Source organism: Acomys russatus, chromosome 24 (genome assembly GCF_903995435.1).
Source record: "Acomys russatus chromosome 24, mAcoRus1.1, whole genome shotgun sequence".
Classification (NCBI taxonomy): Eukaryota; Metazoa; Chordata; class Mammalia; order Rodentia; family Muridae; genus Acomys; species Acomys russatus.
Genome location: NC_067160.1, coordinates 2422165 through 2541185, shown reverse-complemented (window position 1 = coordinate 2541185; position 119021 = coordinate 2422165). Strand labels below are relative to the sequence as shown.

The following is a 119021-nucleotide window of genomic DNA, read 5'->3' as shown; positions in this document are numbered from 1 at the left end:
CTTTCTTTCTTTCTTTCTTTCTTTCTAAATGCTTGGGAATTCTAAGAAATGCAGAGAACACTCCTTTCCTGAGAGTTAGAGGTGATTCCTGGGAAGCTAAGCCGTGAGAGCAGGCTTCCTCCCCTGGGACTCTTTGTGGAGAGCTCCCCTTCCCTCTGCAGCCTTTTCCTGGAAGGGACCCACTGCTGTTTCACAGGAGGAAGCCAGCAACACAGGGTTCACAAGGTTTGAGCTGACTCATTGCGCGTCTAGTGCAATCCTGGGCTTCAGCCGCCAGCCTCAGGGGCAACTGTCTTTCCTGTGCCCCACTGTGCCACGGTGGGCCTCTGCTGAGGACAGTGCCGTTTGTGTGGCGCTTAGCAGGCAATTGGCTTACGGACTTGTATGATGTTCTCCTTAGGCTTGTTTTGGCCAGTGAAATATATGTAATGAGCCCCATCTTTTTTTCTTTTTCTTTTTTTTTTGTATGAAAATGAGTGTATTTTTATTTTGCCATATTGTGAAAATAGTCAACATAAAATATATGGTCAAAGACAGAGTTTTTAGAAGGGGTGACTGAAAACCAAGTCACTTCTTTTCAGGCCCATCACAAAACTACAAGTAAATAGCCACATCCACTTTGTACAGTATGAAGATGGCAGACACACATGTGGAGCCAGGTGTCCAAACATCAGTTCGGGTAGTCAGCACACTAGACCCTGGGCTGGGTTTAGCCCTGAGCTAAGAATGGTATTTATATTTCTTAAAGGGATTAACAACAACAAAAAACCATATGTGGCCTCAGTGTCAGATGAGCTTTGATATTGAAGGAAAAAAATGTAAGGAAAGAACCTGGAAAATGCCATCAGAAGATCCCTTTTCCAAAGCTAAGATGCTCTTGAGGAAGCAGATGCTCATGACTTGGCCTTGCAGGTGCACTCTGCAAGCGTCTCTGGATTGCTGCTGTCTGCAGACGCTTACTGTGGAGAGCCAGGCGGAGCCCCATCTTATAAGTTGAAATCAGTGCTTTATAAGCTCATCAACCTTATATATACATTTATCAGCCAGTGTCATCAAGTAGTCACTAAAATCATGATTGTAAACAGCTGTTTATGATGCCATCACACGGCTGTGATTCTCCTTATACCCATCCATCCCCTTATTGGGTATTACGTTCCTACACATATTCTTGGGATGTTGTACCCTCTGCTTTCTGCTGCCAAGCACACAGGTCCCAGAGCACCTGGAGTCACAGGACAGACTGAGCAATCAGGCTAGAGAGCACGAGTAACAATAGAACTCGGAAAGTGGCCAGATGCTGTCAAGTCTCATGGCAAAATCTCACAAAGGGAGTTTCCAGAGAGTGATGTATGGAGACAAAATGTCCCAGAGTAAAAGCACCGAAAGTAAAACGGAAACTTTCTATCAGCCAGAGCCTGACTCCTAATGACCCCTGGCGCCTCACCCTACACAGTCCGAGAGTAGGACAGGTGGTGTAATGGGATTTACTATGTAGCAAGATAGCAGCTGAGCTGTCCTCTTGAATTCTATTCACAGTCTCCCACAGCTGGGAAGTAGGTAACTTTTAAACAGCTGTAAAAGAGCCCTATTCCCTCTCTGAAAGGCAATTCTCCTCCTCCCACCCCCAACTCTGAGTTTGCCCTGTGTGTCTGTTCACTATTGGTGCACGCCTTTAATCCCAGCACTCGGGAGGCAGAGGCAGGCAAATCGTTGTGAGTTCAAGGCCAGCCTGGTCTACAAAGCGAGTCTAGGACAGCCAAGGCCATACAGAGAAACCCTATCTTGGAAAACCAAAATTAATTAATTAATTAAAAAACCAAAAGCTTTTATGGATGGTGAGGTGACTCAGTGGGCACGTGACACCAAATCTGATGCCTGGGGGACCACACAATGGGAGTAGAGAAAGAACTATTGTAAGTTGTCCTATGACCTCCACACTTTCGTGCTCCACACGTACACAAATAAATAAGTAAATAATTTACACTTTTGTATCCCATCTGACCTGGTGAATACTTTTTACCATGATGCCTCAGGCTTGTGGTTCCTGTCATGACCCCATGTGAATCCCTTAATCCTCATTGATCATCTGATGCTAATTTATTCGGCTGAAGGCGCTGCCTGTCAATGCCCCAGCGCTGATAGCACACTTCCCCAGATTCAGCGCATGGAGCAAGGACCCCCACGGCTTTGTTTTGAAGCCCCCTTCTCAACAACCTCCCAGGAGACCTGGTAAGAGGACCTCCCTCCAACACACCACGCTATGACATTTCTGACACTTTAAAGCACGGGCTCCTCTTCTTTTTTGACCGATAAGGAGCTCACAGATGGGACTTCATCATTTCTGGTCATACAGGTGGCTTCCCACGGTGGGGCTCACTCGCCAGCAGGGCTTGAAAGCCCAGGACCATGACTACCTCACCCTAGTTCCCATTCCAGGGGTTTTAAGTTTTTGTTTTCTAACCCCCACACGGTTGCTCATGTCTCCCTCAACAGTTGTTTCCTGGGTCCAGTATGGGAAAGACTCTGGGTGTCGAAGGCTCCAGCAGCTGTGTGACCCTGGGGCACTTCACTTTCCTGAGGTACAGGGGTGATAAAAATCCCAGGAAATTTTGTCACAAGAACAAAAGAGAAATGTTGGCAGTTAAACACTCAATTTGTCTTAAGCTCTGGAATAGGAATCTCCAAGTTCTGGGGATGCGGGGCATGGTACCTCCATTTCTCCATTTCTTTTTTTCTTTTCTTTCTTTCTTTTTCTTTTTTCTTTTGGTTTTTGTTTGTTGTTTGTTGTTTTTTGAGACAGGGTTTCTCTGCGTAGCCTTAACTGTCCTAGGCTCACTTTGTAGACAAGGCTGGCCTCGAACTCACAGTGATCCACCTGCCTCTGGCTCCCAAGTGCTGAGATAAAGGCCTGTGCCACCATGCCCATCTTAAAGATTTATTTATTTATGTTTATATAGTATTCTGCCTGCATGTGAGCCAGCATGCCAGGAGAGGGCACCAGATCGCATTATAGATGGTTGTGAGCCACCATGTGGTTGCTGGGGATTGAACTCAGGACCTTTGGAAGAACAGCCAGTGCTCTTAACCTCTGAGCCATCTCTCCAGCCCGGTGCCTCCATTTCTTCACTGAAGAGTGACAATAGGACCCCTTCCTGAAGCTGAGGAGCTGTGGCTTCTAGGCCTCCTGCTGGTGATAAGCTCCACAGCCTTCTTCAAAGGAGAGGAATCCATACTGAGGCCCAGGGAGAGTGAGCAAGCCGGGAAGATTTTTTTTTAAGCAGGGGACAAAGCAAGGCATGAGGAGCAGTAGCAAAGGGGCTGCCCCCAGCATCCACACTCACAAGTCTTAGTCTACTGCTTCTCTTCCCCCTTGACCACCCTTAGGAAGGTCTGGCAATGCTCCTCTCCCTGGGATAGGCAGCTTTTCTAGATACTTACCCTTCATTTAGTCTGTTTCATCTAGATGCTTTACACACGTATAAATGTGTAACTACACATAAAGTTAAATTTACTATGTGAAAGGGCACTGGTGCCCTGGGCACACTCGCCAGAGAAGGATTTGCTAAGAATTGGTGAGCTGAAACTTGCCAAGACCACACTTTGGGATTTTTTTTTCTTTTTTCTTTGCTTCCTGCTATCTAGTTAGCTTGGGTAGGAGATCTCATACCCAGGTGCAAACCTTCTCATTTATCTTTTCCCATGTTCCTGACCTTGCTGCTTTGACCTAACATCCATTTTTTAAAATTACACTTTTATTTCTTTATTGTGTGCGGGAGGGGGCACATGCCACCATGTGCATGTGAGAGTCAGACAACTTCTGGGAGTCAGTTCTCTGCTTCCACCAGTCGCTCGGTTTTCTCTTCCTACCATGTGGGGATCAAACTGAGAATGCCAGACCTGGCACCGGGCGCCAAAGCTTGCTGAGTCATCTTGCCACCCCATAACATTTGTTTTAACTGTAACATAAAGACGAGGCAACACAGGGAACATTCAGCACTTTAGACAGGACCTGGCACACAACACAGAAACTCCTTGCTGGCCACAGGTGTGCTGGGCATGGCTACAGATGTTCTTGCATCTCTATGGGGACCCAAGGGAGGAGCAGAGGGAGGACATTTTGGTCCTGCTAGACTCTGGGAAGCCAACTCCTAAGGTTGGACTGGAGAACCGTCCTTTGAGCCTTAGCTCAGGTTTGTTTCTGCCTACTGAAGTAGAATGTGCCTCTTCCTTACTGCTTGCAGTGGGAAAACTTCAAACGCAAGAGAAAATAGCAGGCTTTCTCATTATCCAAAACCTTAAGCCAAAGTCAATGAAAAATATCAATCCTTCATATTCATTTTTTTTGTGCCATGTTTGTTTCTCCAGCAGTCAATGCGGAAAATCCAAATGCACAGAAGTGTGAGTGTTTGGGGGAAGGACTTTTGATTTCCCTGGAGTGTGGAGGGTGGAGAGGAGAGGGCTTGTTCTCACGTTCTCAGACCAGGTGTCCTTGAGAGTTAGAAGCCTCTTGGTACGTCTACTTCTTTGTTTGGGAGTGGCGGTCATTGTGCACACCCAGTGAGAAGCGAGCTTCAGTGGAGCGCCATAGGAATATGCTGGCCCTGCCACATAGTAGGTCTATAATTAATTACACCTATCTTTTTTTTTTAATTAAAGGCGTGAATATCACCTTACTTGTCTATAATGCCATCTAAATGTGACGTTTCATTTATTCCTTTGGATCAGTTCTGCCTTATCCATAGCCATCTCCTGCAGTTCCTTCACCTGTTGGCTCTGACTTCTCCATGCTTTCCTTTCCTATGTGCTGCCTGCTCTGAGTTTTCACAGTTGTGTGGGAAGAACTGTGTGAGCTCTGGCTTTGCAGCTGGCAGAAAGCAGAATTAACAACTGCAACTGCTTATCAGCCAGATTCTCAGTGGAAGAAACTGACTTGTCCATGAAGTGACAAACACGTATGTAAAAGGCACCCAGGCAGATGGGAACGGCGGCACAGGACTGCAACCCCAGCGCTCAAGAGCTGAAGGGGCAAGGATCACAAGCTGGAGGTCGTCTTGAGCTACATAATATAGCACACACCTACCAGAGCAAACAAGCAGAACAACTTCTAAACCCTCCTTGTGAGTGACAGTTGAGTGAGAGCTCTTTTCTAAGCTTGGCCAGTTGCAAACCGGGGAACTGGGAGAATCACAGCTTCAGCTTTTCTATCCTCGCTTCCTTTATCTCTGAAACAGGGATGCTCTTTCAGATTGCTAGTGGAGGGCATGGTGGCAGCTCCAGCCCCTACAAGGCTACTACACTGCTCCCTTCTCAGCTACACCTTCTCAGCTACACCTTCTCAGCTACAGCATCTCAGCTACACCACCTCAGCTACACCATCTCAGCTACACCTTCTCAGCTACACCTTCTCAGCTACACCTTCTCAGCTACACCATCTCAGCTACACCACCTCAGCTACACCTTCTCAGCTACACCATCTCAGCTACACCTTCTCAGCTACACCATCTCAGCTACACCTTCTCAGCTACACCATCTCAGCTACACTTTCTCAGCTACACCTTCTCAGCTACACCATCTCAGCTACACCTTCTCAGCTACACCTTCTCAGCTACACTTTCTCAGCTACACCTTCTCAGCTACACCACCTCAATCACACCTTCTCAGCCCACTCCTTGAGTGATGAGGCTCAGTGAGGATGCCCATGAAAATGCTTGGCCCTGGCACACACTGCATCTGGAGCTAATGGCACCATGTTTATTTCTCCAGCAGTCCCAGGAGGTATTCATCTGTAACTCGCAGATGGGCAGAAGGTGACCAGGAGGCAAGGACACTGTTGTTGTGGTCTCGCTTGTGAGTGGCAGAGCCAGGAGGCTGAAGACTGCTCTCACTGTTTCTCCTGTCCGTAGCCACAACCTCACACTGGAGAATTGACATGTGAACTTTTGCTGTTCACTGCCGCGGAGATGAGTCTGAGCTCTGGACTCAAAGGCAGCTGTGACACTTAGGTGCTGAGCCTCGCTCTTTTCTGTCTGTGTCTTAGAGACAACAGTATTTCTTACCTCTTGGAGTTGTTTAAAATATGGGAATGGTAAGGACCACTTAAAATAGCACAGCTGCTTCCTCAGTAGTTGCTGCTATTGTCATTGTTAAAACTCTTACCTGAGATTTCAGAGAGGTCGTACTTAAACAAGGACTGTTTATTAGATTCTATTTACTTATCCAGCGGGATGGTTAATCTTCATCATCACCTTGGCTAGAGTTCACGTCTCCACGGAAATACACCTCTGTGCTGGACTATAATGGTGTTTTCAGCCCCACATGGGTGTCGGTGTCACTATCCTATCGGCCCAGGTCCTACACTGAATTAACAGGAGAAAGTGGACTGAATGTCAGCAGTCACCTCTTTATACTTCCTGACTGTGGAAGTGATGTCATCAGCCACCTCAAGCTCTTTCCCCCTATGATGGTTGTATTCCTTCAAACTGTAGGTCCAAATACATTTTCTTAGATGGCTTCTTGTTGTGTATTTGGTAAGAGAAACCACAGAAAATTGGTGCCGAGAATTCGGGCTGTTGATGTTATAAGCCTGATCACTTGGTTCTTGGGCCTTTAGGATTTTTTTTTTAATATTTTATTTAATTTTAATTTATGTGTGTTGGTGTGAGAGTGTCAGATCTTGGAGTTACAGACAGTTGTGAGCTGCCATGTGGGTGCTGGGTATTGAACCCGGGTCCTTTGGAAGAGCAGGCAGTGCTCTTAACCACTGAGCCATCTCTCCAGCACCCACCTTTAGGATTCTTTAGAGGAGGAATGGGGAAGGATTTTGAGCTCTGGGTTTGAGACCCCTAGAGTGCTGAGTAAGCAGAGTGTAATGGGCCATTCTGATGGGAGAACAGAGGGACAGAATGCTGAGAGAAGCGTGTGCAGCGTGGGCCTGGCTTGTAAGGTTTCCGAGGGGAATGGGATGCACATGCTAAGGCTGAGCTCAGTCTGAGATGGGTTGTGTTTACAAGGAGAAACACACATTGGGACACTTACTGGCAGTTCTCTAGATGAATCTGATGATCCCAGCAGGTGTGGGCTACAGGCAACCTCTGGGGGGAAAATCAATATATATTATTAGCTTGAGTTATGAGCATAGGTGAGCTAACCCACAGAGTGTGTGGCGTTGGAGAGGAGGGTGCCAAGGAGCCGCGTGCTTCCTGACATGTAGCTTTGCAGAAGAGAAGCCTGTCACCAGACACTTGCAGAGAATGGCTGCAAAGGTTTCTAGTGATGGAGACAGTCTTTCAAGAGTGAGGAAGTGCCACACACCACAGAAACCAAATGGAGTAGGAACTGAAGGTGGTCTGCTGGGTTTGGCAGTTAAGCTGACAGTTAGTGCTTTGGCAGAAGGAAGGGATCTTCAGGTGGAGCAAATGGGGAGGACAGAAACAAGGTTACTATTTGCCTCATAGTTTAGAGTACCAGGTCCTGCAGTTCTTCTGTTCTAACATGTGGGGTCCAGGGATATCTAACTTGGGCTGTTAGGTTTGGTGGCAGACAGCCACTAAGCCACGTAGCTGGCCTCGTGCCCTCTAAGTTCTTACCCTGTCTGTCAGTCGGTCAGAGCCCAGGCTGGCGGCCACTCCCTAAAGGAGGCTCTCTCTGCCCCTTTTGGCTGCTATATGATTTCTGTAGTATTGGAAGTTTGGACTGTAAGTTCATTTATGTTCTGTGCTTCTAAGTAGCCAACAGTGCAGGGCGGTAGTTTCCTAGTGGGATTTTTCTGTTCGATACAGTCGAACATTTGCTGCATTGAACCTCCCAGGTAGCAGAGGTCACTTCTAAGTAGTTGAGAACTGAGCGAGCGAATGGGCAACCCAGAGCACAGAATCAGGCCTACCATTGTCTCCATACTAGGGCAAGCCCAGGAAACGTGTATGGAATCAAAATGAATGGCTTTATACTCCGTCCTAAATTCAGCTGGACTTTCTCCACAGTATTATACTTCAATTGATTAATTAATTCAACAGATCACTGAAAAAAAACTTGCATGATGTAGGACAGAGTTGCAGGTAGTGAATATGACAGACAAGATGTCTGCTGTAATGAAGCTCATTCCTTTTTAGGGTTTAGGGAAAGGCTGACTTCAAACAGGAGACCAACAAATGAGCAAGATAATTCACTTTTGTGCTTAATATTCTGAGGGATGTGGACCCAGACTACTCATGTCCTCTGCCTGAGATAACAGAGGGAGGCCAAGTGCTCAGATTTCCCTGCGAGAATACCAACAACATGACAGATCGAGCCAGCGTCTTCTTTCCAGAACCTACCGGTCCTGTAGAAATGTTGGGCACTCAGAATAGCCTAGATGAACTCCAGGACACAGAATTAAAAAAAAAAAAAAAAAAAAAAGAGCATAAGCTTCATAAAGGAATTCATGGAGTTTACAGAAGAGACCAAGAAGTAGCTCAAAGAAATCAAGGCGAATAAACATGGGAGCAGTGCCAGAAAAGCACAAATAGAAGGTGGACGGAGATATCCTATGAGCATATGCAGGGAGAGGAGGTCCCCCTCAGTCACAGTCATAGGGGAGGGGAGAAAGGGGAAAGTGGGAGGGGGAAGAATGGGAGGATACAAGGGATAGGATAACAATTGAGATGTAATACGAATGAATTAATAAAATATTACAAAAAAAAAAAGAAGACGGCTGACAGAAATGATGAATACGACAACCCAGGACTTGAGGATAGAATTCAATCAGGAGATGGAAACGTTGATGAGGACTCAAAACACTGAATAAGGTTCAAGCTGAAATGAAGATGGAACAGAAAAACCTAGCAACACAACTAGAAAACTCAAAGGAAAGCCTGAACAGGTAGAATAAACCAAGCAGGATATAGAGTATTAGGCGTCAAAGATAAAGTAGAGGATCTAGACCAAATAAATGAAGAAAATGAATTTTTTAAAAAAGCACAGGATAAGAATACACAGGAACCATAGACACCATGAAAAAACTCCAAACTTTCAAATTGTGGGCATAGATGATGATGATGAGGACACAGGTCCATGGCATAGATAAATTAACTCTTCCCGTAATCGCAGAAGAAACTTCAAAGTAAGAAAGCATATACCCACTGGGTGGTGGTGGTGCACGCCTTTGATCCCATCACTCAGGAGGCAGAGGCTGGCAGATCTCTGTGAGTTCAAGGCCAGCCTGGTCTACAAAGGGAGTCCAGGACAGTCAAGGCTACACAGAGAAACTCTGTCTCAAAACAAACAAACAAACAAACAAACAAAAAAGAAAGAAAAAAAAAAAAAAAAAAAAAAAGGAAACATACGCCCATATAAATAAAAAAAGCACACAGAACACCAAATAGACAAGACCAGGAAAGAAATTCCCCAAGACATATCATAGCTAAAACACTAAGTGTGCATAACAAAGAAAGTACATTGAAAGTTGCAGAATAAAAAACAGAAGTCACATATAAAGGAAAAATCCATCATAATAGTAGCTGCTTTTTCAATAGAAACTTTGAAAGCCGGAAGAGCCTGGGGCAATGCATTCCAAGTCCTACAGATTACAATGGCCAATTTAGAATAATATACCTAGTAGGACTATGTTTCATCATTGAATGAGGAAAAAAAAAAACCCTTCCACAACATAAGCAGCCTCAAAAAAATTTTTTTCTACACAATAAACCAAAGCTTAAACAAAATACAGGAAGCATTATTCTGGGCTAAAGAAAAGAATGAGATATTAGAGCAAATGTGGCAAGAAATATGAATTAATAATTATTAAAACACAAAATACCACTGAGAACACAAAGAACAAAACCAACAATGACAACAATTAACACACACGTGCCAGCAATAACTTTAAATATTGCTTGGTGTGCTGGCACACACCTTTAATCTCACCACTTGGGAGACCGATGCAGGCAGTTCTCTGAGTTTGAGTCCAACCTAGTCTATACAGAGAAACCCTGTTTAAAAAACAAAGCAAGCAAACAAATAATAACTTTAAATATCAATGGCTCCAATTCTCCAATCCAAAAAAAAAAAAAAAATACAGACTGACTGAATGGATCAATAAACAAAATCTCTCTCAGTTGTCTCCAGTAAACACATTTCACTTATAAAGATAAGCAATGCCCTAGAGTTAAAATGGCGGACAAGGGTACTCCAGTCAGACGGGACCAGGGAGTGAGCGGAAGCTCCTCTCAGTGCCCTTCTATCCGACAAAGCAGACTTCAAACTAAAACTGAACAGACAGACAGAGACACGTCATTCTAATCAAGGTAACAGTCAAGAAGACAGTACATTCTATCCTAAATATATATACACCAAACTCTGGGTCACCCAATTTTATTAAAATGATCGCTGGGTTTAAACACACAGACTCATATCAATCCATAAAGAGTAGGTGATCCTAATACCCCACTCTTTCCAATAGACAGGTCATCTGGAGAGAAAAAAATAAACAGGGAAGCACCTGGATTCATCCACATTATATACATCAAATAGACAACAGATATATACAAAATATTCTACTCAAACTTCGAAGAAGGCACATTTCATTCAGCAGTACATGGAAGTTTCTGAAATAGACCACCTTCTGGGACACAAAACAAATCTTCACAAGTTTGAAAAAAAATGGAAATGATTCCTTGTATCCTATCTGACCACAATGCACTAAAACTTTAAAAAGCAGTCCTAGAGAATATAGGCCTAGAGGGAGCATACCTCCACACAATAAAAGGTATAGACAGGAAACCTGCATCCAACATCATTCTAATGGAGAAAAGATTAAAGCATCCTACTGAAGCCAGGAATAAGAAAGGGATGTACACTTTCTCTGCTTCTTTTCCATATTGTGCTAGAAATGTCAGCTAGACCTAAAGAATAATTCAAACTGTTCTTTGTAGATAAAATGTACTATACATTAATGATCCCAAAAATTCTACCAGAAAACTTCTAGAAATGATAAATTCAGTAGTGACAGGATATAGAATCAACTCACACAAATAAATAGCTTTCTATACACCGCCAACAAACAGGGGGTAGCATGGAAACACTCTCATTCATAATAGCCTTAAAGAAAATAAAATACCTAGAAATAAACCAAGTCAAGGATGTGAAGGACCTCCTCTGTGATGGAAACTTTAAATCTCTGAAGAAAGAGATAGAAGAAGACACTAGAAAGTGGAAAGGGCATCCCATGCTTGTGGATTGGTAGAATTAATATTTGAAAATGACCATTCTACCAAAAGCCAAATATCAGTCAAAATCCTCATCTCATTTCTTCACAGAAATGGAGAAAATGCCCCAAACCGAAAACAAACTATTCTAAAATTAATGTGGATAACAAAAGGCCTCATAGCCAGAACATTCCAAAACAAACAGAGCGGTGCTGGAGAGGCTACGATTCCAGTTCTTAAGATATATTACAGAGCCATAGTAATAAAACCAATATGGTACTTGCACAGAAACAGACTTTTAGACCAATGGAACAAAATTGAAGACCCAAAGACGAGTACATGTGATTTCAGCCACTTAATATTTGACAAAGATGCAAAAAGCATACACTGGAGAAAGGAACGCTCTTCAGCAAATGGTGCTGGGAAAACTGGATGCCACATACAGAAGAATGAAGTTATACCTGTATCTTTCACTTCCAATAAAAGCTAACTCAAATCAATCAAAGAGCTACATGTGAAACATGAAACACTTAAACATCTAAAATAAAACATAGATGGTAGCCTACATGATACAGCACAGAAGAGAATTCCTGAATAGGAGCCAATTGCCCCAAGAATCAAGCCCAAAAATTAACAAGTGGGAACTCATAAAAAAAACTTCTGCACAGCTGAAGAAACAATCAACTAGGCAAAGAGGAAGCCTACTGAATGGGAAAGAATATTTGCCAGACACACTTCTGACAGAGAATTATTGTACAGATTATATAAAGAACTCAAAATAACTCATTGTAGAAAAATGGGTCTGAAATTTGAATAGAGGATAATAGAAAGAAAGGATAAGAAATGGTTCAAAAAGTGATCACTACCCCTAGCAATTAGGGGAATGCAAATCAAAACAACTTTGAGATTTGATCTTATCCCAGTCATAATGTTTGAGGAGATGCAAGGAAGAGGAAAACCTCATTCACTGTTAGCATGATGGCAAGTTAGAGCAGCCACTGTGGATATCAGTATGGAGAATTATTTTAAAAAGCTGAAAATAAATCTACTGTATAACCCAGCTATACCACTCATTGGCATATGTCCAAAGACTCAAAAGCCTACTGCACAGACCCGTGCTCAGCCATGTCACTGATGCTCTACTCACAACAGCTAGGGCACAGAAACAACCCACCCGTCCTACAACTGACAAATGGATAACTAAAGGTGGCACATACGGTAGGGAATACCATTATTCAGTTGTACAGAGAAAGGAAGTTATGAACTTTGCAAGTAAATAGGTGGAACCAGAAAAGAGCCTGTTGAGCAAGGTCAGCCAGACCCAGGAAGACAAATTTGCATGTGCTCTCTCTCTCTCTCTCTCTCTCTCTCTCTCTCTCTCTCTCTCTCTCTCTCTCTCTCTCTCTCTCTCTCTCTCTCTCTCTCTCTCTCTCTCTCTCTCTCTCTCTCTCTCTCTCTCTCTCTGGGCTCCTAGCTTCAAATCTTCAGAATTGAGCTCATAGTCTGTAGTAACTACAAAGACCAGGAAAGCAAAGCAGGGTCATTTCCAGCATGGGGGTTGGGGACAACAGAGAGGAGAAGAGCAGGGTACAAGTGATCTCAATGGGGAAATGGGGAAGGGGCAGACCCTCAAGGAGGGAAGGAGAAGTGCATGCAGAGAAGGAGAAAGGGATGGCAGGTAACATAATAATAAGGATATCTGGAAAAGCCACAAGGAATTATAACAATAATTAACTAAAAACCTATAATACACACACACACACACACACACACACACGAGTTTTAACGAACTTCTCTCAAGTGAGCTGATGGTACTCCCTTCGAGAGCCAAAGACCACTAACAAAAACCCAGTACTAGGCTTGGGAAGCCCTCTTTTTAGTTGATGGTCAGGGCTATCCTAAAATATACAACCTGTTGTGGTTGCCCTTTGTAACCCCACCCTAGAAACAGAAGGTAAGTCCCTATTGCTGAAGATACCATGAACTTCAGAAATAAGTTCCAAGAGCCCTTCAGCTGCTGACTTGAATGTCCCTCCATATGGAACAACTTTCATGGTACCAGAAGACACCATGGAGATGTCCAAAGCAGGGAGGCACCCAGCTATGATGCTTATGAACTACATCAATGACCAGCCTGACAGGATAACCCTAAGGATGCAGAGGTGGCACACACACCTTGGCAACAGACAACAGTTCACTAGTTGGACTTAAGACCTACTCAACAAGAGGGAAGCCATGCCCGACACTGGAAACCTAGCTAACTCCTCAGTTCTAGTGAAGTCATGGTTACTGGAGACTCTAGAGCAGCACAATCACTAACACTAACCTAAGAAGATTTGTCCTTATTCCCATGGATACGTGTAGTCTTCACCTCTCACCAAGGGCACTTCTCTATGCAACAGAGATCATGACAGAAAACCAATCACATTGCAGAGTTGTAAAGCCCAGTCCCAATGGATATATCTATAAAGCACTCTCATACCTAAAATTCAGGGGACACTGATGAAGAGTAGGCAGAAAGATTGTAAGTGCCAGAGAATCACAGAGTTTGCTGTGAGATTTTTTTTTGTCTCTTAGTAATGTCAAAGGCTATGCCCATAAAGTCTCACCAACACGAACGTCCATATGTGAGCTGAACAAAGATGACACCAATGGACACCCCAAAATAGACAGGGAAAAGCCCACAAAGCCTCAACCATACACATACAGAACTACAGGCAACTGATAAAAACCGGGGGTTGGAGAGATGGCCTTCCCTACAAATTAGTTATCCAGGACCAAATGGGCAGCCCTGAAAACATAGATAGGAGCCACACTGTACAGGTAGAACAGGCTATATTTAGAAACACACACACACACACACACACACACACACACACACACACACACACACGAAATAACAGGGTTTGTTTTTTTTAAGGCCATGAATTTGAAGGAGAGCAGGGAAAGTTATATGTGAGGGTTTAGAGGGAGGGAGATGGTAGAAGAAGATGTGATTACATTATAATCTCAAAAGTAAAACTAAAATACAAAAATAAATCGAATGATGTGGAACAAAGCAACTGGCTATGGCGGTTGGGTGTTTGGGCTTCTCTAGACAGGTCTCAGAGAGGGCTGGTGTGAGCAGATGGCCATGGCGGTTGGGTGTTTGGGCTTCTCTAGACAGGTCTTAGAGAGGGCTTGTGTGAGCAGATGGCCACTGGCTGGAGATTTGCAGAGGCAATAGACAGATGAGATAGGTGCAAAGGCTTCAGCTTGGTCAGTGAAGCTGGGATCAATATGATGAGGGTCTATCACTCTAGTGTCGTTGCATCAGTGCGTGAGACCCTGTTAACGGACAACCTTGCAGGCAACAGCAATGAGAGGTCAGGTGATTTGCTTGTGAGCAGAAAGACTTACTGGGGACTGTGGGGATACCATCAAGCATGGTGCCTCAGGCCAGTGAGACTGCAGCTGAGAAGAGGATACCTAGTCTAATGCAAGGTGTCCTTCTACACCAGACACTTGGAGGCCGCACACGCTCATCTCTCAAGGCTCTTCCAGCTCTACAGTGGGGCACCCTAATCTATAACAACTGTTGGGGCCATCTCAATGAGGAAGTGCCAGAGATGCTGTTGTCAAGACTGGTTTCACAGAGCAACGGCTTCGTCCCTATCTCTTGGGCCACTTGCCCCTGGGATTGTGTTGTCCCTTTCACCACATTTTTATCTGCCCCACAAGAATGTTGGCCAAGCCCCGCCAGCGGGGAGTTGATCAGATTCGGACTCCATCTTTTCTCAGTTGGGGGAAATCCAACTGAGCAGAACTTGAGACTAAAAGAAGCCACTTATGGTCTTTTTATGGTCAGAAAGGATGCTCGCTGCCTGTCTGTTGCTTACTCTTCAATCGCTGGGTTCTATTCCAGCAGGGCACAGGCCCATGTCTTGGGACAATTGTTTATGCCTCTCCCTCCCGCCAAGAGCACCAACCAAAAGGGAGATGGTCCATGAGGCTGTTAGTCTTTTGTGCCACAGGACACATTGCTACACATTTAGCAATGTCAGGCCACATGCATTTATCATCACAGGCCAGAAGATCAGAGATGTGAACATGGCATGGCTGGGGTTTCTGTTTGGGGACTCTTAATGTGTGAAATGAAAATGTTGCTTGACCACATTTCTGAGCTAATGAGGTTGTGACAGAATTCTGTTTCTTGTGGGGATGGTACTGAGCTTCCTGAGTCCTTGCCGGCTGCAGGGAGATGCCCCTGTTAGGTCCTCAGGACCGCCTATGTTCCTTCCCATGGTGTCTTCTGTTCTCAAAGCCAGCAAGAGGTCCCTTGGGTTGAATACCTCACACTTGTGATCTGTGATTTTAGGAAGAGCCCAGTTGGGTTTCTTTCTTTCTTTCTTTTTTCTTTTTTTTTAACAAGAAACTTTAAATTTTATTATTTAGTTACTAGCCTTGGAAATAGCCATTCACATCAGAACCCTCTGCAAAGCAGGGATCCCAAGATATCTCATTAGACTATAAGGGATATAACAAAGTTAAAAAGCACTACAGAACCACTGCACCACTGGCCACAGCCTAATCTGTGCGGAGGCACCAGTCACATTGACCTGAGGTTGGCATCACCCCCAAATGCTGGTCTAGTTCCAGGGTCATCATGGCTTCCTCTGGCTTGAGCATCCCTCTCTCCTGATGCAGGCGGTACCTCTCAGCCATGGACTGAAGTATCCCATTTAGCCTGAAGCTTGTTGTAAGAGCCATAACTAAGATGTTGGTGAATTCAGAAGATTCCAGAGTCTTCAGCTTGAACATGGCCTGGCTCACCTGCTCAATGTGAGCTGTCTGAGACTCCTGTGGGCTAAACAAAAATTTTACACCACCGTCTGGACTTGTAATACTTCTGGATCTTTTAGGTCTTCAGGAGCTCTCACCCATGGTGGGATATCATTCTGGGTCCGGACTGTTCCCATCCCAGTTCCTTGCAAGCAGCCCGTTTCCAGGGAGGACTAGGTCAGGCTTAACTAACCTTGTGGCTGATCACACATGGGTTCTCTATGACTGTAGGCCTCACTGCTCCTCGGACATTATTCAGTTTCCAGGTTTAAAACAATCCTGGTGTTGGGAATTCATAGGCATCCTGATGATGCTGACTGTATTTGGAGCTGCAGCATTTTCTACCTTCAAGGTGCTGTGTGTCAGGAGGATGGGCGTGGAAGGGAGGTAGACCAGTTGCTTGCTGTTGATGACAGTGGTAACAGTGGTGACTTTTATTCAGTGTCTGATACACATGTGTACACATTGTATCAGGACAGAGCCTTCCCGACCAGGTCTGTTTCTTGGCACTGGAGTGATAAGCCTGAAGATAGAATGCAATCCAGGGGACATGATGAGGCCAAATGGAAGGGTGACTTTAAGAGGACCTTCCTGGGAGTACTGATGACCAGACGGGGACTAGGTACACTTAGGGACATTTACTTCTTCCCAACATCATCTAACTTCTGTAGTAATTTTGAGGCCTGAAACAAGAACTCCCGAGTTGCAGGGCCCTGCAAGGACCTACCGTTTCTTGGGGAAGGGGGCAAGCCTGAGTTTGATGATGGTCATCAAACGCTCTTGCTGGAAGGTACTGGGGGCTCCAAGCCCTCCTGCCCTTTGCTCATGCAAGTCACAAGCCAGTGGAGCACATTGTAGCTTGTGATTCAAAAAGAGAATGTTTTGCCCAAAGGGCTTGGGAAAGCACCCTCCCCCCCAGTGGGCGTGTAACTGAGTGTATATATGTTTGTATGTGTAGATGTCCACATGTATGGATGTGTACATATGGAGATCAAGGGATAAGGACTAGCTCATTTTTTTTTCAAAGGATTAGGATTGGGATGGTGACACAGTGGGTAGAGTGCTTGCAGCATAATTATGGGGACCTATGCTTGGATTTAGTTTGTAAAACACGCACGCATGCGCGCGCGCGCACACACACACACACACACACACACACACACACACACACACACACACACGTAAACCCAATGCTGTGGAGGAGAGAGGGATGTGAGGCCAGTCTCCTCAAGCTTGCTGGCCTGCCAGTCTGGTCTACCAGAGAGTGTCATGTTCAGTGGGAGACCTTGATTCAAAACATAAGGCGAAGCACACGCATATATGTGTGTACATGCATACACTGCACCCAAAGCTGAAATGAGAGAATATGTCCACACACAGCATTGAAATATGTGCAGTAAATATTATGAGTAGGTGGCAGGCTGGCCAAGCAAGGGACCCAAATCTGAGGGTGAGTAGTAGTTGGGTGCATCTGAATACTTCTTGAATTTTGAGACCCTTAGAGCAGGGATTTCCAGGCCCATATTCATCCCCATAACCTAGACACACTAAACACAGGTGTCCACTTTCTACTCTAGAAAAACTAGCCAGTCATAATTTCCCAGAGAAAGTCTTATCTATTATAAAACATTTTTAATAAAGTCACACTTCAAATTATAGATTTTGTACACATAGATTGTGAGCGCTGGAGAAACGTAGACTAATACGAGAAGGCACAGTTACCTCCCTGCTCACTCACGGGGCCACCAAGGTCATCGGGCTGGTGCGAATTCCTTCACACATCTAAATATGGTCTCACAACGAAAACTCGACAGGAAGGAGCTGCCCAAGGCTTCTTCTTGTAAAACTGTGTTCTCACGCTGAATATTCGCACGTCTTGCTGGATATGGTGGTAGCACATGCCTGCAGCCTCAGCACTAGAGAGGCTGAGACATGAGCACTGCCCCAAGTTCAAGGACAGCCTGAGCTGTAAAATGAGCATCAGGCCAGCCAGGACCATATGGCAAGACCCTGTCTCAAAAACAAAAATCAAAAGCCAGAGGCAAAGACAGTGAACAGACAGACAAACAGACACAAACCCTCAAGTGCTTTCCTGCGTGTGTTGCTCTGTTCCCTTCCTATCATGGTACAGTACACTTGGCTCCTCAGGCTCAGGGGTACAGGTGTCGACCCAGGGCATTCTCTAGATCAGATGAGCCACATTTTAGTCACTGTTCTATGGGTGGGCGGCCCAATTGTTTTGATGGTACAATCAACCAATAAACAACTTTGTATAAATTTCCCTACAAACAGGTGCTTTCTTGTCTGAAACAATAGTCTGCAAAGAGCATACCTGGTCAAAATGCATTTTAAACTCTAACAGATAATGAGAGATGCTTCCTCCCATGCCTTAAATACAGTAGCAAAACTGTGAATTGGGGACTGCTCCCAAGAAGAGTCAGAAATGCAACCCAGAGTGAGAACTCTTAGCTCAGACCAAGAGCCCAGTGCCCACTTCCTCACATGTGGTGGCTAAGGAGTAGATTCCTCAAAGAAGTGAAGAAATGGCTCTTATCAGCTCATGCTCTCCCTCCGACTGAGACAAACCCTCCTTTCCCCAGAGGACTTCCTCCAAGGTGTCTATAAATGCCACGAGAGATGGGGATGAAGGAGGATCCAGTCCTGCGAACTTGACAAGACGTAGGAGGGCTCAGTAAGTGTTTTCTTTACCACGTGCCGCTGACTCTAGGGATGGCCAGCTTCTGGGGAGGCCTCTGAGTAGGGCTGAAGGCTCTGTCAGGCCAGCAGAGCTTCATGTGGCTTTTGGCTTCTGCTCGTGCTAGTGCAATGAACATCGCTTCTGAGGGACAGGAAAGCTTTCCTTGTTAGGGAAGGGCACAGGGTGAGGAAAGGAGGGTCGTATATGACTTTGGGGAGAGATCGTAATTGCTGTGCATTCCCAGCAAGTTCAACAATCCTTGCTTCTCTATTCACTCACAGTGCAGACGCCGATGAGCTCATTAATGTAAATCAATGGATAAATAAATAAATAATTCATTTTACTTACAGGCTTGCAGGAAAGCTAGCCTCAGCTTCTCCTTATGGTCTGCTTTATTCTGCTCAGAAAGGACCTTCCTGGAGCTGGGGCTGGGCTCAGTTGGTAGAGTGCCTGCCCAGCATGGGTTTAATCCCCAACAAAATATAAGCCAGGTGTGATGGAGCGTGCCTATAATCTCAGCACTCGGGAAATAGAGGCAGGATAATCAGGATATCTATGCCACCCCCAGCTACATATTGAGTTCCAGGCTATGTAGTCTACAAGAAGCCTTGTCATAAGCAAAACAAAACAAATGAGTTCCCTGGGACGGCCATGGCTGGGCTCAGCATTAGCTCTTCTAGCTTATCCTGAGCTCTTGCCTTCTTTTCCTCCATCTTCCTTCCATAGCTCCAAAATGGTTTGGCTGTGGGGTGTGTGTGTGTAACATCTGTGTTCTCTATTTCAGGACAAAGGCAAGATGAAATTCCCTCTTCTTCTGGCTCTTCTGGTCAGTGGAGCGTCTGCTCTTCATCTGAGTGAGTCATCAGTTCTGTCAGTCTTTCTCTCTGTTCTTTTGTTCCTGTGTGTAAGAGATGTGGTCTGAATCACAAAACCGGCGCTATCACTTATCATTACCAATTTTAGGATCCCCATACACTAAGGGAGCTGGGACTCTGCAGGACTCCCAAGAGCTATGTCTGTGGTCTTGATTCTGCTGTGGCATTTCAAATTTTGTCCTTTCTGTACAATGCTAACAGTGTTCGCAGTAATAGCAGCCTCTTTTTACTTTGAGTTTACTGCGTATTTTCTCTGATGTTATGCCCTTTGATCCCAAGAGCACCTTCGTGAAGCATTAGGGACTTTATTCCAATTTCACAAACAAGAAATGAAACTGGTAGTTGTTGGGTGCAGGACCCAAAGTCACAAAGACTGGACTCTAAGCTATTGGGTCTGAAATGGGGTGTCCTCTCATGGAGATGTGGCTGGAGGTTCCTTTTTTTTTTCTAGGCAGGGTTGTAGACACTGGTGTTCAGGGAGTAGGGCAGGAGATGCCCACAGTTCCAGGGGCACTAGTGGAAAGTGTCAAAGGGGCAACACTTGAATTTTCTATTTGCCAGAGTCTGAAACTTCCGACTTCAAAAGCCCATTGAGAGAGGAGAACTTGCCTAGGGATGTTGAGATATCAAGACCGGACGCAGAAGAGTGTCCTCCTGGGGAAGAAGAGCTAATGCCCCTGGAAGAGGAGGAACTTTCTGGAAGTGAAAGTGCTTCTGGGGATGAGGGAACTGTCTCAGGCCAGGATGTGACAGATGAGGACCTTCAGTGCCCCAGGGAAGAGGACGTAGTGCATCTGCCAGGCAACCCTGGATGCAAGACTTGCCGATTCCTCGTAGTGAGATCAGCTCATCAATTTGCCCAAGCTCAGGTAAGTGGCCTATGGCTGAGGCTGAGAGCAGAGACAAGCAGGGGATGTGTCTCCATCTCCCAGAGATGCAATGTGGGGAAAGGGTCACGTGGAAATGTGCTGTATTTTGCTCTGCTGTCTTTTAATGGCTGTGGCTAGGGAGGGAGGAAGGGAAAGAAGGTAAGAAGAAAGGACAGAGGGTGGACAGAGGGAGGTCAGGAATGGGTTTTGGAGACTCAGAGCCCATAACTATGATCTTGTGAATTGTGGATGGGGAGAGGGACACTCCTTTATTTTCCTTTTGTTTTGTTCTGCAGTCAGTTTGCCGGAGGTGCTACCGGGGCACCCTTGCTTCTGTTCACAGTTTCAGCTTTAACTTCCAAATCCAGTCCTGTGTCAGGGGACTCAACCAGGGTCAAGTCTGGATTGGAGGCGTGGTCTCGGGCTGGGTAAGAGGGATGCCAGCTCTAAATGGAAGAACCTCTTAATCCCATCCTGTATCACCTTGCTGCAGTTTTGTCTGTACTTCCCCTCTCCTGTCCCCTAAAGAGCCGGGGACAGAAGGACACCCACCCAGGCAAGGCACTGAGGTGCGGCCAAGGATTTAGAATCAGGCTTAAATCCAAATTCCTCCCTGCTTCTCTATCTTTGAGGCCCATTTCCTTGCCTTTAGATTGCACCTGGTTTCCCCTACTCCATTTCTGGTTCATGATAAAAAGGATGATGATGTCACAGGGAAGAGGAGAATGGGGCAGTGACGATCACTGTGGGCCACAAGTTCAGCTTCACAGTATCCATCATGGCCAAGGACCTCTGGAGGAGTTAACAGGGACGGTGCTGGCTCTGCCCCTCTCTCTTTCCTCACTGTACCCCTTTGCCTCCTTTCCTCCTCCAGGGTAATTGCCAACGCTTTCAGTGGGTTGATGGGAGCTCTTGGAATTTTGCCTACTGGGCTGCTGGCCAGCCCCTTGGTGGAGGTGGCAGATGTGTGACCCTGTGTACCCGAGGTAAGACTGGCTGGAGGGGAATGAAGAGAAGGCCAGGGAGACTCGAGGAAGAGTACCAGGAAATGAGCTTGGCCACTCCTAGGCGAGGTGTAGAGCTGGCAGGAACGGAGGAGGGTCTTTCTGGTGTCATGTGAGGGTAGACAAAGGGACTGAAGCTCTCCTACTCTCCCTTCACAGGAGGCCACTGGCGTCGATCTCACTGTGGTGAAAGACGTCCCTTCGTCTGTTCGTATTGAGCTGGTCATAGCCTGGAGTTCAAATTCATCTTCCCTTGGATAGCTGCCTTTCTTTTCCTGCCAGATTTCTTACCCTCCGCCCCCCCCCCCCTTTTTTGTCATTTCCCTTCAATAAAACCGCTTTTCTGAAACAGATTCCTTTTCTCCTGTGAGCATTGGTCACTCAGTCTCACTTCGAGCTTTCTGTTTTATCATCTCATCCCACTCCATGTCTTTCATGAAGGAGCCACAGAGTTATCACTCTTCAAGGAGTAGTGGTGCAGCGGGGGTCCACGAATCATTCTGACAATAGAGGTGTGTGTCTCTAAAGTGCTCACAGAAGACACAGTTCCAAACCCCTGTGTCTCAGGGATTGTCAGGACCCCACCAACAGCTTCCAGATACGGGGAGCTTTTGGGTGGGCTCTCACCTACACAGGTTCTTCTTTCCCACAGTATTAGCTGCTTTTCCAGTTGCTGTGACAAAAGACCTAAGTCAGGGAGACAGAGCTACTTGGAGTTCACAGGTCAAGGGTAGGGAAGTCCTAGGGGAGGTACTCAAGGCAGGCGGTTACACTGTAGCCTTGCTTAGGAAGCTGAGGGACGTATGCTTGTGTGTGGTTACACTGTAGCCGTGCTTAGGAAGCTGAGGGACCATTGTTTGTGTGCAGAAAGCTTCTTCCAAACAGTCCGGGAGCCAAACCCCAGGAATGGTAGGTCTTCCCACCTCAATTAGCATAATCAAGATAATCCCTTGAGCCTTAGGCAGAGACTGGTCTCCTAGGTAACTGTAGAGCCTATCAAATAAACAGTCAATATCAACCATCACTCCTATCAACTGGAACAAGTACACAGCCTGTACCAGGCACCGTTTCTCCATTGTCTACTAAGCTAGCTAAAATTACAGCATGTGTTTTACTGGCTGCTTGCCTCTCCCCTGAACGATAGGATGTGTGCTCAAAGCCTTGTCTCGAGTCTGCTTTGGAGAAAACCCAATATTAAACTCTCTGTTATGAGTCAGATGCTCAGCGAGGCCTGGGAATCTGAGACACTGTGTGTGTGTGTGTGGGGAGAGAGAGAGAGAGAGAGAGAGAGAGAGAGAGAGAGAGAGAGAGAGAGGGAGAGAGAACAAACATGTGCTAACTGTTACCACTTATTGAGCATGCATGCGCTGTGGCAAGTGCCTTGCGTAGACCGCACTATGCCATCAGTCATTATTATTCTTGCCATGCAGAAATCGGTTGAGAAGTTAAACACGGATGAAAGCCTTGCTCAAGACAGAACATCTGGATGTGCCCAATGCTGAGATTTGGCTTTCTTAGCTCCAAGGCCTGCTCTTTTATCCTTTTTTTTTTTTTTAATGCCTGGAAGTCTTGACTGATGTCCGTCACTCTGGACTTCACCTTGAGGCACAAAACTCAACCCATATGGAGGCAAAGAAGGCTCAGATGCCTGAACCCTTTTCTTTCAGGAATTTGCCAACTCTGTATGGGTCCAGGGTTGTGCTGAGGCAAAAGGAGACCTGTGAGGTTTTTTTTCTTTCTTTTTTCTTTTTCATTTCTTTTATTTATTTTTTATTTTATTTTTTTCTTTTTTTTTATTAATTTATTCTTGTTACATCTCAATGGTGACCTATGAGTTTTTTAAGTGACTCGGAGAAGGGCAGCTATTTGTTCAAGGTTAGTTACTTAGGGAGCTGAGAAAGAGATAGAGTCACATTTTGGTCCGTGCAACCACTATACCATATCAGCCATTGGTTTTGTACGTGGTGAGCTTTGGAAATTCCATTTGTTTGGCTCTGTGGTGGGTGCTGTGAGGATATAGCTGAGGCACAGCTGATCCACGAGCGTTCATGGATGCCATTTTTTTTTTTTTTTTTTTTTTTTTTTTTTTTTTTTTTTGCTGTGGGACAGCACTGTCGTTCTTGCTTTAATATTAATAATAAGGATGATGAGGGGGTGGGACCCATAGCTTCACGGTAGAGCAGCTACTTAGGATATATGAAGCCCTGAGTAGGAGCCCAGCATGAAAATAAGTGAATAAGTAAATAAATGCACGAATAAGAACACACACACACACACATACACACATACACACACACATACACACACATACACACACACGCACACATACACACACACACACACACATACACACATACACACACACGCGCACACATACACACACATACACATACACACACACACACACGCACACCCTGCCACCATTTGCTACACAGTTATTATATTCTGAACTCCAGGTTGAGAACTGGGTGGGTTTTTGTCCTCTCGGAAACCGTTGTCTTAGTGGGTGTAGTGACTCCTGCTGCGCGAGGGGCTCTGGGAGGTCTCTTAAAGGATGCGAAGGAGAAGGCAGGAGGAGACTCCAGGGCGCATCACTTTGGCTGTGTCCACATAGGTGCAATGACCCCAGTGGTCCTGCTCAGTTCACTTTGAAATGCTTCCAGTGTCTTTGTCAGTGAATAAGCAGTGGGCTATACCTGCCCAGGAGGCTGAGCTTCTACACACTGTTTTGACTTTGTGATTTCATTACTGATCACACTGATGGTCAGAACCGTCCTTCCTGTAAAAAGGGGTTGCACTGAGTTTTAGGGCAAGATGAAGATCTAGAAAACTACATGAAGCATGAATATATTATTAATACATAAAGTTTTTTTTAAAAGTAAAGTGGGTCTGGGGCTGTGGTGTGGCGGGTAGAGGGCTTGCCTAGCATGCCTGAAGTCCCCAGGTTCTGTGCCCCCACCACATAAAACCTGAGTGGAGGCACACATTCATAATACCGGTGCTTGGGATGTGGAGTCAGTTCAAGATCATCACCAGCTACACGGTGAGTTTGAGACCAGCCTGGGTTACCATGAGACCCTATTTAAAAAAAAAAAAAAGTGTCTGCCCTATCCAAAGTACAGGGTAGGGGAACTCAGCCGCAGGATCCAGCACAATGCATCTTTCATGCACTGACAGGTGTCAGTTTTCGTAACCAGCTCGAAGTACCTCATCTCACAAGGACAGCCTAGAACCACGTGCTTGGTGATTCTCTGACAACTTTGTCCCAGTTGGTTTCTTTATAACAGTGGTTCTCAACCTTTGTAATGTGGGGACCCCTTGATACAGTTCCTTGTGTTGTGGTGACCCCCCCAAACATAAGTGTTTCCTTGCTACTTCATAACTGCAATTCTTCTACTGTTATTGGCCATAATGTGAGTATCTGATACGCAGGATTCCTGACCTGGGATTCCTACAAAAAGGCAGTTTGACTTCCAAAGGGGGTCGTGACCCATTGGTTGAGAACCACTGCTTTAGAGGCAGCTTTCACTGCCCTCAGTTTGGAGTGTTGCCCTTTGAACTTGTGATTTTATTATATATCATGTTGCTGGCTTCTCATCATGATGAGACTCATCCTTTGGGTAAAATGAGGTTGTATTGAGTCTTTGGCTAAGAGGCTGAATTAGAAACTCATTTGAACTTAAATAAAAACAGTGACCCTGAGACTTGGAGGCATTGGTACCATTGGCTAGATTGTCAGAGCCACACATTTGGATAGAAATAGGGACTTTTGAGCTGTGAGAACAAAATGATCATTTGCCTCTATTATTTTTTTCAGTAAATATGTAAATTAAGGTAGCAATACCCAATTGTGAGGAGTACATAGGAAATAAGGATTGTTAACAAAAAACAAATCAAAAACAAAAACAAACAAACAAAAACCCAAAACCTTATGGAAAAATAGCGCCTGGTTGGGAGTAAACATTCAAAAATGTTACTTCTAGTTTTCAATGAGAGAGAAGCCACCGTAGCCATCAGCAAGGTTATTGAAGCATTAAAAAGTCTTTTGTTAGAGTTTGTGTGCAAAGAAAACATGATGCACACAAATGAATGAAAGGGCTTGGAGACGACGAGACCACGAGAAGGTGGGTACGGGGTGGGTCGGGGGCGTAGAACCCTGCCTTGCCGTGGGATGCTGGGCAACTCCTTTAAACATGTGGAGGTTTGCAAAGGAAGGAGTGCATGGTGGAGCTGGCTTATGACAAGAGCAACCTCTGTGACTCACCCCTACACCCAGCGAAATGTCACCCCTTTCATGGCCCCCATGGCGAATGAGAACAATAAAGGAGGGTATGTACGCTTCTCCTTTTCTCACTGGGGCAATCTCAAACTTGAAACTTGTAGAGTAAGTTTTGGGGGTGCTAGAATTGACCAACCTTCCCATTATCAGGTAGATAAGAGGGCAGTCTGGTCTGTTGGGTGGGGAGATAAGAGCAAAGACGGTTACTCTGCAATCAGGCCAGGAAGTGACCTCTCAGCTTCTTCTCCAATTGTAGGTCCTTTGGAAGCACAGAGGAAGACCTTCATCCGGGCCACCTTGCCCTGTAGATGACCTGTGTCTGCCTCTTTGGAGATGTGTGCCAGTATATAAATAGCAGGTATGCCCTGCCCAACAGAACACCTCCAGATTGCACCAATCTCACTTCCAACAATCCACAAGCTCTTGGCAGGAAAATGTGGCAAAGCCAGGGCTATACACTCACTGTTTTTCCTTTGGGCAACAGTGAATGAACTGGAGTTTGGTTGCTTAAATAAAACTAGTCATTGTGAATATATTTGCATTTGATTTTAAGAAAGCTTGTGCTAAAGCATTACTTATATTTAATATTGAATTCTTTAGTGCCTGCTTACATCTGTGCTCTGAGATGAGTGTTTCATTACTTGAACCTATTCCTAACCCTGGTGGTGTCAGAAGCCTGGTGGGAGGTAGGAAGTGAGGGCGAGGAGGGCAAGATGGTCTATAGATTGACTGGAAGACTTAGCATGAGGTTTTCCATGAAAGTGTCTGCTTCTTTGCCAGACCTGGAGGGACATCTAGAGGGTGGGTGAAATAATCTATAGTCTAGGCCAGTGGCCTTTAAATGATCCAGAGGACATTAGGAAATGAAATGTGTAGAAATGGCTTTGGTTGTTGCCTGCTCTGTGTGTGTGTGTGTGCATGTGTGTGTGTGTGTGTGTGTGTGTGTGAGAGAGAGAGAGAGAGAGAGAGAGAGAGAGAGAGAGAGAGAGAGAGAGAGAGAGAGAGAGAGAGAGAGAGGATCAGACATCTAATGGACACAGACAAGCAGTGCTATTAAACTTCAGATAATGCACAGGGCAGCCTCCACAACTAATGTGTGTGTGTGTGTGTGCATGTGTGTACGTGTGTGTGTGTGTGTATGTGTGTGAGAAAGAGAGAGAGAGAGAGAGAGAGAGAGAGAGAGAGAGAGAGAGAGAGAGAGAGAGAGAGGATCAGACATCTAATGGACACAGACAAGCAGTGCTATTAAACTTCAGATAATGCACAGGGCAGCCTCCACAGCTAATGTGTGTGTGTGTGTGTGTGCATGTGTGTGTGTGTGTGTGTGTGTGTGTGTGGAGAGAGGAGAGGAGAGAGAGAGAGAGAGAGGAGAGAGAGAGAGAGGATCAGACATCTAATGGATACAGACAAGCAGTGCTATTAAACTTCAGATAATGCACAGGGCAGCCTCCACAACTAATGTGTGTGTGTGTGCATGTGTGTACGTGTGTGTGTCTGTGTGTGTGTGTGCGTGTGTGTGTGTGTGTGTGTGTGTGAGAGAGAGAGAGAGAGAGAGAGAGAGAGAGAGAGAGAGAGAGAGAGAGAGAGAAGAGGATCAGACATCTAATGGACCACAGACAAGCAGTGCTATTAACTTCAGATAATGCACAGGGCAGCCTCCACAGCTAATGTGTGTGTGTTGTGTGTGCATGTGTGTGTGTTGTGTGTGTGTGTGGTGAGAGAGAGAGAGAGAGAGAGAGAGAGAGAGAGAGAGAGAGAGAGAGAGGATCAGACATCTAATGGACACAGACAAGCAGTGCTATTAAACTTCAGATAATGCACAGGGCAGCCTCCACAACTAATGTGTGTGCATGTGTGTACGTGTGTGTGTGTGTGTGTGTGTGAGAGAGAGAGAGAGAGAGAGGATCAGACATCTAATGGACACAGACAAGCAGTGCTATTGAACTTCAGATAATGCACAGGGCAGCCTCCACAACTAATGTGTGTGTGTGTGTGTGTGAGAGAGAGAGAGAGAGAGAGATAATGCACAGGGCAGCCTCCACAACTAACGCATGGCCCTAAGTATTACGAGCATAAATGTTGAGAAATGATGCAGATCCACAGCCCGGAAGAAACCACGTACACATTGAAGATGAGAACAGGAAAGGGCCTGGTTTTCAGAGGGAGGGAGGGAGGGAAGGGGAGGGAGGGGGGGGAGGAGGAGGAGGAGAGAGAGGGGGCAGTATTTAGGGTTTAGGATTTCGAAATCCCAGCTCCCTGGCTTCTTCTACGTCTTAGGGTTTTTACTGCTGTGATGGAAGATCATCAACAAAAGCAACTTGCAGAGAAAAGGATTCAGTCGTTCCCCCCCCCCCCTTCCATATAACTGTTCATCACGAAACCAGTTAGGGCAGAAATTCAAACAGGGCAGGAACCTGGGGACAGGAGCTGATGCAGAGACCATGGAGGGGTGCTGCTTACTGGCTTGCTCATCATGGTTTTCTTAGTATGCTTTCTTATAGAAGCCAGGACTGCCAGCCCAGGGACGGCCCTGACAATAATGAGCTGGGTCCTCCCGAATCAATCACTAACTAAGAAAACGCACACTGGGTGTGGTGGCGCACACCTTTAATCCCAGCACACAGGAGGCAGAAGCAGGCAGATCATTGTGCGTTCAAGGCCAGCCTAGTCTACAAAGTGAGTGCAGGACAGCCAGGGCTACACAGAGAAACCCTGTCTTGAGCCCCAGCCCCCAAAAGGAAATGCCCTACAAACTTGCCTGCAGCCTAATCTAAAGGAGGCATTTAAAAAAAAATTGAAGCTCACTCCTCTTAGATGACTCCAGCTTTTGTCAAGTTGACGTAAAAACTAGCCAAGACTTCAGACAAGCTTGGTGGTCTTTCTTGCCCTGGGTCCTATTGTTTACATCTGCAAAGCAGGGAAATCCTGTTGTCTTCGTGGGAATCAGTAAAGATGGGGACCAGGGTGTGCTGTTGGAGAAGCACCTCATGTGGATGCTGAGGCTCACCTCCCTTCTTCCTGCTCCCATTCATGGGTGCTCATTGCTCCCTGGGATCTGAACATCAGTTTCTAGAAGAGTGACTTTGGAAGGCTGCTTCTGAATTAAGGGATGTTTTTCAGGCTGGACACTTTAGGAACATGGATACTAGTTACATGTGGTTCCACACGCCTCTTAAATAAACTGGTGGGCATGTGCTTCTATTTAGGGCAGCAGGCCCCAGAAAGCAGTTATCAGAGAACTTAGATAAGTTAGCAGAGAACAGGGGCTGGGATGGGGGTGGGGGTGGGGGCAAAACTGAACAGATTTTTATCAGTTTAATTATCCCCAAGCCTGGCCTGGGGCAATCATTCTGTCCCCTTCCCACTTCCTCAAAAAACCCAGTATAAGTGCTGATAGTGGGGCCACAGTCACTGAGGCTGGAGGCCACAGACCTTCCTGAGGTGTGTTCTCTGCTGGGCCAGGTCAGGGAGAAAACAAGAGGACTCTACAAAGCAGGCAGCTGGGGCCTGTTTTTAGGATCATCATAGCTACTGCCTTTGCCTCCTCTTCCCTCATGTACATGAAGCCAGCTCTGGATCAGGGCTGACCTGTTCCTGCAGGTCTGGAACTTGGGTAGAGTGTGGTGCTAGCAAACAGCCATGGAGATCTTAGGAGGAGCAGCTCAGTTACCCATCCTGTCTGCCCCTTACCCTGGTTTCTGACTTTCCTGTCTGTCCATTAGAGGAGGAGGAGGTGGAGGAGGAGGAGGTGGTGATGGTGGTGGTGATGGTGGTGGTGATGGAGGAGGAGGAGGAAAAGGAGGAGTAAGAGGGTTGAGACTCTTTGGTCCTCCCTCTAATCAGTTATTTAACAAATATAATGTCATATGCCAGAAGCTGTGTTGCATGGAGGCAGGGTTGGCTCTATTATAAGATCAAGGAGATATGAAGCAGCCCCTGATCCTGTCCCTTCTCCTGCTGGGGACAGTTTCTGCTTTTCATCTGGGTAAGTCTTTCCCTTTTATTTTTCTCACCCATTATCATAGTGCCAGGTCAACGGTGTGTTCTTTTCTGGCTGCTCACACATCTCTGGACATATATATATATATATATATATATATATATATGTATATATATATGTATGTATGTATGTATGTATGTATGTATGTATGTATGTATATATCCCAGACTTAGACCTGGCTCCTTCAGAAGGAAACATATAAAAACAACAACAAAAAAGACCCATATGTCAAGTTGAAGGGCCAGTAATCATTCCAGGCCTCTCATACAAGGTCGAAGGTCTTCTCATCTGTTTAAATGCGTGTGCTGTCAGCTGCAGTTCAGGCTGTTGTCCACCTGTGAGTCTGGTGTAAGACATGTCTCCTTACCCAACACAGAGGGAGTCCCTTCCTACTGTGAGGCTCCAGATTGGGATCCAGGAAAGCCCTAGCGGGACAGTTGGAACTGTCCGAGGTGCTGGAGGAGGAGAGCCCCCTCAAGTGATGGCAGGTTACCTCCTCTCCTTCCTAGAGACTGCTCACCCCCATCTGGAGACCCCAAAGGGACAAGAAGACCTGTGGCAGGATGCAGATGCTTCGAGGGAGCAGGGAGGAGAGTTGGCTGTGACCCAAGAGACACTGTTGACAAAGGGAGAGGCGGTTAAGTGTTCGGAGGATGAGGAGGCAGTGGAGTCAAACCCAAATGCCTTAGATGAAAATGCCACATGCCCCAGAGAGGAGGATGCAGTTTATTTCCAGGGAACCCCTGGGTGCAAGAGCTGCCGCTATGTGCTGGTGAGGACTCCCAAGACATTTTGTAAGGCTCAGGTAAGCAACAGGAAGACATCGTGAAAAGGTCAAGGGGAGGGGAAAGGACTGGATTAAAACTTATGTTTTCTATTCCTTTAGACCAGTGTTTCTCAAAGCTGCAGAATTGCCTGGAGGTCTTGTTAAGATACAGAGTTTGCAGCTTGACCTTCACACTCTCTGAATCACGAGGCTCAGGCGAGGAGGGAAGTTTCTTCTAAGGATGGGTGTTTGTAACATCCCAGTAATAGAAATCTTCCTGCTCTGAGGACAGCACTTTTAGAGCCACCGACCTGTGTAAAAAGCACTTTTTGGTGATAGAAATACTTGTGTTTCATGGAGGAGGAGGTGGAAAAAGTTCAAGAGCCAAATTGGGGTGGGGATTGGGGTGAAACAGTATCTTCAGGACATGGGAAAACTGTTGCATTCATGAACCCACAATGGCTGTGATTGCTTGCACAAGATCAAGCCAGGCTTGCATGCAGGGCTACATAAACTCTCATCCCAAGACATGGCATTATTGGCAACTGATGGCTGCTAGGAGAGAGAAAGGCAATTTTCTTTAGGAGTGTGGCCCACTGATAGGTTGACTATGATCACGCACGTATGGGCAGCATTTATTAGACTGAGTGGGCGATATATTTACTAAAAAAAGAATATTGAATTGAGGTGTGCGGATGTGATTCAGAAGGAGCTAGAGGGCGTGGAGAGATGCACACGATTAAAACACACTTTGTTTATGTATGAGAATCTCAGAGTAAACAAAACGCTATATTAAAACCATATAAAACATTAACTCCTATAAGAGACAATATTCAAAATGACAGACCTACTCTCTGCACCTCACTCAATATTTCTGTGAGGCCCAGCCTGGCGTGCGTGCATGTGTGTGTTAGCTAGGAAATCTCAAGGTCTCACAACTGCACTGAAGTTCAATTTTAAAAAAGTAATCTTACCTCTTTAAAAAAAAAAAAAAAAAAGGGAAGGGTGACAGAAAAGAACTCCTGTGCCAAATACTGTCTTCTTTCATTGACTGTTGTTTTCTGGGCAGCTCTCTTTACCATTTGGAGATCAGACTCCTCCAAATGAAGATAGGCAGTTGTCCCTTAGTCTCCATGAGATTGTGGTCCCAGGACCCTCCCGGTAGACACCAATATCTTACCATGTTCAAAGTGCTCACATATAAATGGCAAAATATTTTCATTTTCATTTTCATGCTTATTTATTTCTTGTATGTTTGAGTGGGGATGCATACATGGAGATCAGAAGATGACTTTCAGGACTCATTTACCTACTCACTGAGCTGCTGCCCATCTTCTATTCATTAAACCATCTCTAAATTATTTATGATACCTACTGCAGTGTAAATGTCATGAGAATAGTTTTTATACTTTATTATTTGGGGACTAATGCCAAAGGAAAGAGTATTATTCACTGTAAACATAACTAAAAACATATTTTCAGGGGCTTAGGAGATGGCTCTGTGGGTAAGTGAGCTCGTCATGCAGGCCTGAGGACTTGAGTTCAAATCTCCAGCCCCTGTGGAACAAGCTGACAGTGCATGCCTGTAACCTCAGTGGTAGAGGGCAGAGAGCTGCAGGTCCTGAGCACTCACTGGCAAGGCAGCCGATCTCAAGGAATTTGTTTCCGGTTCAGTGAGACGCCTTGTCTCAAGGCGATAAGGCAGTGAATGGTAGAGGACACCCTACCCAATGCCCTACTCTGGCTTCTGCATGTGTGCAACCACACACTCACATGCACGTACTACTCCCACCACCCCACATGCATGCACTACTCCCACCACCCCTCATGCATGCACTACTCCCACCACCCCTCATGCATGCACTACTCCCACCACCCCACATGCATGCACTACTCCCACCACCCCACATGCATGCACTACTCCCACCACCCCTCATGCATGTACTACTCCCACCACCCCTCATGCATGCACTACTACTCCACCACCCCACATGCATGCACTACTCCCACCACCCCACATGCATGCACTACTCCCACCACTCCTCATGCATGTACTACTCCCACCACCCCTCATGCATGCACTACTCCCACCACCCCACATGCATGTACTACTCCCACCACTCCTCATGCATGCACTACTCCCACCACCCCTCATGCATGCACTACTCCCACCACCCCTCATGCATGCACTACTCCACCACCCCTCATGCATGCACTACTCCCACCACCCCACATGCATGCACTACTCCCACCACCCCACATGCATGCACTACTCCCACCACCCCACATGCATGCACTACTCCCACCACCCCTCATGCATGCACTACTCCCACCACCCACACACATGCACTACTCCCACAACCCCTCATGCATGCACTACTCCCACCACCCCTCGTACAAACACACAGCACATCAGTTTATGGTTTGTTGAATACGTGGGCAAGAAATCCACAGATATGGACGGCTCTCTCATGGTACCGCTGTTTGTTTGTTTGTTTTTAAATTGTGGTGAAGATCAAAGGAGATGATGCACTTGATGCTAAACAGTCTGTAAGCAGTGGCTATAATTATAATGAGGATTAGTGTTTCCCGCAAGGATGCCCTGACCACTAACAAAGAAGCAAAATATAGGCTCGAGGGAAGCAAGTGGATGCCTTATATTGGGTCTGTGAACGGTTGTAGGGTTTTTTCTTGGAGATTCGGGATCTTGAGGCAAAAGAGAGTGAACTCTCTACCCCACCTTTTCTCTCTGCAGAGGGTCTGCAGGAGATGCTACCGAGGCAACCTGGTTTCCATCCACAGCTACAATTTTAACTCCCAAGTTCACTGCTTGGCCAGGAAGATCAACCAGTCATACGTCTGGATAGGAGGCATCCTCAGGGGTTGTGTAAGTTAGGGGCCAATCAATATAGAAAGTCTTGATTTCTTGAGGGACCATTCGTTGGCTCAGCAGTTAAAGTGCCCTTTAAATGATTGGCAAGAGGATACTGGAGCGGGCCTGTACTGTCTGGGGAGAACTGGTTGTTCAGACCCCTCACTAACTCCATGTTCAGTGACTTCAGGCTTGTGGCTCAAAATTAGCGATGGTAAATTTACACCAAGAAAATTGACCATTGTTATCAGTTAGCCAGCTGTCGCTCTGACAAAGTGCCTGGGAGAGAATCAACTTATTTTGGCATACAGTTTCAGAGGCCTCAGTTCACACTCACTTGAATGTGTTGGTTTCCACTTAAGACAGTGTGTCATGGTGGGAATGTGTGGCAGAAGAGGGCTGCTCACCTTTGGTGACAGGAAACAAAGAAGAATGAATGGGTTGCGGACCCTAGTATCTTCTTCAGGAGCATGCCCCCAAATGACCTAACTTTCTCCAAGTAGGGTCTACCTCTTAAAAGTTCTGTCACCTCCTGAGTCTGTCATGAGTCGGGGACACAGTCTTTAAGTCTTTAACACATGGTCTTTGAGGGACACTTCAGATCAAAATTAGAACATGTTACAATAAGGATTCCTTTTTATTTCTCTCTCACCCTTCCTTAGAGTTGGTGTGTGTGTGTGTGTGTGTGTGTGTGTGTGTGTGTGTGTGTGTGTGTGTGTGTGGTTTCTGTGTATACCTGGAATGGATACCATAGAGCAACCTCAGGTGTCATTCCTCAGGAGCCATCTAGTTTTTTTTTAAGACAGAGTCTCTCACTGGGACATGGTGCTCTCTTATCAGCTAGACTGGCTGATCATGAACCCCAAGGAATCCTTTTATCTTTGCTTCCCCAACAATGAAACTATAAGTGTGAGGCAACATGCCTGGCTTTTTAATGTGTGTGTGCTAGGGATTGAACTGAGCTGTCTTCCCAAGTCTTCAGAGCTGGGTTTTCAAAACACATGGTCATATAAAACGGAAGCCAAGAGACAGATGCCAGGAGACTGACTCGGGGCTCACCCTAGTCATTTACTGATGAAGGGGCTGCCTCAGGCCCTTGGGTGTTTTTCAGCTATAAAATGGGGATCTACTTCCATAGGAGTAGACCCAAGGTTGGGGATGGATGAATTATACTTAGCATTAGAGCAGTGGTCCATAGCCAGCACCATCAGCACCACCTGGTAGCTTGTTAGAGATGCAGAACCATGGGCTCCATGCCTGACATCCTGAATCTGAGCCTGCTTTCTTAATTAGACCCTCACAATACACCTGGGGAAGCCTGCCCTATATGGTGTCTGGGAGCAGTAATTGTTTTTCATCATATCCCCTGCAAACCCCGAGGGATGGGTAGTGGGAGCATTCTGCTTCTGGCCAGGCAGGCAGTGAGAGGTGTCAGCAGTGGCTTGGATCTTCCTGTTCCTTCTTGTTTTCTGATCCACTTTCTTGCTTCTCTAGTTCTGGAAGAAGTTCCGATGGACTGATAGGAGCCGCTGGGATTTTGGATTCTGGGCCCCAGGGCAGCCTGGAAATGGGGGAGGACGCTGTGTGACCCTGTGCACCAAAGGTGAGAGGGATAGGTTCCGAGTAAGGAGGTGCACCGATAAAGCAGACTTTTAGCAGCTGCTCCTTTGAGCTGCCTGGACACACCTCTTCACACCTACTCACTTCACATGGAGAACTCATGGTCTGTGGGGAGGGCTGAGGTGTACGACTTCTCAGGGCATGGCTTGTAGAGGGAGTAGCCAGGAGCCCGTTACCTCCTCTGACATGAGATTGATGAGCTTGAATAATGTATTCAATCAACAGATCAGCAGACGTGAACGGACAGTGTAGATGTAGGAATAGGTGAAAGCTGAGACAAGACGCTAGCGTCTAGCCACAGATTTGGGGAGTGGCATGTGTTGCAGATGTGAGGCATGCTAGTGTAGTGGCTTAAACCATGCATGCTGGAACAAGACAGCTGGGATTTGCATGTCAGCCTTGCTACCTACCTACCAGCTATGATATTGCGAGTCATAGCTACAGAGTCTGTTTCCTCCTCTGAAGATGATGATAGTCAGCCATGGAAGGGGATATAGAGGTACCTGGCGGAGGTGGGGTGGGGTTCAGTGCAGACTTCAGCCAGTTTATATCACTGTGTTCTCTGCTGCAGGGGGCCATTGGCGAAGAGCGTCATGCAAAAGCCGCCTGCCTTTCGTCTGCTCCTTCTAAGATGGAGCTAGACCCTACCTTGGAACCTCCTGTCTTCACAGCCCTGGCCACTCATGTCCCATCCTTTGGCACTCAGTTCTGTCCCCAGCCTCTCCTGGTCATAAAGTCAGGCTTCCCACAGCATCCCCAAAGTCTTGTTTCTTCATTGCCCTTTCTCGGAGACTCCTGCTTGTTGGAAAATCCGGGAAGTAAAAGATGGTAGGGCTAGGTAGCCTGACGCAGGTGGGGAGCACTGGGAGAGTTTGGGGGGGGGGGTTGTGTGATGACAGCACTGAGTCCCCTGGAAGCTGAGCAGTGCTCTCAGCAGTCCACTCTTCAGTGGGCTCAGAATCCACCTTTCTGCCCAGTGAGAGGAAAGCAGAGAAGATCCCATATGCTGGCGAGGTAGCCCACCACTTGCTTGGCCTCATCATGGGGTGGATGTGAAGGGACTTGTTCAGGAGCTGGTGTGCAATATTGATATTGAATGTGAGGACCCAAGACAGCCTGTTCCTCTAGTGCCGTGCTTTAGGGATCTAGCAAGGACTCCCCCTGCCCATCCACCCATCCCCATCGTGGGGTCCCAACAAAGAGGCCGTCACTCCCTCCTTTATCTCCTACCCTTTCTGTAGAGAGGTCATGATTTTGAGGGGAACTGTCTCCCACCCAAAGGCAAGAGACTGGCAACAGCATAGCTCCCATTCCTAGTTCTATTATCTTGGGCCTCAGCGTTCCTTCACCTCTCTTTCTCAGACCTGGAGAGGCTGAGAGGTAACATCGTTGTCACCTGTAGCTGTGTGCCTGCTGGGACACTGGGCTAGAAAGATCTTGCAAAAAAGGATTTAGAGTAGATGAAGGAGGAAGTTCAGAGTTGGGACTGAGTATTAAAGAGTATAGAGACTCAAATTGTGTGTGTGTGTGTGTGTGTGTGTGTGTGTGTGTGTGTGCTGAGCATTTCACAAGTACACCTGCACACTTGTATTTTTGTGCATGCATAAGTGTATACCTGTATGTGAGCCTACATAGGCGTGTGTGAGTGTGTTTGTACTGATGTGTTGTGTGCACACTTTTGCACCTCTGCATATTTATGGATATTTGTCTATTGATATATTTGTGTAGCTTATGTATATGAGTCACTTATATTTACTTGTGTCTTTAGCCATATGTATGTAGGTGTGTCAGTGTGTGACTATGTACAGGTTTATGTTTGAATAAGTACCTGATGCAACATCGCTTCAGGAGCAAAAACCCAGTATCCCACATACTCTAGCTCTAAGGCACAGGACAGGGATGAGGCACAGGACAGGGATGAGGCACAGTCCTAGACAGTGGGTTGGGGAGAAACAGGATAAATAAGCCCTTTTTGAACATGGAGGTCTTTGGCCATGGATGAACAGGCCTGGCACCTGTGGCACTGCACTGATGCTGGATCCCCAGGGTCTGCCTTGGTAGAGAGAACTTTGCCTCAGCCCCTCATCTTGGCAGAGAATCCTGTCAAGAGGTGGAGCTGCCTAGGAGTGGGGCATCATGTAGGTACTGCATTGGACACTGCAGGACATGAACTCTTTGACTCGGTGCTTCTAGAGAGACAGTGGAATTGCTGCAGGATGTGGGAAGATGAGCAGCAAAAAAGACATCTCAGGGGTACACCAAGCTCCTGATGAATTCATTCACTCTTTCCCCATGCCCTCTCCTTCCCTGATAGGAGATGGACTATAACCACGTGGCCCAACACCATAGCAGAGGTGTGTGTGTGTGTGTGCGCACGTGCGTGTGCGCGCGCGTGTTGGAGACAAGCTCCTTCTAGACTAAAGTCTCCTTAGGAGCAAAATGCTCCTCAAATGCTTTAGAGTGTCTTGTGCTGCCCTTATGTAGTAATCATCGGCTGTTGGAAGCCTTCCACTCTTGCTTAACTCTTGATTAAAAGGCAAATAGCCGTGTGAGAAGACATTCCCCAGAACCTTATCAATTACTGTGCCCAGAAGGCTGACTAGTAACTTGCTGAGAACAAGGCACTGTGGGAAGGAACACAGATAGGAAGGGCGAGGAGCTGTCAGGACGTGGTGGGGATCTGTATGAGAGAAGAGAAGCAGACTGCTGTGTGCCCCGTCTTCTCTGCCCACAGCTAAGAGGGCATCCTTGGCTCGGTACTGTGGCCCTGCTTCTAGTTGGTGCAGGCCTGGGCACCAGATGATTCTTAGGATCCTCCAGCTCCTGATTTCCCCACCACTGGGAGCTTGTGGGTCTCATCCTCCCTCACTACTTCACTTAGATTTCACTAGTTACTGCAGCCAGGCCTTGCTTAGCGCAGGTTGCCTACAGACAAAACATCACGAGTCAACACATTTCCCGATTTTCACCCCCCAACAGATATACCACAGAAGTCAGCCTCTCACGCTCCAGCATCATAGATCTCTGGGTTCATGTCAGTTCCGCTTCCATTTCTTAATTTCTCACAGCTTCAGCTTCTTTTGTAAAATGAAGACTGAATTAAGCAAAACCTGTCATCCATTTAGCTGACGGCTCGCCAACGGTAAGCCACTCCACCACCGAATGACAGCTTACACGCTGAGCAGTGTAGCCCTGAGTGTGAACACAGGTTCCATCTCTAGTTCCAAGAACTGCCTATTTGGTTTTTTCCTACCAAATAAGATTAATAACCAACCACAGAAACCTCCCCAGGTGTGGTCAGAGTCCGTGTAACCATGCTGGTGATGGCGCTGAGTAAACCACAGTGTATCAGATACAAGCTTGGCTGTTGTAATTTCTACAATATTAGCCTACGTCTAGCACACAGAAGTGGACTTGGTTCAGACAAAAGGGGTACAGCATGGGGTTTACACATTTACTGAAGGTCAAGAAGAGGCTCAGGCACCTGAGGGAGGATTAACCTAGTCTGGGGTACAGGGCCCTCACTCAAGGGACACAGTGTCTCCATCTTTTCATAGGAAACATCTTGGTGAACTCAGCCTCTGCCCAAGGGAGCCTGTGTGCCTCCTTCCCGGAGGATGTGCTGTTTCTTTTACTGATATCTCTGCTGGGGAGATGATGCCTGTCTGGATACTACCCAGGACCTGATGCTGGTACTGGAGAGACAGTATCCCATTGCCCACAATGCTGGGGCTGAAAGCAAACAGAGTGACAGGAGGATTGATAAATCTGGAGGGAGGACGCTTGTCCCTTCTCCCCCAGGTTGGGAATCATTGGGGCTCACTGTGTGTTCACTCCTGTGGAAGCCTCCCCAAAGTACTCGTAGGCTATCCCTTCTCCAGATCTCTCTGCACCTTCTGGTGAGGGGCCAGCCCTCCGTCTACACACATGCTCATCTCTGCTAAGGCCCATCATGCACACGGTCCCAGGGGCAGATTGGCCCTGACACTAATGAAAGTTACACCGTAGGCACACTCATTTGCATGGACATCCTGATACTTAATTATAGATTCTTTTTACATCCTGATACTTAATTATAGATTCTTTTTAATGAGATGCCCCCAGCTGGATGATGGTACTTGCCTATAAATCCCAATACTGGGGGAAAGGTTAGGGAATGAGAACTGTAAGTTTGAGGCCAGCAAGGAAAACATAGCAGTCTTTTCATCAAAACCAACCAACCAGCCAGGTGTGGTAGCGCACGCCTTTAATCCCAGCACTCAGGACGCAGAGGCAGGCGGATCACTGTGAGTTGGAGGATAGCCTGGTCTACAAAGCGAGTCTAGGACAACCAAGGCTACACAGAGAAACCCTGTCTCAAAAAACTAAACCAACCAACCAATCATCCAAACAAACAAAAACCACCCAAACAACAACAACAGCAACAAAAAACCCAACCAACCAAAACAAACAAACAAACAAACAAAAAAACCCAAAAAAACCAAAACCAACCAACCATTCATCCAAACAAACAACAACAGAAACAAAAAACCCAACAACAACAAAAAAAAAAAAAAAAGAAAAAAAAAAGAAAGAAAGAAAGAAAAGAAAAAAAAAAAAAAATCCAAACCAAACCAAAAAAGCCTTTCAAGTTGCTTCTTCCTCAAACTTTGGGCTGCCTTTGAGCTTTGCCCTGTGTGATTTAGGGCTTCCTCACCCTCTCCCCTTTTCTTTAAAAGCCCAGAAAGGAGACCAGACATCTGGGCCAATGGAGACAAAGTAGACTTGACTTCTGTTCAGAGTCCTTCTCCGTGCACAGGGCACCTGCGTTCTCTCTTGGACCCTCACTGTGGCACAAGAGAAGCCATTTTCCATTTCCGGCCTCAGTGTTAGTGATCTGTAGGCAAGAGGCTTGGATACAATGGTTTCCAGGGCTCCTTTAGTTTCTACCTTGTCACCTGTTAGGGTCCAGTGAAAGCAGGTCTGGGTCACCTGACTGAATGCTCCCTGGGTATTGGCGTTCACTGTGCCTCACCACTTCTTTTCTGCGACAATATCATGGCTCCCAGGTTGGTCTCAAACTTACTATGTTGTCAAGCGAGAGCTTGTGCTTCCTTGTCTACCTACTCAGTGCTGGGATTACAGGTGTGCACCACCATGCCTGATTTATGTAGAGCTGGAGGTTGGCCCTAGTGAGTTTTCTAACAATGCTGCAGATGACGTCCTGGGCCACAATGCCAGGTTTAAAAATCAACTGTCACCAGCCATGTATATGTCATGTCTTCTACCTGGATTCTGGAGTGAGGGTCCAGATGTGTGAACCTGTGAGGGCCTAATGGGAGAATAAAAGTCCATTCCTCAGCTTGGGCTTGAGATATGGGGTGAGGCAAGGCAAAATTCACCGGTAGTCATACCTCCTATTTCCTTCTGAAGCTGGAGAGCAAGAGAGAAATAAGAGTTTATACTCTGCCTCCCTGGGCTCCCCTAAAGTAGGGCCTGCATTCCCGAGAAAGCTCATTGTTGACCCAATCAGGGGAAGGTAGGGAAAGGCAGCTGACACCAAAGAACAGACACTGAGGACATGGATTCTTCCACCATGGATATGGGCAGAGGAGTTAGGCTTGGGTGAAAATCTCACTTCGTGGACATGTGGCCTGGGGCAAATGACTCTGTCTCCCTGAGCCTTTGCTTCTCTTCAAAACAAAACCCAGAAGTCCACCTATAGGGTTATTTTAAGGGCTCAATGAGACAATGTGTAGAGAAGTGCCTGGTACTTGGTAGGCCCATGTGGGTGTAACTTTAGTCACCATTTTCTCTGTCTTTTGGAAAGGGATGGAGGCTGCTGTCTCAGGATCCTGGGAAGCAGGTGAAAGGCATGCAAGGGGTGAAGGCAAGATTCGGGTCTTAGTGGGAAGCATTGCCTATCTGCTGATACTTGGCTCTGGCCTTCGGGTGAGCAACAGAAATGAGAGCTCCCCTTTCTCCCCAATCCCACCCAGTCGGCCAAGATAGAGTGACTCGTTGAAGGTTCTGCAGCCCCAGCATGAGCCTGGGACCCCAGGAAGAGGCTCTAATGACCGATGGAGTAGGCCCCCGAGTCTGTGGACTGCTTCTCCACAGTGGCCTGGTCACTGGGGAACACTGGGTTGGTCGAGGTGGCACCCTTCAGTGTCGTTTCATTCACCTGCAAGCACAAGAGTTGGCATTGTCATGTCTGACACTGGGAAGGAACTTCCAATGTGGCCCATTTGACAGAGTCAGCAGCAGGGGGTGGGGTAGGGGAGGTTGTCTGGTCATTAGGGGAGGTAGAGTAAGTCTCCAGGAGCCCAGAACTTTGCATGCACTCCAAGGGCAAACTGTAAGCCAGGCCATCTCTAGGCAGGATCTTTTCTGTCCTAGAAGTGGGCAATGACAGTGAGTGGTAGTCATGCTGACAGCAATGACCCACAGGACTAACCCTTCCCATTTATTTTTTTGTGTGGGAAGGGGCCTGTGGCTTTTGTGCGTGCTAGGGAAAGCACCAGACCTGTGAGCTACATCCAGCCCCAAATCTCCAGAGACCGCTTTTGGTCCAAACATTTCTTGCACCCCCACATACTAATGGAGGCCCACTGCCTTCTCTTCAGAACACCCGGAACAGTAAGCCATTAAGAGCCTGCAAGGCCCAGCAGCGCTCCATGCCCTGCTTCCTCTTCCCCCAACGCACCTCCTCGAACTTCCTGGCTTTGTAGTGATCGGCCCCTTTGAGGAAATTGAGCAGGATGATGTCACAGAGAACAGTGCCCTGGAGGAAGAGGGGCAGTGAAGGATCAAACAGCAGCTTTGAGATGGACAGGCGTCAGATGGCCTCTGTGCTGCCCAGCTCTTGGTCAGGACTACCTTCAGCAGAGAGGTGGCTGAAGTGTTGTCAGGGGGCAGGGCATGTAGGGGCTGAGTCTTCCAGAGAGACCTGACTGTAGCGCTTCTCAGAAAAGACCCGGCTGTGCTGCAGGACCCTCTATGGTCCACCTTTCTAGCTGCTGAGAAATACCCCTGGATCACAGGCACAGAGGTTGTGAGGGCAGACGCAGAGGGAGCCAAGGGAGGAGTCCCTGGGAGTGAGCTCTTATCCCCACCTGGCTTGGTGGCTCTGTTCTTCACTAAGACATCCTAGGACAGTGGGAACATGGAGCCTCTCCCGCCCTTCATGCTGAGAAGCAGGAATTTGTTTTTTTTATATAAGATGGAACCACCTGAAAACAGGAAGGCAGTCTCTGGAGGCCATGAGCCTTGAGAAATTATGACGGGAGATGCCCAAACCAGGGCTACTTAGCAGCAGGTGTCTGGGGCAAGAGGATGGGCTGGGCTGAGATGCTGGAAAGCACTGTGCCTGGCTTGGCCACACCCTGACTGCCCTGTGAGAGCCTGGAAAGACTGAACTTACCACTCCCACAGAGGTGAAGGCAGCCACGGAGCTGATGATGGTGGGGATGATGTTGAACTTGCCAGCCTGTGTGTACAAAGACCAAGGCATATAGGCAGAAAGGCCCGACAGGGAGGGGGCGAAGGCTGAGGTTAAACCTGGACTCCCTGTCAGAGTCCTGTGGAGTCTGAAGGGTTGCACCCTACGTAGTATAGGGAGCTGATAGGGGATGTGGAACATCGCCCCCCCCCCAATCATCAGAGAGCCTTTTCAGGGCTTTCTGTACTCTTCCAAGTGCAGGCTTGGGGAACCTCCCCGCTCCCTTGTCTGGTGGGTCCGAGGACTCACGTTTCCATACACCAGCACATCAAAGCGGATGCCGAAAGCCTTCAGGAGTGTGCGGTACTCGCTGCCATTCTCCATCTTGTAGTATTTTGCAAACCTGGAGGCCAGAGGGGGAAACGGGCCTGCCTATGGACTCCGCTGCCTGAACGCTTAGGGGTCTCTGAGCTCAGGAGCCATTGTCAAGCAGCTGATGGCTGGTGAGACACCTGCCACGGTTCTTCCTGCACGGACACCACGAAGACTTCACCAAGCACATTCCCAGGCTGTGCCAGAACCTACTGAACCAGCATCTTTCTAGGTGAGAACTAAGACTCTCCTTTTAAAATAATTTCCCTGCATGGTTTGTGTGTGTGTGCATGTTCGTGTGCGTGTGTGCCTGTGTGTGTGTATGTGTGATGGCCCATGTGTGTGTACAACTTGAGGTTGATGTCAGATAGCACCTTTGAAGGCTTTCCATCTCCTGAGACAGTGTTTCTCACTAGACTGGCTGGTTAATCTCCATCTTCCCAGCAGTGGGACTGTGGACACCTGTGTGCCTTTTTTTTTTTTTTTTTTTTTTTTTGAGACAGAGTCTCTCTGTGTTAGTCTTGGCTGTCCTGGAGACGCTTTGTAGACCAGGCTGGCCTTGAACTCACAGTGATCCTCCTGCCTCAGTCTCCAGAGTACTGGGAAGGAGTGCACCATCACGCTCAGCACCTGTGTGCCTTTTAAGACTGTGAGCACTGTCGGTGGAACTCAGGCCCTTAGGCTTGAGCTGCAAATACTCTGCTCACTGAGCCATCTCTGAAAACCCCTGTCCTCGAGATTTTTTTTTTAAGATTTATTTATTTGTTATGTATACAGCGTTCTGCCTGCATGTACACCTGCATACCAGAAGAGGGCACCACATCTCATTATAGATGGTTGTGAGCCACCATGTGGTTACTGGGAATTGAACTCAGGACCTCTGGAAGAGTAGTTAGTGCCCTTAACATCTGAGCCATCTCTCCAGCCCCTGTCCCCAAGATTTGTATGTGTATGAAAGCATGAACAAAAACTGACCATAGCCCTGCCCTGCCCCCCCCCCCCCCCCCAGCCTTCCACCCCCCAGCCCCCAAACCCTGGATTCTTCAGCTCTATTTGCTTGGGTATCACAAGTCTCAACTTTAACCTAGCTGGGTTCAAAACCCAACTCACACAACCGTGCAGCGGTCATTTAACCTCCCTGAGACTCTGGCTGCATCTTGAGGGGCAGCGATACAGCAGCTTTGCTCTACAGGGTTGCCATGAGAACTGAGCCCACACGTGTCATGGGAAGCATTTACTGGTGTTGGACACTGCTGTTTGCCGAAGAAACATGCTTATCTGGTGACTGAGGTGTTCCCTGAGACCTCATGCCATGCTTCCCATTGTAGAGGTGGCTTTGCGAGGTTAAAGGTCTCACCCAGGTTTTCCCAGTGGGACTCAGCACTAGATCTGCCTAAGTCCTTTGCTTTGTCCCTTGCTGCTTGGCTCTGGCTGCTGGGTGCCTTGTGATGAGCTGGGGGCTGATAGGAATAACCACTTTTCATTCTTCCCACAGACTCAGGTGGTGCCCACACAGAAGAGTGGTGTTCACACCCCATTCTGAGATGCCTGTGGCAGAGAAGAAAGCTGCCCGTGGGTTCGAAGCTCCTAAGTGATGGGTTTGAGATTGGAATTGCACTGGCCTCTGGCCTCTACATAAAATACACTTCTCCCTATGTGGCTCTGCCTATCACAGGCCAGGCTCTAACAACAACACAGTATAACCTCTCTGGGGAAAATCCCACTACTGTGAAACGGCTTCCTGATTTCAGGATTAAGTAAAGTGGTGGAAATAAAGAAGTCCAGAAAGTCCGGGCAGTGGTTGGCACACGCCTTTTAATCTCAGCACTCTGGAGGCAGGTGGATCTCTGTGAGTTCCTGGTCAGCCTGGTCTACAGAGCTAGTTCTAGGAGACCCAAAGGCTGCACAAAGAAACCATGTCACAAAACTAAAACAAAAACCAAGGAACCAACCAAACAGAAAGAGTCCAGAAAGTTCCAAGTGTAAAACCAAAGGTACTCTTGTTCAGTGCTGGGCTTTCTTGAGTCTTCCTAGTCTGCACAGACCCCTCTCCCTTTGCCTGTTGGTCAAGGGGGTCAGAGAACTCATTCCCTGAGTGTGTGCGGTGGTAGCAGCCGGGTGGCTCCTCTCTCCCAGGGATGCTCACATTTACAACTGTATGGCTGGGAGAAGGATGCGCACAGCCTAAGTGGATCAGAGCTAGAGCATCACGTGCATGGGAAGAAGGGCATGGGGAGAGCAGCGACCACTGCTCTGGCTGCCTTTGGGGAACTCTGTCATCACCTAGTCATCACCTGCGAATAGTGTGGCCTTTAGCATTTCTTGGCCCTCAGGGTTTCGGCTTCCTGTCTATAAAAGAGGGTTGCTCATGTCCCATTGAAGCTGTTAGCAGCAGTGGGTGAACACTCATTCAGACTGACTCTTTGAGGTGACACTATTGAAATCCCACGTCAAAGAGTCTGTCAACCTGACGCTATCTTTCTCGGCCAATTTCCCAGCCCAGGGAGCCTGTCTCTTGCTGCTTCTGCCAAGCAGTCTGCTCAACTTTTAGGTAGGTTCATCTAACAGGAAATGAATAGAGAGGACAGTTGTTTTGCCTGTAGCAGTGGGTTAGCTCCCCGCATAGGCCAAGGGCTTACAGGACAGCTTCGGCTTTATCTAGACTCTGAGTTTTCTCCCTTTGCTTGCCCATGTCAGCTCTGTGCTAACAGCTTCCACAAGCTGCCATCCTTGGGGCCCTTCATCACTATGCTCCTCCTGTTCCCTGTGTACCCTCGTGCACTGCTTCTTCATGTAATCACACCTTTCGAGGCTACCTGTGTACCCTCGGGGTACCTACCCAGACCTCCACTTTGTACAGGAGGAAGCTCAGGCCTCCAGGGATATCTCAAAGAAGTTAGGAAAAGAAGTATTTGAAACAGGCAGAAGATTTCAGAAACCTGTGGCTTTCAGGCTGGCTTGAGGGCACGTACAGATCATGACCATCTCAGCACCCACTATTTATACAGCCCCAGAAATACATGCAGAATACCTCAGTTAACCTCATGAATAGTACACTATTGTTGACCCATTTTATAGATGTGGAGAGAGATGAGCAGGTGACTTGCTTGAGTCTGATGACTTCTGATTCTATGACTTTACAGCCCAAACTTGGAATCTCTGAACCATCTGTCTTTAGCTAGATGTTAAAGATGCAGGCAGCCCAGTGCGAGATCTCAGAGCCCTTCTAAATTCTACGTCCTCACAGCACTGGAGAATTCACGTCCCTTGACACACAGATTTATACTCATGGCATTTGGCACGGGGAGCAGGGATGAAACACAGATGTTTGAGGCAGAGCAGGGCTTGGGCCTGTGGTCTTGCAGCCTTCACGCCCAGCTTATGTCTGTATCCATAAGAAATGTTCTGACATGGACTCAGAACAAGAAGTTGGCATCCTAGGCTCCACTGGTTAAATTTATCCCGGGAAGGGATGTGAAGGGAACAGGGAGAAAAATCAGAGCGCACTTGGTTTTCTTCCAGCACCTGCCTTCCAAGAGGCACCGAGCTTGGTAAGATCATTATCTCACCAGCCACCCACCCTTAGGAAGGCTTGGCAGGGAAGGCTTCTTGCTGGGAGAGAGGAACTGCAGAGCTCAGGGAGGAGGGTCTCGGCTGCAGACAGGGGTGCAGCTTTGGAGTCCAGACTCTCCTCCGGGGAAGCTGTCTCATCCCTGTGACGGGGGATGGCTCGGGTCACAAGGGAGTGCTTCTCTCTTGAGGCACACTTGGACCCTATTTCCCAGTCTCTATGCCTAACTGCTGCTCCATCACTTGGCTCTTGTAATGGAATGTGGATGCACGTGAGGCTTGTTACCTTTGGCTGAGATGGTTCAGTGCAGTGTGCCTTCTGTTCCCCGCCCCACTCCCATCTAATGGCCAGCTGCTTAGGAACTAGGGTAGATTAATGAGGCAATCCTGAATGAGGAGGCTGAATCAAGATGGCAGCAGGCCAGAACCCAGAACAACTGCACAAAGCTCTCCAACTTCATTGACCCACAATGAGAAGCCGCTGATGAGATGAGAGGACTTTTTGTTACAGCAGTTAGCAGTACTTATCCTGACTGTTACACCCCTCCCCACTAGTTCTATCACTGAGAAGACTGAGGCACAATGAAAAGAGCTTTTCCAAAGGACAAAGAACGTGTTATCATTAAGGACTAGACCCAAAGGGTCATTCCTAGGCATGGGCTCTCTGAGATGGTCTAAGAGCCAAGAAGACTGGGTCTTCTTAAACCAGCATTTTGTCCCTAAGGAATAGACCCAAAGGGTCATTCCTAGGCATGGGCTCTCTGAGATGGTCTAAGAGCCAAGAAGACTGGGTCTTCTTAAACTAGCATTTTGTCCCTGACCAAGTCATTCAATCTGTCTAAGACTTTTACCTTTACTGAAAAAGAAATGGAAGTGAGTGGAAGCTGTGGAAAGAATGAGTTAAGAGAGCTAAGTTTCAAGCTGGGTGGTAGTGGCTGGTGCCTTTAATCTCAGCACTTGAGAGACAAAAGCAGGTGGGTGAGAATAATATCTATATTCGCCTTAACTCTTCTTACTCCTGGAGGTAACAATATTAGCAACAATTGCTGCCAATGTATCCTGTATTCTTACTATGTAGTGTATAGTACACAGAGTTCTCTAAGTAATAAAGTAGCTGCCAACACATACCAGCACTGGACCGAGTGTTTTACACTTACTGATTCATTTCATGCTATCTACCACCCCATGAAATTAATCACTGCTGCTCTTCTTACTTTAAAAATAAAGCAGGATTAGAGGGGTTAATAAGTCTAAGTCATAAAATCCACTAGTCAGGAGAATGGGGCTGGAATTCAAACCTAGTCTGTTCCAGAGTCCACACTATCATGTGCTGCAGTTTGAGCATGGTTTGTCTCCTCAGAAGTGCATATTGAAACTGAATCTCTAAGGTGAAGTATTAAGATGTGGGATTAGACAGGCCCTTTAAGAGGTGATTAGGCCCTTTCCACAGTTTCTGTTCTTGAGTTAGAGCAAGGGTGAAGGCACTGGGGCTGGCGCGATGGCTCAGTGGTGTAGAGCATTTGCTGCTCTGCAGAGAACCCAGGTTCGGTTCCCAGCACCCACAGCTCACACCTCTCTGTAACTGTGACTCCCTCTTTTGACCTCCACAGATACCAAGCACACATATGGTGTCCATCATACATACAGGCAAAACACGAATAAGCAGAAAATAGAAATAAATACAACTTAAAAAATTTTTTTTAAAGTGTGGCTGGGCATGTTGATGCACGCCTTTAATCCCAGCACTCAGGAGGCAGAGACAGGCAAATCTCCGTCTCTAGCCTGGTCTGCAGAGAAACCCTGTCTCAAACAAAACAAAACACAGCAACAAAAAGAAGATCTGGTGGGCTGTAACAACAAGCCCCATGGGTCTCTTTGATGCTACTTGTCTGTCACTATGGGATGTCCTGTGCTGCCTCAGGACTCTGCCAGCAGGAAGACCACCTCCCTTCTGCCTCGGATCAGAATCACAAGTTAGGATAAACCTCTTTTCTGTATCCTTATGCAGCTATGGCATTGTTATTAGTAACAGAAAATGGAGCAGGGCAGCTAGAATTCTAGATCATTCTCCCCACCCTGATTCCTCAGAGGTCATGACCTAGGTCATTTCTTTCAGTTCTGTCTCCAAAAGGATCTAATGCATTTGCTAGCGTTTTGAGTACCAGGTGCCATGGGAAGCAAAGGAGAGCCACTCAGAGTGCGATGAAGGGCTTCATCTGCAAAGGGGCCTCTGCTGCAGCCCATTCTGACCCCTCTGGTTTTGGACTTCTTGGCTAGGGAGTAGAGTTGGCAATATGGACACTCAGTGCTGACTTGGCCTGGAATGCAGGCCCTCCCAACACAGACCACTCTGTCTCCCACCACACGCATCTGCCCTGCCGTGGCGCATGCCTCCCCTCGTGCATGTCCTGAACATGCCCCACACAGACTTTGGAGCTTTGGCTCATGTGGCTCACCTCTCCTCCCCTCTCTACCCTGGGAATGCCTATTCATTCATTAGGGCCCAAGTTCAAACAACCTCTCATTTTTTTAGTAGCCAACAAGTGCTTAGGGTACGTACTGTGTGCTGGGCACTGGGCTAGGCACACTGCCACACTAGCAAGCTCCATTTGTGTTAGAGGGAGAGAAGCTATCAATCAGTCAGGCACTGAAACGGGACACAGAGAAGGCCTGGGAAGCCGAGGAGCACCACTCTAAGAGCAAAGGCAGCAAAGACTTTCAGCCTAGACTCAGCTTCAGACAAAGCTCTGGGTGACAGCATGCTGAGGCTAGAGGGACCGGTGAGAGGTGGAGGCAGCATTCCTGGCTAAGAGAACAGTGGCCTCTCTTGTGGGAAAGGGTGTGGCACTTTCAGAGAAGCTGAGAGTCTGGTTTGACTGGAGGGTAGAGATGCCTGGAAGTGGCTGTGGCTGGTTCCACCTGCCCTGGCTAGGGCAGCTAACTGTGTATGTCTCCCATTCCATCTTCAGTGACCCTACCCTTGTTGCTTGACCACAGCGGGTTATCACACTACAGTCAATAGCATCCTATACCTTGGGGAACAGTCTCGCCAGTGTGGAGAGCTGTAGTTGTGAAATACCCCTGCCTGCCTTGCCTAGTAGTTTCCGACAGGACCCTGGCCTCTGCTGAAGAAGCTGGACTCGGACGCTTGGTCTGCGGCCCGTGAGGCCTACATTAGTACCTGTGTTTGTCTAGTGGTCTGTGATCACAGTCAGGGACCGACGAAGCACTCGCTGGAACAGTAAGTGAATTTCTGAGATTTGTGCCCCCTCAAAGATTGCGTTTCTCAGCGCCAGCCCCTGGGCACCCTTCTGCCGCCTGGGCTTCTCCAGATCCTCCTGATTTGGCAGATGGGACTGAGATGGTGGTGACACCATGCTGTTTTCTCTCTCAAGCAGAAAACATTTAGATTCAGCAGCTGGCTAGGTGGAAAGGTAGATGCCAATGGTGAGGGATGTGTGGATGGAGAGGAGTGAGGACATAATGCATGTGGAGCACTTATATAAGCTCAGCCTGGCCTAGAGGCTTCGCACCCCTGACTACCCGGCCTAGAGGCTTTGCACCCTGACTACCTGACCTAGAGGCTTCACACCCATGACTACCAACCTAGAGGCTTCACACCCATGACTACCCGGCCTAGAGACTTCGCACTCATGACTACCTGGCCTAGAGGCTTCACACTCATGACTACCCAGCCTAGAGGCTTCATACCCTGCCTACCCTGCCTAGAGACTTCGCACCCCTGACTACCTGGCCTAGAGGCTTCACACTCATGATTATCCAGCCTAAAGACTTTGCACCTCTGACTACCTGGCCTAGAGGCATCACACTCATGACTACCCGGCCTAGAGACTTCGCACCCCTGACTACCCTGCCTAGAGACTTCGCACCCATGACTACTCTGCCTAGAGGCTTCGCACCCATGACTACCTGGCCTAGAGGCTTCACACCCATGACTACCCGGCCTAGAGGCTTCACACCCATAACTACCCGGTCTAGAGGCTTCACACTCATGACTACCCGGCCTAGAGGCTTTACACCCCTGACTACCTGGCCTAAAGGCTTCACACCGCTGACTACCTTTAGACCTCACACAGCTCAGCGGGGTACTGGTGGCCTTAGGTGGCATAGGGACTTGGACGTGAGACAGTCCTAGGGTCTGAATCATTAAGTTTCTATTTCATGCACTTTAGATGACCTTGGGAAATCTCCCCCAACTCTGCATATCAGTTTCTCTACCTGTAAAGTGGAGACATAAGCATCTACTGGTTAAGGGGATAAACCAGGGATCGGGGAGGGAGGAAATACTTGGGCAGAGTTGGGAGAGGGAGAAGGGAGAGATAAGTAATACTAAGGATGTTTTCAAAATCCACAGGGAAACAGATTGTTTTATAATCTTGCTTAAAAATACACATATAACATATTAATATATATGTTCAATGGAGTGATAATGCTTCCCACAAGAGCCGTAGACCTCCTAATAAAAACCCCAGTGCCAGGCACGAGAACCCCCCTTTTGAATTGCTGGTCAGGGGACTCCAAGAGGGTATTGTCATTGTCCTTGGTGTCTTCTAGAACATGAAAATAAGACCCTCATGCACTCTGGACACAGGACTTGAAAAAAATTAAGCTAGAAGTGACCTGAAGCCTCTTTCCTGAGAACTCACTCTTATGGTATCTGAAGATGCTACGCAAGCCACCAAAGGAGAAAGGATCTGCCCAGCTGCAAAGCCTATGACTCACAACAACCATCAGCACAGCAAAACATCCCTAAAGGTGTAACAGTGGCACTTATGTCTTAGTGGTAACCAACAGCTGTCTAGCTGGACTTAAGGCTTGTGAAACAGGAAGGAAATCATGCCTCATACTGTAAATCTAGTTGACCACCCAGAGTGACGTCATAGATTTCAGAGGAGAACCTACTGCTGCCACTTTCCTAAGCCAGTATAATTCCTAACTGTATTCTAGATACCAATCCTTATACCTAGAGATAAGAGTAGCTCTCAGCTCTCACCAAAGGAGCTTCTTTTTGCAGCAGATGGAGACCATTACAGAAAGCCACAACTAGACAAAACACAAAGAATAACTGGGTGCCGGGTGCCAAGCCCCAACTGATTGTATCTACTATACAATCATTTTGTACACCTAAGGCTCAGGGAACATCATGGAAGAGGAGGCGGGGAAGGTTGTAAGATTGTATCTAACTCCTGCGGTTACATAGTACTTTCTAGGTAGGTTGGGAAGCCTGAACATCATGGAAGAAGGGCGGGGGAGGTTGTAAGATTGTATCTAACCCCTCTGCTACATAGTACTTTCTAGATAGCTTGGGAAGCCTTACTGCAAAGTCGAAACAATATAATTGCATAATGACAATACCATTGACATGCCATGTCAATGGAGGAAATTTCACAGGCTACAGCTAGTCAAAGGCTCAGTGGCTGCTGAGAGAGAGGAAGAGTCCATTTTCTCCAGGAATTCATTCCCCCTGATGTGATTCAATCCTAAGTGGTCATCTCTAAATACATGTACATATGAACAACACTAAATAGATTCAGTAAGGGGTGTGTGTGTGTGTGTGTGTGTGTGTGTGTGTGTGTGTGTGTGTGTGTGTCCTGTTTTAGTTTCCCTTCCTTTACTTTTCTTTCCTATTTTGGACAGGTTCTCACCATGTAGTTTAGCTGGCCTGGAATTCTCTACGTAGACTAGGAAGGTTCTGGCAATCTTCCTGCCTCTGCCTCCTGAGTGCTGACATTACAGGGTATATACCACCATGTCCAGCCTCTCTACCTTTGATTTAACAAGTCACAAAAAAGCACAACTCTCAGGCAGCAGGTATGGTTGAGAGCGGAACTGCAAAGTCTACTACTTCCCTAAGATAGAGACCAAAAAGGAGTTGACTGCAGCCCCAGGAGGCAGGAAGCTTACTAAATAGGTACTTCCTCGGCTGTGGAGGAAAGTGTACCAGTGCTGTGGCTGGATGATGCTTAAGTGTTAGAGAGAGGCAGCACTTAAGCAGCTGCCAGTGCTGAGCCCAGGAAAGGAAGAGAAGAAGAGAGGAGACAGGTCTCCAGGCAAGAACTGCCAGGCATGAGCCATCATTACCAGGCCCTCCTAGAAAGGCTACTGATCCCAGACCCTGGCAGGAGGCTGCAGCGAAGTACTCCTCTCTTGCATCTAGAGTGAGTCTCGGCTCTTTGAGATCAGCTCCCTTGCCCTCTGGTTTCTGGCAGATTGGTTGATGGGAGGCACTGGCTGGGGACCAGAAGGCAAGCAGGGGGAAAGGGCGAGTGTTTATTCTGCCTACTGCTTCCCAGCCCCATGTTGGTTTTGCTACTGGCTGTTCCTGTTTGCGATCGCTGCTTCTGCCAGGGATCCTGATTTAAATCTAGGCACCCATTCCTCATGCAATGACCACAGATCTAAGGTGTAATACCCCCCTGTGCTCTTCCCTACTGGCCTTGGCTCCCATGTTAGTTCCTTGAGTGTACATTTCTTTCCCACACCTGGTTCAATGTGCTTTCCTACTGAGACCTTCACAGAGACACCTGTTTATGGGACCAGACAGACTATCCCTGACACTGGACCAAATTGGACCATTTTGAGGCCTGACAGGACTGAGATGCTTCACACGTGTTCCCTTGAGCCATTAGCCGGAACAGATAAAGGATGAGTAAGTACAAACGTCAATTGCAGTAATAAATCATTTGTCAGAAATGCTTCTTTGGGGCAGGGTTGAGGCTCCCTCCCAGGGTGACATGGCTATAAATAACAGTGCACACTCCAGCAGCCCTGGCTTCCAAAGTCCCTCCCTGGCCCCACCCCTACATACCTATGTGTGCTATATTAGGCTGTCAGAGTTTTAAAAGTCTTTCTTTACAGCCCATTTTACAGAAAAGGAAACAGGTTAACAGAGGGGACGAGAGTTGCTCTCAATCACACTGAGTATCCTGTTTTGAATCCATACCATGGGCTCTAACGACTTCACCTTTGTTTGATGATGTTGATGATGATGATGATGATGATGGGGATGGGGATGATGACAACTACTGCTATTGAAACAGGTTCTCATTATGTAGCCTAGCCTACCCTCATTGGTCTGAAGCTTGTAGACCAAGGTGACTTCCATCTCACAGAGATCTGCCTGCCTCTGCATCCTGGGTTCCCTGGATGCTAGGTTTTAAGGTAGATATTGACTGTCCTTTTGTTTTGTTTTGTTCTGTTGTTTGTTTGTTTGTTTGTTTGTTTTGTAACTGAGCCCTGTCTGTTCTGGAACTCACTCTGTAGACTAGGCTGCCCTCCAACTCACAGAGATCCACCTGCCTCTGTCTCCTGGGTGCTGGGGCTAAAGGCATGTGCCACCACGCCTGGCTAATACTGACTGTTCTTTTTGCATTATTAGTCTTCTGTCTTCTAGCCTGGCCTCGAAGTCAGCATGTAGCTGTGAATGACCTTGAACTTAGGGGGTCCTTCCGCCTCAACCTCCCAAGTGCTTAGATCACAGGTGTGCACCACCATGTCTGGTTTCATTCTGTGTTGGGGGTCAGAGAGCTGGGCCTCATGTATACTGAGCAAACAGTCTACAACAGAGCTATATCCTCCACTCCATCTTAGTTATTCTTAGCTTAATTATTCTTAGTTATCTCTCAGTAGTCCCAAGAGATTGTTCCTAGAAGCCTTGTAGACACCAAAATCCACTTTAAGTAAGGCTCAAGGCCCTTACATAAAATCACATAGTGTTTTTCTATAAGCCGTGCACACTGCCCTCATGTGTTAGATCTTCCCTAGAAACCTTATAATGCCTAACAAAGTGCGTATCCTGCGCAAACAGTGGTCACAGCGTATTGTTTGGGGTATAAGAAGGAAACAAAACCTGCTCTTCTTAGGGGCAGGTATAATTGCCTCCTCAAGTATCTTTGATCTATGTTTGGTAGCGCCCACAAATGTAGAACCCGCAGCTTAGGAGAGCTGCCTGCATTTTTATGTGTGAACAGTTTTGTTATTTGGGTTCAGGTTTATCGTTCCCTTGATCACAGCAATTGGCCTCATTGGACTCGCTGTCCACCATGAGGCTCAGCATGTGACAGAACTAGAAACTGAAAGAGACCTTCAAAGTCATCCCCTCATTAGCCACAAGAGTTTCCACTCCTGAGGCCTGAATACTCCTGTGCAAGGAAACGTGCAGCCAAATTTAGCTTTGACTAGTGCCAACCGTTACAAGGGCTTCCCCATGCTGAGCTGACATTCAGTGATGCTTGCTGAATGGAGAAGGGTTTTTTATCATGGTGCACAAATTCCTTGGAAGCACTCACATATCTGTTTAGAAATGATTTGTCCTCCCATAGAGTAACGGAAACCCCTTCCTAAAGCAGGACCCAAAACTGTTAAACCAGCAGGAAAAACAGCAACAAACACGCGGGAATCTGGGTTTGACTTGGGAGGGAAAATTTGGGCCTGGGATTTGGATTTCTCTGTGAAGGAGGTGCTGTTCTCAGCAAAGCTTTGCCTGCTGGGAAGTCATTTCTGCCAGCTGAAACACACTTTTACAGTTGATTCTGTACCGATAGGAAAATATCGCCTGGCAGTCTCTTTGCATCTGGGACGGGGGCCACATCCTTAGAGCCTGCTGGGACTCCTCCCCTGAGAGACAGGCCCAAAGCCAAGTTTATTTACTTAGAGTCTAGGGACCTGATAAATTGCAAAAGCAGCCATTTAAAAAGTCTGTTGTTGATTTTTCAAAACACATTACTGGCTGGCTGTGGTGGTACACACCTGCCATCTCCCATCCCATCGTGAGGGTAGGAGGATTGTGGCGAGTTAGAAGCTAGCCTGGGTTGCATTATGAGGTGCAGGCCAGCCTGGGGCACATGGGGAAGCAGGAGGTGGGGTGCAACCTTAGTGGTCCTACTAGCTTCCCTGGAGCAGCAAGTGCAGGCTGTGGGGGCAGGCTGCCAGCTTTTGGATGCCTTCTCTGGCACTATATAAGGTATGTGGCCTTGGCAAGGTAAAGGAGACCCCTGAGACCTACAGTTCCCCAGAGGTGGAGAGACAACCCTCTTGGCCCCTTGGTCAGCACTCAACGAGCTTTAGATCATATTTTCTATTAATAACGTCGGTTGCTGTGCTGACAGGATGGGCATAGACACCCAGGACCCTCGGCCCTCCCCTTGATATCACAGGAGGGTGAGGGAGAAAAAGGATCACGGGGTGGGGGTGGAGGGGTGGGGGGCATGCTGTCCCACACTACAGCTTTCTATGGAAATGGCTGAAGTGGTCGCTTTTAAGATACATGTTCTGTGGCTTTTGGAAGGAGGAGGGGGAATCCAGATTGTAAAGAGGATGATGGAAGCCAGGGCCCACTGAGCGCTGCCTGTCAGTTGGCCTAGGAGCTTGGTGATCTGGGCGCTGCAATTCGGAAGTGGAGCCAGGCCAGATCTGAGCCTCATGAAAGCTGCTGCGGGTGCGCTTCCAACATGGAACGCTGCTGGAAACACCTAGAACATGAGAAGTATCTAGCAGACGAACAAGTGCTTTTTTGGTCACAGACACCAAGAGAGGGAATCCAAAATCTAGCTGCCTTTTAGTAGCAATGCTATCTTATGAGCTCTCGGAGGGGAACTGAGATTTCAGATATTTTAAAAAGTGCTTCTGCCCCTCCCCCCACCCTGTCCCCCAGCAAGCAGCACTGGGTAGACGGCTTACAGTTACTACATTTGTGTGCTGCTGGGCACGTCATAATGGCTGAAGGTATGTCAGAAGAAAAAGATACAGACCAGGCCTCTGGCTTTGAGCCTTGATGAAGTCAGGCCACGTCTGGCAAGGTTCAAACCCTTCCTAAGGGGGAGGGTGTGGTGATCTGTGAATGAAGTTGAAGCACAGGTTTGAAAAGGGGCCACAGATTCAATTAAGGGCACTTAACACATCGACTGGGGGTAAGCTTTTTGAGGTCTTCAAAGACTTGGAGTTTTAGGTTGCATATGTATAAATGTATAAGGAATTGGAAGAGCCCACTCAACCCCACCCAGGATGCTAATTTCTTGTGAGGGGGTCAGGACTATATGAGAGGAAAGAAGCACATGTCGCTCCTTCATGTGGGTCTTTATATGTAGACAAGTATCTTTTAGAGGCATGCTAGGGACTGCCCCCAGAACCAGGGCCTGTGGCTGCTAGGAAAGTGCTCTACCATCACGCTACGTCCCTAGCCTAAAAGGGCATCTTTTAAGAAAGCATATATTTATAGATAAAATAGCCTTTAGGAGCAAAAAAGAAATTGCCTGCAAAATTGCTTACATCTATGAGTGCATGTCCTTTTACTGGGCAATGGCTCATAGTCTCATCAGTGGTACAAAGGGCTTAGAGACCTCCGTGTGGTTCATAGAGGGACTTGGAGTGGACCTCACATGTGTTCTCTGGCCCCAGCTTCTCCCTGCCTTGGTGGGCTGCTCTGTCTCTGTTCTGGCCACTGGTGGGCCTCCCTCTCCTCACGTGCCCATGTTCCCGTAGCTCCAGCCACTGTCTCCTGGCCTCTCCTGTGCAGACGTATCTCCTATTACTATCTTTGGGCCCTGTGATTTCACTGTACCTTGCCCACACTTTAAAATCAGCCCCTTTATTAAGCTCTCCTAGAATTACCCAATTTGAGACTGCCACCTGCTTCCTGCTGAGGCCCTGATAGATACGATATGGTGTCATAAATCTGTCATTAAATCATCAATGCCTACACACACACACACACACACACACACACACACACACACTAAATTGCTCTCATTCAGCCTTAAACATCCAATGGCTAACAAACACATGTGTGCTCTCACGTACACACAACAATTACCCCAACTTAAAGTCCTGTGAATTGAGGGTCTACCCGGGCTGCAACACCCCCGCCCAGCCCCGTGTCTCAGCTACAGGATGCCACCTCCTGGAGTCTTTTATCTGCATGCTGTTGAGCCACTCATTCTTGTTTTCAGGTACAGCTGCACTCTGTCCGCCACAAACCCCGACGACCCTAGGGCTGCACTCTCAATACGCTCAGAAAAAGGCTTCACAAAATACAAAGTTAAGGGATCATTTGACTATGCGCAACAGACAAACCTAGGAGCGACAAGAAAAAGTTCTCTCTGCCAAATTGCAGGTGGATAAAGGACAAAAGACTTTAGACATCATACAAAAACTAATGTAACTGGAGAGAACCCAGTGCGTTAGGTAAGAATTGAAGGGAGACAGATGCGCCCCGAGGCTGCTTTGCTAGTAACTAGACCTGACTCCTGACCAGTAAGCCCCCTTATGAAGTATCCTTTGCTTGGGACTATGTCTGAGGAAGAAGACAGATGCAGGAGCTTGGACAGAATGACCTCTAAGGCTACGCTGAGCTGCTGTCATGATTTTAGACAAATCACTTCCCCTTTGGAGCTTCTGTTTCCTCTCTGAAAGGGGACAGCTTTGTCTAGATGTGCCCGAGGGATCCTTAACACCTAGACAGTCTCAAAATCAATGACTCTGCAAGCAAAGAGCCGTAGAAAGTGGGGAGGTGGAAATAAGCCACAGAAGTAATTAGGGATGGAAGTGCGGGTCTCTAGCTGCCCCTGGGTGTCGGACATGCTGCTTAAAGCAAGGCCAGTCTTGTCTGAATAATTCCACTCTCTCCAGAGCAAATGGCAACAATAGAGTGGTGAGGGCTCTGGCCTCGGCTGGAGGGAGAGACAAATGAACTTGTTTGGGAAGCAGAAGGCTGGGCTGTGAATTGTGCCGCTGGCATCTGCTGGTATTTTCACTTCCCTGGGACTCAGGTGCTTTGTTTTTCAGCGGGGTGGAAAGAATCAACCACGCATGCACATCTCACTGAGGACTAACACGTGTGAATGTGCCCAGCTTTCCTGGTTGTGGTAGAAATCATTCAAGAATATTCACATCCAGGTGCCTGAATGTACTAGGTGTGCGGCTCTGTCAGAGAGTGAACTTGGTGGGCCTGCCTTTTCTCGTTAGTACAGTGGAGGGATGGTAGCGCCTACCTTCTAAGGTAAGTGAGCAATAATTAGCCAACACATACACAATGCTCCGCACACGGGGGGGGGGGGCAGTAAAGAGTGTCAGTGGAACTGATAAATAGCTTTGTGAGATTTGAACAACAGCATAAGATCACCATGTCATAGGAACCACAGTGTGTGCTCTCTTCTCTGAACATTCCTGCCGCAGCACTCAGCCTGGCCTTGAGTGTCAGCATGTCAGTCACTGCATGAGAATGTTGGTGAGACCCCAGTGGGGGGACGTGATGGCACATGCCAGAGCACAGGGCTCTGCTTGGCATGGATGCCAGATGTCTCTCCCAACGACAGTTTTTCGGGGAACTTTACCCAGGGTCCAACCGGGCAGTTTTGTTCATCTGCTTCTGCTGTGAGAGTAGGTTATTCGGGATCCTCAGAGGAGCCCACACCTCTCAGGTGGGTCCCCTAGATCCTGAGTATTATACAGCCACAGCCCTGGGAGATCCTCTTTCCATTCTTATCCAAATAAAACAGTCTAAGCAAGTTTGTTTATTTTGAGGCAGGGATGCATATAGGCCAGGGTGACCTCAAACTCCTTATGTAGCCAAGGATGACCCTGAATTGGCCTTTTTGCTTCCACGTCCTGAGTGCTTAAGTTGCAGGCACGTGTTCTCGTCCCTGACTTTAGGTTTGGGGTGGTTTCTTGAGCTGGGGATGTCAGGCTTCTTGAATGCTAGACACAGACTCTCCTGACTGAGCTCCATCCACACGCTCCACCAGAGTGGATCCAGGACTAAGTGTATCTCAGGCCCTGCTGTGCCTACGTAAGGCACAGTCACCCCATGATCAACTGGAGATCTAGAGCACCAAAGCAGTCCCACTGCAAATGGAAGGTCCTGTTCTAATCTGCATAACAGCGGTAGTTGGGGTCTTCGTGGTGGTCGTGGTCCTCAAAAGCGTTCCTGCCAAATGGGTCATTTGGAGGACTGAAGACAACATTCTAATGGCCAAAGGGGAGTGATAAGTATGAAAACTTGTATTTTAGATTGAGAATTTTATTAAAATATATCACTATTTTTAAGCCGCCATACAAATATCCTTTGTATTGATCTCAGTGTGATGAACTGACTGAATAAATATGCCAATTTCTTCCAGTGAGCCAAACAGTATTTTTAACCTACTTTAAAATATGTGTTGTTTCCTATGGTTTTTAAAACTCTGGAGTTAATTATGAAAGCAATTTCAATTTTTTAAAATTCTTCTTTCCAGAGAGCACACACATATATATTTTTTAAACTATCAAATGTAAAACTTAATGGAATGGGCCATTGTTATTTAAAATTGCAAAGTAAGGTAAAAAAGAGAGTGGGCTATTGTGATTGCCGACTTGATTAGATTAAAAACACCCAGGAGACCAACTTACATGCATGTCTTTGGGGACTTTTCCAAAGACATTTAACCAAGGAGTAAAGGCCAACCATTACATAGCCTGGGGTACCCACCACGTAAAAATAAGAAAGCAAATGGACCCAGTCGGTAGTCACCTCTCTCTACTTCCTGACCTGACGCCTCACACCCCTGCTGCCATGCCTTCTTGTCATTATGAATGATGCCTTTAAGCCATGAGCCAAAATAAATCCTTCCTTCCTTTGTTGGGCATTTTGCCACATAAATTAAAAAAGTAATTAAAGCAAGAAAAAAATGGTACCAGGAGCAGGGTCCCTGTGGTGATGAACACAGTCATGTGGGTTTGTAGGTCTTTGGGACTAGTTTGCAGGAGCAATGTAAAGAGTTTGAGGCTCCAGACTAACTAAACCATAGAACGATCTATGAAGAGCTTAGTGGGCCACCTTGATGCCAGGTCTACAGTGAAAGAGGCAGCCAGGAAAAGCATGAAGCGTGCAGTGTCCGGAGAAAGGAGTATATGCAAGTCTAAAGATGAGGACAAAGCAGTTGCAGAGAAAGCAGCTACAGTTGTTGAAGAAATCAATACCGTTAAAGAGAAACTGGTACCATGAAGTAGGGCAACTAGAAAGGTGCCCTGAGGGCAAGACTTCACCCACAGAGAGCTCCAACTTCTGAAAAACGTAAATTCATTTGAAAAAGAGAAGGCTCATATTAAGAATGCCACCACCAGGGCTGGAGAGATGGCTCAGAGGCTAAGAGCACTATCCACGCTTCCAAAGGTCCTGAGTTCAATTCCCAGCAACCACATGGTGGTTCACAACCATCTATAATGAGATCTGGTGACCTCTTCTGATGTGCAGTTGTACATGTAGGCAAAAATACTGTATAAATAAATAAATAAATCTTAAAAAAAAAAAAAAGAAGAATGCCACCACCAGAACTGAGGACAGATATTCCTCTTTGCAAATGGCCACATAGGAAAGAGTTTCCCCAGGGTTTCACAAAATGGTTGCTATAATTTGTCTAAGACGTGTTATGGGACGTGTTGATCTGGCAGCAGAACTTGGTAGCAATGCTTTGCAGGCATGAGAGATACCGGAGTGAAGGAGTCACGGAAGTTAGCAAGGGTCTAGAAAGGTTGGAGAAAGCTAATGAAGACAATGTGTAGTCAGGTCAGCTCGGATTCCCTGCAGCGGGGCAATAAGAGGCCATTGCATGAAACTGAAAAGATGAAGCCTCAGCTGCAACGGAGACCCCAGGATATTCGAGGTGCTAGCAATGGAGAATGTTTAAAAACAACAACAACCTGCAGCCGGGCGCGGTGGCACACGCCTTTAATCCCAGCGCTCAGGAGGCAGAGGCAGGCGGATCGCTGTGAGTTCGAGGCCAGCCTGGTCTGCAAAACGAGTCCAGGACAGCCAAGGCTACACAGAGAAACCCTGTCTCGGAAAAATCAACAAAACAAAAACTGCAGTCATGAAGTAGAGGCAGCCCAAGAGAACATCTATGTGTGCAGTAGGCAGCACCAGAACAAGGGGGTTGCAGGCCACGGAATGTCATCAAGAGCCCCAGACGCCAGACATGGAACTTCAGGATTTGCCCTGCTATGATCCAGTCTTGTTTTGGCTGAGTCCTTGCTTGCTTTATTCCTGTCCTTCCTTTCTGGAATGAGATTTTTTTTTTTTTCATGCCATGGTTTATGAGAAATATATGGCTTGTAGCCTTGATTTTTTTTTTTAGCCTTGATTTTAAAGGGGCTCATGGTTAGGAGATTTCCCAAGTATCTACTATGCTTCTGAAGTTTTGGAGCTGTTGAGATACTGGAGACTTTTAGAGATGGACTAAATGTACTTTGCATTATAAAACGAACAGGGATCAGGGGTGGGACGCTGTGGTTTAAAAGCCATATGCCTGGTGTCAAGTTGACAAAATGAAGACTTATGGTGTAGTCAGTCTTCATTATCCACCTGTCAGGACTTAGAATGACCTGGAGACAAACCTCTAGCCATGAGCGCAGGAGTGTCAAGCTTTGTTGGGAAGACCCACGCTGAACGGGGTTGTGCCATCCCACAGGCAGAGCCTCAAATCAGTGGAGAGCAGAAAGTGAGTGCAGCGTCTGTCCTGGCTTCCAGAGTGAAGATGCAATGTGACCAGCCGCCCTATGCTCACGCTGCCATGACTTCCCCACCATGGCAGACCATACCCTCAAACTGTGCACCCGAAGAAGTCCTTCCTGTGTTAAATTGCATTTGCTTGGTAGTCTGTCACATGTGCAAGAAAAATTACTAATACATATATCATGTAGCATTAAACTGGAGACTATTACAGCAAACGGAGGCTCGAGTAAGACTTCTTCAAATATGTAAAAAAATATATTCTTCTGCGTGTTCTGCCCCATCACTGCCTATTTAGTCTTGTTAGCTTTTGAAGCATATAACATTGTACGCTTAGTTAGGGTCCTTCCAGCAGTCATGGGATTTTCAGAAGTTAAGGGAAGGACAAGGGAGATAGCTTATTTGGCAATAGTACTCAGTGTGTAAGCTTGGTGACATGAGTTCCCCCCAGAACATCTGTAAGAGCCAGCTGCAGCAGCACAGGTATCTGTAATCCCAGTGTACCCCTGCCAGGTGTTGGGGAGCAGAGGCAGGAGAGTCATCAGCTATTGTGACATACAGTGAGGAACAAGCAGGCCTCAGACTAGGCAAAGAGCAAGCAAAGCTTGTCCTTTAACTTCAGTATGTATGTACACATGCTGCAGGTACCCACGTGTGTACACACACACACACACACACACACACACACACAGAGAGAGAGAGAGAGAGAGAGAGAGAGAGAGAGAGAGAGAGAGAGAGAGAGAGAGAGAGACAATCATCAAAACCAAAAGCAAAGCAATTTATACTGAACAGCAGGAACCACAGGCGAACAAACATTTCACAGATGGGACATTAACAGGGAAGAGGTCAAGGACTTGTTCAAGGCCCCAGCTATTCCAAATAGTTCACCCTGAACTTCCTTTCTTTTCCCTTTTCCTAGTAGAAAAAGCCCCCAAAGTAAAAATCTTTTAAGCCTCAAAGCCATTTAGAATATGAATTAGATGATGTTCAAAAGTTATTCCACCCCCCTGCCGCCCCCCCCGCGCGCGCGCGCGCGCGCGCGCGCACACACACACACACACACACACACACACACACACACACACACACACACACACACACACACACACACACACACACACACACACCCCAACCAGAAAAGCCCTAAAGAACCAGTGGTCTGTAGAGTTGCTATCTGTAAACCACGGGATTTCCCGGTTTTGGAAAGAAATGCCAAGTTATTATTTCGGAAAAAGAAACAATGCCAGACACAGTGCTTACTTTGTGGGAGTCAGAGCCTTAAAAATCAGGCACAGGACAGGGAAGGGGGCTCTCTGGATATGAATGAGGTACATTATAGATTCATGACAGCTAATACCAGCCAGAGAATTACAGAACAGAGTACTCAAGAAGAGCTTGTCCTAACGACTGACCTCAGTAGATTTCTTGATTGGATCCCTTTTAACGTCAGGAATCCACGTGCCACAGCACAGCAGGAACGGCTAGGCTACCAGACAGTCCTTCCCAAGCTCAAACTGAAGCCTAATGGGGACCAGAAGAGGGACGTGGGGAATTTTCTTCCAAACGTGCATTTCTGAGATAAACTTCTTCGGAACTGCCTGTGGCCTCTGTCCCTGCTCAGACAGCGGGGTTTACCTGAAGTTGTAGCCAGGGGAAACACTGCTTTTCTCAGAAACTCCATCCAGACGAGTGAAAGAGTACTTGGGGATGCACTGGTCCCAGGCCTTGTCCAGGTCGCACACCCAGCCGATCTTAATGCCCAGAACTCCACCCTGAAGAAAGGGCCAAACATGAGCCCTGTGCTCAGGCAGGGGCCGAGGATGTGTAGTTCATGGTTTGGTTTCTTTCCCTTCTCTAGGTGGGAGGTGGCAGCAGGAAGGAAAGAAAGTGACTGGTAGGGAACGGGGCGGGGGGGGGGGGGGGGGGTGTCCTTAGGGGAAGACCGCACGGAGCCTCAAAGTCCCCAAGATACAACACAGGGGAGAGGACGCTGCTGCAGACAGCCTTCCTGTGGTGTGGCGCTTTTCAGAGACGAAAGGCCTCTTCTCGGGTGAAACGGAATGATAGGAATAAGAAACTGAGGTTTGGGGAAGTAGAGACAAGATTCCTGGGGGTGGATGGATGGATTCGGGATAGGAGGGGATTCAGGGATCTGCAGGTCTGGCATGCTTCCACCAGGTGGCACTGTCTTGCAGCCGCTCCTGCCCAGCACCCCAGTGGGTTTCCCTAGAATCTATGGTTGGGCTGAACTTTCCAGGTAGGTAGGTGGTGGTGGTTGGCCCGGACGGGGGGGGGGGTGGGGGGCAGGGGGCGGGGCTAGTAATTGAGAAGTGACAGGATCTCACCGTGCGAGCAAGCTTGGCAAAATCTTGCCCAGCAAACTTAACTACATCCCCTACCCGCAAGATGGGGCAAAACGGGGCCTTTTCCGGGTGGAAGCGGCAGGTTTTTATGTCCTTGGCCGTCAGGTTGGGCAGGAGGTTTCCCCTGGGGAGGAAAGAGGAGGGAGGTTAGGCCCAGAATTAAAGACAGTAATGCCTAAGTGTTCTCCAGTCTTCTGGATGCTTCAGGTCCTCCACATTCGGGTGGAGCATCCGTCTGCACCTTCCCTGGGTCACTCCTCGGTTATCCCTGCTCTTTTCCTGCATGGTTCTATAAACCCCATCACGTGCCATCTCACAGCAGGGTTATGACTGCCCGTGGTGGCCAGTGTCTCCAAACTACCAGGCTGAGCCTCCCAGTGACCAGCATCTCCTGATTACTCGGCGCCTCTCTGTGGTGCCTGGTAGGCTGCCTTACAGGATGATGGCCACCAGGTAGTTTGTTGAACATATGAGTCACAGCAGTGGGAGCAAACTGAGACAAAAAACCCTCCAATTTAGGGCTTGACAGACACTTCAGACTCCAACTGCAAGAGGCCTCGGTGTCCACAGCAGGCCACGTTGTCTTTCTCCTGCTCCGCTGTGGGTTTAGAGCTCCAGGGCAGGAAGACTGGAGGAGAAACTGGCTTCCTGACACTTGGGGGGGGGGGGTCAAGGCTATGGAAGGATAGGTGCTGCAGGGGATGAGTAAACAGAGAGGACGGGGAGAGCTCCATGGCAGGCTAAGTGAGGGCGGAACCCAGGACTCACTTCTCGAAGTTGAAGAGAGGGAAACGAATGCTGTTCTTGATGAAAATCGTGAAGTTCTCAGCCTCCATCATGATAGGCCTGCAGGTGAGAACGGGCCTTCAGTTCTCCAGAAGAGGGAGACAGGGGGCCTTTGTCAGGAATCTTTCTTAACGGGTGCCTCTTGAAAGGGCCTAGGGGGAGCGAAGGTGATGGGCAGAGGCAGGGCAGGGGGAGATGGTCTCCTGAAATTGCATCCCTATTCCAGGAAAGAACACTAGTTGGGGACACACAAAACCCTCCATAAGCTTGGGGGTACGCGGGGGCCTTACATCTCCACGGTGTCCACCTCGGTGGGGCACCAGCCCTGGATCTCACAGGTGCGGAGGACAGAGCTGTAGTTCACGCAGCGACCGGTGAGGATCCCTGGAGGGTAGAGCTGCATGACCAGGGGGCATTCTGCCCCTTGCCACTTCCATCCCCCCCGCCTCACCAGGGACCCTGGCAGGTGAATGAGACAAGCTAAACCTGCTGTGTGTGTCCTCAACAACCCAGGGCCGTTCTTCCTTGCTTCTGAGTCTGAGCTATCCCTTCTGCCTAGAATGCCATTCAGGAAGCTCCCTCCGTCTTGCCAAGTCATCCTCATCTTCAGACCAGTTCCAGGATGGCTTTGGAACCACCTTACAGAGGCAACCTGGCTCCCTCCCCTGGGCACTCCCACAGTCCTTTGTGTTTCCTTAATACCACCTGCTACATAACCATACCACTGCAGTACCTAGACTGAACTCCTCGGGCAGGAACCATGCCTCCTCCATAGCCCCAGCTGGGTCTGAGCAAACCTCTGAGCCGTTGGCAGAATTCCACAGAGTGGGCTGGACCCCTTTCCTGCAATGGGCGACCCCCAAGGAGAATTCACTGCCCTTTAGAGACCCATGAAGGCTTGGAGTTTGGGAGTAGGGAAGGAAAGGTCTGCACTCACCCCCACCTGGGAAGCGCTCAGGCCCACACTGGCTGTCAGACACACAGTGATACTTCTCCTCATTCTGTGGAGGAGGGGAGGGCAGGGTCACAGGTGTGTGGAGGGCCTTCCCGGAGCCCTGGTTAGCACATTAGTCGCCATTCCCTCCCACAAGTTCCCGTGCTGTGGTCTCTCGTGGGTGGCAGGTCCAGTCACAGCTCCAAGGCTGGACTCTCTTCATGCCACTCGTCCCTACCCCTGCCACTCCACTCCCCTGGCCGGCTCCACGCACCTCTGCACAGAATCCTTGCATCTGATTTTCAGTAACGATCATTTTGGTGATGATGACAAAGACAGAGGTGCCCTTGGGAGAAGGGAGAGAGAAACAGACTAGTCCCAATCTGTGGAATGGGGAAGTGAGTTCCACTCCACAGAAGAAGCCACAGTCTGACTGATTTGGCCACGGTGGCAGGGCTAACAGGGGACACAGCTGGCATCCAAACTAACTCTTTGTAGCCACCTGGTGGCCCCTCTTTCCTTCTGTATTGTTCTCCACTAAAGCCCAGCGTGACAGGGTTAAGGGGTTGGGGCGGGGGGGGGGGGGGGGGAGTCCAGCTCTTCATGTCCAATGCTGCATTTTGAAAGGCAAGTTCTTGTTCCCCCAACAGTGCTGTGGCTACTGGTTCGGGACACCCGCCCCTCTGTCCCCATTCTCCCCAGATGTGAGCATGCACATGTCCCTAGGGTAGGGCACCATACCTGGGGTGGGGTCACATAATCCGACACGTCCATGACTCTGTTGGCGTAGCGTCCGAAGCCTTTCACCTTTGTTACTACTGAGGACTCAATGGCGGTGTCCCGCACTTGGTAGGCCTTCTCGTGCAAGAAAACCCACCTGCAGGGTTACAGACAAAAGAGTCCACATGTTCAGGAGACAGGGGGAACCCTAACCCTAACCCTAACCCAGGGGGACGTGCTTCTTCCTGCCAACAGCAGAGCCACATGGGTGTCCTTGGCAGGGAGATGTGCTGGGGTCAGAAACCAGGATGAGTCCTTGGTTAGCTGGGTGAGTCTTCCTAACTGCCTCCAAGGCACACTCTTGGGTTTCTTTCCCTAACTGTCCTCCTACGAAAACTCTAACATGGCAGCATGTGTCATAGGGGGAAGGCCAGACTTTTCTTTCTTTCTTTCTTTCTTTCTTTCTTTCTTTCTTTCTTTCTTTCTTTCTTTCTTTCTTTCTTTTTGAAACAGAATTTCACTGTGTAGCCTGGCGGGACTAGAACTCATTTTGTAGGACAGACTGGCCTTGACCTCACAGAGATCCACATGCCTCTGCCTCTCAGGTGCTAGAATTAAAGGCATGTGCTACCATGCCTGGCATCAACAGTTGATAGTGAGACACTCCAACTCTATCGCTGTCTGTCCACCTTATTATTGTTTTTTTTTCTGAACCTGGCTAGGCCGGCTGGCCAGTGAGCCCTCCATCCACCCATCTACAGCTTCTCAGAACCAGGCCACGGGTACACTCTGCCATGCTCCAGGCCACGGGTACCCTCCACCATGCTCCAGGCCACGGGTACCCTCCACCATGCTCCAGGCCACGGGTACCCTCCACCATGCTCCAGGCCACGGGTGCACTCCGCCTTGCTCCAGGCCATGAGTACACTGTACTATGCTCCAGGCCATGGGTACACTCTGCCATGCTCCAGGCCACAGGTACACTCCGCCATGCTCCAGGCCACGGGTACATTCCACCATGCTCCAGGCCACGGGTACACTCTGCCATGCTCCAGGCCACGGGCACACTCTGCCATGCTCCAGGCCACAGGTACACTCCGCCATGCTCCAGGCCACGGGTACACTCTGCCATGCTCCAGGCCACGGGTACACTCCGTCATGCTCCAGGCCACCAGTACACTCCGCCATGCTCCAGGCCACCGGTACAGTCTGCCATACTCGGGAAGTGCTCTATCAATACTGAGCTACAGTCCTAGCCTACTTGTGACTTATACATTAAAAACAAGCTAATTTAAAGGAAAAGAAAAGAAAGGGTTGTGTGTGTGTGTGTGTGGGGGGGGGGGAGCTGAGCAGTGGTGCCCTTTAATCTAGAGGGCGGGCTGATCTCTGAGTTAGAGGCCAGCCTGGTCTACAGAGTGATTTACAGGCACACACACAGAAACCTTGTCTCAAAAAAGAAAAAAGAAAAAAGGAAGAAGAAGAAGAAGAAAATTGAGTTATTGTTTTACTCCTACGAAGGAATTTTCACCTCCTTGTGCCCTTGTGGGCCATATGCATGCTTGAAAGTAATTATTGCTGATAACAGCCCCCTCTCTAGTTGGCACCAAAAAGAGAGCAGACACAGAGTCAGTCGCAGGCCTATCCCAAGCTTTATTCATAGTTGTGCCCTATGTGGCAGGGACACAGCAGTCATTCAGGAAAGAAAGTGGTGAAAGGCCCTGGGAGTAGGGTACTTGGCAGTCTTCCCTGGGCCAAGGGTCAGCTGAGAAGTTAGGTGAAGGGGCAGCGTTTGTGCCTCCGCCTGGGAGGGGAATGCTGTCGGGAGGCGGGATGCTCACCTTATTCCTTGCGTTGTGCTTCCACCTAGTGGTCATTACCTGTCCTAAGCCATTATGGGACCAAGTGGATAAGGCAAGACTCCATTCCCACCTGCTCTTTCAGGCCCTCCCAAACCTCCCTGGCAGCAAGGGGGGTCTCATATTTCGGACTCTGTTCCTCTGTGAAGGGCTGTCTCCCCGTGTGAAACAAGCCACCACGGCCCTCAGGGTTCAAGATACTTGGTTTCTATACCCAATCCAGCCTGACACATGGGGGCATTTGGGCCTGGTGGCACAGTAGAAGGGAAATGCAGTTACTCTCTTTATTCTATAGGTGAGGAAATCTATCAGATAGGTTTGGGAAGAGATGTACATTCTATACAAGCAACTAGCAATGCGATACTTTGTTAGCTTTGTCGTGATCATAATCATTATTATTATTACTGCTATGGCTGAAGATGGAACCCAGGGCCTCACAAATGCTGGGCAAGCACTCTCCCGCAAGCTACACGCCTAAGCCCTCCTGATCTTAGGTTTGGGAGAGAGAACTGTGACAGTTGGCAGAACTGAACAGCATACTTTGGAATGGCTTGGTTAGCATCATTTTCTGCCTCTACCAAAGGTTTTCAGGCTTGGTGGAAGGTAGCACTAAAGATAGACTCTCTTACTGGCCTAACCATCCATCCACCCATCCACCTCAGGAGAAGATGAGAGAAGGAATCCCAGACCGTTTAGCTCTGAAAACCCCTGGCCGTGGGTGTCCCTGGCAGAGCAGCTGCAGAGGCAATACCTAGGCTGGGCTGGCAGGAGACATTTGAAAGGAGGCAGCAGGGTGTACTGCCCAGGACCTCCTGTCATTCATTGAGCTGCCTGCGAGCAGAAGGTGGTGGGTACCACATGGCTGCGGAGATTGGGGGGCTTGCTGTTCCATGCTGTGTGTGCACGCTGAGAGGAGACAGTTTTCGTGGGTGGACGTTAGGCTGTATAGCCTTTGAGGTCCCTATACTGTTAGGAGAGAGTCACTTGTAGGAAAAGACACAGACTTGCTCAGGGTGAGCAGAGGCTGATCTGCGCATGTGCCTCTTTCTTTGGTGAGAGGCTCAGTACCATCCCCAGAACAGGGATTCTCTTACTGAAAACCATTAAGGATTGTTATGGGGTGTGTGTGTGTGTGTGTGTGTGTGTGTGTGTGTGTGTGTGTGTGTGTGATTTCTTAGAAGCTACTTACTTTTAATGACTTACTTAATTTTGGGGGGTTGGGGATGTGTATGTGGAGGGCAGAGGATAACTTGTGGGAGCCAGATCTCTCCTATTCTGTGAGTGTTGACTATTAAGCTCAGGTTTTCAGGCTTGGTGGAAGGTAGCACTAAAGATAGACTCTCTTACTGGCCTAACCATCCATCCATCCATCCATCCACTCACCGAACCATCCATCCATCCATCCATCCATCCATCCACTCACCGAACCATCCATCCATCCATCCATCCATCCATCCATCTACCCACCTGAGACAGGGCCTCTTATTTTTACTCAGAAATCACCAACTAAGCTAGACTGACTGGTCAACAAATCCCAGAGATCCACCTGCCTGTGTTTCTCCTACACTGGGATTAAAAACATGTACCACAATGCCAGGGCTTTTTCACATAAGTTCTGAGAACTGAACTCAAAGTCCTTGTGCCTGCAAGGACTTAACCCGCTCAGCCATCTCCCTGGCCACTCTGTTTTAACTTTTAATTGGCAAGCAACCATTGTCTGTATCTTTGGGGCACAATGTGAATGTTTCGGTGCATTTATATGTTTTAGAACGATATCTGTTAAACTAATTAGCATAAACACCTCACATTTATCTGCTTCTTTTTGTAGCATCATCCACTTGGATTCCGAATGCTTTCTTGCAGGAGAGAAAGAGGGTGGAGTCACAGCTCTGCCAAATGGCTTCAAACCTGTTACCTGCTTCATTGTGGCTGCCTTGTAGCAGCCGGCAGGTTGATTAATGCACCATTAAGCATTATCCACATGCTTGTAAAATGCTCTGAGCACCACTCCTTTTCAGAAGTCTGCAGTGCTGTTTGCATTACCACTCGCTCTTGCAATAGAGTTCCTTTTTTTTTTTTTTTTTTTTTAGAGGAGGAATTTCATTAAGGTCTCATTCACCATGTTATATTCTAACAGAGAAGAAGGCAGCATCTCGTTACAGAATCTGAGGAAGTTATCCGAAGGAACATTATTATCTCATGCCCTCATGTCCTTGGAATGTCAGGGAATGAGGTATGAGGTCTGGGGGCCAGACTCTCTGATTCAGCTAAGATGGTGGCTGCTGCTAAACACTTGCCAGAGAATAAGCCACAGCCCAGACATGGATTTCGGAACTCCAGTGTGCCTTGTCGTGTTTCTTGCTTTTGAGCTAAAGAAATGGTTCTTTGAGGCCAGTGCCCCATCCTTAAAGTCAGGGTACACAGGTAGATACAAAGAACGTTCAGAGTGTCATATCATACAAGCAACACTGTGAGACTGTTGGCCCCTTCCATCAAGCCTTGCTAACGAGATAGCTGTGTTATGGTAATTATGCCACACATGGGGAAACAGACACAGAAGGGAGTGCTCATGTCCAGTCACACAGCTGGAAAGCATGTTCCGAACAGGGCAGTTTGTTCTGGACCACTCGCAGCCACACCACTGTAGGGTCTCAGGTCAGTCCCCTGATTCACTGATCAAAAGCATCCTCTAATTCAGGAAGGTGGTGGAGAAACATTTAACCAGTCTCTTCCTCCTCTTCCTTTAAGACTCCTTGTATGCCTAGTAGGGAGGAGAGCCCACTTAGAATTCTCTCTGAGTTAACAAATGGAAGAATTTCAGTGGCCCCATGGGGCTGTGAACGTCATCAGGGTAGCTAGGGACGGGAGGGTGAGGGGATGCTTCATTTCCAGAATTGAGGGGCTGAGGCCGTCTCTAGAGGCCAGGACTTAGGAGATGCGGCAGGACTGAGCCTCTGATTCTTGGCATTTACTCTGCCATTCTGACTTCTTTTTTTTTTTTTTTTTCCTCGCATCTCTGGTTTATTATTTATAGAGCGGAAGGCGGTGGCAGCTCTTTGGCAGGTGGGATGTGCAGGAAAGAGGCCCAACACCCTCCCATCTATCCCCAGGGAGTCAAGGAGGGGGAGGCCAGGGAGTGGGTGTGAAATGTGTGCATTGTGTGTATCGGAGGAGAGAGGTCTCTTAGGAAGGTGTGAGCTGGGCAGAGGGAAGAGGGAGGAACAACAGGGTGTCTAGGAACAGTGATAGTTATCATGGATAACCTAATACTACTGACTCACTGGCTAGAGAAAGGCACTTGACACGTGTCATCCCAGAGAACCCTGACAGGAGGTACCGTTACACCCATTCCCTAGATCTTGGGACTCACAGGTCTGCATCAAGGTGTGCATCAAAGCAGGGGTGTCGCACCGTGCAGTCTCCTTACCCTGAGGCCTGGTGTAGGGAGACAGCAGGCAACAATGGGTGTCACTCCCCTTTGGACCTAGAGGATGAAGGATCCTCCTAGCATGTCACCCAGTATACTGACAAGGAGCCTTGGGTGCCACCTGGGCGTCAAAAGGACAGTATCCCCAGCCTCTGGTACAGCAAAGCTGGGGAAAGGACTCTGGGTGAAGTGGTGTGAACCACAGCAGGCAGCTGAGGCGAGAGCCCAGATGATGAGCTCAGGTGGTGTGCTGTTGTGAGCATGTACGAGGAAGCCTTGGCTCGTGTCGCACACTTCCTAGGTGAGGCAGTGTGTCCTGTTTCCCTGGCAGAAAATAACAGGGAAAAGACTCGGGTATTAGCTAAGTGACAACACCACAGCATAAACAAAAATATCTTTTCAAGGGGCAGACAGGCAGTTGGCTCAGTAAGGTACTTGCTGCCAAACTTGAGGGCCCAAGCTCCACCTTTGGAACTCACATGGTAGAAGGAAAGAACTGATCCCCAAGCCCCATTAATCTCTGACCTCTACACGTACCTGTGCTCCACACACCCCAAAACCCCCAAGTAAAATAAAATGTAAAAACAAAAGCAAAAACTGACAAACCCAGAAACCCAAACTTTTCACATTCTACTGTTCTAGGTAGTGCTATCTTTCTCCCACAGCTCTCCCACACCCACTCCTACTCCCTTTACTCCTTGGGCACGTCAGAGAGCTGAGATCTGCTCATGGTAGTCTTTCTCAGTCTCAGACACACACACACAAACATATACACACATACATATACAAACACACACATACACACACACAAACATATACACACATACATATACAAACACACACATACACACACATGCACACATACACATACACATACACACAAACACACACATACACACAAACACACACATACATACACACACAAACACACACACATACACACACAAACACATACAAACACACACATTAACACACACACACACATGCGCACACACACACATGCGCTCACACACACATGCGCGCACACACACACCACACACCACACACACACATGGACCTCCTTCTCAATCTTTAGTCTCTGTGGAAACAGAAGCTCTCATAGGATGCCACGTCTGATCTCTGTGCTTCCAGGAACCTTTCTGCACTCTAGCCTCTACCTCCACTAGCTTCTTTTCTTCCTCCCACAGACCCGTCTTCTTCCCTCCACAGAGATGGGTCCTTCACCTTGGGACCTCTTCCTTTCTTTTGCTCATCTGATTGCTACTACCCATCCTTCAGATCCTGGGTTAGACATGGCATTTCCAGAAGACTCCCCTCAGTTTCCCAGTGAAGCCAAGGGCCTCTGCTGTGGCAGCGCTTCTGATGTTGTGCACGCCTGTTTCAGACACTGCGAACACTGTGCATTTGTTTGGGAGCATCACTGGGTTAATATCCACCTCATGCCACATTCCCTGGCGTGAAAAGACCCTGTCTGCTTCTGTCCACTGCTCTACCCTCAGAGCCTAATAATGCCCGGCATGAAGGGATGCTTGATGCACTTATGCTAAATTAATCACAATGGATTCATGAAGTCACGTGGCCTTTGGGCTCCTATAAACAGAGATGGGCTTGGGCCAGGGGGCTGGGCTGCCGAGTGTGCTGATGTAACTGCAAGGCACAGTTCCACAGGGAGCTGTCAGGCTGAGAGATGGATGGGGTTGCATATGAAGACGCCAAAGAGCCGCTCTCGTGTTCCCTTGAGCAGGCTGGACTCAAGCCCCCAGCACTGGAGGATTCAATCTGACTCTGGTGAGGGGCAGCCAAGGGCAGTGCAGGGCTAAGGGAGGGGGCTAGTCCAGGAGACGTCTGTCTCTGTCTTCCATCAATGTCCCGCCTGGAGCCAGGAGAGCCAGGCCAGGTTAGGAATGTGCTGAAAAGGCTTTTACACTTATTTGGACCAATATACCATCCTGTGGTTATCAACAATCGAGGCAGAGAATGCATATGTAAACACTCTTAAGAACCAACTCAGCTGCAGAGTGCTCACCTAAGACGCACAAAGCCCGGGCTTCAACCTGCCATAAAACTGGCAATTCCAGCATTAGGATGAGTAAAAATTCAAGGTCACCTTCATCTATGTAGTAAGCTCAAGGCGAGCCTTGGATAAGACTCTGTCTCAAAAAACAAAAACTAAGCAAACTTGCTAACCAAAAAGAAACCAAATTTGAAGGGACTCGGAGCAGTCCCAAACACCTTTCTCAAAACTTCAACATAGTAGCGTCAAGGCCATTTAATCCTACGCCATAGCTTGAGTTCTTTCTGATGTCCGCCACACAAGGCTGTACCAAAAGCCGACAGGATCTCGTCAAACCCATGAGGCAAAAATCACTTTCAGAGAACCACATCTGCCCATCCATCCACACACACCCGAGCTTTCCACACTATTCCAACCTTTCAGCTCCAGCCACAAGCGCACAGGACGCATTCTTTGATTTGTCTGAATTAACTCATGACCTGGTCAGTGGCTTGCTGCCTTTCATAAATAGACTCAGTGTCTCAAGGAACGGCAAGCGACCACAGACCCACAAGCCAGGAAAGAAAACCCTTGAGGTTTTTGCCTGCATTTCCTGGTGCCAACCAGTGTGTAGACCACAAGAAGGACAGACCTGTGCTTACCTCCCAGCCATTGTTTGCTCAAGTCCCTTTACATACGCGTGCGGGGTGGGGTGGGGGTGGGGGTGGGAGGGTGGGGGTGTTTAGATCTTGCTGGCCTTGAGCAACCCCTTGCATGAGTCTTATGACACAGAGTCAGGTAGAGGTTAGAATTTACGCTTTTTTAAACAATGGGTACCATTTCTGCATTCTTGGGGAAGAGCCCCACACTAAGTCAGAAAAGCAACTTTTCTCTGTCCTTGAGTATCTGCTCCTTTCCGTACCTTGAGGGGCACTTCCCTCCTTTGTCCCACTCTCCAAGAGCAAGGATCTCTTGCGTTTTAAACCTCTCACCAACTAGCCCATGGCAGGAAATTCCTAAACTCTAAATTAAACCCAGCACTCTCCTTTCCTCCCTGGCTGGTTTTTCATCCACATTTCCTTCACGACATCAGCCCATCTCCCTGGTTTCGGTGCCTCCTTCCTATGTTGCTTATCTTCCTGAGAGGAATGGGGAAAAGTGGGGGAGAGGTCTGCCTTTTTGGGGGGCTGGGGAGGAATCCCTTTCCTGCCCAGGGAATGAACCCATATCCTTGGAGTGTGAATCTAGAATTGTTCTCCAACCCTGAAGAGTTACTGAGTGAAATAATCCACCTGAGAATGGGTCTGGATGGGAGTGGCAGAAGCCAATCCCGAGGACATGGCTCCCACAAATCAAAGTGTTTCCCAGAGAAACTCTGGAAGCTGCAGAGCAGTCTTGGGAAGTGGGGGGGGGGGAGGACGTCAGGAAGCCCTTCTGTCCTGGGACCTGCGGGATCACAGACTCACCCCACAAAGTAGGAGATGATCAGCAGTTGGACAGCTCGGTTGATGATGCCAATGGTCCAGCTCTTCACAACCACGGACTTGGTGGTCTCGTAGGTGAAGAAGTCTGATATACAGTTCATACTGAGCAAGTGCTCAGTGCCACTCAGAAGGGCTGTGGGTGACAGCCCAAGGAGAGAGGGGACCTTAGGACTGGGAGACAGAGATTAAGGTCTGGAGCCGACCCGCTTAGTGGGGCTTGAGGAAGGGAGCCGGTTCCTGTAAGCCAGGCAACTGTAGCCAGTGCCTAGCCTCTTTCTCCTCTTGACAATCTGGCTGCCAATAGTCCAAGGCCAGGGCGGCGGACCACCTTTTTATTCGCCTCCACTCCACTCCCCTGTGATGTCACAGCAGGGGTGGGGTCTCCAATCCTGGGCTCCAGATTGCCTGGGATGCAGCTGGCTAGGGCCCTCTGGGATTCGCGTTTTATCTGCACTCTGTCTACTGTTTCTATTCTGTTCTCTTATGCTGTGTCTCTCTCCCACAGCTTGCCAGCTGCTTTGTAGTCTCCAAAGCCCCTTGTAACAGCCCATTCCTGAGCTTGCTCATCTGTCTGAGCCAAGAACTCCACTTTGAGTGTCTGCTCATTTCTACCTAATAGCGCAAATGGGGAGAAAGGGTTCTTGACAATTCTAGTCTCCTGGGAGGAAGAGTCACACATTTCCTACCATCCCCTCCTTTCCGCCCTCCAGAATCTCATTAAGTTGCTTAGCTGGTCTCAAACTTGCTATGTTGCTATGATTCAAATTCACAATTCCTCTGCCTCAGTCTCAGAGGGCTGTGACTACAGGTTTTACTACTGCAAAGTGGAAAGTCACTTATTTCTAGCTTCAGTTGACAGCAGTGGTTGAAACTCTTCTAATTGTACTGAGATAACCGAATGCTCTCTTTTTTTTACTGTGAGATTATTCAAATCTTTTGGTGGGGGGGTCTGTGATCTTGAAAGGTTGAGGCTGTTTTAACCACCTTCAGCAGTCTCCTCAAATTCCAGAACTGTGCTGCACTAACAGTCAGTTCTAGTTACATATCTTAAGCCTGGTTAGACTTTGCTAACTTGTGCCAGCAATAGCAGTATTTAACCCAATGGTTAAAGCCACAAGTACTGGGTGACAAGAATGCATTTTGATTACCTCATATACTAGGATTGAGCCAGCAAGTCGGTGCAGTGATTTTCAGAGAAACCGAGTTTAAATATCCTTTCTTTATGCAGGATATATGCTAGCCACCACTTTAAACCCCGGACCCTCACGACTATAAGAGGCTCATGTTAAAGAATCAGAGTTCTAGGTTCCAGCTTTGATGCCAATGCGCTGACACCCTGGGCAAATCTTTTTGTGGGTCTCATTTTTCTCATCTGCAAAATGAGAAAGGGAGAGATCAACTCAAGCGTCTCTTTCAGACCCGGCTTCCGATTTTGTGAGGTGCACTCTGGTGCTATGTGAGGCCATTCGGACTTCTGCCAATTCAAGCTGATGTGGTTTCAAGTAAGTTCTAGCTCAAAGGTAAATCTGACACCGGCACTTGAACTTAATGCGGCCATCTGCTAGGCTCTTCCCACACAAATTAGAGATATGGATGGGATGGTGTTGGGGGTGGAAGGTGAACTCATTTCAGAAAGCATCTGATCCACACGCCAGGGTTCAGCTAGAAAGCAAGCACAGTCACCGATACCCGCATTCCCTTTGCAGCTAGTGGTGGTGGTGGTGGTGGTGGTGGTGGTGGTGGTGGTGGTGGTGGTGGTGGGGGGGGCGGCGGGTGTCATTTCTGGCAGCGGCTCTGTATTTTTCTTGTTTAACAGACTCCTTCCTAGACTATTTCACAGGAGGGAGGGGCATGCATGATTCCAACACACATACACCCTGAAAGCCTGATAAAAACTACATAATCTCCCTTCGGAATCTATTCTTTGAAGAGCGGCTCGTAACTTTCCAAAGAGCGCTCCCGTTTTCTAGCGAAGAATCCAGCCGCGTGGGGCTTCATAACAAGACCCTCACTTCAGTGGCCTGCGGGGGGGAGAGGGGGGGGGGGGGAACGGGGGGCATACCGACGCTCTAGGCTACTGTCCCGTTGGTCGGCCCGGATGGTGTCTTTCTAGCCGGGTCTTCCTCTCTATGGTCCGTGCGCGACTTCCGGTGGCGGGACGCGGGACCGCGCACGCGGGAAAAGCTTCCTCGGCATCCCCTCCCCCGCGTCCCTACCCCCTCCCCGCGTCCTCCTGCGCCCACCGCCGGCGCTGTGCGGTCGCGAGGCTGCAGCTCGAAGAGGTGGGTGGTCGCGATCCCCGGGCCCCGGGTGTGCACGGCCCCGGCTCCCCCGCGGGACGCCCGATGTGGATCGTTCCGCGTTCAAATTCGCCGGCAGTGGACTAATCCATTTTAAGAGGAAGGGGAGAAACGTGTATCCAGAGGTCCTTGGGGGTGGTGGGATCGCTGGCATCTTGGACAGTACCTTCCGAGCAGAGTTGAGGTGTGCTCTGTGAGGAGATCCCAGGGTTCCGCCGATTGTTGCCGTGCTTGGCGGTGGAACGTCCCGGGAGGGTGTCGGGGTGGGGTGTAAGTGCCGCCACAGGCCTGGTTCTGCACCCAGGGTCCTGGGCTTTGGCCTCAGGAGCGCCGCCGAGCCGGGCTGTAAGATCCCCTAACCCTGAGACGTTTCAGGCACAGCTACCCATGGGTGAGCGGAGTAAAGTGGCGTCTTTTCTTGCTTATCGACCTCTTTCCCGAATTCAGATTCCCACCCTGCTGAGCATCTTGTACACCTAACCAGGAACTGGGACTCAGCTCCCAGAAAAGGGTTCGTTTTCTCTGGTGCAGCCTAGGGCTCCGCGCTCAGGCCACCACGGGTGAACATGGCAGAGACACTGGAGTTCAACGACATCTTCCAGGAGGTGAAAGGGTCCATGGTGAGAATGCCTTGGGCTTTTAATAAAGGCGGAGAGAGGGAAGAGTTCGTGTCCATTAACGAAAGCTTTGGAAATAGTGCATCTAGTGTTTCCCCAAGTGAAAAACAGCAACTAAGTCTCAAGAGTTATGTGTGTGATCTTGAGTTTGAAGGGATTGCATGTGGAGTTCTATCCTAAATCCCTGAGTTAAAAACCTGGTTTCACTCCCTGACCTTTGGTAATCTGGCCAGCCTGCAACACCAAATGGGTGGAGGGGTAAAATGGACCGGCCACAACACTGTATCCTGTTCTGAATTTGGGTCTGTATTTTGGTCAGAATGATGGGAGGCTGCGATTGAGCCGTCAGGGTATCATCTTTAAGAACAGCAAGACGGGCAAAGTGGACAACATCCAGGCCGGGGAGTTGACGGAAGGCATCTGGCGCCGGGTAGCTTTGGGCCACGGACTTAAGCTGCTCACAAAGAGTGGGCATGCCTACAAGTACGACGGCTTCCGAGAATCGGTGAGAGGCCTTGCTGCTGCTACCGTCCCCGTTTGTAACTGCCCTGTCTCGGTCATGTTTAGTCTTCTAGAGACAGATAATCGTGGCATTTGCACATGTGGGTTCCTTGGAGCAGGGCTGTTGGAGACTGGTGCTCTCTCTGTACTCAGAGCCCACGTCTTGTTGATTTCTTTGTGCCTGGACTGGAGATGGTTTTCTGTCACCTTAATTTAGGTAGTGGTTTCCACTTGCTCCTTCTGACCTCGTGCAGATTGTTAGCTTGACGTTCTAGGCTTTTGCTTTTCCATTTTGAGCTGCTTGAGTTCCTTGGTTTTAATATCTGCTTTCATCAAAAGAGCACTTACACAAAGTTTAACAACAGCAAGGAGGTACACACATCTGGGAATGTTAAGTCCCTTTACTACTCCTAGCCTGAAGCCCAGATATAAAAGATAACAAAAACATTTTTATTTATTATACTTTATTTTATGTGTATGACGCTTTGCTAGCATGTGTACCTGGGCACCATGTGCATGCCTGGTGCCCTCAGCTCAGAAGGCCCTGAAACTGGAGTTATAGACAGTGAGCCACCCTGTGGGTTCTTTCAACAGGTCTTGTGCTAAGAACAAGTACTCTCAACCACTGAGCCATCAGGTCTTTGGCACTTAAACAGTTTTAAGAGTAAAGGCTGAGAGAAGGAAATAGGCTTGGAAGAAGGAGATCCCTGAGATGTGGAAACTGAGGCTCTTAACAGCATTCTGGGTGCTAGAACCAAGCTTTCAGCCTAGCCTTGATGGCTCTTGTGGGGCTAAGAGCACCTGTTTCTCAGAAACAGCCTCCAGGAACAAGTAAAGTTTTTAAAAAACACAGAGTTGATACACTCAGTCAGCTGTGGTTTCTGAGAGAGGATATATTGGTGGGCTTTTTCAGAACCAGAGAATGGCAGGACCTTTTAAGTTGTGCTAAGTTCCACAGGGTTTTTGTTTTTAAACTGGGATTGCACTTTCTCCCTTCAATTTACAGGAGTTTGAGAAACTCTCTGATTTCTTCAAAACTCACTATCGCCTCGAGCTAATGGAGAAGGATCTGTGTGTGAAGGGCTGGAACTGGGGGGCAGTGAAGTTTGGGGGTAAGTGTGGAAGATTGAGGGAGAAGGTAGGATGTAGAGGGCCGCTGCTGTTGCCGTGTCGACTCTTTGCTCTAATTTCTAATTCCAGTCTTCGTGTTTCACGTGTATTTATCTAGCATGCATGCATAGTCTAATGGGCACTGTGGCTGGTCTTGGTACAGTGTGCACGAAGGTTTTCCAATGCTCCTGGACCTCAGGGCTGGTGGGGATGCTTCTGCAGGCTCTCGAGGAGTGTGCACTTTGATAAGCCCTTTCCTCACAGGACAGCTGCTTTCTTTTGACATTGGTGATCAACCAGTCTTTGAGATACCCCTAAGCAATGTGTCCCAGTGTACAACGGGCAAGAATGAGGTGACCCTGGAATTTCACCAAAATGACGACGCTGAAGTGTCTCTCATGGAGGTGCGCTTTTACGTCCCTCCCACGCAGGAAGATGGTGTGGACCCTGTAGAGGTGAGGCGTCTGCTTCTCGGGTGGCTAGATGTTGCTGTCTGAGCTTTTGCTGGTTGTCCCAGGAGCAGAGGGCTGCTGTTTGATTGCTCGTGTGTGTTTGCAGGCCTTTGCCCAGAACGTTTTGTCAAAGGCAGACGTGATCCAGGCCACTGGAGATGCCATCTGCATCTTCCGGGAGCTGCAGTGTTTGACTCCTCGTGGTCGTTACGATATCCGGATCTACCCTACCTTTCTACATCTGCATGGCAAGACCTTTGACTACAAGATCCCCTACACCACAGTTCTCCGTCTCTTCCTGCTGCCCCACAAAGATCAGAGACAGATGTTCTTTGTGGTGAGCAAAAACCCCAGGAGTGTCTGGATTTTGCCTAAGTCTTTAGTAGATAGAGGTTATTGATGCCTAGAGTTCTGTATTTAGTCACCTGGGGCTCAAAACCTTGTTCATGTGTCCTTTTCAGATCAGCCTGGATCCACCTATTAAGCAGGGCCAAACCCGTTACCACTTCCTGATCCTCCTCTTCTCCAAGGACGAGGACATCTCCTTGACCCTCAACATGAGCGAGTGAGTGGCTTGCTGCACTTCTTCCTTGCCGCTGTCCGTGCAGGAGGCAGGCCTGCCATTGGACTCCACCTCGCTTTGTTTGTAGGGAAGAAGTGGAGAAGCGCTTTGAGGGACGGCTCACCAAGAACATGTCAGGATCCCTCTACGAGATGGTCAGCCGGGTCATGAAAGCACTTGTGAACCGTAAAATCACAGTCCCAGGCAACTTCCAAGGGTAAGAATATGTCCGAGGTCCTGACCTGCTGAGGATGGGGGTGGGGAGGGATCGGGCGGGAAATGTCCTGTTGCCTCAGTAAAGGAACTTGCCTGTGACAGTATGCACATAGGAACCTGTGTGCCCTTGTGGTGGCTGGCACCTTAGTGGGAGTGACTTCTGAGAGCCTGGTATTAGATGTCCTTGGGCTCAGCTGTGGTCGGTGCTGATGATGCTCCCTGTGTCCTCCGCCAGGCACTCAGGAGCCCAGTGCATCACCTGCTCCTATAAGGCCAGCTCGGGGCTCCTGTACCCCCTGGAGCGGGGCTTCATCTACGTGCACAAGCCCCCTGTGCACATCCGCTTCGATGAGATCTCTTTCGTCAACTTTGCCCGCGGCACCACAACGACGCGTTCCTTCGACTTCGAAATCGAGACCAAGCAGGGCACTCAGTACACCTTCAGCAGCATAGAGCGGTGAGGGCCTCCTCCTGCCTCCCGGTCCGGGGCCTCTGGGCCTGTGATCGGACTGTTCTAACTGAGTTGAATTTTTCTTTCAACTTCTCTGAGATCTGGTCCTTCAGTACTCAGACTGGGAATGTATCCATCACTTTCTTCTGTCCTTAGAAAGATTTTTTTTTAAAGATTTATTTATTTATTTTGATGTATACAGTTCTCTGCCTGCAAGTACACCTGCACACCAGAAGAGAAGAGGGCATCAGATCACATTATTGATGGTTGTGAGCTGCCATGTTGTTGCTGGGAATTGAACTCAGGACGTCTGGAGGAGCAGTCAGTGCTCTTAACCTCTGAGCCATCTCTCCAGCCCAGAAAAGTTATTTATTTATTTATTTATTATGAAAACTATATGTTGGTTTTAGCCCATTCTTCTCCACTGCCCCCATGATTGAAATATTATCTCTTTCTCTCCTAGAATGAGCTCTGTGCTGAGGAACATAGCAGCTAATGCTTATTGACTACTCAACCTTAGGCTAAACATTTTATAGACATCTGTGTGTTTAACCCTCATAGCAATCCTGTGAAGGCTAAAGTGCAGACCAGTAAAAAGACGAAAGCTCCCTTTCCATGACACCCTGCTCTGTGCCTCTTTGGTGGTTAGCTGTGCCTCTGCCTGCCTTTTCTGTCCCAGATCTCCAGGGCTGTACCTAACTGATATCCTGCACAGTGTAGCCGTGCGCTCCAGCCCCACCCAGCCTGTTGGGATCAGAACATCATTTAGCCCACCTGAGTTGGTCCTAACCCTCTGTCGATGCTGTTCCTCTCCCTTCACAGGGAGGAGTATGGAAAGCTGTTCGATTTTGTCAATGCAAAGAAGCTCAACATCAAAAACAGAGGATTGAAAGAGGTATCTGTGGGAAGGACGCGCCTCTGCTGTTCTTTCTGTAGAGGAGAAAGGAGCAGACACTTGGTGGCTTCTTTCTCACTCTTTCTTCTCTTCTTACCCTTATAGAAAAAAGAGGTGCGTGTGGCTCCTTCCCCTTCCTGAGCAGGTTCTCTCTGCATGGCCTTAGATCAGTCTATGCAGCCTCGTAGGAGCCAGTGTGGGGCCAGGAAAGGGAAGCGCTTGGATTAACTCAGTCTAGAGGCCCTGCATGTTGCCTGTGTGAACATTCCCGCTCACAGTCTCCTGGGAGCTGCTGCTCTGGTTTCACAGGCGTGGGGAAATGCTTTGGAGTGTTGCGGAGCTCTCGCTTGACCATCATGGCTGACACTCACCTCTTCCCTGGCTAGGGCATGAACCCAAGCTATGACGATTATGCCGACTCTGATGAAGACCAGCATGATGCCTATTTGGAGAGGATGAAGGAGGAGGGCAAGATCCGGGAGGAGAATGCCAATGACAGCAGTGACGAGTCAGGAGAGGAAACTGGTGGGCTAGCCTCTGTTCTGGGGCCTGGCAGGCAGGATCTGCCCTGTGGCCTGGGCTGGGTGTCTGGGAAAGGGGCGGGACTTCCACTGGAGTGGAAGTTGATGCCATGTGTGTTCTTCCTCAGATGAGTCCTTCAACCCTGGTGAAGAGGAAGAAGATGTGGCAGAGGAGTGAGTTTTGATTGGGCCTCAGAGGAATAAGATTATGGCCCGTAAATTTAAGTTATTTCTCATGTCCCAGGGTCAGCCAGTGGTCCAAGATGGAAAAGTGGCCTCCAGTGAAGTGGCACATGAAAGTTTTGAGACGGTGTCAAGGAATTTAATAGTGCATAGCATGCTTTGAAACCAGAGAAATGGAAAGAGAGCGGGAGTGAGACCTAGTGCTTGCACACGTCGGGAGTCCTCACTTGCCAGTGACAGTCGTATCCTTGTGCTACCGACAGTTGAGGCTCACCCTGGCTCCAGAGTTGGCTTGTGTTTTACTTCGTGTAGCTGGAGGGTGCAGGGATGTGGTTGACCATGGGCACTGCTGTATCTTGGTGCTCAGAAGCTGTGGGGTCCGTGCCCCTCGGAAGCTCTAGACAGGCTTAATGTGGGTAGCTTAACACCCGGAAGCACCTCTTCCTGAACAGCAGAGTGAGCAGTGTGCTCTCTGGCCAGCTGCCCCTTCCTGTGCTGGAGATAGTTAATATGCGCAGGGCTTTGGTGGACCAGAACCACCCTCTGACCCTGCAGTTGGAATGAGCCCCATCCCTGGTGAAAACTGAGATTGTTGATCCAGAGAGATTGGACAGCAAAATCAAAACCAAGTTGTGAACATTCAGAAGCCCACTAGTTTTGCTCACAAAGGCTAATGCACAGGTGCTTATGAAGTGCTTTGGGAACTGTCCAGCAGTGGGCAGGTGTCTGTTGGACAGAACAGTCAGGCTTAGGGACTGGTGTCAGTTGAGGCTGGGTTTCCTCACTTTTTAGGGCTGTCTCTATCAGAAAAGATTGGAGTATACGTTGATTTGATGAAGTCAACTTGTGAGGCAGGCTAGCAGGAGACAGTCGGGTATACTAGAGGGCGGAAGTGGAGAAGAACTGGCTTAGAGCAGAAGAGCCCACTGAAACATTTGTTTTTCATTGATTCAATCAGTAACCTTTTGTGGTGGCTGGTGTGAGAAGGGATGTTGGAGCCATCTTAGTAAAGGACAGGAAGCTGGGGTGGCAGTCAGTGGTGGAGGCCTTCCTTGGGACTTCCTCCCTTGGCCCTTTCTGGGCAGATGTGTAGATTTCTGTTCTTCTACCTCTGTGCCTGGCCTCCCTCCTGAGTCTGCCCTCCTTCCCTCACTCCGGCAGGTTTGACAGCAATGCCTCCGCCAGCTCCTCCAGTAATGAGGGTGACAGCGACCGAGAAGAGAAGAAGCGGAAACAGCTCAAAAGGGCCAAGATGGCCAAGGATCGCAAGAGCCGCAAGAAGTCGTCAGAGGTACAGACTCCTCTGGATTGGAGAGTGCATGTGTTGTCTCCATGTTGTGTTTCCTTTCTCCTTGGCACCACCAGTGGATGCTGTTGATATTGCTGGGTTTTGTAGGCTCATTATGGCTTTGGTAGGCATTTTCTAAGTTTTTCTTTTGTGTCCTGATATACTTTGTTTCTTGACGATCTGGGTTTTTTTTGTTTTTTTATGTTTGTTTGTCTGATGTTAATATTTTTGGGAAATTGTATACCCTTAGTGTCCTGTGGTTGTATTCGATTCCCCGTTTTCCTTTGTCCCCTCCCCTGAACTCCTGAACTAGTTGCTCTATTACTTTGGTTTGTGCCCCGTGAGTTTAGTGAGGATTGCTTGTACAGCGTGGGTCTTCTTTAGCCATGTTTCCTTGGCCTTGGTGATGTAGATGTTCAATTTAGGACTGACCCCTTGACTGCCCCTGATTGTCAGCACTGTGCCCAGATGTGAGTCTCCAGGTCTGAATTAGGAGACGTCCTGCCTCTGCCCCAGGGGATCTCTTTGAAGAGGAAAAGTTGCCATGCCTGCCCTTAGGGCTGTGCCTGTGTAACTCAGTACTATTTAGTTCTTCCTGCATCTCTTCCCTCTCTAGGCACTTCTTTGGGGAGACTTTGGGGTAGGATGGGATGGCTGGTGCCATTTGGGTTCTTCCTCATGTAGGTGAAGAAGGGGAAGGATCCAAATGCCCCGAAGAGGCCTATGTCTGCGTACATGCTGTGGCTGAATGCCAGCCGCGAGAAGATCAAGGCAGATCACCCTGGCATCAGCATCACCGACCTTTCCAAGAAGGCAGGCGAGATCTGGAAGGGGATGTCCAAAGAGAAGAAAGAGGAGTGGGAGCGCAAGGCTGAGGACGCGCGGAGGGAGTATGAGAAGGCCATGAAGGAGTACGAAGGAGGAAGGGGCGAATCCTCTAAAAGGTGAGCCTTGAGATCAAAATGGCCACTAACTGCTTTTTTAGCAGTTTTTTTTTTTTTTTCCAGGTCAGAATTGAGAGTTGTGACACATGTTCCTGACAGCAGTTGGTGGCAGTTCTTCAACCCCTGAATGCCCTTGCCAAGCATGAGTGTGGTGTGGGCTATTGAGGCTGGGGGATAAATATGGCCCATTTTCCTAGGTCAGTCTTATTTGATGTAATAGAATGGTCTAGAAGAAAGTATTTTTGTGAAGCTTAATACAAAGTCCACCTGAGCTTTTAAATAAGACAAAAATGTCAGGTAAGTTTTGCATAGGAGTTGCTTCAGGCTGTGAGCCTGGTTTTTCTGTGTCACTCACGTGTTACCGTTTCCTTTCCTGCACTTTGGGCTGACAGCTGACATTACATTTGCCGTGGTGAGAATAGTGTGTGGCTGGTACTGGGGAAAGTCATCACTAAAGCTAGGAGAGATGTGGTCTGTCTGGTAATGTGGGGAGCCTAATGCCTGGCTTCTTTCCATGCTCCTAATCTAGGGACAAGTCTAAGAAGAAAAAGAAAGTCAAAGCAAAGATGGAAAAAAAATCCACTCCCTCTAGGGGTTCATCATCCAAGTCTTCATCAAGGCAGCTGAGTGAGAGCTTCAAAAGCAAAGAGTTTGTGTCCAGTGACGAGAGCTCTTCAGGGGAGAACAAGAGCAAAAAGAAGAGGAGGCGGAGCGAGGTTAGGACTGTGGGGTTGGGGGCCTTGTATGTCCGGGTGGGTAAGACCTGGGTGTGGTTGGTCTGTAGAGCAGTGAGTGGACGGTCGGCTTCTGAGGTTTCATGAGTGTAGGAGCTGTGAGGGGAGGTAGACAATAGAGCCCTTCACCAAAGAGCCTGGGAAGGCAGCTGGAACTCTACACGGTTACCCTAAGGGAACTTTGGTTTTCAGGACTCTGAGGAGGAGGAACTGGCCAGTACTCCCCCAAGCTCAGAGGACTCTGCCTCAGGATCTGACGAGTAGAGGAAGAGGGTGGTTGCTCTGCCCTGTCACATCTCCAGGCTCCCCACTCACGCTGGCTTCAGACCCTCATGTCGGCCTTGGATTCTGTGCCATCCAAGCAACTGCTCCTGGTGGCTTCTACTTGTCTGAGGCTTCGAGGGGACCACCGATGCTTTGCAAGGACAGCTCCTTGTAATGGAGAGAGACTGGGCAGCAGTGTGTTCCCATCTGCTTGCAGCGCATTGAAGGATCCAAGTCCTTGTCCTACTTTCCTACTTTCCTGACTGTCGGGCTAACGCTGCTTCCTGTCCTGCTCAAAGCGGCTGCAGCTGCGGTCGTGTGAAGTGAGGCCCGTAGCTCCTAATAGAGTCCGATTTCTACCTTTATTTTGTATTTCTGGTCTGTGAAATCAGTTTAATAAAGGGAACTGACTTTGGAAACAATGTCCTTATGTCTCCTTTACTGCTTTGCATGTACTGTTTACCTTTCCTGACTGGGCAGGGCCTTCTGTCCAGCTGGGAAGGAAGTCTCCAGGTACCTCCTGTCCTTCCCAGCTGGACAAGCATTAGTTTTCATCTTTGTCTTTGGAGCTTGCCACCTGAGAGTCAAGAAATGAGTGCTGATCTGATTAGGAAGCCTCTCGCAGTTCTCTCGCCCCTCCCCCCCCCCCCCCCCCCCCCCCCCCGCGTGTGTGTCTGAGCTCCATTCTTAATCACCTTAGGAGTCAAGGGTCTTACAAGGCTTGAGATAATAGAGTGAGGATCAACTCTCCTGTCTGGTGTCGGGAGTGGAAACCTGAGTCAGGACGATTGCTGAGGATCAGTTTATGAAGTTTATAAGTGTAAGAAGATTCTGAGAAGGGGGAGCTACAAAATTTTGTGTTTGGGAACTGTATCCAAAAGATCTTACAGGAGACATAACGCGAGGTGGGAAAAGCTACCCCACTTCTCACAGTGGCTCGGAATCTGAGTTTATCCACGTGGGGTGGCCACGTCCTTTGCTCTCTCAGGAAGACTCAGGTGTAACAGGAAGCCTCTTCAGTCCGCCAACGGTTTCCTTCGTGCGGCCCGCGCTCTATGGTGCTGTAATCAGTGCCGGCTCAGGGAAAGCTGTCCAGGGCGGTTTCCTCTCTAGGCAGTCATCTCGCTGGCACTGGGGTAAAATTGCGTCAGTTTCGCCTAAGTCTGACTCAGGACCGGCCCCTCTTTTACAAGGTCATGAATAATTATGTGGGACCTGTGCTTGTTTGCATAATGTGCGCGGGACTCCACTGCGGCCTCTCTTCCCACTCCCGTTTTTTTTTTTTTTTTGCTACGTGAATATTCATGAGCGACATGGAGGCGTGGTCCTGGGCGGGGCTAGGGGAGGGGCCCCGGGGCTTGCACTAGCTCGGTCCCGCGGTGACGGTGGTGGCGGCGGCAGCGGTCACCGGCGTCGGGGTGCCTAGCAGAACAGAGCCGGTCCCGGCGGAGCGCGTGAGTGCGCGGCGGCCGAGGGGGGCGGGGTCTGGGGATGAGGGCAGAGAGAAGGGCAAGGAAAGAACCCGGCGCCTAGCAGCTGGAACCTCAGGTTGGGGCGGCGGCGGCGGCGGCGGCGGTGGCGGGGGTTCGGGGGTGGGGGGCTCACCAGGAAAGTTTGCGAGGGCCTGGGGCGCTGGGGACGCTCGGGCGCTGCGGAGCGGGCGCGTGTGTGCGGGGGTGGAGGGCGCCAGTGCCGGCAGCCAGAAGAAAGGGGGAGAGGCGAGGGTGGGGCGGGGCCGGGGGCGGGCGGAGCTGCTTGAGGGACCCCTCTCCTGCATCTGCCCTCACCAGCCCCCTTCCCTGGCTTTCCACGGCACGCCCCCAGCCACCCCATGCCTCCCCCACCGCATCCTCAGTGCCAGTCCTCGGTGTGTTCCTTCACGGGCTGCTTGGCATCTCTCGCTGTCCTCGGCTGCTGCCGCCCCCTCCTCCTCCACCCTGGGCTGCTCCTCCTCTTCTGCTGGCCGCTTGGTGTCCGTAAGCTCCCCACGGAGGCCCTCCAAACGGCCCCTTGCCCTGGGCTGTTCCGTCTTCCTAATGGTCCCCGTCTTCCAACACTTATCCCTCCAGACTGCACTAGCCGCACATCCAGCGGGAGACCTTTGGGGACGACCCTGCCTGCCCTCAGGCCCCTCTGGGTGCCTGTCCAGGGCTGGGGCTACCTAGGTCCTTCCCATCCTTTGGGGGCAACCTCCACTCCCAGGGCTGCCTGGCTTCCCTGGACCACTAAGGGTGGGGAGTTCTCGAGGCACTGCGATTCTGCAGCTTACGGCCATGGCCTTGGTTACCTGGGGCTCCTGGCTGGGGCCTGTCTACTGTAGCCACCTTCCCTGTTGGGAACCTGTTTTCCTCTCTGCAGCCCCTTATAACCGCAGAGGTGTTCATCCAGCCCCCAGGTGAGAGGGTCTTTCAGTTCTGGACTAGTTTTTCTCCATTTCCAACCACCCACACCATATCCCTTGTAATAATGCTCAAGGACAAGGACACAGTCTTGTGTATTTTTAATTTTATTTTGTTCTGTCATCCCTCCGCCCTCGTGAGTTATTCTCCCACGCACGAGGGACACAGCCGGCGATATTTGGCTGATCAGCTGATTGGCATTGACAGTGTTAACGCCCATACATACCTCCTCGAAATCAGCTGGGACAGGGTCAAGGGGACGGGGGGGGGGGGGGGGGGGGAATACCTTTTGCAAAGACTGAGTACCGCAGGGGTTTTAGAATTGAGGCCTGTCTTCTCAGAACAGCTGGAGTGGGAGGGGGAACGTTGAGGTTGCACCCCTGTGAGGCTTGGGTTGCCCTCCAGGGCTGTGTGCTTTCCTCCATGTGTCTGGCAGCTTCTCCCTTGCTTTTGAACTGGAGGGGCTGTGCTCTCTATTAACCAGGCTGCAGAGCCTGAGGGGGTCTTGTGGGTGGGAGGGTGCTTCAAGCAGCCAGGGTGGGAACTGAGGGGGTGGAGTGCCTGAAGAACCCGCGGTGGTGACTTGAGGTTGGGGGGGGGGTGTCATGAAGGAATGCAGCCTCGGGTAGGGGGAGAGGTAGAGATGGTTACCAAGGATGTTAGTTTGGTGACACACTGAATGTGGCCACATTAATAACGGCCAAGTGTTACTTATCGCTCCCGTGCTTGCTATTTTGCATGCGTTTGTCTGGCTTGAAACTCAGGTCTTGATACCCCGTTTTTTTCAAATACGGAACCAGCCTTAGAGAAGTGGTCGCACAGCTCTAAAGTGATGTAGACCCCTTTAGCTGTTAAATCTTACAACACCATGTCCAGAAGCCCCCCTCACAGGCTACTGCCATATGGCTGTCATCTGGTTTAATTTGTTCTGACCCCTCAAAACTTCTGTAGGCCCTTCTCCAGGCTGGTGATGCACACACATTCCCATGTCATAGGCTGTCCAGGAAGGGGGGAACCCCCGGGGAGTTTTCCTCCAGGTCAAACCCCCTACCCCCAAGTAATCAAGCCCAGTCGGTTCTCCCTGCCCATCCTGGGCCGGCTCCTCCTTCCCCTTGGCTAGGCCCTGGAAATCCAGTGGGAGGCCATTGCTATGGTAACAGGACTAGGCCCTGGCTTTACCTCATCAAATTCCATGCTGAAGCCAAAACGATTGAGAAATTAAAGGGGAGAAAAAAAAATGTATTCCAGATGTTTACTTTTTATTTCTTATTTCCCCATGTTTGGATGAGACAGCTTCGAGGGAGTGAGGAGGGGGGGAGCAGGGATGTGGAGGAGAATGGGGAGAGGGGGTTAGGGAGCCACTCCCAGCCATAGAGGGAGGGAGGCGAATGGGAAGAGGGGGGCCGGCTATGGGGCGGAGCCCCAGGTTGGGGAGGAGCGGGTTTTTCCCGTCTCCGTGAGGTGATTCCTGAGACTGGAGACTTTCCGGCCTTCTTGCCCTGCTCAGGGTGGATATCTCTGGTGGGGCTGCCTCACCCACGAGGGGTACCTCAGGAACTGTAAGTAGGGTACCACAGGAAGGAGCTTGGAGGTGGTGTGGGTGGAGGTGGCTCCCCGATGCTCCAGATCTTTTGGCGTTCAAGGCCAAAAGTTCGAGAGCTGTGTCAAGAGTTGAGGATGTGGCTGTGGGGACCTCCCTGGCCTCCCCCTGCAGTTCTCTCTTCCCACACTGCCTGGGTTGGAAATAGACTTCCTTGGCTAAGCCTGTTGCCTCGGCCAGCTCTCCCTTCTCCTTTCCTGGGTCTTCAGCCACCCGTGTGTTTACCCGGCTGGCTTCCCATTTCTCAAGCAGGGTCTGCCGCATGTGATGAAAGTATCCACTCTCCGGGAGAGCACAGCCATGGCTTCCCCACTGCCCGAGGAGCGGGAGGAGGAGCTGGCGCCTGTTGGCCCCGAGCCAGGTACCAATGGGTGATGGGTGTAGGGTGGGGCTGGTGACTGGGAGGAGGGTGTGGAGGGTAGAGGCTGCACCTCTATTCTGTCCTGGCAGGTAGCTGAGTGACAGTTGTGTTGAGGTGAGAGGCCGCAGAGTGTGGAATTCGTGCTGAAGGGCCTTGGTGCCCGGTGCCTGGTGAGAGTGAGGTGTTCCTCCTACAGGTGTGGAAGCAGAGTCTTTGAGCCGTCTTTGGAAAGGAGGCACTGAGGCGCAGAGAGAGAAACGGAGTGCGTTTCCTTCTCCGTGTCTAGACTTTTTAAACACTCAGCTGAATGAGTGGGTGACACAAGGCTCGATTATAGAAGGGTTGTGGCTGTGAGTAATTTCCAAGGTCTTTTACTTGGCATTAGAATGCCTTGTATAGAAGGCAGGTTTCTGGCCTTTTGTTTTTCCTTTCCTCCTTCCCGTGGCAGATTTACCTCTGTTTGACATAGGTCAGTGGTAAGTTTGCATTCCTGATAACAAACTGAATGGCACAGAGGAGGTGACCCGGAAGTGAACAAGAGGAGAGGGGCTGTGGGGAGATGTGGCGCTCAACTAGGATGAAAAGTTCACTCTGGGAATCTGGCACCTGGAGCTGTATAAAGGAGTAGGGTCCCTAGGCCGAGCACTTGGTGGCGCCAGGCAGATGAATATTGTCGGTTGCTCGTTCAAATCATTTGATAGGAACATGTGCTAGGTTTAAAAAATAGAATGCTAGAGAAATAAGGTGCCACAGCACCCATGAATAACTTCAGGCTTTTAAGACGGTAACTGGTAGACACTTAGGAGTTTGTAGAAGGTAGGCTATGTAGTGGGGATGTGGGAAAAAAATCAAGGACGGCTTCATGGAGTAAGGAGTACTGACTTGCAAGATGGGATCCAAAATTGGAGGGCTGGAGATTTGGTGCAGCAGCGGGAGTCACAAGAATTCATGTCTCATGGTTCTTCAGACAGTCCCTAATGAATCCTTCCTTTTGACAGGTGACCTTCGGGCCAAGCCCCCCATCAAGCCCAAGCCCTCAGCCTTGCCCAACAAGCCAGCTCTGCCTGCCAAACCCAGCCTTTTGGTGCCTGTTGGGCCTCGGCCTCCTCGGGGTCCCCTGGCTGAGCTGCCTTCTGCCCGGAAGATGAACATGCTGGCAGGACCTCAGCCCTATGGTGTCAGCAAGCGTCCCCTCCCATTCACTCCAAGGCCTACAAGTGAGGCTGGAGGAGAGGTTCCCCAAGAGTCTGGGAAAGAGGATGCTGGGAAAGAAGACTTGCCCCCTTTGGCACCCCCAGCTCGATGCGCTGCCCTGGGAGGTGTGCGGAAGGCCCCTGCCCCATTCCGCCCCTCCTCTGAGCGGTTTGCAGCCAGTACAGTAGAAGAGATTTTGGCCAAGATGGAGCAGCCTCGCAAGGAGATCCCTGCCAGCCCTGACCGCCTCTGGGGCTCCCGCCTCACTTTTAACCATGATGGGAGCTCTCGATATGGCCCTAGGGCCTATGGTGTCCCTGGACCCAGAGAGGAGGATGATAAGACCCTTGCCAAAGGATGGTCCCAGGAGGGGACAGCCAAGGGTCCTGCAGAGTGCCAGGAAGAACATAGCAAGACCCCTGAGGAGAGGTAAGGGCTAAGAGGTTGCATATTTCCTTGAAATCTTGAAGAGGCTAGGGAGCAAGAGGGCTTCAGTTTAGGCTGTCTCCTCTACTGGTAGGTTAGTTATGTAAGCACAGGCAAACCCAGGTTAATTCCCAAAGCATCTCTGTAGCAAATTGTGGTGTTAGTCCTGTGTGTGTTTGTGTGTGTGTACGGTGCTGGGGATTGAACCCTGGGCCTTGCACATGCCAGGCAGGTGCTTTAGCACTGAGCTATATCCCCTGCCCACTGTAATTCTCTTTAGAGAGTTGGTACATGGTATTCTAGAGCATTATAGTGTTCCGTAGACTAGTTTGTAGTCCATTGAATAAGTGTCCTTGCTCTTTGGAAAAGGGGCTGTTAGGCCCACTTTAGAGACTGGAAAATCAGGGCTCCAAAGTGACTGCCTATAGCCTCTCAGTTTGAAACCAGATGTGTTTGATTCTAAAACCTGTGGTCTTTTTTCCTTCTTCTCGTTATTTATTCACTTTATATCCAGATCTCACATCTCAGCCCCCCCCTTCTCTCCTCCTGGCCCCACTCTTTCCATCCTCTTCCCCTTCTGCCCCTCTCCTTCCTCAGAAAAGGGGACTTCCCCTCCCCATACCAACCCATCCTGGTACATCAAGTCTCATCAGGACTAAGTGCATCCTCTTCCTTTGAGGCCACCAGACAAGGCAGCCCAGCTAGGGCAAAGTGGTCCAAAAGCAGGCAACAGGGTCAGAGACAGCCCCTACTACACTTGCTAAGGGACCCTCATGCAGACCAAGCTGTCCGTCAGCTACCTATGTGGAGGGGCCTAGGTCCATCCAGTCCACGCGTGGTCTTGGGTTGGAGGTCCAGTCTCTGTGATGCAACCTGTGATCTTAACTGCTAGGTCTCACGTGGCAGAGCACCATGCTGAAGGGAGGACCAGGGAGGGTGCCTTGGACTCTGTAGAATACAGTCTTAGCCTGTGAGGAGTGTGGTAGGCTTCCGCTAATTTCTGCATTGAGTTCTTCTGTCTGGAGACACTTTCCCAGATTCACTGCTTACCCATAGCTGGCCTGCGTGTTAGGGAGGGCCGGCTGGGAGCTGCTCCTTGGGATAGTGGATACAGGGCCTGGAGGGAGGTGAGGGATTTGGCTACCCAGAGCTTTAGGGCAAGAGAGCACCAGCATGAAGCTTGCATAGTTAGGCCCAGTGGTTGCCTTCTCTGTCCCACTGCAGGAGGACAGGCCTGTTGTGTGGTATGGGCTGAAACTGAAGACCCTGCCCTGCCCTGCCCTGCCCTGCCCCGCCCCACCCCACCCTACTTTACCCTCTAGCCTGCCCTTTTCTCACCTGAAAACACCTGGTGGTTTTGCTGAGGAGTTAACCTTTGCATACCCAAGCCCAGGGCTGCTTACTGGGAGGCTGTGCTGCTTCTCAGCCTAGATCCCTCCATCCATCCATGAAAGAGTCAGTCTTGGAAAATCATCCCTCTCCTACACCCCCCTTGCCCCATCCTTCAGGAAATATCAGCAGCGCTGCTGGGACCAGCTACAAGCTGGCTAGAGAAGAGCTTTAACCCCTCAGGGACTTGGAGAGGAAGACCTTGTCTTCGTGGGAACCTCTGAGGGATCTGGACACACATGAGCTGTTTATATAGAGAGCGGGAATGTAACCCTGTGTGTATAGGAAGGGAGTGGGAGCTATGTCCTGGGCATTTGATTTGTGGGTATCACCTCGCTTCCTTAGCCCTAGTGCTCCCAGGCCAAGCTCAGGGATAGGTCCTAGAGTGAGTGTTAAACTTGCTTGTGGGATAACTTCCCCCTCCCTTTTCTATTTTGTGATGGACTTCAACTTTTTTGTTGTTGTTGGTTTGAGACAAGGTTTCTCTGTGTAGAGCCCGGGCTGTCCTGGAACTCACTTTGCAGGCCAGGCTCAAACTCACAGAGATCCACCTGCCTCTGCCTCCATAGGGCTGGGATTAGAGGCCTGTGCCACTTTGCCCTTCCAGCTTAACTCTGACTTTATTTATTTGTTTGTTTGTTTGTTTGTTTGTTTTTAACCTCTCCCTTCTGTCTCTTCCTCTCAGGAGCCTCACTTCCAGCCTGGCAATGAACGGGGACCTGGCTAAGCTGGCTAGCTCTGAACCACCTACCGATGTGAGTTGCCTTCATGTGGTAAGCACAGCTGTGGTAAAGTAGAGCTGGGGCATCATCTGAGATCATCTCCTATCCTCTCAGAGTCTAGATGGGGAAACTCAGGCCCGTGGACTTGCCCAGGGACTGGCTTCTAAGACTGAGATTTTTTGTTGTTGGTGGTTTTTTAAAGACAGGGTTTCTCTGTGTAGCCTTGGCTGTCTTAGACTGGCTTTGTAGACCCGGCTGGCCTTGAACTCACAGTGATCTTCCTCCCTCTGCCTTCCCAGTGCTGGGTTTTAAAGCATGGGCCACCACGCCCAGCAAGACTCAGATTTAAAAAACAAAACAAAAACCTCCCAGGACAGTGTCCCTGGTCACTAGTTAGGTGGCTAAGTATTGCTGAACATGAGGATTAGGAGCAATGCTTATGCTCTAGCGCTGAGCAAGGCCCTGCTGTGTGCTGCTGGCCGTGTCCTAGGCATGCGAGCCAATTTAGGCCTTTTGGGAACTCTAGCTAGTAGGCTTCGCCAGCCCCTTTTGAGGATGCCAGGGCCCAGGCTAAGTAGCTCACTTGGCCTGAGGCAGGACCTGACGTCTCTGACTCTGGAATCCTCCCTGGCTACACTTCTGAACTACTTCTGAGTTCAGAAAGAGGGGATGGTCTGGGTTTCCTGTTCATTCCCTCGTCTCTCTGATGGAGCCCAGTTTTCTGAGCAAACTATGTCAAAAATAGCCCTTGGTTGGAGAGCCATTCAGCTAGAGGCTGTCCCAAGTGCCCTGGAATAGACAAGTGAGTCTGTGTGTGTATGCTAGGCATTGAGACGTCAGAGGAAAATATGCACTGTGTCTGTAAGGACCTCCCTTTCCAGAGGCAGGCAGGCAGGCAGGCAGGCAGGCAGGCACTAAGATAGACATCCTGTGAATTGGCAGATGCACAAGGTGTTGCATGCTGGGAGAACTGGGAAGGCCACATGCTGGGTGAGGGTAGTGGGGAGTCCTTACTATGTAGGTTGCGTAGCGAGTGGTGTGGTGCCTGCGGAACAGCGTTCTTGGCAGAGGGCTCAGCATGTGCAGAGGCAAGGAAGCCAAGAGGTCTGGGGGTGCAGTGAGAGGTGAACTAGGTGGTAGTGAGGACTGATGGTACAGAGGCTCGGAGTCCTCTATGGACTTTGGCTTGAGCAAGGAGAAGATGCCCCCAAGCAGTTTGAAGGTAAAGAAATGGTATCTGACAGCTTAGTGGTCAGGGGACTGAGGTCCTGCTTCCTAGGTGAAGAAAGGCTTGCAGGGGGGTGTCAGACTAGCAGCAGGGATCAAAAGGATTGTTAGCCTGATCCAAGTGACAGATGATAATGGCTTAGACCCTAGAGGCAGCCATTGCAGATCTGGATTGAATCTGTAGGTGATAAAGAGGGGACATTCAGAGTCTCTTCTGAGGAAGAAAGCAGACAGCATGCAGGATCTTGGAATACTCCCAGGGCACTTGGCCTTAGCAACTGGAATGGTGAGGCTCCCAGTTACTAAAAGGGGGATGTTAAAAGCCAAAGCATAGCTGGGAGCCATATGAGGAGTTTGCTTTGGAGTTTGTTGAGTTCACGATGCTCTTTAGACATCCACGTGGAAATGCCAATTGGATGATTGGCTAGAGTGTGACATTTAGGGGAAGTGAGTGTGTTGGAGGGGAAATCTTGGGAAGTTGTCAGTGTAGAGATAGTGGCTGAGACAGACTTGGGTCCGCAGGGGAGTAGGTGGTACATTGGAGGGAAGAGGCTGCAAGCACAGCAGTGGAGACAGGGAGAACAGCTCTAGAGCCTGGCCAAGCCAAGCAGCCTCTGGGACTGCAGGAGTGTGCCAGCGGCTGCCAGGACCTTAAGTTGGGCTGCCGCCTCCGGTTAGCATCAATTGGATTTAGCTGCAGGGAGGTCCTCAGTGACCTTGGCAAATAGGTACAGGGTGTGAAGGAGAAAGCCTGATTGGGTTGAGCCTACAAGAGGTGGGGCAGGCAAGGTGTGTATGGTGAAGGGAACCAGTACTTTGAAGGAAACAAATGGTAGCTAGAGAGAGATGTGGGACCAGCATGATTTTTTTTTTTTTTGTTTCTCTCTTTCGTTTTCTGTTAAGACAGAAGAAAGTAGAGCAGTTGGTATACTGTGGGAGTGATCCAGTAGGGAGGGGGAAAAATCGGTGAAGCTGGAGAGAGAAGAGGGGTTGACCTTAGCCTGGAGCAAGGACAGTGCCTGGTCACAGAAAGGGAGCTGAGCCCTTAGGCTCCTGGTGGTGGGTAGGAAAGCTGCAGTTCTCAGGGAATAGGAAGCAAGGCCATCAGCTTCGAGAGGTTGGGGAGGAGGTGTTGGAGGTTTGAGGAGAGACTTGGAAATATGTTGTCTGTGGAGTGAACGGAGAGTGTGCGAGCGAGCATGTGAGTGCAGTAGGTTGCGGCTCCGGAGTGCAGCGAGTGCCAGTTGTAGAGCAGCGCTGACTCTGAAGGAAGACCGGCCGTCTTTGCTGTGTTTTTCCCCAGCCATGTCTGGCAGCCCAGGTTCTGGAGCCGGCAGAGAGAGATGCATTTAAGCAGCTTAGAACAGCACTGGGCAGAGTGAGGGTGTGGAGAGTTGTGTACAAGGCAGCTGTTATGTGGTAAAAGGGAACTGAGGGTTAGGAAGGGAGACGGAGCTGTGAAAAGGAAGTGAGGTGACTGACCTCGCCTCCCAGAGGGGTTGAAGAATGAGAAAGTTGGGAACATAAAAAGAACTAGCAGGACAAATAGGAAATGGGATGGGCTGGTGACGGACTTGAAGTTTAGACTGGGGGCAGTGGTGATAGAGTTACTGGGGAGGACTGGGACTAAACGCGTGACCTCAGAAGAATGCAGGGCACTGAACCAAAGGATGCTAGGATTGTAAAGCCGAGGCTTTCGGTGATCCTGGGGATACTGTTTTCAAGGAATACTTGTTTTTCTGGAGGCTGACAAGGGGGCAGGGGGTAGGGCATTCAGGTACATGTTTGGAAACTAGATTATTGAAAAGAAGAATAGGGGTTGCGGTGGAGGGACTGGAGAAGAAGTAGAATTCTTTCCCCCTTCCTGATGATGAGGCAGTGGCTAGGGGTCATGACCTCAAGTGGTAGGGTACAGAAGCTGGGGCAAGTGTCAGTATAATTTGTTCGGGGCCAAGCAAAGCAGTGTAGTATGGGAGAAACAGGGGCCTGATGCCACCTCTGCCTCCTTCCTTTTCCTGATGTCATCTTTTCTCTCTGCTCCCAGTAACCATAGCAGCTTTTTTTTTTTTTTAATTTTTATTTTTGTATACCCGGGGCCCATGTGCACAAGTCTAACTCTGAGGTGGATGCTGGCATCAGCACAGGAGTACAGGTGGGAACCCGAGGCCCTAAGAGACCCTGTGGGAATGAGCCGTTCGGCTTATGGGAGGCAGGACCAGGATCACTAGAAGCCGTGCGCTTTTCATGGCTTCCATCATTCTTTGCCGCCATGCTTCCTTGGGTAGTACTGAGACCTGCAGGTGTGCAGAGCAGAGGATGGGACTCTATCCCTCCACTTGATGATGGTCTTAGGAGATGCTGTGGGCTTGGAATGACCTCGCAGTCCTCTGGGGCAAGCCCCTTTCCCTTCCCTTCCTGTATATCCAGATGGTCAGATTTCCTCCTTTCTTCTTCCATGTATAAGGCATGTGTTGTTTGCCCCCTAACTGTAGGTCTCCTGGAGGAGACCCTTAGGTCAGCCTTGGGTTGGGGATCGAGCCACTGAGACAGTGAGAATGCTGCCAAGTGAATAAAGCTGGGTACCTTTTCTGGGGTGATGACCTGGTGGAGAAGCCCTACGTGAGTTCACCTCCCAAGCCCTTCCCCCTGTGAGCTTGGACCCAGCCGAGAAGTGAGTGACAACTCTTGACCTTTCTCTGCAGGTCTCCAAGACCCGGGTCACCTCGAGTCCAGACCCCATTTCAGAGCATGGAGTCTCTTCCAGCCCAGTCCTCCCTGCTAAAGTCTCTGTCCCAGCCTCAGAGTGTCCCTGGCTTTCAAGCCACCAAAGTTCTCCTTGCCAGTCTCAGTTCTCAGAAGTTCCGAGTCCTGCAGCTCCTGAGGCTTCCATCTGTCCCCCTGTGACTCCCGCATCCCCTAGTGCAGCCTTGCCTGATGAGCATCCTTGTCATTCCCCTAGCTCAGGGCTACCTGCTGAGGTAGCCCCGGAAACCCTCAGACCCAACAGCTCTTCTGTGGAGACAGTCTCAGGGCACCACAGCGCAGGACAGCCCCCGGTGGTCCTCTTGCCTCAAGCCCTGATTGAGGGCACTGAGTTGCCAGATCTTACGCTAACGTTCCCATGTGGGGAGGAGGCCGCAGCCAGGGGTCACGCGGAACCCCGGCCCAGCAGCCTGGCTCAGCGCCGGTTCTCAGAAGGGGTACTTCAGCCACCTAGCCAGGACCAAGGGAAGCTGGGAGGCTCACTGGCTGCTCTGCCCCAAGATCAGGGGAGCCAGTCCACTCTAGATCGTCCCTTTGGAAGTGGGACGGAGTCTACCTGGAGCTTGTCACAGTCATTCGAGTGGACCTTTCCCACAAGGCCCTCGGGTCTAGGTGTATGGCGGCTGGATTCCCCACCCCCATCTCCCATCACAGAAGCCAGTGAGGCCGCTGAGGCTGCTGAGGCTGGCAATTGGGCTCCCTCTGACAGGGAAGAAGGAGTGCCCCAGCTGGGACCAGGTGCCCCATCAGCTCCAGAGAGCCTAGGAAGGCCTATTTCTGGGGTTCAGGGAAATGACCCAGGCATGTCCCTAGCCCAGAGAGATGAAGGAAAGAGTCAGGCTCAGTCCCCAGCTGGCCTTCCCTCTACAGTTGAGGGGCCATCTGGAACACCCTTACTGCAGGCAGAGGAGAGCTATGAGGACCAGGAGCCACTGGCGGGGCAGGAGTCCCCCATTACTTTGGCCACCAAGGAGGCAGCCCTGCCAGTGCTAGAGCCAGTGCTAGGACAGCAGCAGCCCACACCCCCTGACCAACCCTGCATCCTCTTTGTTGATGTACCTGATCCTGGGCAGGCATTGCCTATTGAGGAAGAGGTGGTGACCTTAGGTTGGGCAGAGACCACCCTGCCCCAGGCAGAGGCTCAGGAACCCTGTCAGCTGTCCCCTGAGCCTGCGGGCCCTGAAAGCAGTTCTCGCTGGCTGGATGATCTCTTGGCGTCACCACCACCCAACTCAGGCAGTGCAAGGCGAGCAGCCGGACCTGAGCTAAAGGATATGCCGTCACCGAGCTCCTGCTCCGAGGTAAGGTGGCTGTGGGCATAGGGCATCAGGGCTAGGCTTTGGGTGGGCTTCTTTCTTTGAACATGGACACCATAGAGTTCAAGGCAGCTGTGCACCCACACCTCATATCTCTGTAGTTGCTAGCAGAGCTGCATAGGGTGGTGCTTAGGGTTTAGCTGTTTGAATTCTAGTCCTGACACCAGCATTCACTAGTTGAGCAGTCTTGGGAGTGAACCTTAATTGTAAGCTTTGTCCTTTCATAGAGGGGTGTGTGTGTGTGTGTGTGTGTGTATGTATGTATGTGTGTGTGTGTGTGTGTGGTGTGCATGCTTATGTGTATATACACATAGGCTAGAACAACCTCAGGCATCTCTGTCTACCTTATGACTATCCTGTGGTCTCATTGTACGTGTAGCTCACCCATTTACCTAAGCTAGCCGGCCAATGAGCACTAGGGATCCTCCTGCCTCTGCCTCCCCATCACAGTGATTATCGACACATGGCAAACTCTACTAAACCTGAGCTCTGCCGCCTGTGCTACAAGCACCTTCCTTATGTAGCCATCTTCCCAGCCAATGAAATGGAGAAAGCTTTGCCTCTTGCCAAGTAGTCAACCTGTTACTGCTGGGAGTATTATGCAAGGCAAAGTTGGGTAGAGTTGGAGGGCCTGGGTTCATCTGCTAGTGTAGGTATGCCACCTGGGCTCAGGGGACTCTACTAGTTCTTTCCCCGGGTGTAACCTCGAGCCAGATACTTTCTGCCTCAGTTTCTGTGCCTGTAAAGTGGTGATGACTGGGATAGGCTGTAACTCTGAGAGTGAGAGGGTTAAATGTGTTAGAACATGTGAAAGCACTGCGGACTGGGCTCGGCTGCGCTCGTTATAAATGCTTTGTAAGTGTTGGCTTTTACAACTGGAAAGACCGTTGAGTTCAAGATCTGTTTGGTAGACCAGCAGCTGAAGCCCAGAGGAAGAGGTGCCTTGTGCAGAGTTACCCAGTGAGTTGGTAACTGGGCCTAAGCCAGGACGATTGTCGGCTCTATGCCCTTTCTCCTACCAGGCTGCCTCTGCATTTAAGGGCTAGGATCCAGGTGGCTTTTGAGACATATTTTTCAGTCCTGGATTGGATAGGTTGGGGTGGAGCTGGAGGCAAGGAGGACCCCCCCTACCCCCCACCCCCACCCCACTCAGGCCCTCTGGAGTTTGGAGAAGGAGGAGGAGGAGGGAGGAGGAGGAAGGGGTTAACACCACACTGACTCCTGCAGTAGGTGTGTCTGTCCCAGGATGTGGGTGACTCAATTGGCTTCTGGGCGGGGCTGCCAGGACTGCAGCTGCTCCCGGAGCTGGGGAGCAAGGCCGGGACAGGCAGGAGCCAGAGCCGTCAGACAGGTCCTGGCTAGGGGAGCAGCCCAGCCCAGGCCTGGTACCTGGCTTACCCAGAAGCCCCAGGGTGGTCAGTGGGGAGGTGGGGGGGGGCACATGGCCTGGCCTGGGGAGAGGGAAGCCAGCATGTCTGTCCTGGAACGGCTACTGGCCAACGCGGCACTGCGGGACGAGGCTGGCAGGCTCCGAAGCCCTGAGACCCAAGCCTGCCCTCCCTCTGGCTCTGGGGTGAGTCAGGGAAAGTTGGGTGGGGGTGCAGGGATCCTTGTGCCCTGACTTTTCCTGAGCTAGCTGAGGGTGGAGTCTTCCTGGGCGAGGCTGGACAGAGGGAAAGAAGAAGCTGGGAGCTGTGAGGGCTGGAAGAGCGCAGGGCTTGCAGGCTAAGTTGTAAGTCAGGTGCCCATCGGTGTCAGTGTGCCCCCTCCTCCCAGTCCAGTGTTTAGGCCTCTCCTTCAGGCAGGATTTCTCCTGGCAACTAGCCAGGTATTGCCCAAGGGCTGTAAACATGACCACAGGACTGTCCAACCGAGTGTCCATGTGTGCCAGGCTGTTTAAATGGCTCTTGATTGACCCTTCCACAAAGCTCCCGTATAATAGGAATTACCTGTCTAAGAATGATCCTTAGGCCCAGAGTAGTTAAGTGATTTGCTCAAGGTCACACAGCATTCTTCTGCCAAAGTGGGGCTCTGACACAGTAGGTAGCCACCATGCTCAATTTGGAATGACTGCCATCTCGGTTAACTCTAAGCGTTCTTCCCTCCCTCCCTCCCTCCCTCCCTCCCTCCCTCCCTCCGTCCCCCCCCAACCCTTTATCCCCCCCTTCTTTATTTCTTCTGCTGTTTCCCAGGGACTCCTTGGCTGGTCCCAGAAAGACCTGCAGAGTGAATTTGGGGTTGCAGCAGACTCACATCCCAGCAGTTTTGGTCCTTCGAGCTGGTCTCCAGATGCTTCTCAGGACTACAGCGTCGGAGGCCGGAGCCCTGGTGGAGACCCAGGTCTTGGGAAAAGAGACTGGATCAGCAAGTGTGGGCAAGGGTCTGGGGAGGGCAGCAGTAGGGAGTGGGTCAGCAGATGCAGCCTTGGCCAAGAGGCGATAGTGGTCAGCAGCGGCCACGATGACAGTGAATCGCCTGTCCGTGAGTGGGCAGCGGGAAAGCCAGCCCAGCTTGGCACGCGAGGTCTGGAGGCTGATACACCGGAGTGGGGATTTGGCAAGAGGGACTCCCAGGGCACTTACTCCAACTGTGACAAGGAGCTCCAGGCCCAGGAGTCTGGGAAGCGAGACCCCTTGGGTTCTTTCAGCGCCCGAGATGCAAGCCTTCAAGACTGGGGGTTCGGGAAGAGAACATCCCTGAGCATCAGCCAGGATGCAGGTGAGAAGAGTCAAGAATTGGGGATGAGGGACCTCTCCGGTGGCTATGACAGCCAGGACACTGAGGAGCAGGACCGGGAGTTCGAGAAGCGAGATTCTTTACCTGACACCCACGGCAGCCAAGCCACAGCCCGGCAGGACCAGGAGTTTGGCAAGAGTGCTTGGTTACAGGATTACAGTGGCGGCGGCTCAAGGCTCAGTTCACAGGAGAGAGGATTCGGGACACGAACCCTGAGCTCCGGGTTCAGCCCCGAGGAGGCTCAGCAGCAGGATGAGGAGTTTGAGAAGAAGATACCAAGTGGTGAAGACAGGTTTCGCGAGGCTAGCAGGGGTGTGGGCCAGCCGGAGGCTGGAGACGCTGGGGGCCTGTTGAGCCCTAGTACGCCCAAGCTGCCAGATGGAGCCGCTAGGCAGAAAGACCAGGGCAACTGGCAAGATGGTGACTCCAGCCAGGAGATCCCAGGGCTGCAGGGGAGAGTGCAGGCAGGAAGTCAGAGCCCTACCAACATCAGCTTGGAAGACAAACAGATAGGGCAGCGAGGCTGGCCTGGGGAGTTCAGCTTTGGAGTCACAGCCCAGCCAGGGTCAGCATTTAGTCCCGAGCAGCAAGACTGGAACAGGGACTTGTGCGTGGAGGGCACTGAGAGCAGCTATCAGTTTGGCATCATTGGTGACGACAGATTGAGTATTACCTGCGTCAGCCCTTCCAGGAAGATGGGAAGTGGCCATTTTGTGCCTCCTGGAGAGACAAAGGCTGAGGCTGTAGACTGGACTGACCAGCTAGGTCTCAGGAACTTGGAAGTGTCTAGCTGTGTGAGTTCTGGAGGCTCAAGCGAGGCTAGAGAGAATGTTGTGGGACGAATGGGCTGGACAGACAGCCTGGGCTTGAACAATGGAGATCTCACCAGCCATTTGGGAACTGGAGGTTCTGAGGAGCCCAGGGGGATGGGAGCTGGGGAAAGGGACTGGACTTCCGATGTGGAGGCGAGAAGCAGAGATTTGCCAGGGCAGGGAGAAGTAGGAGGGAACATCCAGGCCAGAGAGAGTGGGGTGGGGCAGCCTGACTGGTCAGGTGTGGAGGCTGGAGAGTTCCTTAAGTCAAGAGAGCGTGGAGTTGGACAGGCAGATTGGACACCTGGTCTCGGATTGAGAAACATGGCCCCAGAGGCAGGCTGTAGCCCTGGAGAGCCCAGGGAACTTGGGGTGGGTCAGGCAGACTGGGGTGACAATCTAGGTCTGCGGAACCTGGAGGTGCCCTGTGACTTGGAGTCAGGAGGGTCACGGGGCCGTGGAGTTGGGCAGACGGAGTGGGCCCAGGACTTGGGACTCCGGAACCTCAGGCTCTGTGGGGCCCCAAGTGAGGTCAGGGAGTGTGGGGTGGGGAGAGTGGGCCCCGACCTAGAGCTCGGACCTAAAAGCAATGGCAGTTTGTCCCCTGGTTTGGAAACTGAAGACCCCCTGGAAGCCAGGGAGCTGGGGGTTGGTGAGACAAGTGGAACAGAGACACAGGGCGAAGACAGCTCACCTTCCTTGGAGACTCATTCTGAAGACACTGGAATGGACACAGGAGAGGTGCCCAGCGTGGGAGCCAGGTAAGGCACTCCTCTGTCTTGGGGCTTTGAGGGACTGTGTGATCTCTGAGGAGGGAAAACCAGCTTTCCCTGTGGACTTGTGTTCAGAGAACGGAGCCCTTTTGGGCTGGGAATGTTCAAATCCACATTTTATATTTTGTGTTGAACTTTGAATCATAAGACCTAGATGAGTTCTTTTCTGGAGGATGAACATAAAATTTGAGGCACCCTTTTGCCACTCATGCCTTCCCGATGACCAAGTTATGGGTGTCTAGAGAAAGTGGAATCTGCCACATCTTTGGTGATTTCTGGTGAGTTGTGCGTGTGTGCATGTATGTACAAGTGCACAAGTGTGTGCAGACACACACACAAGCTTCTGTGCCTGTGGAATGACTGTCATTCCTGTCGCTGTCTATCTTTTGGGGGACAGTTCTCTCACTGCTCTGAAACTTGCCAAGTAGGCTGGGTTGGCAGATCAGTGAGCCCCAGGCGTCACCCCATTTCTGCCTCCCCAGTGCTGGGATTACAAGCACACACCACTGTGTCCGGTGTGTGGGATGTGGGGATTGTACTCAAGTGTTCATAGTTGCGAGGAAAACACTTTGCCCAATGAGGTATCTTCCTAGTCCAGTTTCTGGTGAGTTCTGGAGGCCTCAAGCTCTGACGCCCAGTGATCTGCTGGGACGCTTACAGAGGTAGTGGAGGGCAGCCCTGTCTGTGTGGTTTTGGCCCAGGTTCCCACAGCCCATATTATACTGGGTGGTGACCTCGGTTGTCTGGCCAAGGGGTTGGGAGCTGGGTGATCTAACCTGCTCTGTCTCAGAGCCCAGAAGAGCAGTGATGTGAGAATCTGAACTTGTGGGGAGCCAAGGCCCAGCCCTGTGATCGTGACCCCCAGCCCCAAGCAAACTTTCTGTTCTCTCTCCTTCTTCTTCTTCTTCTTCTTCTTCTTCTTCTTCTTCTTCTTCTTCTTCTTCTTCTTCTTCTTCTTTTTTCCTTCCTTCTTCTCCTCCTCCTCCTCCTCCTCCTCCTCCTCCTCCTCCTCCTCCTCCTTCTTCTTCTTCTTTAAAAAAAAAAAAAGATTTATTTATTATTATGTATACAGAGCTCTGCCTGCATGGACACCTGCATGCCAGAGGAGGGCATCAGATCTCATTATAGATGGTTGTGAGTCACCATGTGGTTGCTGGGAATTGAACTCATGACCTCTGGAAGAACAGCCAGTGCTGTTAACCACTGAGCCACCTTTCCAGCCCTCTTTCTTGTTCTTTTCCTTGTTTATTTATTGGGGGAGGAGGGAACAGGGTCTCTTTATGTGGCCCTGGCTGACCTTGAACTCACTATGTATGCCAGACTGGCCTCAAGTTCAGAGAGATCAGCTTGCTTCTGCTTCCCAAGTGCTGGGATTTGGGTGTGCTGCTTGGGCAAGAGAAGTTTTCATGGGGTCCAGGCTGGTAAGAACCAGCCAGGCTGTCTTAGCGGATGCTCTGAGAGCAACTTGGGTGACTCCACACCTGTGGAAAGGGTATGGAAAGGCCATTGCCTCTCTTTCCTTAACATTTTCATCCACTGAGATTTGGTTTTGGTTTTCCTGCCTTTTTCAGTCCCAAGAGTGGGTGCTTCCCACCAGGCATGTGGGAAGGGAAGGAGAGGGAGGTGTTGGGTGGGGGCTGTTCTGAGCGGAAGGCACAGATGGTGGCAGGAGGAGAGCAGGAGGGACCAGGAAGGCGCTGGGTGGGGGTTGAGAGAGACATTTGGCATGGAGGTGGACGAGGGTGAGAGCATAGGGTTAGGAAGTGAGCTGAGACGGGAGTTCTCAGGCCGCTTGGCTGATGAGAGGAGTGGTAGGGGATGCAGCTGTCTGTGAATATGCAGATCTGAGCGCTGGCCGGTGCTTTCCTGCGGGCCTGGACTGGCTGCTGGGCTCGGAGCTTCCGTGTTACCAGCTAACCTGGGAGGCCCAGGGAGCACACACAGGCACAAGGGAGCATAGGCACAAGGGAGCACAGGTTCTACGCGCTTGTTCTCATTGTACTTCCTGGGACTCTGCCCACTCGGCCCCAAGTGCTCAGCTGTGTGGATCTTCACGGCTGCCCTGTGTAGCAGGGTAGGGGTTTTGATCCTGTCCTTCTGTCAGGCTGAGAGATGGGGTGACCTGCCTATGGCCACAGAGGATAGATACACTATACCCTTCTGACTTCCTTCTGTCATCTACTTTCAGGTGTGGCCACTGTATTCAAAACAGATTACGAAAGAGTGGGGCTCTGCCCTCTGCCCCACTGGGGATGGTTCTTGAGGAGGAGGAGGAGGAGGAGGAGTGGCATCCTCTTCAATTATTTAGGATGAGGGAGGAGGCTCCTTGCAGACTGACCGGGACAGTGACAGCAGGACGATGGCTTTGATGGTGAGGCTTCTTGAGCCTCCACACCCCAAAGCACCCATGCTTTTTGGGACATGCTACCACGATCCAACAAGTGTTGTCACCAGAGCTTAGAGTTTTAGCCCAAACACAGGCAGCTGCGCCTCATTGTTTCTTCCACAACTGGAAGGAAACCATTGTTTGGGAGGGCCTGTGTGGAAGGCACATTTTTCTGACACACGCCCTAAAGGAAGCCATGTTTGGAAAGACCTGTGTACTCTGTGGCCAAGCATAGGACTCTGTTTCTAATACCTTATCTAGGACTTTTCTAGGCGAGCAGAGTTTTCCGGACTCACCTGACTAAGGCCAGTCTGGTAAGCTAGTGCTAGGAGTGTCTGACACGGGGAAATTAATACAGTCTGGAATGCTTATCTTTCAAGAAAAGTTTGGAGATTTCCTTTGTGTCAGGAAGTCCTTGAGAATGGGTCCGAGCACTCTGGCTTGGGGCTAGCCCTCCTTCTCTGCCCTCCTCTGTGACCTCAGGCAAGTAACCTGAAGCAGTGGCCTTGTCATCTCAGGACCCATGTCCTCATATATAAGTTGAGAACTTACTCCAGGCTCTCTTGGGGATTTTCATGAGGAAGGCTAACACACGCACAGTGGTGAATACAAACCTGCCTCTCCCGTGGTAATTGCTTAAAACAAAACCAAGCAAACAACCAGACAACAACAACAAACCTAGCCACCCGCGTTTGTATCTGTTTTGCAAGTGTGGACGTGAAGTGTCCATAAAGGGAGGCCCCTCGGAGACATCTTTGTTGCTGTCCTTCTGTTGAGCAGATACATTATGGGTTGGACCTCAGGCAGGAGTAGCTACGGCAAACTAGCATGGAGGTGGCGGTGTGGGGCACAGCTTGAGTGGCTACTCTGGAACTAGGGCCATCCATGGCATCCTGATGAGTGCCAGAGCTGCTACAGGATCCTTATTTTCTGGTTTCTTGGTCATTCCTTGCTCTTGCCCTTTGGACCCCCATAATACTCCAAGAAAACTCAAAGATCATTGAGTCCAGCCCCCTCATTTCAGGGATGGTGAAACGGGGGGCCCTGAGCGGGGAGTAGGATTTACACAAGTTCCCACTGCTTATGACGGTGAGTTCTTTTCTGTTTCGGTGGGGCTTAACTTTGTTGTCCTTTCTGAGTGCCCCGGTGTTTCTCTTTGGCATCAAAGCCAAGAAAGATGCATCACCCCAGTTCTGGTGCCCTGCGTTCTAGGTCTCAGAGCCTTAAACACCTGGACATGTTGCAAATATGTCCCTGGTACTTGCATTAGAAATAGTGGTGGAGGGTAGCGGTGGGCAGTTTGGGTGGTGGCCCAGGATGAGAGTGCATGTGGAAGGGTTGGGTGAAGCATCTCCTCAGGCCAGGAATGGCTGTTACAGAATGAGGACCGTCCCAACAATTCACGTCTGTCCCTATTGTAAGCTCGTAAGCCCAGCGATGTTCTGGACTTTTATGACTCCCACTTAACAGGTGATGAAACAGAGGCTTGGACTGAGCATGTGACTCTGGGCCAAGGTTGGCATGGGTGCAGGGCAGAGCACATGTCTCTGTAGGCCTAGCAGGCTCAGCACCCAGGTTCCTGTCCTTCCTGTCCTGCCAGGAAGTCCTATGTGGACACCCTGGGCTCTCAGTAAGGGACGCTTCTCAGATGCAGAAGGCAGAGGCCCTTGGGTGGGTATGCACTGCACTTTCCACGGCTCCATGTTCCACACCACTCCTAGAGCCTGCTCAGCAGAGTCCCTAACTGCCTTTCTCTGCCTTCTCAGTTGGTTCACATCCCCTCAGCTGCCTTGTCCAGGCTGGGCAGGGTAACTTGCTGTCATCTGGTTGCCACCTCCCTGACTCTGAGCTGGCTTTAGGGTGAGCTGGCTTTGGCTCCTGTCCAGGTCTGCTCTTGAGTCCTCTGTCTTGATGTACTGTAGCCTCTGCCACCTCATCCATCCCCCTCTCCCTCCTATGCTGCTTTCATTTCCATCTGTCAGCAGCTTATGGAAGGACAGACTGACACATTTTTTTCCCTGTCCCCGTCTCATCTTCCTGCTCAGGACTGACTCACCTGCATGATTCTTTCTACAGTATCATTGGCTACTCAGTAGCCTGGCTTCCAGGCTCATTGTCTGATAGCTTTCATTACCCCTGAGTGTGTTAGGGTGCGGCTGTGTGCTCTGTGCTCTGTGTGTGTGTGTGTGTGTGTGTGTGTGTGTGTGTGTGTGTGTGTGTGTGTGTGTGGTGAGGGAGCATGTTTTAGGGAGGGCAGCTGGATGTAGCGTGGGTGGTGCTGTCCTGGTGTCTGTGCCTTGTTCTGGAGGAGCACTGGGCAGAGGATACTCTGCTGTGCCGAAGTCCAAGGTGACCCTACCTGCCACTCAGCAAACGTTTGTGTGGTCTCATCTTTGAGTCAGGGATGCTGGGGCCACAGAGACAAAAAAGGAGCCTGTCTTTGCCCTTGAGGAGTTCCCACAGGCAGTGGAGACAGACACACAGGCTCGAAGGTGCTTGGAACTGTAGGTGAGGGCTGGTCTAGGTTGGAGTCAATAGCTCTCAGGCCTGAAGGGTTGTGTGAGCTCAGAGGGAACAGATGGGCCAGGCTCTGGCTTGTCCCAGGAAGTGTGGCCATCCAGGCAGATGCTCCCAAGTGGAGCTTGAACCACAGAAACTTAGGGCAGCAGTAGCAGTGCTATTCCTGGGAATGTCTGCGTGTTGGATCCTATACTGTCAGGCTTAGCTTTTTATTCTCCTGCCCTGGTGACTGGGAGGAGCACGGGGTGTTTGCAGGGGAAGAGACTCATGCAAGGGCATGGGTACAGGTACCATTCCGAACTCAAAAATCCAAAACCCCAAATCTGAAACTTTTTTGTTTTTGGTTTTCAAGACATAGTTTCTCTGTGTAGCCTTGGCTGTCCTGGACATGCTTTGTAGGCAAGGCTGGCCTCGAACTCACAGAGATCCGCCTGCCTCTGCCTCCCCAAATGCTGGGATTACAGCCACTGCACCTGGCTAAATCTGAAACTTTTAAAAATCGTTTTCTTTAGATTTACACATTCTTTAATTTTATGCGTATGGATGGTTTGCCTTCATGTATAGCTGGGTACCATGTGTGTGCATTGTCTGTGCGAGCCAGAAGAGGGTGTCGGATGACTTGGAACTAGAATTACAAATGGTCGTTAGCTGTCCTGTGGGTGCTGGGACTTGAACCTTGGGTTCTCTGGAAGAGCTTTCAGTAATCTTAGCCACTGAGTCATCTCTCCAGTCCCATAAAATCTGAAACTTTTTGAGCACAGCATGATATTATACAGAAATCCATGCATGGTATCCGTGGCAAGTCACAAAGTGCAGGTAAACCAAAATTACCATAAAATGACCGTAAATCTGCATGATCAAGGTCAGTATGAGACTCAAAGGAAGTTTTTCTTCAGGTTTTGTTATCCAGATAGCTCCTTATAGGCTAGGGAGATAGCTCAGTCAGGAAAGTGCCTGCAGACCTGGGTTTGGCCCCAGAAGACAATAGAAAGGCTAGATGTGGTAGTGTGAACAGTTGTATCTTAGTGCCAGCGAGGCAGAGACAGAGTAGTCTCTGGGACTTCCTGGCCTGCCTGCTTTGCTTACTCGGTGAAAGTTCCAGGCCAGTGAGAAATCCTTTCAAAAGGAAAAGAGAGCAGCACAAGTAAAAGTGCTTACTGTCAGTGTTTGACTGTCCCGAGTTTGATCTTTGGGACCCATATGGTAGAAGAAGAGAAATGGCTCCTAAAAGTTGTCCTTGGAGACAGACATGCCAACACAGATGCAGGCAGGCAGGCAGGCGCGCGCACACACACACACACACACTGACAAAGAGATCTTGCGTTATCAAATATTTTAAACCTTGGAAAAGTCCAGACTCAGGCAATTTGGTAACGGATACCCACCCTGTAGTATGTGGACCAGGACTTTCTAAGCAACCAAGTAGGCGTAGCCCTGTCTCTGTGTGGCTTATGCCTTGGGGAAGAGAACTGTGGTCTTATTTAAAGGAAAATGACTCTGGTTTCTTGCCTATCCCTTTTGCAGCCCCAGCAGGTGCCTGGCTCGCTCTCCACCTTCTGGCTCCACTGTTCTGGAGGGAACAGTGGCAGCCAGCAGCTCTAAGGCAACCTCACAAAGGGAATCAGTAGCTTCAGGACTCAGGGTTGTGTTGGAGGAAGAAGGAGCCACTGCGGGTGCTGGGCCAAGGGGAGCCCCAGGAGTCCAGCGGAGACCCTTTGCCTTCCTCGAGGCCTCAGCCCGATGGTGAAGCCAGCCAGGGAGATGAGGTGGATGGCAGCTGGAGTCTTACAAGGGGCCCTAGGCAGGAGGAGCAGGGGTCAGCCCCGCCCCCCCGGCGGCCTCCCCGAGGACCTCTGCCCAGCTGCCCCAGCGAGGACTTCTCCTTCATAGAGGTCAGTAGAGGGTGAACGTGTGCTGTGGTGGATGAGCGGTGGGGGAAGAGTCAGGATATGTGGGTGTGGGTCAAACCCCAATCTCAGAGCTTTTCTGAGCAGTCAAGGGAGACCGACACAGTTCGTAGGTGCCTCAAGGCAACAAGAAACTGCAGCAGCCATCAACTCCTGGGGGTGATGTTGAGGTGCTCCTCTGGGATGGAGCTGGACCATGGCTGGGCAACAGCAATGGTGGTGGTGTTGTTTTGAGCAGGACACCGAGATCCTCGATAGTGCCATGTATCGGAGTCGTGCCAGCCTAGGGCGTAAGCGGGGCCACCGGGCCCCAGCCATCCGGCCTGGGGGCACCCTGGGCCTGTCAGAGACAGCAGACTCGGATACTCGGCTGTTCCAAGATTCAACAGGTATGATCAGTGTATTAACTGAATGGAGTCTGTGTCAGTGTCCGGCCGTGTGTGGGCAAGGGTGGTGTCTGGCACGATGCTCAGGTTGTGATAACCTTCCCCTGATATTTACAGAGCCAAGGTCTTCTCGGGTGCCATCTTCAGATGAGGAGGTGGTGGAGGAGCCTCAGAGCCGCCGGACACGGATGTCCTTGGGCACCAAAGGGCTGAAAGTCAACCTCTTTCCTGGCCTGAGCCCATCAGCCTTGAAGGTACCATCTGATCCTTCTGCACACACACACTCCAGCCATCTGGCTTGCCAGCCTTGAACCCAGCATTTCTATTTATCCTTCCTTCCATCCCTCCATTCCTCCATCCATCCTCCATCCATCCATCCATCCATCCCTCCATCCTTCCATCCATCCATCCATCCCTCCATCCATCCTTCCATCCATCCCTCCATCCATCCATCCATCCATCCATCCATCCTTCCATCCATCCTTCCATCCATCATCCTCCATCATCCTCCATCCATCATCCTTCCATCCATCCATCCTTCCCATCCACCATCCCTCCATCCTTCCATCCATCCATCCTTCCATCCCTCCATCCATCCATTCATCCTTCCATCCATCCATCCATCCATCCATCCATCCTTCCATCCATCCATCCATCCTTCCATCCATCCCTCCATCCATCCCTCCATCCATCCATCCATCCATCCCTCCATCCCTCCATCCATCCATCCTTCCATCCCTCCATCCATCTATCCATCCTTCCATCCATCCATCCCATCCATCCTTCCATCCATCCCTCCATCCATCCATCCATCCATCCTTCCATCCATCCATCCATCCTTCCATCCATCCATCCATCCTTCCATCCATCCATCCATCCTTCCATCCATTCTTCCATCCATCCTTCCATCCTTCCATCCATCCATCCATCCATCCCCACAAGTCCCTTCTCCCATCTTTTTTTTTATTGTGCTGAGGAGGGTTCTGTAAGGTCCCCTTGGTCCTTGCTCAACTCTGTGCAGTGTGCCGGGTTCAGTGTAAGAAAGACCACCGTGTTCTTTTACCTCAGAGCTTCCAGGGCACTGGGTGGGGGCTGGGCATAGTTTATGCCCATGAGTGGCTCTGGTGAAGGCGTGTAAAGGGGCAGTGCAGCCAGGGGCTGGGCTGTTCAGCAGCGTTGTTTCCTGGCAGTGACTGGGAGTGGGAGGTGGCCTGGGCAGGGTTTCTTGTAAGCAGTTTCTCTTAGCCTTGAGGTAGGTGCACAGGAGTTGCCTCTGGGGTGCGGACAGACAAGTGAAAACATAGGTGTGGGAAGTCACCACTCTTGGTTCAGCCTATCTTACTGAATTCCTTTCATCTAGTAATCTTTCCAATGTGTTTGGGGAGAGGGGATCAGCTCTGCGGGAGGCAGATCTCTATAGAGGGATCCAGGCCTAGCTCAGGGGACTGCACCCTTTTGGTAAAGGCCTGGCCTTCTCAATCTTGCTGCTTGTCCATCTTCCACCTGTGTCTCCCAGGCCAAGCTTCGCTCCCGGAACCGCTCAGCCGAGGAGGGGGAGGTGACAGAGAGCAAATCAAGCCAGAAGGAGTCTTCCGTCCAGCGTTCAAAGTCCTGCAAGGTCCCAGGGCTAGGGAAGCCCCTCACGTTACCCCCGAAGCCAGAAAAATCCTCAGGGTAAGTAACTGAGCTCTAGGTATTCCCTGAACCTCAGGTATTATCCTCAGAAGGGGAAACTCACTTTCCAGAAGTAGAAAATTGAGCTTGAGAGGAAGTTGAGTTGCTTCATATTAAATGGGCTATTGGGAGGTTGGGGGGTAGGGTAGAAGGTGGGGTGGGGTATCCAGATCTGCCCCTGTACCCTAAGCTGCCTCTTCTGATGGGAGTGTAGGTAGTCTCACCTTGTTCAGTTTCTTTAAACTTTGCTTTTGTGACCTTTGCACTTTGCACTTTCCAGGTCAGAAGGATCATCACCCAACTGGCTACAAGCCCTGAAGCTAAAGAAGAAAAAGATCTGATCAGGGTCCAAGGTAAGGATGTGCTCCTGGGCTGAGGTGAAGGTAAGGATGTGCTCCTGGGCTGAGGTGAAAGTAGGGCCTGGTGTGGATAACTCGGGAGGCCTTGTCCTTAGCTCTCCTGCTCATGTGAGAGGCTAGAAGGCGGCAGGTGAGACGACAGTTTGCTGCCTTAGCTCCTCTGAGGCTGGTGTTTGTCCTGGGCCTGACGAGGGGCGCAGGGAGGGACTTCCTTTCCAGCCTGTGTCCTGTGTGCTGGGACAGTCCTCCAGGTGCTGCGCTTGACCCCAGTGTGGTCAGCTAGCCTGTGACGTTTAGAACTTCTAACTTGAGGTCCTAGCAGGGACTTCCTCAGCACTGGGCTCCCATGATGGAGGGAGCAGGGTGGCCACAGGGCAGAGGAAGCAGGAGCCCTGTCTCTTCCTGACCTTTGTCCTCTCTTCCACCCAATCGCAGGTCCTTCTCATCTGGCAGTCTCAGGCAGTGCCATTCCTGTAGGGTCCCCAAGTAAGGAGACAGCTGGAGCCCGCCAAGGCTCAGACTGCAGCCTCCTTCCCCTCCACTTCTGAGGAGTGTCTGGGAGGCACATTTTTGCACTTTGTATCGCCGCAGTCCCAACTTCTCCCTCCCTGCCCGATTCCCTTTCCTAATGGTGGGAGCTTCCGGCCTTTCCCTTCCTCTCTTCCCTTCACCCTCTTTGCTTCCTTCCTCCCTTGGGTTTTCTTTTGATACCAATTTATAGCATTTTTATAAAAGCCTTTGATTTTTGTAATGGGTGAGCCCCCACCCCAAGCCCCGCCCCAAGCCTCCCTCTGTCCCGCTAGGTGCCCCACAGAGACCAATGACATTTTACCACTTGAAACAATGAATAAAGTTTTTTGGGAATTGGTGTTGTCCTGGACTGGTGTGTGAAAGGGACTTGTGTTCTCACTTTCTGGGTCAGCATTTGGGAAATGTTACTTTTCCTCTGTTAGTTTAGCCATCCATTTCTGTGACAAGATGCTTGCATAAACACCCAATGGAGGGATGGTTTACTTTGTGACATGGTTTCTTTCCATCGTGGTGGCTTGGGCAGGACAGAACAGAGACACTGAGGTGTGGGGGGGGGGAGCAGAGAGACCTTTGTTTTTGTGCTAGAGGGTGTCCTTCTTGCTTTTATTACCCCTGGGTCCCAGTCTGTTGGGCAGTACTGTGGTCATTCGGGGTGCCCTCTCCAGACACCGAGATGTGTGCTGTTAACCTAGACTCTTCTCTGTCCAGCAGGATTAACCATCGTACTCTGGCCGGCCACCGGTGCTCACTCAGACATTAGGCATGTCACCTCCCTTCCACCCTCTGGGCTTAGTGTCTCTGCAACAGGGTATAGTGGTTGTGCTGGATTGCTGATTCAAACACCACCACTTCATCTCAGTCGTTTGCCACAGAAAATGTTATTTCTTGTTTGTGGTAGTCCTGTGTGGGTTGATAGTGGGGTGACTTGTATTTCAGTCATCTAGGGTTCATGGTCCTTTCTGTTGTAGGCTCACCATTCTTAGGGCCTTGGAACCCTACCATGCGTCCTGATCAGGGAGCAGGGAATCAGTTCACTTGGGCTGCCATAACAAAATATAATAGGTGGAGTGGCTCGTAAAGTGGAATTTATTACTGATGTATTTGTAGGAAGTCAGATCAGCGTGCTGTCCGATACCATGACTGGTGAGAAGTTCGTTCATAGTGCATATACGGTTCCTTCCCACTGTGTCCCACACAGTGATGTGGCCGAACAGCCCCAGGGCTCTCATATAATCTACTGCTCTCATGTACAATGCCTCTACTCAACCCCTTATTCCTCACATCATCAACTTGAGGTTAGGATTGCGACATTCCAGTGACAGACATTCCAGACTCACATTCCCGCCGTGCAAGGTCTTTTCTCAGTATCGCTTCATCAGATATGGATGACAGTTGAAGGTGCTGTTTATCCTGAGGCACAGTGCTCTCCAGCTGCGAGCCGTGGAGCCGGGCACTCACGGCCTAGACATTTCCAGTCCAAAGAGAAATCAGCAAGGAGGCAGTAGTAAACTGTTCCCAGTGTGTCTAAAACCTTAAAGCTGGAAAATAAACCGTTGTCTCAAGGCTCTGCCTTTCAGGATCCCTGGGGAAGAGGTCGAGGCCTTCTAGGGCTTCTTGGGTGGTGTTGGTCTTGCATTCAGCGTTTTTTTTTTTTGTTGTTGTTGTTGTTGTTGTTTTATGACTCTCTTGGGGTTGCATGCCTATAGCTTTCACACTGGTATTGTACACCAGGGCTCTTCTGTTGTGGGGTCTCATGGAGCCCATGGCTCCACTGGGCATGGTCCTAGTGGATTTTGGGCCTCTAGTTAAGCCTATGTCTTGACTGTTTCCTCTCTGGGTCCTGAGACACCCGTGGGCATCCTTTGGCATTCAGGTGAAGGTAGCCATGTCGACAAGGCGTGTTCACCTTGTGGGCCAGCTGAGATGGTGCTGCACAGGTGCCACTGAAGTTGTCTACTTGAACTTCCTGCTGTGAGCATAGCCTTGATTGTAACGGGGCCCACTGGAGTTGAACCAGGAGAGGCGAGAAGTGCAGTGCTGAAAAGTGAGGCGCAGAGCCTTGAGGCACTGTGCAGTGAGAGCTGACACCCCATGGGTGCTCCTGAACCCTTCTCTAACAGTGGTTCTGTTCCCTAGGCCCTGGCATTTTGGGCCTGAAATGGAAGGGTCAGCCCCTTTCTGAAATGCCACAAGGCAGTTTACTTCCCTTTGTGTAGAAGAGCAGCACTCGGCTGGTCTATACTGATGTCCTGGCCATCCGGTTGGTGCTCTCCGCTAAGTACACCACGCAGAAACAAGGCAGGAGAGGCTTCATTTGGCTCCTGGTTTCAGTCCCTCGTGCTGGGGAAGGCAAAGCAGAGCAACACAGCTCATGGTGTCAGGGGCCTTTGGTGGTAGATTCGTCACACAGAATAGACCTGGAAGCAAGGATAGCTAAACCAGAACCAGGTGAGGCTCCATTTCCCAGAGGCCTTCAAAACAAGCTGGGAGCACAGTGTTCAAAAGTGTGTGTGCGTTTGTGTGTGCAAGTATACACACGTGAGCTGGTGTGTGTGCAAGCGTGCCTGGGTATGTATGTGTTCATGCATATATGTCTGTGTGTGTTGTGGGGGCAGGGCGGGAACATTTCAGATTAAAACTAACATCTTCCTGTAAGTGCTATCCTTAAATCCTTTCCGTGTTTTACTATAAGTAGTAAACAAAAGCCAAGTTGTATCATCAACTCTTTGCTTAGGGGTTCTTCAGCCAAATATCTCGTCTTTTAGCTTGTGCCTTTGGCCAGCCAGCTGTCAGATGGGGTTCCTCCAACTCTCTCCTTGGGTTTGATTCATTTGCTTGAATGGCTCTCAGAAGTCTGGGCAGCACTTAACTGCTTTATTATGAGGATATTATAAAGAGGCGTGTGGTGTGAGATGCGGAGAAGGGTGTGGACCTCCTTTGCCATCTCTGATGTACCACTGTGTCGGCCAGCCTTCCACTGCTGGGCCAATTACCAGAGACTAAAACAGCAACACGAAAGAGTCAATTTGGTTCACAGTTCTGGAGACTTCAGTCCATGGTTCCTTGGCTGGTTGTGTTAGTGCCTGAGGCCGGGTAATAAATAAATCATGAATGGCAGAGGGGAGCAGCCTGCTTCTTGACAGGAAGGATGAGGGGAAAGAGATATAGACAGACGGGCAGGCAGACAGGGACGCATACACACACATGGGTGGGTAGGTGAATGCACCTGGGACAGTATATATCTTCTTCAAAGGCTTGCCCCTAACTGACCTACTTCCTTCAAATAGGCCTCACCTCCTAGAGTTGCCATCACCCTCCCGTACATAGTCCATGGAGCCATGGATATATCAATGGATCAATGAGTGAATGAGCTTATAGCCTTCATGGCGGTCACCTCCAAAAGTCCTGCCTATGAATACTGCAGTACTGGGGACCAATCCTTCAACATGTGTGCTCCAAGCCACAAAGTTACCCTCTAGGAATCTCTGTGAGCTCTGCTGTCCAGATGTATAAACCCTGTTTTTTGTTTTTTGTTTTTTGTTTTTTTAAGGAGATTTCGTTGTATAGACAGGATTGCTAACAGACTGCTGGGAAAGTTGGGAGAGCCTCCCAAGATTCTCTGGCACTTCTTCCTTGAAAGGTGAAATGCAGGGACCTCTGAGGTGAAGCGGGTTTTAGGACCTATAATCAGATAAGGCAAATCAGATAATACTTTGTTGTTGTTTGTTTGAGACAGGGTTTCTCTGTGTAACAGCCTGGCTGTCCTGGAACTTTGTAGACCAGGCTGGCCTTGAATTTATAGAGATCTGCCTGCCTCTGTGTCCCAAGTGCTGGGATTAAAGGCGTGTGCCACTACCACCCGGCCAGATAATACTTTTTTAAGAAGACGTATTTATTTATTATGTATATGAGTACAGGGTCTTCATGCACACCAGAAGAAGGCATCGGATCCTATTACAGATGGTTGTGAGCCACCATGTGGTTGCTGGGAACTGAACTCAGGACCTCTGGAAGAGCAGCCAGTGCTCTTAACCTCTGAGCCATCTCTCCAGTCCCAGATAATACTTTTATGGCCACTGAAAAGCTAAGAAAGGCCAGCATTTCTCCTTTGGGAGGGAAGCAACAAAGCAGAAACCATGGTTGAAAACCAAAATACATAAGTCATGTGTCACATTTTGTCTTGGCATCTCCTGATAAGGGACTGTGATCTGGGAGCCAAATGAGCCCTTCCAAGTTAATTTTGGCCAATGTTTCATCACAGCAATAGAAAGCAAACAAGGATATATGCACTTACAGAATTTCCCAAACCTTGTCAGAATCCCTACCTTCAGCTTCCTAAAGCAGTGGCTTTTCTTTATTTAATAAAAATTTAGTTTCTATTGGAGTGTCGTCATGGTGTCTTCATACGTGTGCCATTGTGCTTTGCCCTTTTGCATCCCGCCCCTGCCTTTCCCCCCTGCACCCACTCTGGCGCTGGGATCGACCCAGGCTCCATCGTTGTCTTCCCTTGCCCCAGCTGGTTTTCTGTCTTTCTCTAGTTAAGTGTTCCCTTCTGCTTTCCCAGTTCTTGTAATCCATTACTCTATTTTCCATCTCTTCTTCCTCTCCTATCATCCCAATTTCATGACCTAGCCATGCATATAAAATGTTGATATGCGCATGTGTGTGTGTTTGTGTGTGTGTGTGTGTGTGCTTCACCCCAGAGGTCCTGCACTTCACCCTTTAAGGAAGGAATGCTGAGGAATCTGGAAGGCTCTCCCAGCTTTCCCCGGCCAGTCTGTTAGCATTCATCCCTACACAGCAAAGTCTCCATAAGGAACTGACAGCACTCTATCAGTTGTTCTCTTTCCACCTTAAAAAAAAAAAAAAAAAAAAAAAAAGACTTATTAGCTTTATCTGTCTGAATATTTTGCCTGCATGTGTATCTGTATACCGTGGATGTGCCTGGTGCTGGGTGAGGTTGGAAGTGGATGTCCAATTCCTTGGAACTATAGTTACAGATGGTCATGAGCCATTGTGTGGGTGCTGGGAATTGAACCCAAGTCCTCTGCAAGAGCAACAAGTGCTCATCTTTCTCTCTAGCCCCCTTCT

General features: G+C 49.5%; 5 protein-coding genes across 5 annotated transcripts; 4 read left to right on the top strand and 1 right to left on the bottom strand.

The window, feature by feature from the left end:
* The first annotated feature begins 10146 nt into the window (after window positions 1-10146).
* Prg2 (proteoglycan 2, pro eosinophil major basic protein) lies at window positions 10147-21741 on the top strand. The gene is made up of 5 exons (XM_051167053.1): window positions 10147-10159; window positions 20136-20443; window positions 20740-20871; window positions 21318-21429; window positions 21607-21741. Exons 1-5 carry the CDS (start codon window positions 10147-10149, stop codon window positions 21663-21665), a joined length of 624 nt encoding a protein of 207 aa, XP_051023010.1. The 3' UTR covers window positions 21666-21741.
* Window positions 21742-29650: 7909 nt separating this feature from the next.
* On the top strand, window positions 29651-35731 carry Prg3 (proteoglycan 3, pro eosinophil major basic protein 2). Its single transcript, XM_051166937.1, has 5 exons — window positions 29651-29711; window positions 30236-30531; window positions 33248-33379; window positions 34859-34967; window positions 35556-35731. Exons 1-5 carry the CDS (start codon window positions 29651-29653, stop codon window positions 35612-35614), a joined length of 657 nt encoding a protein of 218 aa, XP_051022894.1. The 3' UTR covers window positions 35615-35731.
* A 5159-nt stretch (window positions 35732-40890) lies between these two features.
* P2rx3 (purinergic receptor P2X 3) lies at window positions 40891-76277 on the bottom strand. The gene is made up of 12 exons (XM_051166472.1): window positions 75394-76277; window positions 66673-66808; window positions 66206-66277; window positions 65935-65998; window positions 65288-65381; window positions 64980-65057; window positions 64194-64335; window positions 63484-63620; window positions 42714-42807; window positions 42387-42452; window positions 41670-41747; window positions 40891-41147 (listed from the first exon to the last, which is right to left on the bottom strand). Exons 1-12 carry the CDS (start codon window positions 75510-75512, stop codon window positions 41034-41036), a joined length of 1194 nt encoding a protein of 397 aa, XP_051022429.1. The 5' UTR covers window positions 75513-76277; the 3' UTR covers window positions 40891-41033.
* A 1267-nt stretch (window positions 76278-77544) lies between these two features.
* Window positions 77545-86507, top strand: Ssrp1 (structure specific recognition protein 1). Its single transcript, XM_051166377.1, has 16 exons — window positions 77545-77693; window positions 78159-78331; window positions 78648-78833; window positions 79836-79941; window positions 80204-80394; window positions 80498-80728; window positions 80853-80956; window positions 81042-81170; window positions 81405-81626; window positions 82443-82515; window positions 82902-83040; window positions 83165-83210; window positions 84381-84510; window positions 85192-85451; window positions 85981-86167; window positions 86378-86507. Exons 2-16 carry the CDS (start codon window positions 78278-78280, stop codon window positions 86447-86449), a joined length of 2130 nt encoding a protein of 709 aa, XP_051022334.1. The 5' UTR covers window positions 77545-77693; window positions 78159-78277; the 3' UTR covers window positions 86450-86507.
* A 4190-nt stretch (window positions 86508-90697) lies between these two features.
* On the top strand, window positions 90698-113412 carry Tnks1bp1 (tankyrase 1 binding protein 1). Its single transcript, XM_051167103.1, is given in 11 exon segments — window positions 90698-90809; window positions 91808-92432; window positions 94504-94573; window positions 98470-99831; window positions 102039-104155; window positions 110598-110751; window positions 110753-110965; window positions 111219-111369; window positions 111484-111620; window positions 112883-113040; window positions 113321-113412. Coding segments are annotated over 11 exon segments (5142 nt in total). The 5' UTR covers window positions 90698-90715; the 3' UTR covers window positions 113382-113412.
* Window positions 113413-119021: the final 5609 nt, after the last annotated feature.

Bases quoted from the DNA above. Each gene is read 5' to 3' on its own strand.
- Ssrp1 (XM_051166377.1), top strand. From the start codon at position 78,278: ATGGCAGAGACACTGGAGTTCAACGACATCTTCCAGGAGGTGAAAGGG. The intron at 82,516-82,901 runs GTATCTGTGGGA...TTCCCTGGCTAG, and splicing joins AAAACAGAGGATTGAAAGAG to GGCATGAACCCAAGCTATGA. The intron at 83,041-83,164 runs GTGGGCTAGCCT...GTTCTTCCTCAG, and splicing joins CGAGTCAGGAGAGGAAACTG to ATGAGTCCTTCAACCCTGGT.
- Prg2 (XM_051167053.1), top strand. The intron at 20,872-21,317 runs GTAAGAGGGATG...TTCCTCCTCCAG, and splicing joins GAGGCGTGGTCTCGGGCTGG to GGTAATTGCCAACGCTTTCA. The intron at 21,430-21,606 runs GTAAGACTGGCT...CTCCCTTCACAG, and splicing joins TGTGACCCTGTGTACCCGAG to GAGGCCACTGGCGTCGATCT.
- P2rx3 (XM_051166472.1), bottom strand. From the start codon at position 75,512: ATGAACTGTATATCAGACTTCTTCACCTACGAGACCACCAAGTCCGTG. The intron at 66,278-66,672 runs GTATGGTGCCCT...CCTTCTCCCAAG, and splicing joins ATTATGTGACCCCACCCCAG to GGCACCTCTGTCTTTGTCAT. The intron at 64,336-64,979 runs GTGAGTCCTGGG...TTTCCTCCCCAG, and splicing joins CCTCTCTTCAACTTCGAGAA to GGGAAACCTCCTGCCCAACC.
- Prg3 (XM_051166937.1), top strand. From the start codon at position 29,651: ATGAAGCAGCCCCTGATCCTGTCCCTTCTCCTGCTGGGGACAGTTTCT. The intron at 29,712-30,235 runs GTAAGTCTTTCC...TCTCCTTCCTAG, and splicing joins AGTTTCTGCTTTTCATCTGG to AGACTGCTCACCCCCATCTG. The intron at 30,532-33,247 runs GTAAGCAACAGG...TTCTCTCTGCAG, and splicing joins AGACATTTTGTAAGGCTCAG to AGGGTCTGCAGGAGATGCTA.